The sequence below is a fragment of the Cydia splendana genome, chromosome 21, assembly GCF_910591565.1.
Source record: "Cydia splendana chromosome 21, ilCydSple1.2, whole genome shotgun sequence".
Lineage (NCBI taxonomy): Eukaryota > Metazoa > Arthropoda > Insecta > Lepidoptera > Tortricidae > Cydia > Cydia splendana.
Genome location: NC_085980.1, coordinates 15,106,062 through 15,227,957, shown reverse-complemented (window position 1 = coordinate 15,227,957; position 121,896 = coordinate 15,106,062). Strand labels below are relative to the sequence as shown.

Here is a 121,896-nt window from a genome sequence, read left to right as displayed (position 1 = left end):
AAATTCTGCCATACAAACTGCCAGCCCTGCCGGCGCGCCCCCGACCGGCGCTCTCCCGATCGGCGTGCCCCGCGCCTACGACCGGCCCAAGAACAATTTTCTTTAGTCTTGAATAAATACGTTAAAATAACCTAAAATATTTGATTTTTTGTATATTTTCCTCGCAATCGAAGTGAAAAGCAGAGTGTACAACAAGGGCATAAATGCCCATTTTTACCCTCGTCTACTATTTTGGTCTTCGCTTCGCTCAGACCAAAAAATTGCCTCGGGTGAAAATGGGTCACTTTATGCCCTTGTTGTACAATCTACTATTATGTAAACTAGAACTTTATGCTAAACCCATAAGATTTAATTCACTCAAAAATTTAAGAGTATAATAATTACGCAGCAACACCATTTGAAAATAAAACAAAAAAAAATGTAGGCATTAACAATTTTTAGAGATTTATTTCAAAAAAACAGAGAACGTTTTTCCGTACAAATCTAAAATAAAAACGGGTTTCTTTGTTACGTTATTAAGTTATTATTATGACATCCCTACTAATGGAATGAGTGAATGAATGTCATTCCATTGAATGATATTCTTCATTTGACTGCACTAAATGTTAGTGTATCTGTGGACATCGGTCGCGCGTGTGCCTGCGAGGTTGTGCGAGTCGTATGGAATCAATTAGATCTAAATTTCGGATGACTTGTAGACGAAAATAGTGTAGTGAAAATGATATTGCTAATTAGGTAGAACAAACGCAATAACCATATTTTTGAACCATATAGGTGTTTATTTTGTGTTAAGTGTCAGTATTCAGTGAGTATTATGAACTTTGAGGACTATGAAACGCTGCCGACCCAGAACCCCGTGACACACATGACGGCCGGGGCCGTGGCGGGCGTGATGGAGCACTGCATCATGTACCCGCTCGACTCCGTGAAGGTGAGCGCCGGAGCCCCGCGCCCAGGGCAGAGTTCCTGCCGATTTTCCTATTGCGTCTCGACGACCTAACCTAATCGTAATGACATTTCCGTCGGTTGTCGGCTGGCGATTACGCCACCGGACCGCAACCTGGGTTATGTAAAGCTCTTCTCGGACCATTTGCCAAATACTCGACCCGATCGTGTAATAGACGAAAATATTTGTTTAATATTCCATTTGACACATCGAGTCACAATATAAAATCAGCACATATTTTAAAATCACAAAAACAGTCCCATTCTGGTCGTTTTCGCCTTCTATTTTAGTCAAAATAGCTAAATAATAAAGTCAAAATGTCATAAAATTGATCAAAACAAGATATTGACAAATGTCAGTCCAGTTAAACGCATATAAATTGCACAATTCCCAAGCCGTTTTGTTTTCCAATTGGCGATGAGCGCATTGGCCCTGCGGGGCTGCGGGCGCGTGACCTTGAGAGGACCCGCTTTTCGCCTTCAACATCTATTACCTGTTTATTATGATTCGATTACGCTTAAACAGTCACTCCATTTCACAATTCACATTTGTTCAATATCAATGAGTTCTGATTTGTGTACAGTATGAACGGTCTGTTGCTGATAGGCCTTGTGTCATATCAGTTGTAAACAAGCTGCTAATTAGGTTAGGTCTGATTAGGTCTTGTTGGTTGCAAAGTTTTATCAAATACGAAAGTATACTAGACATAATAAGTGATGTTCTCAGGTAAAATTGCTACTGTATATATATGCAATACTTGTATGATTTGGATGACTTCTATTTGCATGTTAGTAGTGCCTTAGTGCCATTATAGACAATTATAAACATGTTACTTTTGTCTGAGAACTACAAATGATTGATTTTAACTTTTAAATAAACATGAGTGATTTTTTTAGACTGGTGTGATAAAAACAGTGAACAAAAGTGATTTAACAATTTTATTGATCATTGTCAATTATTTAACATAAAGTTTAAACTAAAAAGTAGTCTGCCTTGTTTGCTTTCTGCCAGCATACCTGGGTGAGGAATGCAGTCTCACAGTCATCCCCACCTTTCTGTGTTCCGCAGGCTCGTATGCTCTTCTCATTTTTGTTCTTCATATCTTCCGGTAGCATAGCCACCACTGCCTCAACATCTACCTCTCCCTCTGACAACATACCCGCTGTCTCCATGATGCATTTGGTGTAGCATTTCAGTTTAGGGTCGGGCATCAAATCTGCTCCTTGATTTACTTTCTCCACTAAGCTGAGGTCAACTCCTGTTTCCTCTCCGCAGTTCTCTCGTAACATTTTCATTAATTCCACCATTTCGTCATCCATGCAGCTCACTCCAAGCACCAATATTGCCACTATGGCACTGAAAACTCCACATCTGGACATTTTTCTAAAAAGGACCAAAAAACACTACAATATTGTGATAGTTTGTCAGAAAGTGGTATGATAGTGGAGGGCATTTTACAGAGACACCTTATATAAGGAGCATATTCTGGTCGGGCTAATCACCAGTTTACAGAGTTTGGTTGTCTATTCAATTACACAGTTTATCATCCTGGCTTGTTAAAATCTTGTTTCTTTGTTGTGAATCGAGTGTGTTTAGCGTCCTCTGTAATCTGCAATTTATTCTGTTTCTGTCGAGTCATGTGAGAAAATCATAGCCTACTTTAAACTGAATTGATGAGTTGTTGTTTTTTGTCATCCTCACAAATTGACAGTTTGATATCTACATGTTTTGAGGTGTCACTAGGTAAACACTTAATAGCATAGGGAGTTTACATAAGTGACAACATGTCAACATAAGTACATGTTTAATACTACCCTTTGGTGCGTTTTTCCTGAAGTCATGTGATTAGTTATTTGATGTTTATTTATAGGAAGTGCAACATATATTTATTGGTAGGTTGTAAAACATGTGATATACAATCTAATATTCTTTTTGAATGATAAGCAAATATTCTATACCTATAAAGTATACAACTCATATTATTTATGTAGACAATAAAATTCTCTCTAGTTGATTTCATTGTTCTAGTTGTTCTACTGTTAGTTAGATACTTAAACACATTATTTGTTATCACTTATGATTCTTATGAAGTGCTTAAAACAGTTTGCCAGTCCTATTATCATAGTGTATTGATAGTATATCAGGTGGGAGCCAATTAAATACTAATCTTTACTATGATAAGATATTAATTCATTATATTGCTTTTTCCCCTGACTTCCATACATATGGGTACAGTAAATACAGAATATATATAGGTCATTTTCACAGCAGGAAATTAGTAATTTAATTGTTTGCAAATACTTGTGGTGAAGTTTTTAGGGTGATGTGATACAGCCATCATTAATAGAGGATAAAACAAAAGTAACCCTCTGATAATTTTACAAAAATATCTTAATTTTTTACCACAGACTATAAACTGATAATTAATTTATCGCGAGTTACTTAAATAAAGACATGGCACACCGAATGCGTGTTCGTAGTTGTGCATGTGTGCGTTGTAATATACAGATGCTTATGAGAGACGGCACATCGCTTTGCGTGACGTGTGCATGCACGGCTCCAGCGCACGCGCACGTACATATACGCAGCCGGTGTGCTGGCCTACTCATAACTCTAGGAAGTCAGAGGCGCGGTTGTCATAATCATGACCGACTTATTTATCAAATAATCGCGGAAAAACATCGTAATCATACCACTGATAAGCTTCTAACGAATGTCCTTGATTAATTCCATTTCATTAGGTCAAAAGTTATGTATTTACCGGCCGATCCACCAAAATTCGTATGAAGTGATAAATGAGGGACAAAAACTATATAGATTGTACTTCAGAAATGTCACTAACACATGTCAATGTCAATTTCAGGTTCACCATCATTGGTGAATAGACTTTTGTTGATTTATTTATAGTTGTGATAAAAATAGTTGTAATGCCAGAACTAGATAGAGTTACCTATTCACCAAACACCTAAACTCAACATTTACACAATTATATCATTGACATCTTGTCTAGATCTTAGTGTCTCATAAGGTGTTGCACCAACCACAGTTAACAGACTGAGCAGAGATCTCCTCGTAGAGTTAGACCAAGATAAGCCTGCAACGATTTTGATAGCACACGCAGTGCAAGTGTTATTTTAAACGTCAAACGTCTATGAAATTATGACGTATAAAATAACACTTGCACTGCGTATGCTATCAAAATCGTTGCAGACTTTTCTTCTTCTAACTCTCTGAAACTTCCGCTAACTGGAATAACGGTGACAGACGGTTTGGTGCAACCGACCCTTAGAAACGTAACAATCCTCTAGTGACATGAAGTTTAACCTAGGTACAATAAGATTAGCAGCAGAACTACGTAAAAGGGTGAAGTGTTCAAAAGACCTTAACAAAGCAATAGCATGTGTAGATTATTTTGAAATTTCGCTCGCGCAGTAACTTTAGACTTCAGTTGCTGTCTTTATTTAGCGATATTTCTCGATCGTGACAAAGCAAAATAGCTGAACTCAATTTGTTCTGCAAATAGGCCACGAGGACACTCAAGACTAGCTGATTTGCGAAGGCATCCAATACTAAAATATCAGTGAAAGCTACCGAAGAAAATATTCCACAGCATATTAAGTGTAGTGTAAATGCCTGCCGATGGTTATCTATGTTTGCATTGTATGTTTTGCCGACTCTTTACAGCAGACTACTTAAAGTAGCACATCGTTTTATCAACGATATAATCATTATAATTAGAGCTTGCTCCAGTGTCGTGTATTGATATTGAAAACCGGGAAATTCTTATTTTCTCATATAAAACCGTTACAGTACGGTTTCCACAAATATGGGGACGATTAAAGTAGCATAGGCACATACATTACATATCTAAAAGTAGATTAGAACACCATATATGGTTTTTCAAACACCGGGATAATATAATATGTACGGTTACCGGGACACTGCTTCATATCGAGACATGGCCAGATTGTCCAAGGCGTACCGGGAAGTAAGGCAACCGTACATTACTGGGCAACTCATGGAGCTAACTCTAAACATAATGTCTGCGCGAATATGCTAAGCCATGCAGTGATCTCTAAACTTAACCCGAGGGCCGCAGCCAAGCCTCCGCTTCCACGGAAAGCAGGCCCACGGGCCGTCGTTATGGGATCGCTAATATCGCTATACTAAGCCGTGCCTACCTATACCTCTCGTGTCGAATGATGGTCCCTACGCTGGTAGAGCCAGACGCATTGAAGCGCTGTGTGTGTGTTTCAGACGCGGATGCAGTCGCTCCGGACGGCCCACAACAGCTCCATAACGGAGACCTTCCGACACATGGTCCGGCGGGAAGGCTTGCTCAGGTAAACCTTAAGGTTCTATTAACGCTTTCTACGAGATCCTCCTCCACAGGCATCCCCTGGCAGATATAGATACACAATTCCTGTGTTATAATTAGAGGGACAGGGTGAGCTATGTATTTACCTTACGTCTTACGTCATATTATAAGGCAAATAGCTCATCTTTCCGAGCTCTGGTTATAATTATAAAGTAACTAAAACTGGACAAGGATTTCCTAATCTTACATTTAGTCATTTTCAATCTGACATTTCGTTAATCTTATTGCAAACACAAAAAGTCCCCCAGATACGAGTAAAGAAAGTTAAGAGTGTTTTGAACGCGTTCGTTATTTGTGCGAGAAAATAGTTTCTTAGAATAGTCTTGTTGAGTAGATTACTGTCTAATAGCGATTATTTTTTTGGCAAAATTTGTACATAATCGCATCTAAGATCACCCTCCATGAAGTTAAGGTCTTCTGGACCTTCGCTTCTCAGTTATTTCCCTCCATTCACCACAAACGTTCCGCCATGTCGTCTGGAGGCGCGCCCGCGATAAGTTATCGCTATCAGCGTACGTGCGGCTCCTATCGACACGTCGTCAAGTGACTGTCAGCCTGTCAGCACGGTTATCGCGCGCTAAACGTATGACCTGTGCCATCCGGCGACCCGGCCGAAAATCATTTAAGAAGTTGCTGAGTAAATTATCAACGCCATGTTACCTCATGACCTTCATGACCTTTGTCTTTACTGTTCTCTGGATCAATGGAATTAATTTAAAAGAATGGCTACGGTCAAGCCATTAGATTAGACCAGGGGTCTCCAAACCCCGGCCCGCGGAGCCCCAAAGCGAGTGCCCACTGTCCGGCCCGCGGGAGTCAGACTCCAGGGGTTCAGCTAGGGTTGCCAGATCGAAAGGCGCTATTATCGGGAAACAATAGAAATTTTTCGGGATTTTGGGACATAAGTCGGGGAAAAAAAAAACATTCAAATTAAATTAATTGTATTAAAAACAACGATATTTTACATTATTGGCACTACGTCAGCTCGCTCACTCGACGACAGTTCGGAGCTTGAAATTATTGATTTAAAACGTGAAGCTGTTTTTCGGGACAGTTTACACTTTGTCGGGAATCGGGAACACATGCTAAAAATCGGGAAAATCCCGCCAAATCCCGACCATCTGGCAACGTTCAGCATTCATTGAGAGAGGAACTATTCCTAACAGCAGCAACCAGACACCGTCCCCCGGCGAAAAAACCGACGGTGGCCCGCGCGTAAGTTTCTGAGGCGCAATATGGCCCTCAGCTAAAAAAGTTTGGAGACCCCTGGATTAGACCATGTCACCCGGACTATAAATATAAATCGTGTGACTTACATATGTTTCATCAATTTGTTCAATAGTTTTGATGCTGCGCGGTGAAACACGTTCAAAAACTTAAAACGTCACCACCATTTGCTAAAAGCTCGAGCCATGTGGTCTTAATCGTTTACTTTATACACGTAAACAATATCGTAGGTGATTTTACATATTATTATGTGTTCATGGATTTTCTGACGTAAATTAGCTTTGGCATCACGAATCACGGTGATTTGCAAGATAGTCCTATAAAATACCTATTATTTTCATATAGTGAATAGAATCAGGCGTTACTTTGCGGAAATCCATACTAATTAAAACCAAAATATTACTTTGCTAATCCGCGAAAAGATAACGTGCTAGTCAATCAGTGCTAACCCGTTATACTTACTTGCGTATTTTTACATGCAATTAATATTCCCACCCTCCCACCGCAAAAATAAATACGCAAATAAATATAACAAACCACCACCAAAAGAATAAACCTCGACACGTGTTTCGCCTCTCTACGAGGCATCCTCAGGAGTTGTTGACGGTCTGACGCCCGGCAACGGAATGACCTGTCTAGAATGGTCGGCCATATTTATACCTTGACCACTCCCCCTACCGTGCAAGTGTGAGTGAGATGGAAAAATTCGTAATAACGGCGATGACGCAACATTCAATTGTTCGTTAAGAATCATGCCCCTATTGTTGTACCTAATTATTTCCAGTTGTTCCAGAACACCCAAACGCAATCCCTTTTCGCAAACATGTAAAATATCAAAAGAATGATTCTCAGATAAAGTGTGACCTGTATCTAATAAGTGCTTTGCAAAATTGGACTTCTCTGGATGGTTATGTCTATATGACGCAACATGCTCTTTATACCTAGTAGTGAAACTACGGCCCGTTTGCCCCACATACACTTTATTGCAATCGTCACAGGTAAGCTTATAAACTCCAGACTTTTTCCCATTCTCGATCTTATCTTTGCCATTGCAAAGCTTCGAGTGCAAAGTATTATTTGTCTTAAAGGCCACAGGAATGTCGTTAGACTTCAACATTTTGTAAATTGCATCAGACAACTTGCCAACATAAGTTATGCTCGCTTTATATTTCTTAATCGGTTCAGAGGATCGTGCCGCATACAACATAGTGTTGACCATACTATTCCGCTTTTTCCTGATGATACCATCCACAACAGACTTATCGTAACCATTCGAAACTGCTAAGTGATAAATATTATTTAATTCAATCTGATAGTGTTCATCAGAAAGAGGCACAGTCAACATTCTATGCACATAACAATGAAAAGCAGCCAACTTATGCTGCCACGGATGCGTGGAAGAAGCCGGGATAACTGTATCGGTATGTGTAGGCTTACGGTAAATTTTGAACTGATGCCTGTTGTTTACTTTAGTGATTGTTAAATCTAGAAAATTCAATGAGTTGTCTTGCTCTAGTTCCTTTTTAAACTTAATTTTTGGATGCTTACCATTAATTTCAGCAATAAATGCATCCAGCAGGCCCATACTACCCGTCCAACAAATAATCAAATCATCCACGTATCTAAAATAGTATAATATATTATTGTTGCCCGCAATATGCTGGTTCTCAAAATGGTCCATAAAAATATCAGCCATTAAAGGACTTAGTGGTGAACCCATAGCCAAACCATCACTTTGCAAATAATACTGTCCCCCAAATCTGAAATAATTTTGTTTCATACAAATCGCTGTTAGATCTATCAATTCATCTACTTCCCCTGGATGTAAACGTTGCCTTTCAAAAAGACCCTTAATAATCTCCAAAGTCTCTCCATATGGCACATTTGTAAACAAACTGTCTACATCCAATGAAAGAAGAACAGCATTATCTGGTATGTTAATGTCCTGGATCTTTTCTATTAACTGCAAGCTATTTTTCAAGCAATATTTCGGCTGGAACTGGGACTTGTCTCTTATAATGGAATTCAACCTTTTTGCCAAATTATAAGTTGGCGCACCCAAATATGAGACCACTGGACGAACTGGGATATTATCCTTATGAATTTTGGGAAGTCCATAAAGAATAGGAGCTCGTGGATTCATAGGCACAACCATACTCTTCTGATGTTCGGTTTCAAAAACAAATGAAGAATTCTTAACTGCTTGTCTAAGATCTTTCTGGAACCCTGGAGTTGGGTCTCTTTGCAATCTCGAAAATCCGTCACCTTGAATAAGGTCTAGTACTTTCTGATTATACTGTCCCTTCTCCATAATCACAATGCAGTTGCCTTTATCTGCCTTTGAAACCACCAAATCACTGTCTTGCACTTTCTGTTGTATAGATCTTAGCAGCAAAACATCAGAATCAACACACGCACCCTGTGCTGGACTAGTACTCTTGATAACATTAGCCACCATGGTCTTTGTATCTACATCACCACGGCCCCGCACTATTGCAACCTCAGAATCCACTGCCAAATTTTCTAATGTTCTATGAGTAATTTTTGTCTGGAAATTATACTTCAAACCTTTATCTAAAAGCCCAATTTCATTTTCTGAGAACTCCACATTAGTTAAATTCTTGACTCGAGGATGGAAAACATGGTGAGTTGTTACTTGCACATCCCTTCTCCTTAAAAATGAACCAGAACTCGACTCTGTTAACCTATGCAATTTGTTAAGCTGGGTAGTATACATCTGGTGTGCAAGTTCAGAAGCAAAGTATCTCGCCTTCTGGTCCAGAATATCGAATTCGAGATTATGCAACTTAAATGAAAGTTCTGAATATAACACCTTAAGATGCAATTTCAAATTATCCCTTACTGAAAACCAGTGGCGAGATTCTTCGTTCAACCATATTTTCTGAGCCCTATTAATAGCCAATTTAGCAGCCCTGGAAGTACTACTACAGCGGAAATGGATGTAATTAGGAACAACATTCAAACGCTTGCACTGTTGGTTAAACCAAACATTCTGGACAGCTGCACGATGTTGTTTGGTTAGTTTGACATAAAGTCGTGCCTGTTCGGCCACGCAAGCCGTTTTCAAATAGTGAATAGAATCAGGCGTTACTTTGCGGAAATCCATACTAATTAAAACCAAAATATTACTTTGCTAATCCGCGAAAAGATAACGTGCTAGTCAATCAGTGCTAACCCGTTATACTTACTTGCGTATTTTTACATGCAATTAATATTCCCACCCTCCCACCGCAAAAATAAATACGCAAATAAATATAACAAACCACCACCAAAAGAATAAACCTCGACACGTGTTTCGCCTCTCTACGAGGCATCCTCAGGAGTTGTTGACGGTCTGACGCCCGGCAACGGAATGACCTGTCTAGAATGGTCGGCCATATTTATACCTTGACCACTCCCCCTACCGTGCAAGTGTGAGTGAGATGGAAAAATTCGTAATAACGGCGATGACGCAACATTCAATTGTTCGTTAAGAATCATGCCCCTATTGTTGTACCTAATTATTTCCAGTTGTTCCAGAACACCCAAACGCAATCCCTTTTCGCAAACATGTAAAATATCAAAAGAATGATTCTCAGATAAAGTGTGACCTGTATCTAATAAGTGCTTTGCAAAATTGGACTTCTCTGGATGGTTATGTCTATATGACGCAACATGCTCTTTATACCTAGTAGTGAAACTACGGCCCGTTTGCCCCACATACACTTTATTGCAATCGTCACAGGTAAGCTTATAAACTCCAGACTTTTTCCCATTCTCGATCTTATCTTTGCCATTGCAAAGCTTCGAGTGCAAAGTATTATTTGTCTTAAAGGCCACAGGAATGTCGTTAGACTTCAACATTTTGTAAATTGCATCAGACAACTTGCCAACATAAGTTATGCTCGCTTTATATTTCTTAATCGGTTCAGAGGATCGTGCCGCATACAACATAGTGTTGACCATACTATTCCGCTTTTTCCTGATGATACCATCCACAACAGACTTATCGTAACCATTCGAAACTGCTAAGTGATAAATATTATTTAATTCAATCTGATAGTGTTCATCAGAAAGAGGCACAGTCAACATTCTATGCACATAACAATGAAAAGCAGCCAACTTATGCTGCCACGGATGCGTGGAAGAAGCCGGGATAACTGTATCGGTATGTGTAGGCTTACGGTAAATTTTGAACTGATGCCTGTTGTTTACTTTAGTGATTGTTAAATCTAGAAAATTCAATGAGTTGTCTTGCTCTAGTTCCTTTTTAAACTTAATTTTTGGATGCTTACCATTAATTTCAGCAATAAATGCATCCAGCAGGCCCATACTACCCGTCCAACAAATAATCAAATCATCCACGTATCTAAAATAGTATAATATATTATTGTTGCCCGCAATATGCTGGTTCTCAAAATGGTCCATAAAAATATCAGCCATTAAAGGACTTAGTGGTGAACCCATAGCCAAACCATCACTTTGCAAATAATACTGTCCCCCAAATCTGAAATAATTTTGTTTCATACAAATCGCTGTTAGATCTATCAATTCATCTACTTCCCCTGGATGTAAACGTTGCCTTTCAAAAAGACCCTTAATAATCTCCAAAGTCTCTCCATATGGCACATTTGTAAACAAACTGTCTACATCCAATGAAAGAAGAACAGCATTATCTGGTATGTTAATGTCCTGGATCTTTTCTATTAACTGCAAGCTATTTTTCAAGCAATATTTCGGCTGGAACTGGGACTTGTCTCTTATAATGGAATTCAACCTTTTTGCCAAATTATAAGTTGGCGCACCCAAATATGAGACCACTGGACGAACTGGGATATTATCCTTATGAATTTTGGGAAGTCCATAAAGAATAGGAGCTCGTGGATTCATAGGCACAACCATACTCTTCTGATGTTCGGTTTCAAAAACAAATGAAGAATTCTTAACTGCTTGTCTAAGATCTTTCTGGAACCCTGGAGTTGGGTCTCTTTGCAATCTCGAAAATCCGTCACCTTGAATAAGGTCTAGTACTTTCTGATTATACTGTCCCTTCTCCATAATCACAATGCAGTTGCCTTTATCTGCCTTTGAAACCACCAAATCACTGTCTTGCACTTTCTGTTGTATAGATCTTAGCAGCAAAACATCAGAATCAACACACGCACCCTGTGCTGGACTAGTACTCTTGATAACATTAGCCACCATGGTCTTTGTATCTACATCACCACGGCCCCGCACTATTGCAACCTCAGAATCCACTGCCAAATTTTCTAATGTTCTATGAGTAATTTTTGTCTGGATTTCCGCAAAGTAACGCCTGATTCTATTCACTATTTGAAAACGGCTTGCGTGGCCGAACAGGCACGACTTTATGTCAAACTAACCAAACAACATCGTGCAGCTGTCCAGAATGTTTGGTTTAACCAACAGTGCAAGCGTTTGAATGTTGTTCCTAATTACATCCATTTCCGCTGTAGTAGTACTTCCAGGGCTGCTAAATTGGCTATTAATAGGGCTCAGAAAATATGGTTGAACGAAGAATCTCGCCACTGGTTTTCAGTAAGGGATAATTTGAAATTGCATCTTAAGGTGTTATATTCAGAACTTTCATTTAAGTTGCATAATCTCGAATTCGATATTCTGGACCAGAAGGCGAGATACTTTGCTTCTGAACTTGCACACCAGATGTATACTACCCAGCTTAACAAATTGCATAGGTTAACAGAGTCGAGTTCTGGTTCATTTTTAAGGAGAAGGGATGTGCAAGTAACAACTCACCATGTTTTCCATCCTCGAGTCAAGAATTTAACTAATGTGGAGTTCTCAGAAAATGAAATTGGGCTTTTAGATAAAGGTTTGAAGTATAATTTCCAGACAAAAATTACTCATAGAACATTAGAAAATTTGGCAGTGGATTCTGAGGTTGCAATAGTGCGGGGCCGTGGTGATGTAGATACAAAGACCATGGTGGCTAATGTTATCAAGAGTACTAGTCCAGCACAGGGTGCGTGTGTTGATTCTGATGTTTTGCTGCTAAGATCTATACAACAGAAAGTGCAAGACAGTGATTTGGTGGTTTCAAAGGCAGATAAAGGCAACTGCATTGTGATTATGGAGAAGGGACAGTATAATCAGAAAGTACTAGACCTTATTCAAGGTGACGGATTTTCGAGATTGCAAAGAGACCCAACTCCAGGGTTCCAGAAAGATCTTAGACAAGCAGTTAAGAATTCTTCATTTGTTTTTGAAACCGAACATCAGAAGAGTATGGTTGTGCCTATGAATCCACGAGCTCCTATTCTTTATGGACTTCCCAAAATTCATAAGGATAATATCCCAGTTCGTCCAGTGGTCTCATATTTGGGTGCGCCAACTTATAATTTGGCAAAAAGGTTGAATTCCATTATAAGAGACAAGTCCCAGTTCCAGCCGAAATATTGCTTGAAAAATAGCTTGCAGTTAATAGAAAAGATCCAGGACATTAACATACCAGATAATGCTGTTCTTCTTTCATTGGATGTAGACAGTTTGTTTACAAATGTGCCATATGGAGAGACTTTGGAGATTATTAAGGGTCTTTTTGAAAGGCAACGTTTACATCCAGGGGAAGTAGATGAATTGATAGATCTAACAGCGATTTGTATGAAACAAAATTATTTCAGATTTGGGGGACAGTATTATTTGCAAAGTGATGGTTTGGCTATGGGTTCACCACTAAGTCCTTTAATGGCTGATATTTTTATGGACCATTTTGAGAACCAGCATATTGCGGGCAACAATAATATATTATACTATTTTAGATACGTGGATGATTTGATTATTTGTTGGACGGGTAGTATGGGCCTGCTGGATGCATTTATTGCTGAAATTAATGGTAAGCATCCAAAAATTAAGTTTAAAAAGGAACTAGAGCAAGACAACTCATTGAATTTTCTAGATTTAACAATCACTAAAGTAAACAACAGGCATCAGTTCAAAATTTACCGTAAGCCTACACATACCGATACAGTTATCCCGGCTTCTTCCACGCATCCGTGGCAGCATAAGTTGGCTGCTTTTCATTGTTATGTGCATAGAATGTTGACTGTGCCTCTTTCTGATGAACACTATCAGATTGAATTAAATAATATTTATCACTTAGCAGTTTCGAATGGTTACGATAAGTCTGTTGTGGATGGTATCATCAGGAAAAAGCGGAATAGTATGGTCAACACTATGTTGTATGCGGCACGATCCTCTGAACCGATTAAGAAATATAAAGCGAGCATAACTTATGTTGGCAAGTTGTCTGATGCAATTTACAAAATGTTGAAGTCTAACGACATTCCTGTGGCCTTTAAGACAAATAATACTTTGCACTCGAAGCTTTGCAATGGCAAAGATAAGATCGAGAATGGGAAAAAGTCTGGAGTTTATAAGCTTACCTGTGACGATTGCAATAAAGTGTATGTGGGGCAAACGGGCCGTAGTTTCACTACTAGGTATAAAGAGCATGTTGCGTCATATAGACATAACCATCCAGAGAAGTCCAATTTTGCAAAGCACTTATTAGATACAGGTCACACTTTATCTGAGAATCATTCTTTTGATATTTTACATGTTTGCGAAAAGGGATTGCGTTTGGGTGTTCTGGAACAACTGGAAATAATTAGGTACAACAATAGGGGCATGATTCTTAACGAACAATTGAATGTTGCGTCATCGCCGTTATTACGAATTTTTCCATCTCACTCACACTTGCACGGTAGGGGGAGTGGTCAAGGTATAAATATGGCCGACCATTCTAGACAGGTCATTCCGTTGCCGGGCGTCAGACCGTCAACAACTCCTGAGGATGCCTCGTAGAGAGGCGAAACACGTGTCGAGGTTTATTCTTTTGGTGGTGGTTTGTTATATTTATTTGCGTATTTATTTTTGCGGTGGGAGGGTGGGAATATTAATTGCATGTAAAAATACGCAAGTAAGTATAACGGGTTAGCACTGATTGACTAGCACGTTATCTTTTCGCGGATTAGCAAAGTAATATTTTGGTTTTAATTAGTATGGATTTCCGCAAAGTAACGCCTGATTCTATTCACTATTTGAAAACGGCTTGCGTGGCCGAACAGGCACGACTTTATGTCAAACTAACCAAACAACATCGTGCAGCTGTCCAGAATGTTTGGTTTAACCAACAGTGCAAGCGTTTGAATGTTGTTCCTAATTACATCCATTTCCGCTGTAGTAGTACTTCCAGGGCTGCTAAATTGGCTATTAATAGGGCTCAGAAAATATGGTTGAACGAAGAATCTCGCCACTGGTTTTCAGTAAGGGATAATTTGAAATTGCATCTTAAGGTGTTATATTCAGAACTTTCATTTAAGTTGCATAATCTCGAATTCGATATTCTGGACCAGAAGGCGAGATACTTTGCTTCTGAACTTGCACACCAGATGTATACTACCCAGCTTAACAAATTGCATAGGTTAACAGAGTCGAGTTCTGGTTCATTTTTAAGGAGAAGGGATGTGCAAGTAACAACTCACCATGTTTTCCATCCTCGAGTCAAGAATTTAACTAATGTGGAGTTCTCAGAAAATGAAATTGGGCTTTTAGATAAAGGTTTGAAGTATAATTTCCAGACAAAAATTACTCATAGAACATTAGAAAATTTGGCAGTGGATTCTGAGGTTGCAATAGTGCGGGGCCGTGGTGATGTAGATACAAAGACCATGGTGGCTAATGTTATCAAGAGTACTAGTCCAGCACAGGGTGCGTGTGTTGATTCTGATGTTTTGCTGCTAAGATCTATACAACAGAAAGTGCAAGACAGTGATTTGGTGGTTTCAAAGGCAGATAAAGGCAACTGCATTGTGATTATGGAGAAGGGACAGTATAATCAGAAAGTACTAGACCTTATTCAAGGTGACGGATTTTCGAGATTGCAAAGAGACCCAACTCCAGGGTTCCAGAAAGATCTTAGACAAGCAGTTAAGAATTCTTCATTTGTTTTTGAAACCGAACATCAGAAGAGTATGGTTGTGCCTATGAATCCACGAGCTCCTATTCTTTATGGACTTCCCAAAATTCATAAGGATAATATCCCAGTTCGTCCAGTGGTCTCATATTTGGGTGCGCCAACTTATAATTTGGCAAAAAGGTTGAATTCCATTATAAGAGACAAGTCCCAGTTCCAGCCGAAATATTGCTTGAAAAATAGCTTGCAGTTAATAGAAAAGATCCAGGACATTAACATACCAGATAATGCTGTTCTTCTTTCATTGGATGTAGACAGTTTGTTTACAAATGTGCCATATGGAGAGACTTTGGAGATTATTAAGGGTCTTTTTGAAAGGCAACGTTTACATCCAGGGGAAGTAGATGAATTGATAGATCTAACAGCGATTTGTATGAAACAAAATTATTTCAGATTTGGGGGACAGTATTATTTGCAAAGTGATGGTTTGGCTATGGGTTCACCACTAAGTCCTTTAATGGCTGATATTTTTATGGACCATTTTGAGAACCAGCATATTGCGGGCAACAATAATATATTATACTATTTTAGATACGTGGATGATTTGATTATTTGTTGGACGGGTAGTATGGGCCTGCTGGATGCATTTATTGCTGAAATTAATGGTAAGCATCCAAAAATTAAGTTTAAAAAGGAACTAGAGCAAGACAACTCATTGAATTTTCTAGATTTAACAATCACTAAAGTAAACAACAGGCATCAGTTCAAAATTTACCGTAAGCCTACACATACCGATACAGTTATCCCGGCTTCTTCCACGCATCCGTGGCAGCATAAGTTGGCTGCTTTTCATTGTTATGTGCATAGAATGTTGACTGTGCCTCTTTCTGATGAACACTATCAGATTGAATTAAATAATATTTATCACTTAGCAGTTTCGAATGGTTACGATAAGTCTGTTGTGGATGGTATCATCAGGAAAAAGCGGAATAGTATGGTCAACACTATGTTGTATGCGGCACGATCCTCTGAACCGATTAAGAAATATAAAGCGAGCATAACTTATGTTGGCAAGTTGTCTGATGCAATTTACAAAATGTTGAAGTCTAACGACATTCCTGTGGCCTTTAAGACAAATAATACTTTGCACTCGAAGCTTTGCAATGGCAAAGATAAGATCGAGAATGGGAAAAAGTCTGGAGTTTATAAGCTTACCTGTGACGATTGCAATAAAGTGTATGTGGGGCAAACGGGCCGTAGTTTCACTACTAGGTATAAAGAGCATGTTGCGTCATATAGACATAACCATCCAGAGAAGTCCAATTTTGCAAAGCACTTATTAGATACAGGTCACACTTTATCTGAGAATCATTCTTTTGATATTTTACATGTTTGCGAAAAGGGATTGCGTTTGGGTGTTCTGGAACAACTGGAAATAATTAGGTACAACAATAGGGGCATGATTCTTAACGAACAATTGAATGTTGCGTCATCGCCGTTATTACGAATTTTTCCATCTCACTCACACTTGCACGGTAGGGGGAGTGGTCAAGGTATAAATATGGCCGACCATTCTAGACAGGTCATTCCGTTGCCGGGCGTCAGACCGTCAACAACTCCTGAGGATGCCTCGTAGAGAGGCGAAACACGTGTCGAGGTTTATTCTTTTGGTGGTGGTTTGTTATATTTATTTGCGTATTTATTTTTGCGGTGGGAGGGTGGGAATATTAATTGCATGTAAAAATACGCAAGTAAGTATAACGGGTTAGCACTGATTGACTAGCACGTTATCTTTTCGCGGATTAGCAAAGTAATATTTTGGTTTTAATTATTATTTTCATGTTACGTCTACTAAGTAGTACCCTTGAAACGCTCTTACTTGCGCGGAGCTATGCATTCAACAATTGCTACCGGATCCCGGGGCTGGCCTAGGGCTTGATGTAGTCGATGTCCAAACTTTTTGACACATTGACCACAACCAGACCTCCTGTTCGGTATTAGCTACCTTTTCGCGGGCAGAATTGGCCTTTTCTTTCGTCTCGACCCCGAGCCCAACTCACGAGCCCTTCTTTTTTTTGACTTTGTGTTTTAATGACAACGGGAAAACGTATATTAACCTGACGGAAGAGGGTGCATACCTGCTTGAAAAGTTCTGGAGGAACTTGCATTTTACAGTGATAACATGATATAAGACAACATGATAAAAAATATTTGCCGAATATTCGGCAATTTAACCGAATAATTCGGCCGAATACGAACATTGAAAAACTTGCCGAATTCTGAATGGTTACCGAATATTCGGCCTATGTCTAATTTATTATATGACATCGATTTTAATTTACGTCACAGCTGTTTACCTACATGGGGCACAACGTGGTTATCGTGGCCTCTATAAAACTTGTAAATTAAATAAGTAATTATTCGTAAACTAGTGGAACCAACTGTTCGCGTGACGTCCCAAACTGTAGTTGTGATGACACAATGAGACTAAAGGTCGACAAGTAAATGGAGTAAAGTTTGATCGAAGAATCGGAAGGTCAATGTCGGCCGTCACTAGCGACTGTATGTACGGAACAACAACCTCACTGTTAACAATTTTTAAACCTTATCGCTAAGACATCAGAACCACTAATGGCCAGTTAAATGTTGCTGTTTTCATGTAATATTCATGCAAACTTATCGTGTGCAAGTGTCAACGTCAAGCGATTAGCCTTGACCACGAAAAAGGCGGGTGGATTCTCGCTAAAGGCGGGATTCCACCAGTGTGCCGCACAAGCATATTCAGTACAAAAAAACTTGTGCCGCACACTGGTGGAAGCCTTTAGTCTCTAGCATCAACGTTGTCTTAAGGGGCTACCCGAGGTTTTCATCGATTTTGGCAAGTTTTGAATCGTATCTCCTACTTTTGCAGTATAGATAGAATTATAAAGCAAACGGCTATCGGTTCTTCAATCTTTTATCTCCATTTTTGTCTACCGGATTTTTTAATGATTTTTTTAAACATTGTCTAAAAAATACTTTTTTGGTATCTCGATTGCCGTGAAAGTGAAGGATACGAAACCTTTTTAAAAAGTAAGAAAGTATTTGGGTTCATCTTTGACATCTCTGAGTGTTAGAAAATGATGGTTTTGAAGACAGACGGGCCAACAGAGATGCCTGTTAACCCGGTTTCGTACGAGGAAATGGGGCAGAAGTTTGATCGATGCCGAATCAGAAGGTCAATGGCGACCGCTGTGCGTCAACCACTCATGAAATATTCAGCGGCCGCGGACGCAGGAACGCAATCGAGCAGTAGCGTCAAATAATCAATATACGCAAAGGAAATACTTCATTGGACTAGCCTAACGTAGTCAGAGTCAGGGTCATCATCATAGGCCTGCCGATGTGAATCCATTTGCTTAGGGTCGGCTCAACAGGCAGGGCCCCATTTTATAAAGAAATTACAAATTTACAGGTGGAAAGTTGCGTTTGTCACACGCTTGACCGATGGCGTTTTGGACAGCGTTGCCGCCGCTTTAGAAAAGTAGAATTGCAACTTGTAGTTTTATAGAATGCGCTCTAGCCTCTCAAGTCCCGAGTTCCTTTAATAAGAACAAATGAAAATATATATAATTTTGAACTATAATGGAACAAAAGAAGGTTCCAAATTAACTCTGGGTCTTAGGAGGCTAGATGTCGGCGCAGCAGCGATTCTTAGCGAGTAGCGATATTATCGCTTGTAGTTAGGGTTGCCATATGGAAGAATTAAATGTCCTGATAAAAATCCGGACATCACCCTAAAAATCCGGACATTTCTTGTAGCAGAGATTTGGCGTAACTTGAACGACGCCCCGGCGGCGCGCTGCTCTCTGCGGTGTACTGTATCGTGGATCTACTTTTCCCTTTCCCTTCGCCCTATCCCGTAGCCCCCTCCCCGGGCGCGCATTTTATTTTTATAAGGTCATTCCTAAAAATCCGGACACATGCCAAGTCCGGCCGCAAGCCGGACAAAGGGTAAAAATCCGGACATGTCCGGACAAATCCGGACCTATGGCAACCCTACTTGTAGTCAGCTCATAGCGTATAGCGAGTGAGTTTCATTTCGCGGGCTCTTTCATCTTAGAAAAAGTATAGGTTCGCACGTGTAAACAGCTAACGATCATCGATTAATGTATTATGTATTATTTGCAAGCAATCTACATCTACTCGTATAAGTTTTTTGCGCGAGAAAATAGTTTATAACTAATAGCATACCTACACGCCAATCACGCCATAGGTCAGAAGAAAAGTGTTCATCTCTGACTTAATTAAGTTATTTGCGAAAATACGGACAACTCTTAGTTTGAGTTTGACGTAAGTAGCTCAATACAATCATAGGATTAATTTAATGATTTTCTATATTTTAACCCAATGGTTTCTGGTAGGAGCTTAGCTTAGGTTCCCTTACCCTCGCTATACAATACGATCGATAGAGTATGTATGCAAATAACATTTGCGTGGTGGACGTGGACGCCTACATTTAGTTGAGTGGTGCCAGCCTACCACTGCCGGGGCGTCCCCTTTTATGCTGATATCATTGACATAAATAAATAGTGCTGTAACCCAATAATATGTTAGATCTAACACGGAATAGACACTACTTATCTTATTTGTACAGCCATAAGAGTATGAGTAGTGTATTTTTTTGTCTTGTTGTTTAACGTGTGCAAAATGTTGCAGGTGACTGTAACTTTTTCGAATTATTGAAATACCCCCGTTTTGAAGGTTCCGTCACACAGGCGCGTTTTCCGGGCGGGGCGTGAGCGCGGTGTGAGCGTTTTATATGTAAAAGCGGCGCGCCCCGCTCACGCGCCGCCCGCAAAACGCGCCTGTGTGGCGGAGTCTTTTGGGTTCCGTACCTCAAAAGAAATAAAACGGAACCCTTATAGCAGCCATACTCTAAGTGTGTTCCGCGGAACCCTAGGGTTCCGCGACACCCCTGCAGGGGTTCCGCAAGAATTTAGAACACTATGCTTTAGTCGCCTCGAAAAATTTTACTATGCAACAAACACATTTTTAAAAACTATTGTTTTATTGTAGGGTTCCATCAAGTATTTCGCTTTCCAAAAGGGTTCCGTCAAAAAAAAAGATTGAGAACCGCTGCCTTATAGGATCACTCGTGCGTGTGTCTGTCTGTCCGACTATCCCCATTTCCACCCACCTACCAACGCCATTTCCACGTAGCAGCAGACGGTGGGCGAGTCTGCGCGGCATGTTCCAGCCAGGGTTACGAGTACCGACACCGACTTGCCTTTGGTGGACCTTATGTCCATGCATTAAGGTTTACGAATCGTCAAACAGTGTACACGGTGGTATCCGAAGATTCTCAAAGCTTTTATAGAGTGGGTGCCGTAACTTGAGTGGAGAGGAAATGCTTCCTATTTTGTTCCCTGGTTTTTCCTTTGACGTCATTATTTTACAAGGTTAATATTCGTTATCCTTTTATAAAGATTGCTTTCAGGTATACCTACGTCTTTTGTTAGGGTTATGTCCAATTACCTATCCAATCAGTTTTAGATCATATTTTTGTCGCTAACACCCCACCAGTACCACTCCTGTAAAGGGGTGTCTCAGTTGTTCGGAACTGTCAAAATTTTGTTCTAACTGACAGGCCGATACCGTCCGGCGGACTGTTAATCAGTGGGCCCCTTTAAACTTTTGAATGACTAGTACCATCGCCCTCACTGTTGACCACTCGTCGGTGGACCGCCTTTTGTAATAAGACCTGCCGATGTACAGTTAGAAGTGTTGCTGTTTGTAAATATCAAAATTTACATCGAAACATTACTATTATATTTTTACATCGAAATCTGGTGTGTAGTACGGCGCTCCCGTATTTTATCTATAGTACGTGAAATAGTATTAGATATAACTAGTGATAAACACGATTCTGATAAGAAATTTCGCTGCTTTGATGTTTCTTAATCATATCATCGAGTGATGTGATTAACGCAATGTATAGTTACTCAAAGAACAGGCCACAAAACCGTCTATATTACACTCAAGCTAAGAGATAGAATTCAGTTATATTATTGTGTGGATTTCCATATAAATTGAGGCATTTCCATTTGTTTGAGTTTGAGTAAATATGCAAATTGCGTAAGGAAAGAGACACTCATATTCCAAGGCATTTGCCACGTCTATATAGTTTTTAGACTCATGACAGATCACAGTGGCTGTCTTAAGGCCTGTGCACACCGGCTGCGTGTGCGTGACGTGCACGTGCGGCGTTGTAGTATACAGATCCTTATTAGAGAGGGTACACCGCTTGCGTGACGTGCGTAATGCGTATGCGGTTCCAACATTTTAGCGCACGCGCACGTGCTCGTCACGCACACGCAAGCCGGTGTGCACAGGCCTTAAAATGTTGGAGCTGAACACGCACACGTCACGCAAGCGGTGTGCCGTCTCTCATAAGGATCTGTATATTACAACGCGCACGTGCATGTCTAGACACACGCCTTTAATCTTAAGGCCCCAGTACACAATGGGCCATCGCCGGCCACTCCAAGGGACGCAGCCATGCGGTAGAATGAGATAGCAATATCACTTGCTCCCTCTAACGCATAAATGCGTCCCTAGGAGTGGCCGGCGATGGCCCATTGTGTACTGGGGCCTTTAGTGATGACAGCGCCAATAATGGTTTCAAAAGAGGATGCCGAAGACCTTGCGAAGTGAAGGAAAAATGTTGAAAAGTGGGCCCTAGTCTAAAGCAGTGCTGCTGAGGACGCAAACGAGGTTTAGAATAAACGCTATGATGAGAGATCACGGCAGCTATCAAACAGAACCAGTCTGTTGTTGACAAGTTGACATTAATGACATTGAGACAGAACAGGACATTTTCAATGCATTTTTTTCATAACAATATTTATTTGAGAATTCGAGCGATCATCTATCAATGATCGTAGGTACGATTGTAGTATCCGATAACACTTCATAGTTTTTCGTCCCATAATTTTAAAACAAGCTCTTTTTCGATGCAATAAAGTCGACTTTATATTAGCTAACAGGTAATCCGAATTGTCTGCTACTTATCAGTTGTACACTTTATTCTTGAGATAAAAAGTACAATAAAGTTTGCACTTGGCATGGTTTTTTCCTGTCTGTTACTATAAGAATACCTACTTTCTTATAATTATGGTATGAACTATGAATTGTGGGTTTCGCAAAAACCGCAAACACACAACACAACCGCAAATCATGAATTGACTGATGGTTATTACGAATTCTACGAAAGAGAATGTCTCTTGGACAGCGGGAATATGGTTTGACACATAACTAGCTTGTGTTACAAATATAACTAGTTGTAATCCGTTTTAAATGCTGGTATATCCACGATACCCTTACGGAAACGCTAATACGCACATCTTCAAAGCAGGAAAAGAGGCCTTTGCCCACCTACAGGAATGGACTGATTTGATTGTTGATTGATTGGTTGAACTATACTATATGATTACAGTCACGATGTACGGAGACGGCGACCTGACTTCATAGTCATCTATTGAATCGCTAACGAGACTACAATGTTAGGAGTACTTGTCGTTATAGTTATTGTTCAATTCTTCTGGGAGTTGCAATCTTCGGAGATCTTGAATAAAGAATTATAGGTACTATATATAGTCTTAATCACACCACAGCAGAAGTTGCTAAGCTTACGTAACGACATATACAAACATTCATCTTTTTTTGGAAGTATGTAGATGTAGTAAATACAACTTGCTAAAGCATGTGACTTCTTTTATTTTAACAGCCTGCGTTTTGCAGTGTTTTGAGGACTTGCTAGCAGACACACCTTCCTAACTGCGTATAATTAACATGATTCATTATGAGGCCTTGAAAATGAGCGGGGAATCACAAATAAACAACTATAAATAAATACTAGGTATCTTTGATGGTCGAATCCTTGGAATGTTTTGCCAATCGAAATTAAACTCGAAAATCGGAAGTCCTTGACGATAGTCAGACGTCCTTGATTTCTTGTTTATTATTATAATAAAAAGGCTATACGCCGAAGGAAAATTACCTCGTTTAATGTAATTGAAGTGTAGCGCATCCGGCTGGCTGATAATTTGCAATGTCCGCAGAATTTACTCGATGAATATGACTATTACGATTTCGTTGTGCAATAGCAAATAGCAATCTGAAATTAGTTACGGCATTGCTTTATTTTCCAGGCATAGTACGATATATCGACCACATACGCGCCAAAATGTATGGTTCAAATCATCAAAGCTGGATTAATTGGAATATATTTGGATTTTTTGCGGGAAAACCTTGTAGATTGGTGCGGCCTGGAAAAGGGTTAAAAAGATCATGGTCGTAATAGGTATCCCTACATAATATTAGCCCTTTTTGTCTGTCTGTCCTTACTATCCTATGACCTATTCACGATTGAACCGATTAATGGTATTGAGCTAGTTTGAGGCCCGGGGAAGGACATAGTACATAGTACATATAGGTATTTACTATTTATCAATTCCACGCAAACGTTGAGGGCAGACACTAGTACTCGTAAGTCGTATGTATTTCATAAAAATTCTGCGTCAGTTTTGGTAAATCGATCGATCTGCATAATTGTCTAATTACATATAAGTTATAAAATGCTTCTGGGTCGGTTTGCGATCCAAAACCTGCAAAATAAGCGTGATATCTAAGAATGATGAGTATTATTAAGTGCCGCGATTTCGTTGTGCAATAACAATCGCTGTAGACGGCAGTCTATTTAAGATAATTGCCGTAAGATAAAGGCGACATGAGCATACAACAAGCGCGTTTCGTGACCAAAATACATATTAAACATACATAACATAATGTCTTTAGATAGTAACATTGTGTTTTTCACATTCTTTGCATATATATGGTAATATTATTCGTTGCACATATATGCAAATAAAATATCCTCCTAAGTCCTGAGTTCCTTTAAAAAGAACAAATTAAAATCGAATTTTGAACTATAATGGAATAAAAGAAGGTTCCGAATTCAAAACTGCAAAAATGACTCTGGGTCTTAGGAGGCTAGGGTCGATCGGTTTCACGGTTAACACATTCAGTGCCAGCGCGGGCTACGCGCTACGAGCGTAGCCGATAACATGGGAAAAACCGTATGTAGCAAAAAGAGCTTACGAACAGAGAACCCGCCTAGCGAGTCGCATATTATATAAATAAGCTTGAATTTTTTTATTACATCTCACGTTTCGAAGGTGAAATCGCCTTCGTGGTCCCTTGGAAACACTGGCAAAAGTTGATATCAACTTCGACAACCTTATTGCAACGAGTTAGTAGGTAATGTCTTGCTGTTACAACTAGTGTTGTTTCTGTGACTGTATTATTAAAGAAAATGTTACTTTTTGAACCGTATTACAGCGAGATAAAGTCCACTTTAGATCAGTTAAGTCCATCTGCCAGCCAGCCAGCTATCAAAATCGGTCACATCCTGAGAATCGCGGTTGCGGTGCGTGCATGATATGATGTAATGTAGATAACAATGGTCAATGGAGTGAAACGACGGAAGCTGGCGAATTTGACTCGTAGACGACCCGACTCGTAGTTAGGAGAGGTCAACAAAGGTGCATTTTACAAGCTTTTATTTAGCTTCACCGGACCGTTGTCTGTCTGTCTGTAATCAAATCTTGCAAGTTAAATTTGATCCACTTCCCGGATTCCGATTGAGCTGAAATTTTGCATGCATGTATAAATCGGATGACAATGCAATATTATGGTACCATCGAGCTGATCTGATGATGGAGACAGGAGGTGGCCATAGGAACTCTGTGATGAAACAACGCAACCTAATTGTGTTAGGGGTTTTTAGAATTGTCTCGATGAGTATTAGTTGTCTGTCGTAAGAAAAGTACAGTCAGCGATAAAAGCTTGTACCAAAAATGAAATTTTTGCCAAAAACTTATTTAGCTTTGTACCTATATTTAAAATGATTGTTAGGCGATCTCATGAGTATTTTCGACCCAATAATACATTTGGAAAGAAGAATGTTCGAATGTGAGGAGGATCAAAATGTAATGCTGTCATGTATCGCGTTAAGAAGGCATGCACAGTACGGCTACCACCAGTTTTGACATTGACATAACGCTCACGTTTAAGTAACTTACTTTCTATGCATCTCGCTCGTACTCGCATATGCGAGCAATAGTGGAAGCGAGATGTACAGAAAGTAAATTACGTAGACGTGAGCGTTATGTCAATGTTAAAACTGATGGTAGAGGCTCTGTTCATGTTGTCAGCCTACAAACAGGTACGGACTCTACAACAATTCCCGTCTTTAAGCTTTGCTGATTTTATAATTATAATCATGAAGTCTATCTTTCCTCTAACGGTATCTCTAAATGTCTTCTAAAAAATTTCTGTAAACGCAGACTATAGCCGATATTAGAATATCACTAGTGATATCATTTTAATTTGATTGACAGGGTTGTAATGTAATGTATACTGCGTTATATCAGCTTACATCACAGTACGCACTGTAATGCAGGGCCGAGAAAATAACTCAATTTGCAGCGACGATTACAGCAGCGACTAGCGACCGGCCTTGCTCGGCTGTCACTGCTTTACCCATTTGTTAACGTAAGTACTGCACTAATGATGCGGCTATAATGTCATGTGAGAGCCTAGTAGGTATTTGTTAATTAATACAGAGTTCACACTTAAACTTTAGTTTATCAAATTGTAACAACTGAAAAATTCAGATCAAATAGCGTGCAATCGATTTAAATATTATTTTTCGCTATAGTTTGCTGATTTAGTCTAGAAACATTTTGGTTCCTAGCCTGGACCTCAAGGACAGAAGACTTGTTTTACGTGGCGTATGTTATAATAGCGCTATGATCCTTCCGAAACACATCCAATGGTAAAATAAAAGCTTAGGTGTATTACGAGATATTTGGCCACTTTAGCCGCCACTAATATCCATTTGATTCTGACTGACTGTGCAGTGAATTGTCAATGTTAGGCGACAATTGTCAACGTGGTAAACATGCATTGGTGTTCTCAATGTATTTTGATTAGGTATGGCACTAGGATCACTAGTTCTAACCTCGTCTGTTTTTATATGTACCTTCTCACTGATACGTGATGAGAATGAATTTACTATGTCATCTGTACTAATGAGTTTAATAATCCAGTTGTTCAGTGTGTTCAGTAGTAATTCAGTGAGCCAATAAAGACGTGGAGTGCAGACATCATGCATGTGAATACATTTACATGTTAATCGTACCGCGAATACCTTATCGGACAAATAATGACTTTCTGAAACTACATAATATTGTTACTGTTATGTTTCTTACTAATATTACAGTGAATAACGTATTGTAATATATAAGTAAAGCGTCTTGTTTTACAACGTTTCACATAAATGTATAGTTCTGTAACTTAATAATCTTATACATATTATATGAATGGATATGCTCGTTTTGTATTGAATTCAATATGCTTTTGTTATGATTTTCAGTGTCTTTATTATGGTAATTAAATTAACACAATAACGTGCAAATGCGGATCAGAAACTTGTTATTGTACGAAAGCTGTTTATGTTAACCAAATCATCTACTTGAAAGTCTAAGGGCCGGTACAGACGGACTGCAACCCGACTGCAACTTGTATGGGAACTGCACGCCGACGTTGCAGTTGTGAGCTACTTTACACAGTTCAAAATTGCTTCCAGTTCCAATTCCAATCAAAATTTTGTTTGGGCGAATCAACTTTCTCTTGTTACACGTTGCCATAATGGTACTAATGACCCAGTAAAATACCCACTATTGTACATAGAGATAGAGTCGATAATCCGTTGGAGCTTCACAATACTTTTACTTCATAATCTTTTTACTACACAGACGTATTCTAATTTTAATTATAGGATATTCGATCCGGATTAGATATGGATCGGATCTGTCAGTGTCAAAAGTGACGTTTTGAATTGAAAGTGGTTGAAGAAATATATGTCACCTTTGACACTGACAGATCCGAACCACATCTAATCCAGATCGAATTTATATCTTATAATTAAAATTAGAATACGCCTGCTCGTGTTTTGCACTCAACCTAACAATTTTATTGTTTTCGATCGGACAAAACTAAAAACGAAACATCATATACAGTGTGGAAAGATAAGTCGGGCCCTGGAGGGAAACTACCTTAAATCCTTAAGCTGGCTCATTTTACTTAATGGAGACATTCCTTTATTTTTAAAAAGAAACAAAACTGCATTTATTTGTAGAAGTTGTGGAGTTTATACAAAAACCGCTTGCCAATAAATAATAATAATAAATAATGAAGGGAAAGCGATTGCCTCGATGGTAAATAATTGAACATCCTCGTATGAGCTATTAAATACTTACGCCTGACTGAACACCTGGACATACTGAGGCAATTAAAACCGGACAATTCGTTTAGTTTTGTATAAAAATGTTCATACTAAGAGACCTGTTATATTTGCCCTTTAGTGTTTGACTCTACATTTTACTGTACGTAGGTACTTACATGAATAAAATTGCAATATAATCCGATGACTGTAAATATCGATTTGCAGCATTTGTTCACAACCATTTAATAAAACGCTTGTAAAAAACAACCTTGACGAGTATATAATGAAAGGTTTTTGCTATGATGAGTCAGCGAAATGATAATGATAATAATATGTGGACACAAACACAATCCGTGCTCATTGTACCGTCTGCAGCAAAACTAACTATGCGAACGACTTTTAACTTAACGCATTCATGCCAGGGGGCGTGGCCTAGGAACAAATTTGTATTATGACGGTGGACGCACATGTGCGTCGGGGACAGTGAATGTGTTAACAATCGAGATGTACAGGTTCAGACTTTATTAATGAATACCATGGTATTACCAAATAAGAATTAACTAAATGGTAAATACCCTGGCGTCCCTGATGGTAAACGATTACTGTAGTGTATGGACGCTTGCAACTCCCGAGGTATCAAACGCGTGTTTTAAAAACTCCACCCTTATGTAGGTAAAGGTTAATAATAATTTGTGTGAACCCAATTAATTATGCTCATTGTAAGTGCTATTGTTTTGTTAAATTTCTGAACGTTTTTCCTTTTTGCCCCATTCATAAAACTAGAGCCAGTTTAGTGTACACAAACCATTTTAGTTGTCTATTTTATTGTCGCTCAAATAATTTACCTACAGTTTACCAACATGATATATGTGTATATTAAATGTATGAGTAATGAGTATATGTACTAATTGATATCTTTTGTCGGGACTTTACCGCCTGTAATACTTGTTTTATTGACCTAGTTTAGAATTGCATCCCATTTGCAAAATGCCATCGGGTATTTCCCATCGTTACTACTTCATTCATAGAATTATGAACACCTAGCTAGACAAAGAGTCAATGGAAAGTTTCCCCAACCCCATATCCCCCATGTCCAACTATGGGGGGACCCATAGTTTCCATGCCCCAAAAGTATTTTGATTTTTTGACAATTTGGCATAGAAAAATTTGGATCAAACACATTTAATAAAAGCTCACTTATTGGACAATACAATAAAAAGTTTAAAGTGTTATAATACAATAAAAGTGAACGACCTAGGTAGAGTAGGTAACTCTAGGCAGGAGGTACATTTATATCAAGAAAGATGTATTCTGTCTGTGGAGATACAGGGCAAAAATTAGCTTTCTTTGCGATGTCTACGGGAAAGACGCGAACGAGTTAAACGTAGGTACAGGACACAGGTACCTACAATAAAATATGTATGACCCTTTTCCTTTAACCTAATCTAAACTCTTATGGGGGCCCATTTTATCTGATGCCTTACTTTGTATAGAATAATATATTCTACTGTATTGTATTGTTTGTTGCAGGCCAATCCGCGGCATGTCAGCAGTGGTGCTCGGCGCCGGGCCCGCGCACGCGTGCTTCTTCGCCACCTACGAGCACAGCAAACACACGCTCGCGCACCTAACCAGGCATAGGCACGACCACCTCACACACGGTACGTATGTCACAGCTCGCCACCTACGAGCACTGCAAGCCCACCTCACGAGGCACAGGCACGACCACCTCACACACAGTACGTTCTAGCCGTTAGCCACAAGAAACTTCTGCTGCTCGCCCATCGAACGACACCGAGCAGACCTACGCAGATCTCGTCTCACCTAGATCACCGCCTAACAGCGACCAACAACGACGAAACACCAGCAAGTCTAGCAACTACCCTTTTGAAGTCGTCCGTGTTCGCCACTCAAGGACTACTTAAAACTATGTGGCCGGTGTGCGTATCTAAGTGTTAAAAGAGGCCGGGGTCCGCTATAATAAATGCACAAATAGGTACATATAGTAATTACAAAGACTATTGCCATCTGACCTTCCTTCCCAAAAATCCCAAATGAGAAATAGGCATCTTTAAGAGTAGTCCGATTTCCTCACGATGTTTTCCTTCACGAAAAGGAAATCCACAATCTCCGGGTTATAAGCCGGAATGTCTCACTCTACTTTACCCTCCTACTACTACTACCTACCTACTACCTAGATTGTGAATGTTTATAATAAACGAAACAATCTTCTTACATTCTTTTATCGATCCTCGTTCCGAGAAAACTATTTGTATGATGTCTGTTGTTAGCAGTAAATGCACCGCTCTGTTATATATTTACCTAGCCCAGATAATAATGAGCTAATGTTAATGTTTGCAGGGTTGTCCGGTTGTCTGGCGTCGCTAGTACACGACGCAGTCTCCAATCCGGCAGAAGGTAACACTTGCATTCATATTTTGCTTGTTATCGGTTCACAAAAACTATACGGTTTTCTCGACGTGTTATGTTTATTAAAGTTTCAAGTGTCTTAAACTAATATGCAGTTCCTGCTTAAATGAAGACTGCACTACCAAAGAACGGCGCATTTTGTTTGAACACTCAAAAATATCGTCCGATTCGATACACTAACAGAAATATACGTCTGCTAGAGAACACTAGTTCTAGGAGATACTTTTCCATAAAAGTTCTGAAACTCAAGTGCTGAACTCTCTCAATTCGTCACCGCTGCATATTCTGGGCTTCCATTGTCTAAGGATCCTCGACACGAAAGAAGAAAAGTCTTCTTCTTCTTCTTCTCCCTGCCCTTATCCCACGTTATGATGGGGCCGGCACAACATGTTTTTCTCTTCCATTATCCTCTGTCTTTCGTCATCTCAGCACTCACTCCTTTCATCAGTCACTTAATTCTAGTTAAAAGTGATAAAGTGTATTTGGGGCCATTTATTGAAATCACGAAGTCGATTTCACGACTGATTTTCCTATTACTTAGGTAATACCTGTAAGGTTAGGTTAGGTTATATTACATAACAAAGTCAAAGCCCCGCCAGAATATATCACTGACAGTCGTAAACTCGTCAATACTGACGTTTACAATCGAACAATACACACACCTTACAAACGACATTTACAAAGCATTTTGAATCTTAACTTATTCTGCATAGAATGTAATCTGATATGGTTTTACAAACGACGGTGTTTTGTTTGTGAAGTAATTAGTGAATGAAGAGGTTTTACGCGCGCCATTCATATATGCCGGGGTTTATATCATCTAGGGGTCTATAAATACATATTACATGGTTATGAAAAATGTCGCTGATAAAATATTTCAGTATTTAAAAATACTAGCGTATACCTGCGACTTCGTCTGCGTAGAATAAGTACTTTCATAGAAAACTCCTTCCCCCTTTTCACCCCTTCGAGGGATGACGAAAACTATCCTATGTCCTGTTCCGAACCTAAAACTATATTCCATACCATATTTCGTCTAAATCGGTTCAGCGGTTTAAGTGTGAAAAGGTAACAGACAGACCGTCAGAAGTTACTTTCGCATTTATGTTACATATTAGTCCCGTGACTACTTGTTTTGATCGGAAAGAAAAATGGTGCGCCTGAACATTCGACTCGCCGCTTGTAGATATAAAATATGACACGTAACATAAAATAAAATATGACATATTGACAATGCATTGCAACATGTACACAATGGCAGCTCGTGTAGGTTATTGTTATTGTTACACAAATAAGGAAAAACTTTAGCATTGATAAGTGGAACTAATTTGTTAGACGTACTGTGCGCTCAGGAATTACACTGTCACACTTGAAACGGATTAATTATCACGTACTTAAGTACAGCACTGAACGACATTGTGATTAAACAGACATAAGGTTTGTTTTCAAGAACTACATTTGACTTTTTTAGATTTATTGAAAAATTAGGAGCGATCGAAAAATCTCTATGAAAACTAATTTCATAGAGATTTTTTAATGCCCTTACCTCTTATAATAATTAAAAATTCAAAAAAACTCAAACGTAGGGGTGGCTGTGGATGATATGCAACAAATTGTGTCAAAATATTTTCAATAATGTTAATATCCACACAGGAAAATGGGGACTACGTTTGTATGAAACGGCGATTTGGCGCGGGTCCTCCACTTTCGTCTTAAGAGCTGTATGTAGCTCAGACCGCGTGGGATTCTCACTGTCATTTTCCTAGGGTGTATTTCCAAAAATAAATTACCCAATGTCTATCCCGAGATTTTAAGCTTTATTCATGCTAAAATTCAACAAAATAGTTTATCTGTGATAAGGTAACAGTCAGACAGACAGTTCCGCATTTATATTATCAGTTTAGATTATTTATTTTATGGTAGCTTGCTCACCACCAGAAACACAATAATAGATCCCTATAAAATAAAATAGTTGTTATGTGATAAACAAAATATGGCAAAAAGAGCTAGAAAATAATAATTCATAACAATTGTCTCAACGATGTCTCTTTAAATGACTCTCGGAACGTGTACTATTTGCTACTTCAGAGATTATTTCACTTTGCAAATACATTGTTTACTTAGATTACTTGCAATGTTGCTTCCCACAATATGCCGTCGCTATGACTATTTAAGGTTTCTTTTAACGTGTTTGTGGTATTTTTTTACCTTTTTGCGATGTAGACATAATATCAGTTGTTACAAATTGATTATAGCGACGATGTACACTTGTACAGACGACACGCTGTTTGCTTGAGACTTATATGTATTAGGTACCATCATGTTGAGTATTGTTGAGTCATAGAACGCATATTACTTACATACATACTAGGTAGATCATAAGACAAACTTGTGACAGAATGCCGGGCTCAACACCTTGAACCACCGAGGTCTCTCCCAAAAGTCGTCAGTAATATTCATGCTGCGTTTCCACCAGAGATGTGCGAGGATGCGTAATAGGGATGTGTTTGTTGTACCAATAGAATCACTTCATTTACCTATACTCGCTCCCCGAGTAGTGATTCTATTTCATAACAATATATAATATAAACATAACAAACACATCCCTCGGCACGCATCCTCACACATCTCTGGTGGAAACGCAGCCTAAACCGAGGGCCACTAAACGCAAGTGACAAATAGCAAATGTATGAACTCGCAACAAACATTATTCAATAAGCTCCAATGTATGTATTCGTACTAAACATTAATCAATGTGTACACCGGCTCTGGAATGAAGGCCAGCCACACTTATCCGGCAGCCACACTTACCCGTATTGAATCTATTTCAGTTGCGTTGCGTCCACGTTTATTAACGACTACCACACAGCATGACCCGATAAGCTCAGATTTGATTATTTTTACGATTGGCTGTTTTCTTACCAACATCTCGTAAGTACCTATATGCTCATGCTCAACCTGTTTTGAGCAGACCAGTACCTACTCCAAAAGTGATAATCATCATTGATCCGAGATACATTGTTGACTTTAAACTGGTTACAATCTTGTATGATTAGCGTTTATTCTGAGTATTCTGACTCACGAAAAGAGCCTTATTCCCAAGGCCGAAGGTCCATTGTAATTCAACTTCGAATATAAATGTTTTTAAATTAGTTGTCGCGATTTGTTGTCTTACATAATAGTTTAGCTTTTATGCTAATTACTAATTAACGCAAGTAAACATCAATTTACATATTATTTAGATACGTATGTTTGTATAATTGGTAATATTGGTATGTACATAATATTATTTTCTCAAAAATGGACGGCAAAGTCGACTTTGCCGTTTAAAAAATAGGTTGCGAAGCGCGTAGTTTATGGTCAGTCAAAAATTAAAAAGTTAAAAACATTGCAGTCTCGATTTTGGGACTGCAATGTTGCATACAAATTCCATTATTTGTCGAGTTCCAAACTTTTTAAAAGTTGAAATGGCCATATCAAATGAAGGCACAGGCCCATTAAACAACCAAACAGATGATTAGTACCGCGACTATTTAGCTGTCTCAAATAGGTTGGCGTATTTTCGGCAGAAAAATACACTTCTATTTTTTTATTAAAAAAATAAAAAGGCGTCAAAGCTAATTTTTTCAATTGTTTCTACTTTTTTCTGTGAAAATATATACGTAAGAAAGTTGCTTTTGTAAAATATTTCTATGATATTTATATTTCTTGCACCATTTTTGAGAAAAGCACTATATATGACTCGGCTGGAAGGCTACTTGCTGGCTTCGGATTCAATTAAACGGACTCCCAAGGTCGTCCGTTTAAAACGAATCCTCAGCCTGCAAGTAGCTACTTCCGAGCCTCGACAATAATGTACTATTATGTTCTTGAAAATTTGAAATATGGATGATAAAGTACAGAAACCGCATAGTACAAAGAAACTTAAGAAAAATCATAACCGTATGTAATTTCTAGGTTATGTATGTAGGTATATTGAAGTGCAATAAATAAATAAATAATAAAAATCGTTTATTTCCGACGTAAGTCGTAAGTCGTAAATTAGAGTTAAAATTAAATAAAACGAAATTAACTTAGCCTATGACCCAAAATGAAAATGGGAACCTAGGAACCAATCTATACAAAATGACTCATTTTCATTGCTGTTTAGTGTATTTGCAATTCGTATGCCAGTAAATTACTCCAAGGTACTCTTAACGATGCACGTTACACCTCGATGTAAATCCAATAGTGAAATTATTGACAACAGTTGTATTTATTTTCCTCAAGATAAGACACGTGCTGTCTAATGGCTGTAGCCGGGGTTAATTACCCAGTTTCTTATCAATTAAACATACAGTTGAGGCGCCGATGGCTTAAGGAACCGGTCTGTGGATATATGAGAAACTGTTAGATACATAATGCTGGAGTGTAGCCCCAATAACCTGGGACACGAAGTTACTGGTTTACGGAACATGAGAATCTAATCTAACATTAATGCAAGATAGATTTGTAGGTGGTTTGTGTGTTTGGAGATCCAGTTGGAGAATTTAATTAGAGGATTTAATTTGCAGATACTACTTATTTCGAATAAACTTTTATATCGCACTACCGCAGATACTGTTTTAATTATCTATTGACACTTGACTCGGTCCACTTACTTCACCGTGTAATGACCTCACGACCCGTTTCAGTTAATTAGGGTTAGGATTCCATTCTGTTTTCCTTCCTTCATCAGCATGCACACCGAATGGTCAGACAGTGCAGTGATACTACAGGGCGTTACCATTACACTTATCGCCACGCCACATATACTACACGACTTAATGTCCATAACATCTAATATCAGTTACAGTTAAACCTGGATAAGGTAGAACTGGATAAACGAGAAACCTCTATTAGCGAGAGTAATTGTAAGGTCCCGTCATTTTTGCCCTAGATTACCTCTATTAGCGAAAGATACAAACCTCTTTAACAGAGAGTCGTTTATCCCGTTTGAACCTCTGTATCAGAGAGTGTCTCTCCCTTAGCCTCTATAAGGGAGTATCCTGAGTGTAAGTATTATCCGTTATTTTTAACACTTTCTACTTTTCGTGGAACTAACGCACACGTGGTGCATCTGACCATTTTTTAATGTTTATAAAAAAAAGATTTGTCTCTTAGGTCATTGTTTTTGATCCTTTTGAGAAAAACAAATGTGCGCCGTGAACCGATATTTTCGATCAAACTTGCTCAGTGCCTACGTATTGATTGTGTAGAATTGTTTAACACATTCTAGGATTATCTATATGAAAAATAAGTGTTAACGATAAATATTGCAACCTCTTTCGAGAACGGATAATCACGAAAGCAAAATTCACAGTAAATTTGGTTTCCATAAATATTAGCTGAATCGAATAAGTAGGTATGTAATTTTAGTAATAGAACATATCACTGCGACTTATTTTTCAAACTTGCCTAAGGGAGAAATCTCCGATCCCTTACCTCTAAGAGTGAGAAACTCGGATTAGAGAAAACCCTCTATGAGCGAGAAAAATATTCTGGCCCCTTGAGCTCTCGCTTATACAGGTTTGACTGTAATATGTTAATGCATGTATGTAGTGTGTACACTTTAGGAAACCTCTAATAGCTGTGTTAAAAGTCTAGGGGGCAGTCGCTACGTAACAATGACCACCTTTCTGAAAAAAATACTGCCAAAGCTATTAGGATCGCGTATGATAAATATTTGGGCCGTTTTTATAACATACGAGGCACGTCAGTAAAGATATAAGAGAATAAAGACAACTCATGGGAAAAGAGGATAAGTATTTACACCCAATTCTCTACGTCCTGTTTCCATATTGACGCATAAACAGCCGGTGTCTGTCTGTCTGAATGACAGGAAACACTGGCAGTGTAGGTACCTACGCTTACATCGCGGTAGTAAACTGTAGTGAGGGTCGGTGTAAACAAATATGTGATAGTAAACATTCGGCTCCTGGTTTACAAAACCTTTTCGATTGATCTTCATATGTTACATACAGCTGCAGTGATAGTTCTCTCCCTCGACTCCATGCAAATTAACTTCTATCCTGGGGGATTCAACTGCCACCAGCTGACTGTAGCGTGCCTATAGTAACATACAAGGCATAATTGAGAAGTATAATGATGTATGGTTTAGAAATGTTCGCAATAAGTTTTTTATTACCTGTCTACCTTCGTCCCCCTGCAGTTATTGCACGAAATTCTGCGAAATAATTTAACTGTTTCAACTGTCTGACATTGAAATTGAAATTGAAATTGTCATATTGTGAGTTACAATGATTTTAAAATTATGTTAAGGTAGAAACATCACAATCAACCGCGATGCGGAGTACAATGTTAATACTACAACTAATCTTACAGCTAAATACTTATACAAATATCATGCCATTACATGTGATACGAATAAAACTGTTATAAATTAATCTTAATATCCTTTTTTAATCGCTTATGCTAGCTCCTGCCTCTCCATTTTCCCCCTTTAATTACACTACACAATACAAAAATGTCGAACTTCCTAAGTCCCATATAATTTGATTTCATCACGCAGCTACTTTGGAAACAATCGAATCCTTGACTCACAAAGAAAACCAGAGTATAATAAATTTAATAACCTTATGTAAGTAGCAATTTGCCTTATATAAAAACCAATTCATATGGATGAAATAAATGGGGTTTTCTTAGGCATGTCACGGCGCCTTGACTTCCTCTACATTCTTGGCTGTACAATTGTGGAATACATATAATGTGTGAGGAAAACTGATCAAGTGTGCTGAGTTAGCGTGGGGGAAAACCCTGAATTTATTTATGGTTTTCTAAGGTTTGTATTGATCGCAAGTCAAGTTCTAAGTTCTAATTCTGTTTATATTAGCAAACTTATTTGGCAAAGGTTTTTCGATTTCGATGAATTTATATGTTTAGATGGCGTAAGTGTACAGTTGACGTCAAAGATATATAATACATTTTTCGCCTTATTACAACGGAGTAAGGTTCAAAAGTGATCTTTGACGTCGACTGTAAATGACTGACGATAAATTACCTACGAAAGTTTGCTGTAAATGTAACATAGGAACCTATAGGTAGAGTAGATGGACTGTAATATCTACGTTACATAAACAGGAAGACAGTGACACTATAACGAAATGAATTGATTGAAACAAAGGAAGTATTATGGGGAAAAGGGATGATTAACTGGATGTCAATTAGGAAATAAATGAAGGTAAAATGTAGTAAATAAACAATTGCAATATGCAACTGCGTTCTTTGTCTGTTACGCATTGTTATTGTTATTGCGGTTTGGCCGGGGTTCTATCTACTGTTGACCACAATTGCAACAATGACTAATATCCATACGCAGTCGCATTGCTGTAGATGGCGCCACCGCCACAACACGGCACATAGCGAGATCTTAGACTCATATATATAACTGTAACTATCTGGCTGGCTACGTGGTCTATCTAAGAAAATAAAAAATATAGTGCCGATTTTAAACACGTGCCTAACGAATAATAAAACCTTGCTTATCTAGACTTCGAGAAACAAAGTATGGAGGAGAGAGATTGATTACAATACGTATAAGTTTCACTTATTCATACAATGTGAATACCACTCAAGCGAGTCAAGAGCAAAAATAGCTTTCTGCGAATATGATACGGTGACGTATGCACTTGTTTACTGGCTAGACTGGAGACTTAGGCTTTTCGCACATGGAGACATACAGTAGTTCACTTTTGAGTAGAAAAGTGACGGAACTAATTAGTAATTACAACACATAACAATCACGAGACAATTCAATCACTCCATGCGACTGATATTTAACAGTGCTAAGTATATCATACTATTAATAGACAAGTATCTTTTATAAATCGCCTTGTAGATAAAGCGGTTCAAAATGTTCAAATATGTTTTAAATTAAAACTAAGCTGTGAATCCATTCCTATATATTTGCAATAACTAATTGTAATTACAATTGGCATGAAGTTATTCATTTAGATAATAAAACATTTTAAATCATGAAATATTGAGTTAAAATTATCTTAAGGTCAAGTTATTATTGTACGGTTTGTAAATAACAATGTAAATATGTAAATAAAACCGTTCGTTCATTGACGACTATTTTAAGAAAGTGTTAAATTAAATAACGCAGAAAATTGAAAACGATATTACAAAATAAAATAAAATTGTTTATAAAGTGTGTAGTTACCAATTGCAATACAATCTTTAAGATTTGCCTAATATTTTCATAGACAGTGCCGTGACATTTAGTGCCGGCTTTTGTGACTCAAACGTTGCATTATCTTTACCACTTAAATACTTAAGGTTAATAAATAATAATATCTGGGATACCTAGCTTTGCTCGAAAAACATATAAAAACTCAAAAATTGCGCGTTTTCCCAGAGATAAGACCTAGCTAGATCGATTTTTCGGCCCCGAAAACCCGCATATAACAAATTTCATCGAAATTGTTAGAGCCATTTCCGAGATCCCCGAAATATATATATAAATAAATATACAAGAATTGCTCGTTTAAAGGCATTAGATACCGTTACATCCGTAACAATAGAACTTTATACAGTAGGCAACTAATATGCGATTCCAATTAACAGAAGAACGTCGATGTAGAGAAGACCGTCTATCAGGTTAGACCGTCTCAAGCTCCAGGAGGTCGGACAGGTCGGTAGACGAAGCTCTTCCTTTCTGACTGTGTCTGAGAGAGAGAAGTACGTGTCATTAGCTTTATAACCCGTTATATGCTACAGAACTGAGAACAGCCCATATGCGATTCAATTAAAATAAGGATTTGTTTACACACAGTCTTTGTTCAGCTGACCGTTCGTCTGCCATACCGTATTTGCCTGTCGGTTGTCAGACGGTTCGCAAACATATTTGGAGCGTGTTTCTATTTGTATATGTGACACTTAGATTTAAATAGCTTATCAGTTACGCGGTCAACGGAGAATAGTATGATATCATAAAGTAGGTACATACATATATCAGGAAGGGTTAGACAAATTAAAAAAAAAGTCTAATCTGTTTCAACATTGTCTAAGTGTCAACAAGTACGGTTTAGCAAAGTAATACATACATATATTTTTAAGATTAGAAAAACCTTCACAGAAGTAAACATGACATCCTTCGTTATTTTACACGCCATAGGGAGGCGCCTGATTACATTTACTTGAAGAGTGCTTGTCCATCTTAAAGGCTCTGACGTCCGAATTGTATCGAGGATCAATGTTTACCGTCATTTGTTATTGACTCTACATGTTATTAATATTGCATTACATATTCCCATTAACAAAACTATAATAATTATGAACAGTTACCACCATTCGCCTGATAAACTTCGAACATGAGTTATCTCGGGTCTAGGGCTTCCAAATACCGGACTTTTTTCAATACCGGTATTAATACCGAAACTGTCTTCATAAATACCGGGATCCCGGGATCCCGGTATTGACTATGAATCGCTTAAATTTTTTGAGTTTTATTTAAAAAATGCTCACTGTAACACCAGATATGTATGTCCTTAAATTAGGATATGAAACAATAATCGCCATCTGCAATAATTATCATTTCACCCTCCAGGTTGGCAATCATTTTATCCGCTTTGTTGACTTCACCAGTCACATTTTTAGATCAACCTAATAAACCAGCCAACTATATTCAAATTTGACGCCAAAAATTCGTTTGCCATACTACAATTCCTTGGTCATTTCTTTCTACTTTTTGATATAATTTTAAGAACGAATTATATTAATATCATATCCTGAACATCAGAATTCATCACCAAATATTTATCTAACGCAAATGCACAGATCTTGTTTCAATTAAATGTGGTCATGATGCCAGTTAAATACGTCTGACGTGTAGTAATCTTCTTGATAGAGCAGAATTTAATCATTTTAATGGATATTACACGGTATAATCGGCACATTTTCCTTGTTTTTGAAAATACCGGGATCCCGGTATTGCAGTAAAAAATACCGGTATTGAAAAATGCGTTTAAATAGGCGGGATCCCGGTATTGCGGCATCCCGGGATCCCGGTATTGGAAGCCCTACTCGGGTCGTCACGCTCTACTCTGAACTCTACGCCGTCGTGATACGGATCACAAGGGCAAGGAAATTGACAATCTCTCATCGATTTAAGTACTATAAGTAGTAAATAATTTTACTACAGCTAGCCTTAAACAATTGTTATGCTAATTAATAGTCGATTTGATTGTGTTGTCCTTGAGAGCCAAACACGTTTGGGGAATTATATTGCGTCCCACTGCTTGGCAGAGGCCTCCGGGGTGCCTTCCTCCACTCGTCACGGCTTTGTGCATGCTCCCGCCAAAATGAGTCTGGGTCGTCTCGGCATCTCCGTTTTGGCCTGTCTCTCTCTCTCTCTCTCTCTCTCGGGTGATATGTGGTGATTCGGTCGCTATTTTAGCCCATGTTTCCGGATGCATCAGGCAGATGTGTCCCGCCCAATCCCACTTGAGCTTCACATCCACATCTGCGATACCAGTTTTGGAGTGCAGCTGTGTTCCCTATCCGATCGGTTCTACGGACTCCCAGTGTCCCAGTAAGCTGCGCTCCATTGCTCGTTGGCAAATCTTGAGTCAGGACTTTTGGAGTTCAGTTAATGACATAATGACCAAGTTTGGGAGCCGTGGCCGTAGGTTAGAATAGGCATAATTTCTATTGAAGCAAAAAGAATCCTGCGTATCAACATTCATAGCGACCACTTACAATTCTCTGCAGCTTATTTTCTTACAACTTTCTGCAGTGTTTAACTTAGATATACGTCCCACTGTTCAGCAAAACCTCTTTTCACTAGCCCTAGAAAATCTGTAGATCACTCCCATGGAATGATTTCCATACGCCGTTAAAATTGCATAAATCAGTCTTATTATAAATTGAAAACGCCTAAATATACGTATCATCGTGGTGGTGCTTATAATATAAATATAGCGTTGAACTGATTCGGGTGCATTACATTTGTTATAATTACTTTTCATATATTATAGTTTGATATATCGTTATTTTGAATAACGTAATAAATGGCATCTAATTAACGGTATACATAATATTATTATTTGTATAATGGTCATAAGGTATATTTACACTTCGTCTAATATACATTGCCATAATTATTACATACTCTAAAGCATATTATTTGCTATAACAAGTGACATAACATAATTATTTATGTGGCATAATAGTTACATGACATAAATGGGTTAGGTTAGGTTGGAACTGCGACTCCGCATAAACGAATAACTACCTAACAAAAGGAGGATTAGGTTAGAACTTTGCCCCTCCGTAGAATAAAATACTCTACGAAAAAAAGTGGTTTAGGTTAGGTTTGAACTGCGGGCCCCGCAGAACGAAAACCGTGAAAAAATTGGTTAGGTTAGGTTAGAACTGCGACCTCCCTAGAATAAAATAGCTAGCAAAAGCAGTAGGTCTGCGTACTAGTTATAAAAAGTATGTAAAACTTTACGTTATCAGTAAATGAATAATGACAAAACATAATACTGACATAATGACAGGTTCTCATTGGTCGCGACCAAATTTAAAACGAGGAGGGGTGTGCATACTAGTGAAAACAGATATAAACTTTATTAACCTTGGGATAACGAAAGAGTATTCAATTCAGAATGCCTTTGAATGTTGTGGTATTTCGCTTACGGATAGTAATCTGGTTGTTGTCTGTATATACACAACACCAAAGTCCGATATGTCACTATTTCTGCATAGGCTAGAATCTCTACTTCACAGATTAACGAAAAAACAAAATAAAAAAATAGTAATAGCAGGTGACTTTAATATTGATATACTTAAAAATGATAAATATGCAGAACAACTAGTTAGCATTTGCAACTCTTTTAATACAAAATTGCATATATCCGATCCGACACGTAAGCTCGCTTGTATCGATCAAATTATTAGTAATATTAAATCTGCGACTGGGTCAGTTCATAAACTAGGTCTTTCAGATCATGACACGGGACAAATCCTTAAATGTAAATTAAAGCTTCAGAGAGCCCCTAAATTTTGGTTCCAAAGAAAAAGAGATTTTAGTAAAGCTAATACAAATAAATTTATTGAGTGCATTGAATCTCTTTCGTTTTCTGATGTCCTACACGAAACGGATAGTGAAACGGCTTTTAATGAATTTCCTATACGTATTACGTTATACAAAAATATAATATAACAAATGTAATTATAAAATATGTCTATATACTATTTGAAAATTATATTACATTAGGCATTATATCAATGACAGTTTAGATGAAATCACAATATAACAAAGACAACGTATAATAAAAATTACATTATAACATACAATAATATATCAAGTGGCGTTATAACAAATGTGTGATAGTTTTTTTATAATTATATTAAGCATTACACACCCAACTGATTCACGTCTCATGGACTACATGGTACACATCACAACAATAAATTGTGATACGAATATCATATTCGTCAAAGCCACATGTTACTCTCAACATCATAAAGATACGACTTTTCAACATTAGTTTACGACTCATGTTATCTTCAATTGAGTCAACACAAATATATACTTAATTTAGCGCAGTAGAGTTCATTATCGCATACTTAGGTAGATATGCTTCGAGCTATGTTAAGTATACATAAGCTATTTGCGATTTTTAGCTTAAGTTCATGACTCGTACTATCATCAATTGAAGGCAGTACGTATATACAAATAGATACTTAAATGATGTGCAGTAAAGTCCATTGCCGCATTTGTATGTGTGTTTGATGGCCTGTTGTTCCTGACCCTACTGATAGCAGTCCACGGGGGTTAGTCTCGTGTCGTGACGACGGCGGTCGTTGACCATAAGTGACACACTTGCTATTTTTATACCCTTACGGTTCATCGCCATTTTGCCTTGATGCTAGAAGAAAATACAGTTTATAACAAAGGTTTGTTAATATTTGCCTTTGATTAAATTCAATTAAAGGAGAATGGATGTTAATTTAACATTTTTTTTTTGTGAGTTGGGTTTTAATGAAATCCTGATTAATTTAATAGCTACCAATTTGTATGCCGTAAGACGCCGTATATTTAGAGAAACTGACTGAACTGTAAAGGTTCCGTCACACAGGCGCGTTTTCCGGGCGGGGCGTGAGCGTTTTATACGTAAAAGCGGCGCGCCCCGCTCACGCCCCGCCCGGAAAACGCGCCTGTGTGACGAAGCCTTAACACCCTATAACCTATGTTGGCCAAATAAATAATGTTGTCTTGTATTAGGTATAAGTAAGTAATGTGGTTACCTATTCAGCTTAACCACAGTGCACAGTGTCTCGCGAATCTCGGCCAACGATACCAGCGCTTATTGCAGTCATACGAAGGTTCAATAATCTTTACACAATGACTCCGCTGGGTCAATAGGGCTGGGCTCGACCTTTGATACCTCTTGTTGATCAAACTTCTTTACATTTATTTTATACCTGTGAATATCGCTCTTAGATTAAGTTCTGAATCTTCTAATCGTCTATACGTCCTACAAGGTTACGATAATGCACCGCAAATGGTAGGCGTGGCGTTCAAAGGGTTAAGAGAACTAGTAGTATAAATGTTTGACTATGAACAATTGTTGGTTACAGTGGTAAAACAACGGCTGCAGATGCTGAACTCGCCCTACAGAAGCGTGTGGGAGTGCGCGCGGCGGATCTACAAGGCTGAGGGGATACGGGCCTTCTACCGGTCGTACAGCACGCAGGTCGTCATGAACGTGCCCTTCCAGGTAACACCAAGCCTTGTTTTAATACCAGAATACCACTCATCGTCATCAGCCCGTCTCGACCCCATTAGGTCTAGCTTGCTAGCTGATGATGCATTCTCTACTCGTTGCCGTGCCGTGATCATCCGATTTCTTACTGCGATCTTGGCTTTCTCATCCCTCGATCTCGCGGTAGGTCTGCCGTTGCTCTATGTCGCGGCCTGACTACATCCGGCGATGTAGGATCCTAACATCCGATATCGAATCGGACAATGTGAAAACGCTCTTAAACTGTATATTTATGATTGCAGTCGGTCCACTTCGTGACGTACGAGTGGTGCCAGTCGCTCGTGAACCCGACGCGCAAGTACGACCCTGGCGCGCACGCGCTGTCCGGCGCGTGCGCGGGCGCGCTGGCCGCCGCCGCCACCACGCCGCTCGACGTGTGCAAGACCGTGCTCAACACGCAGGTATGTCTCGCCGCTCGACGTGTGCAAGACCGTGCTCAACACGCAGGTATGTCTCGCCGCTCGACGTGTGCAAGACCGTGCTCAACACGCAGGTATGTCTCGCCGCTCGACGTGTGCAAGACCGTGCTCAACACGCAGGTATGTCTCGCCGCTCGACGTGTGCAAGACCGTGCTCAACACGCAGGTATGTCTCGCCGCTCGACGTGTGCAAGACCGTGCTCAACACGCAGGTATGTCTCGCCGCTCGACGTGTGCAAGACCGTGCTCAACACGCAGGTATGTCTCGCCGCTCGACGTGTGCAAGACCGTGCTCAACACGCAGGTATGTCTCGCCGCTCGACGTGTGCAAGACCGTGCTCAACACGCAGGTATGTCTCGCCGCTCGACGTGTGCAAGACCGTGCTCAACACGCAGGTATGTCTCGCCGCTCGACGTGTGCAAGACCGTGCTCAACACGCAGGTATGTCTCGCCGCTCGACGTGTGCAAGACCGTGCTCAACACGCAGGTATGTCTCGCCGCTCGACGTGTGCAAGACCGTGCTCAACACGCAGGTATGTCTCGCCGCTCGACGTGTGCAAGACCGTGCTCAACACGCAGGTATGTCTCGCCGCTCGACGTGTGCAAGACCGTGCTCAACACGCAGGTATGTCTCGCCGCTCGACGTGTGCAAGACCGTGCTCAACACACAGGTATGCCTCTCTGTCATGCGCCGATGCACTGCCGCAGTGTGGTATGATAAAGCCACGTGGCTACTGCTGATGTTCTATGTCTGGCCGTGAGACGCATCCAGGTCGTCCTTTGAAGCTTTGCTGGCGTTTGTAGGTCACGTTTGTATTTTTCGTCTTCGATTTTCACATTTATAGTATTTATCTCGTTTATGTCGTGTGATGTAACTCTTTTAAAAAAATCTTCGAAAAGGAGGATCAAAAAGATCGAATAGCTTTCGCTGACATGTGAACTTGACTTGATGAACATTTTCATTTTCATTCCTCGAAGTATAAGCGGATTTTTGTGAGTTTTCTCATGTCTTGCAACATGATTGTATGAGCGCGCGTTAACAAGAATGTCATGGTGTATGTTGTTGTTGTGCAGGAGGTGGCGGGCGGCGCGGACGGGCTGGTGCAGGCGGCGGCGCTGGTGCTGCGCGCGACGGGCCCGCTCGGCTTCTTCAAGGGCGCCTCCGCGCGCGTGCTGTACCAGATGCCGGCCGCCGCCATCTGCTGGCTCACCTACGAGACGCTCAAGCACCTGCTCACCCAGGTAAGCCCTCATCTTCAAGGGCGCCTCCGCGCGCGTGCTGTACCAGATGCCGGCCGCCGCCATCTGCTGGCTCACCTACGAGACGCTCAAGCACCTGCTCACCCAGGTAAGCCCTCATCTTCAAGGGCGCCTCCGCGCTCGTGCTGTACCAGATGCCGGCCGCCGCCATCTGCTGGCTCACCTACGAGACGCTCAAGCACCTGCTCACCCAGGTAAGCCCTCATCTTCAAGGGCGCCTCCGCGCGCGTGCTGTACCAGATGCCGGCCGCCGCCATCTGCTGGCTCACCTACGAGACGCTCAAGCACCTGCTCACCCAGGTAAGCCCTCATCTTCAAGGGCGCCTCCGCGCGCGTGCTGTACCAGATGCCGGCCGCCGCCATCTGCTGGCTCACCTACGAGACGCTCAAGCACCTGCTCACCCAGGTAAGCCCTCATCTTCAAGGGCGCCTCCGCGCGCGTGCTGTACCAGATGCCGGCCGCCGCCATCTGCTGGCTCACCTACGAGACGCTCAAGCACCTGCTCACCCAGGTAAGCCCTCATCTTCAAGGGCGCCTCCGCGCGCGTGCTGTACCAGATGCCGGCCGCCGCCATCTGCTGGCTCACCTACGAGACGCTCAAGCACCTGCTCACCCAGGTAAGCCCTCATCTTCAAGGGCGCCTCCGCGCGCGTGCTGTACCAGATGCCGGCCGCCGCCATCTGCTGGCTCACCTACGAGACGCTCAAGCACCTGCTCACCCAGGTAAGCCCTCATCTTCAAGGGCGCCTCCGCGCGCGTGCTGTACCAGATGCCGGCCGCCGCCATCTGCTGGCTCACCTACGAGACGCTCAAGCACCTGCTCACCCAGGTAAGCCCTCATCTTCAAGGGCGCCTCCGCGCGCGTGCTGTACCAGATGCCGGCCGCCGCCATCTGCTGGCTCACCTACGAGACGCTCAAGCACCTGCTCACCCAGGTAAGCCCTCATCTTCAAGGGCGCCTCCGCGCGCGTGCTGTACCAGATGCCGGCCGCCGCCATCTGCTGGCTCACCTACGAGACGCTCAAGCACCTGCTCACCCAGGTAAGCCCTCATCTTCAAGGGCGCCTCCGCGCGCGTGCTGTACCAGATGCCGGCCGCCGCCATCTGCTGGCTCACCTACGAGACGCTCAAGCACCTGCTCACCCAGGTAAGCCCTCATCTTCAAAGGCGCCTCCGCGCGCGTGCTGTACCAGATGCCGGCCGCCGCCATCTGCTGGCTCACCTACGAGACGCTCAAGCACCTGCTCACCCAGGTAAGCCCTCATCTTCAAGGGCGCCTCCGCGCGCGTGCTGTACCAGATGCCGGCCGCCGCCATCTGCTGGCTCACCTACGAGACGCTCAAGCACCTGCTCACCCAGGTAAGCCCTCATCTTCAAGGGCGCCTCCGCGCGCGTGCTGTACCAGATGCCGGCCGCCGCCATCTGCTGGCTCACCTACGAGACGCTCAAGCACCTGCTCACCCAGGTAAGCCCTCATCTTCAAGGGCGCCTCCGCGCGCGTGCTGTACCAGATGCCGGCCGCCGCCATCTGCTGGCTCACCTACGAGACGCTCAAGCACCTGCTCACCCAGGTAAGCCCTCATCTTCAAGGGCGCCTCCGCGCGCGTGCTGTACCAGATGCCGGCCGCCGCCATCTGCTGGCTCACCTACGAGACGCTCAAGCACCTGCTCACCCAGGTAAGCCCTCATCTTCAAGGGCGCCTCCGCGCGCGTGCTGTACCAGATGCCGGCCGCCGCCATCTGCTGGCTCACCTACGAGACGCTCAAGCACCTGCTCACCCAGGTAAGCCCTCATCTTCAAGGGCGCCTCCGCGCTCGTGCTGTACCAGATGCCGGCCGCCGCCATCTGCTGGCTCACCTACGAGACGCTCAAGCACCTGCTCACCCAGGTAAGCCCTCATCTTCAAGGGCGCCTCCGCGCGCGTGCTGTACCAGATGCCGGCCGCCGCCATCTGCTGGCTCACCTACGAGACGCTCAAGCACCTGCTCACCCAGGTAAGCCCTCATCTTCAAGGGCGCCGCAAGACCCTCCAGCCCGCCTCAGGCTGACTACAGCGAGTGATAATTATAGGACTTATCCGGGTTCCATCTCGCGATGTTTACCTCCGCCTAAATAGAACGAGTAAAATATCAAGTACTTTTTATTAATGAGTAATTCTCAAAAGAGTGGCATCTTCACCTATCATCGAGTTTTTGAATTGAATGTATGTTTATTTGCTCTTTTTCATATGAAACAAAAATGTATTTAGATAAACTAAAACAATATTTATGGAGGCCAAGTCATTAATTTTATTTAAATTTAATACTTTTAATTATAAAAAATAAAGAGTAGCAGTTTTCACTGTAACCTGTCTTGTCCAATAGCATCGCTCTTCCAGTTTTAGTTCTTTAGATTTTATAAGCACCAATTTATGTAAATAAAATATCATGCTATATAATAACATAAACAATACCTTTTAAAATGTACATTACACGGGCCTTATATATACATTTTTTACAACAATATTCACGCACGAAGTTTGTCCAAGGATATTTTCACTGTAACCTGACCTGTACATCCGCGGTATTGCATCTGACTCATACACAGAAAATTTTATTTAGATCATAATTATGGCAAAATATTAGGTAAGTATCAAGCTAACCACCGTAGGGTACCATCATGACCCAAGTGTCGTAGTTTCGTAGAGACAAGTGGTTAAAAGCAGGAATCTGGGGTTTTGTAACGGTATGTTAACTTTAACTTGTCTCGATTATTTTACGAATTTGGTATGGGGCCTAATGTAATAATATCATTTTAATATTATATGAAGGTTTATTCATCTATGCTAAAAGTGAGACATTCGTATTATTATCCGTTCAAGACAAAAAATAAAAAAGAATGTATTTTTCACTGTAACCTGCTTAACTTTAACCTGTGTTCAATGTATAAAGTTCGTTTTTTTAGCATTAGAAAGAATTGCAAGAAGGTAAGCGATCTTGACATGTCTTTTAATTGAAAAACGCTTTTTAAAAATCAAAAACTATTAGTTATCTAAGCAGAAGAATATAAATGATCGTATTAGATTCATAATTGTTACATATTTGCCGTAACTTATTTTTAAAATGTGTTTTTGAATTAAAAGACACATCAAGATTGTTTACCTTATTACTAATGCTAAAAAAAACGAACTATAGGTTATTGTAAGTCTTGTAAATAACTTCTTCATTTTCCGTTCCCTTTTGAAAATTTGGGGTACTTAATTGAAGTAGTAAAACATATTTTTCATTCTTAAATTTAAAAAAATACAAAATAAAATGTTGCATTAACCACTCCACCACCTGTCGATACCACTTTCTTGAGAATCACTCTAATAACACCGCCTCCGGAAATGGCGAAACCAACAACAAGTAAGTTGCCTCATGCAAATGGTTCTTCGCAAGTTTCATTATCATTTTCCATTTGTGTAGTTTTCTATGTGTACACGTTGTCATACCTCTACCATACTATTTTCTTGTGTTCTGTGGTTGCTGTTCCCACTTCTATAGATTTCCATGCCTACTAAATACAGAATATACAACTTTCTTATATTGCTTCACATTTTATTACTATTTTTTCTTGTAACTGTCTTGGTAAGTTATGTACCTACAATAACTACATATACCGAGTGATAAAAAATAATTTCTATAAAAATGAGTTACTAAGGAAATCTGTAGAAATAGGAATCATCTGAATTGATTTTTTTGTAGACATAGGGAAGTGATTATAGGTATACGAGCTATGTGCTGCTCCCTCTACAATTTTCGCGTGAATAATACTTTTATAACAATAAAGCATTTCTTATGTAAAAAAATACGCCAAATGAGACTATCGTTGTTCACAGAGAAAAACTTCGAAAAATTCCTGCGACCAAAGAAACGAAAAATCTTTATAATAAATGTTTCAAACTAAATTGTTTCAAGTAGGTAAGTGGAAACTTTCATTTTTTAATAATGATCATTCGTTGGGGTACTCAAGTAAGTGTAGGAATAACATTTTTGCATGCAACTAAAATAATTAATGGTACACTTTGTCAAATAAATAAAAATGGGTAAATTAAATAGCATGCAACTAGAAAATAAACTACTGTGATACCTTTGTAAAAAGATTGTATAAGCAAGTGAAATATGGATAAGCTACATAATTGAATATGTTTCATAGCGTTTAGGTTGGTGCACGTACATCCATGGCATGATCGCGTTTGATACTCTTTTAAATTTGAGTAGGAATTGTGTTTATAAAAAATGATGTAAGTAATTGGCATAAATATTGTTTGATTTTATTTACTCGTCGGTTATTATAAAAACCAAACAGTGATAATACCGGTTAATTCATGTCGTGTAACGAAGGAGTATCAGTTTGAATATTATTTTATACTAGCTGAGGTACCCGGCTTCGCTCAGGGAGCTGACATGAGAATTGTGTGATGGTTGTAATAAAAGGATAAACTTGAAAATATATTTAGGTTTTTTTTTTCTAAGTACAATACTTATACCTACTTCTATGTACATTTTTTATTTCCAACTCGAGAGCAACCTACGCATAGTTGACCGTGAGAAAAGCATAGGGAATATATAACTAATAACTGGAAGTGTTTGTCGAAAATCTCCTGAGAGTATGATGAAGGCTTCGAATAGTCTACAATGTTCTAGAATATTCCACAACATTTGAGTGTGTTCTGGAACACTCCACAATGATCTGGAATACTCCACAATGATCTGGGATCCTGGATTCTAGGCTATATTTACGAATATTTGATAACATTCCGGAATATTCTGGAATGTTTATCCGGAATATTCCCGAACATTCGAACAGCACAACTGTCTTGCTTTAAATATATACCCTTACCAATAGGTAGCTCCAACCCTATAAAAAAGGTTTCGAATGGTCCAGAATATTCCACATTTGAAAGTGTCCCGGAATGTTCCACAATGATCTAGAAAGTTCTCGAATACTCGAAAACATTCCAGAATGTTCTGTAGCTCCACCCATATAAAAAAGGCTTCGAATGGGCTACAATGTTCCAGAATATTCCATAACATTCGGGAGTGTTCTGGAATATTCCACAATGATCTGAGACGTTCTCAAACATTCGACAACATTCCAGAATGTTCTAATATGCTGTGGAATGCTCTTGAATACTCTCAAATGGTCTGGACTGTTCCAAAAATGTCTAGCCTCCGAGACGGCATCGAATGTTCCAGAATATTCCACAATATTCGAAAGTGTTCTGGAATGTTCACAATGATCTAGAATGTTCTCGAATATTCGCCAACATTCCAGAATGTTCTGATATGCTGTGGAATGCTCTCGAATACTCTCGAATGTTCTAGAAATATCTAGCCTCCGAGACCCGAGACATGTCACCAGGGGCCGATTGCATAACAAACTACAACTAATATTACAAGCGAAACTCCTTTTCTAATTTTACTTATTAAATAAGGAGTTCCGCTTGTAATATTAGTTGTAGTTTGTTATGCAATCGGCCCCAGGTACAAATTTTTGTAGGTATATATTTCACGATCTATTCTGAATTTTCCTTTATTAAGTTAAGGTTCAAAATTCAAAAACAAAAACAACTGCTTCTGGGTCTCAGAGGGCGAAACTTTCAGCCTTCATCTTCAAAAGCACACCCTTCAGGTAAAAACGGAAAACTTCTTCATAGGCGGGAGATAGAGGGCTACCACCCCAAATAGCTTCCTTGATCGTATCGGAACTCATTTCTGAGTTTTAGCGGCACGCACATTGTACACTTTCTTTTATTATATATATTGATTATATAAAAATCTCATCAGAAGTATCATGCTCTTCGCGCGTTAAGGAGTCAGAACAGTTGCATTTTATTTAAACTGTCATCACACGCATGGTCTAATAAAACATGGTCTTCCATTCCCAGAGTGACACGGGCCTACGTCACAATAACATTGCCACTTTATTTCAACATAACATGTTACATGGGTACATTATACCTATGGTTAATAAGTTAAAATATTTCTTTATAATTTTATAATTTTCATTTATATGTATTTTAGCTTAAATTTTACAATAACACGTTATTTTTAATTACTCGTTAGCAATATCTTCCGATTCACGAAAGAAATTTCAGACTTTCGGGTAATTCTGTTTATACTACTGGCAACACAGGATAGCGCTGTGCACATTTGACAATTCGGATCTAGATAACTTCATGCCCTGACCGTCATCCTTGTCGAACGCGTGTTAATTGTTATTTCCTTCTCGCTCAGTGTCAGCAGTCGCAGTGTTTTCCAAACTTTTCACGTCGTAAGCTTGGTAATTAATGTGTAACTGTGAATTAGTTTTTTAAACGTTTGTCTTGTATAGATAAATAAAGTTTAATTTAATACATTAGATTTGTTTTATTTTACTATGTTTCTACATGAATAACTTAAAATTAATGCCGTTAAAATAATTTTCACCGTTGGTTAAAATTCTCCCACATTTCAAAGTTTGAGAACCTGTAAACAGCATGATGACGTAGGCGCGTGTCAGTTAGGTCATACGCGAATCTCGGAATGGAGTACCAGGCGGAGTATATTATTATACCATGATCACACGCGTATTCATAATGCATGAGAAGGGATTAGGGTTTCGACCGACATCGGCACGCAGAATCACTCGCAATCGACGGAATGAGAGGCTCAATGATATTTCGATCGCCCTTAGTACTTTCACAAAGATTTGACTGGTGTATTTATAGTATGAATTTTGTGAGGTGATTTCTTGATCTCAAACCCTATCTGTTAAACAAAAGGTATTGTTTCTTTTATGCAGTGAGTACTTCTGCTACTGCAACAGGTCAATTCACAAAAAGTGGAACGAATGAGTAAATGAAAATATCTATGTGTGTATGACATTGACCAATAATAAAATGGCGGCTCTGACTGTAGTGTATACTGAATTACTGATACATGTGTCACTCATACAATGAAAGTTTTGTTAATTCCATTAGTGCCAGCTTTCGTGAAACGACCTGTAAATTGTAGTGTGTGTAGTACGCCTTACCCACACACGTGCATAGCTTATATAATGGCTTCTACTTGTTATTTAAGACAGAATAAACCTATATTCAGTACGAAAGAGTTCTTCTTTAACGACCGTCCTCACAAAGCGATCCTGCCAATGCGGCCTTGTGCTGAAAGAGGTCAAAGAGAAAATTCAAGATAACAAATTATTATTAAGAGCGCTCTTACAAGAAAAGTCGAAATAATGCAAAATTGATGATACTAGTCGACGAAATTCAGGACTTTGCGCTCATTATTAGAAACAATGAGTACTTGTTCCAGTAAAAGCGTCTTCTTATCTTTATAAATATCGTTGTAAATATTAGAAAAAGGACTTATTAAATTAGTAATGATTTTTTTTCTGATGGTCGTTTCCGAAAAACCCCGTGAAGCACTGAATGGCGAGCTCTTATTTGGAAATGTTGAGAATTTTACTCTGCTAAACCTGGCTATTTTGTATTACTAATACCCTGTACTTTAGGCATATCAAACTATATTTTTCCTACATACCTTTGAGAAAGAGAAAATCAAAGTAAAACGAACTCGATTTTCTCTCCGAAACAAGTGTCAATTCCTACGAAAATCTACTTAATATCGAAGTCATTTTCATACTCAAGCAATCTGCAACGTTTGCTTATACTGTTGGTATACATTAGTGTTTATGAAATTCTACTATAATTTTTTGGCAATTTTTTGAAAACTACTCTATATTACCGATGACGCGCGCTGCGCCAGCTCAGTGCCGCGGCAGAGCTTGTAGAGGCAGGACGTGTGTCGGTCGGCTCCGCACATTTTCAACGGCGACGACGAGGTTTTTTATCATTGTGTGCGGCGGGCGCCGTGTAAAACGCTATACTGTGTGCGTGTAAACCGCAACGAGAGACTTTGATCCTAGCACTGTTTTTATAGTATTATAATTTATAATGGTACAGTTTAATAAACTACCGGACAGGATTAAAAATATTTGACACGACCTGACATTCTATATGTATTTATTTGACTCAAGATAGTTCTCAGGGTCTGATGATGGAGCCGGAAGGTGGTCACCGGTACCAATCAACCATGCAACTAAACCACTTCGTGTTTAGGCTCCTTTTTGTTCATCTCAACAAGATCTTTGACACAAGATAGTACTCAGGGTCTGATGATGGAGCCGGAAGGTGGTCACCGGTACCAATCAACCATGCAACTAAACCACTTCGTGTTTGGGCTCGTTTGATTCGGCTCAACAAGATCTTTGACTTAAGATAGTACTCAGGGTCTGATGATGGAGCCGGAAGGTGGTCACCAGTACCAATCAACAATGCAACTAAACCACTTCGTGTTTAGGCTCGTTTTATTCGTCTCAACAAGATCTTTGACTTAAGATAGTACTCAGGGTCTGATGATGGAGCCGGAAGGTGGTCACCGGTACCAATTAACCATGCAACTAAACCACTTCGTGTTTGGGCTCGTTTGATTCGTCTCAACAAGATCTTTGGCACAAGATAATACTCAGGGTCTGATGATGGAGCCGGAAGGTGGTCACCGGTACCAATCAACCATGCAACTAAACCACTTCGTGTTTAGGCTCGTTTGATTCGTCTCAACAAGATCTTTGACACAAGATAGTACTCAGGGTCTGATGATGGAGCCGGCAGGTGGTCACCGGTACCAATCAACCATGCCACTAAACCACTTCGTGTTTAGGCTCGTTTTATTCGTTTCTATAAGATCTTTGACACAAGATAGTACTCAGGGTCTGATGTTGGAGCCGGAAGGTGGTCACCGGTACCAATCAACCATGCAACTAAACCACTTCGTGTTTAGGCTCGTTTGATTCGTCTCAACAAGACCTTGGACACAAGATAGTACTCAGGATCTGATGATGGAGCTGGAAGGTGGCCACGGGTACCAGTCTACCATGTAACTGAACCACTCCGTGTTTGGGCTCGTTTGATTTGTCGCAACAAGATCTTTGACACAAGGTAGTACTGAGGGTCTGATGATGGATCCGGAAGGTGGTGACCGGTACCAATTAACCATGCAACTAAACCACTTCGTGTTTGGCTTCGTTCGATTCGTCGCAACAAGATCTTTGACACAAGTTAGTACTCAGGGTCTGATGATGGAGCTGGACTGTGGCCACCGGTACCAATCAACCATGCAACTAAACCACTTCGTGTTTAGGCTCGTTTGATTCGTCTCAACAAGACCTTGGACACAAGATAGTACTCAGGATCTGATGATGGAGCTGGAAGGCGGCAACGGGTACCAGTCTACCATGTAACTGAACCACTCCGTGTTTGGGCTCGTTTGATTTGTCGCAACAAGATCTTTGACACAAGGTAGTACTGAGGGTCTGATGATGGATCCGGAAGGTGGTGACCGGTACCAATTAACCATGCAACTAAACCACTTCGTGTTTGGCTTCGTTCGATTCGTCGCAACAAGATCTTTGACACAAGTTAGTACTCAGGGTCTGATGATGGAGCTGGACTGTGGCCACTGGTACCAGTCTACCATGTAACTGAACCACTTCGTGTTTGGGCTCGTTTGATTTGTCGCAACAAGATCTTTGACACAAGGTAGTACTGAGGGTCTGATGATGGATCCGGAAGGTGGTCACCGGTACCAATCAACCATGCAACTAAACCACTTCGTGTTTGGCTTCGTTCGATTCGTCGCAACAAGATCTTTGACACAAGTTAGTACTCAGGGTCTGATGATGGAGCTGGACTGTGGCCACGGGTACCAGTCTACCATGTAACTGAACCACTTCGTGTTTGGGCTCGTTTGATTCGTCGTAATAAGATGTTTGACACAAGATACTACTCAGGGTCTGATGATGGAGCTGATGATGATAGACAGGTACCCGTCGCCACCTTCGCGCTCCATCATCAGACCCTGAGTACTACCTTGTGTCAAAGATCTTGTTGAGATGAATAAAACGTGCCTAAACACGAAGTGGTTTAGTTGCATGGTTGATTGGTACCGGTGACCACCTTCCGGCTCCAACATCAGACCCTGAGTACTATCTTGTGTCAAAGATCTTGTTGAAACGAATAAAACGAGCCTAAACACGAAGTGGTTTAGTTGCATGGTTGATTGGTACCGGTGACCACCTTCCAGCTCCATCATCAGACTCTGATTATCACCTAGTGTCAAAGATCTTGTTGTGACGAATCAAACGATCCTAAACACGATGTGGTTTAGTTGCATGTTTGATTGGTAATGGTACCTTCCAGCTCCATCATCAGACCCTGAGTACTGTCTTGTGTCAAAGATCTTGTTGAGACGAATCAAACGAGCCCAAACACGAAGTGGTTTAGTTGCATGGTTGATTGGTAATGGTACCTTCCAGCTCCATCATCAGACCCTGAGTACTGTCTTGTGTCAAAGATCTTGTTGAGACGAATCAAACGAGCTTAAACACGAAGTTGTTTAGTTACATGATAGACTGGTACCCGTGGCCACCTTCCAGCTCCATCATCAGACCCTGTGTATCTTCAGTATCAAAGATCTTGTTGAGACGAATCAAACGAGCCTAATCATGTTACTACATGGTTGATTGGTATCCGTGACCACCTTAATCATCATCAGATCCTCAGTACCAGTTCGTTTTTAAACCCTCGTTGATACAAACTTTACAACCTATAGGTACCAAATGCAATGACGAAACATGTAAATAAGCGAGTAGGTACCTATAATTTCTTTCGAGTAATATACCTTCATAAGTACGAGGGCTATTCATAAATTACGTCGTTTCAAATGGGAGGAGTGGGGGGGGGGGGGTCTGGACATCGGATGATGGTAACATGACGTAGGAGGAAACAGATTCATCCGAAGCTTGATTTTTGGATGATTTGAGGGGGGGGGGGGGGGGTCAAAAATCGTCAAAAATAGATGACGTTATTTATGAACAGCCCCTATGTACATTTGCACTGCATTTAGTATTTACGTACTTACCAAATAACAGTTTTAGAACTTTGAAAGTTAAGTACAGTTAGTGTTGTTATGGTTGATTTCAATATGCTTCGCGAAGGATCAAGAATGTTTAATCCATCATTGTAGTGCGAGTGTGGTAGAAGGGATCGGCATACTGAGCTCGCACGGCCTGCCGCAGCGCGTAAAATACCTAAACTCGCTCAACGCCGAAATGTAATAGCGCTCTTAATTAAAAAGACATTTGTGCAAAAGTGACTATTTGGACACTCATAGTGAATTGATTTGGCCTAGTGTTACAAAAATTTGAGATCTCGGACTTATTATCTATGTAATAAGAAAAAATCAAATTAATTAATCATTACTTAAGACGAAAAACAAAACTTGTGAAATATACCTACCTAACAAGAAAAACTGTATGAATGCAGTTTTTCTTGTTAGGTACTAAAATCGATGACATGGTTCCTAAGAAGAGGTCGTCGTATGTCTTATAGTTTCAGATTTTCCTATACTAACCGATCTAAATGGGCCACCCTGTATACTAAGATATGCATGTGTGTGGGTAATGCGTAGTTCACACACTACATAATGAGAACAAGCACATTTGAAACCAATTTTACCATCCGATTTAAATGGTTCAAATTCATGAAACAGCCCATTTAGTGATTCGTTTTGTTATGTTCAAAAAAGTTACCTGCCGTTTTTGGCACCCGGGGCTGATTGTTGTCCGAATAAGCTGTTACATAAATGTGAACCGTAACACCATCACGATAGTCGCTTTGGCACGTGGCGTGAAGACGGGAGCTCACCACTGCATAAAAAAAGGCTTTTGTTTAACAGATCGAGCCGAAAAAATCATCTCAGAAAATTCATACTTTACTAGGTACACGTAAATTCACCTCAGTTGCATGATATAATGTGTAAATTGTATTGATGTTTGTTTCCAGGAGCCCCGCGACGAACCGCACGCGACGAGCGCGCCCGCCACGCCGCTGGTGGGCGCCGCGCTGCGCCTCGCCGCCGCCGACGTGCCCGCGCCGCTCACGCGCACGTAGCCACCCCCACCCCACCCCACCCCCTACTGTAGCGACGCGACAACTCCCGACACGACACAACCAGACCGGATTCAACTAACTACACGATATTTGACGAAGGAAATTAAAATTATTTAAATTAAACGAGGCACAATTACCTGCAATAATATCTTGCGCAAAGTAGGTAGAACCATAAGGGTAGAATCATATATTGCGACATAATTTGTTCTGTAAGATATCTTACGTACGTACACGAACAAAATACGATGTAGAACTTGCAGCCGAGCCGCTGTTTTTGTTACAGTTCACAAATAGGTACAGTCGACGTCAAAGATATGTTTACATTTTTCGCCTTATTACAAAGGAGTAAAATGCAAAAGTGTAAACATATTTTTGACGTCGACTGTATACATCTAAACACATTAGAATCAAAAGAAATAATGATAAAACATTAAAAATGTCACAATGAAATATACATAAATCATTAAGTAATTACCTACCTTTGGCAACTGCGACCCGATCTGGTTAAAAATTCGAGAGAAGTCAAACAATTATCTATAATTTTTAAACAGTTATTCCTTTAAAATGCAATTCACACATTATTTCTGATACTTACCCAATTACTAAAAAATGTGAAGCAGTACCAAACTTCAATCCTAATTACAAGTATAGTATTTCTCCATGGTTGTCGCGGCGTTGTTGTTTTGTTTGGATTTGATATTTGTCTGTGATGTTGTTTTTTAATGAAGTGTTAGTATTTACGATCAAAATTATGTGAGCGCTTGTTTAATGTGAGCCTGTAAACCGACCAACACACCGAATATAATGAAAAAAATATGAGTTATATTGGGCTTATAAAATTTGGCTTCGTTGATCGGTATTTCTAATTATAATCGATCAACTAAATGTTCGTATTCCTACGCTTAAAGGTGAGTCTACCTTAAGTTAGTATAGCAGAGACGCGTACATAATAAAAACTGCTAATCGTCATACAAATTGCATTCATTATAATATATGAAATCCACTACGCTATAATATTTATTAGAGACGTTGAAAATGATTCAATTTAGGGAAAATCGTAATATATTTCGAAATGCAACTTGTATGAAGATTAGTTGTATGTTGTTGTCTCTAATATAAAATAAGCACGACGCCAGTATTAAGCATCGTCACTCGTCACGCCATTCATAAAATGTTGTCATTTACTCACATTGAGCAAGTCATAGCCCGAAGACAAAATGACGTATACGCCAATACGTTTGTTACGCCGTTTTGCCTTCTAACGCTGTGATATTTGAACCTATATTATAATAGCTGTATTATATGTTCATCCTTTTGCTATTTTCAAGTAATTTGGCAACGCTTGTGAAGCGTTATAAAACATTTCGCGCGGTTGAAATTAAAACTTTAGCTGCGCAATAAACGCCAGATCGAGTCAATTGAATTTGGACTATATTTTGTATGACGGTAGGGCTAGAGTTGCGTGATATGGGACCGCTGGCGGTTTAATAGCTATCGCTATTTCATTCATTGTGATGGCACAACTGGCGCATACTCCACCGAAAAGAGCCATGCTCTTAAATTTTGATGATGATTGGCACAAAGAGCGTTTAAAGATTTTACAAAAAATAAGTAGTAAGTACCTTTACTTTTTCCGAAACACTACCAAATTTTGGGTTAGTTTTACTCAGAATCACGAGGACTATTAATAGATATTGATGAAAAAAATTGTTCCCAGTTACTCGTACTATAGTTCCGACTTTGGACGCGTTTCACGTATATTTTGCATGGATAAAAAAATTTGAACATTGAGCAGAAAGTAACTCAAAAGTTGTTTATATTTCGGAAAAAAGTAAATGGCAAGTACTTATATTTTTTCTGAAAAAACTTTAAACAAGTAGAAACGAGTAAAGTAGTGTGCAACTCTAGTCGTGCCGCACCAGTGGGCGACCACTTTAAACGCCACGAGTCGTCCGAGACGACGGATCGAAACAGCCGCAAGTGCCCGTCTACTAATTACTAATATAATATATATATAAATAAATTGTATAAATCATGTAAGCGAAGTGTACATACATAGTTCCAAGTGTTACCATGTAAATTTAAATTTATTTGTTAGATTTTAGTTGCGGCGTTGAGCGTTTTGGGAAAAATGTCTTGTTGATGGTAAGCGGGTGAGAACCGACAGATTGCTTTAACATATCGACAGTTTTCTTAGTCGATTTTTCTGAAAGGTCTTTACTATGAAGGAAAGAAAATATTCATAATACATCTGTCGGGATTTCGCCGTTTAAATAGTTGGTTGTGACACGGAAAACTTTATTAATAACTGTGCAAAGTCTACACTCGAGAGAAAAACTGGTCTCTGTATGAAATTTCCATGAAAAGGGACTAGTTTTTAATGATCTTGAATGTAATATGAATTAGTGGCGTCAGGACAGTAATATCAAAATCTGGTTAAATTTGGTAAAGACGAACTAGTATTTATTATTGAAATTAACGCCAATAATTCTAGTAGGACTTTGTACGTTATTTCCGTTTTCTGTGGCTGTAAGGATATTTGGTGATGGTTTAGGCACAACGTATGTATTTGCCCTTTTCAAGACCCTCTCCACATTAAAATGGGGAATATGTTTGAATAGGGACGCCGTTTATTTCATAAGAAGTAATTTGATATTCCGTGCTACTTACAATTTCAAATTTTAAAATCTTATGCTTGTAAAATCGTCAAGTATCATGCCCTGATTCGTCAAATAAATTACATTTGGGTGATTTTAGACAAGGTATCTTAGCACGGTATCTTGACTTTCGCACAACACAATATATTCATAATAATTGTTTTATTAGTTTTACGTATGTGTGGGTGGGGCGTACACAGTGCGATGCTGTTTCGACTCAGTGAGATGTAGGCTAGGAACTAGGGGTCACGCCCGTGACGTGACCTCACTATTGACTACAATTAATTATACACTTTACATTCTTTCACTGATTGCTATAATCTGCGCTGCCCTTCGCTTTCTTTAAACACAAATAATAACTGTAATCTGTATACTAAATTGCGGCTCATATAGATGACGAGACATATTTGTCTTATATTTTGTATAAATCTTTGACCCTTGCTAATATTTCCCTATCAAGCTCAGTAATAATAAATGCGCAAAGCAAAGCGTTGTATAAAATATAAGGGAACCTTGATAAGCGCCATCTGTAGCTGTAGTGGACGCAACTTTTTATTGAGATTACCAGTTGTTATTATTAACTTATCTTTGCGTAAATTTTGTATAAAAGCCAAATATAACTATAACTAGTCGGTTATAGCAATAGGTGAAACAATAATTTGTTAAAATGAATAAATAGTGTTAAAATGAAATTATAATACTTAACATAGCTCGGGAGGGAACTCCTTATATTTTTGTTGGGACGCAGTGTACATATTGGTTAGACACCGACATACTTATCTGTAATATCCGTATATTTAAGAAATTATTGTACATAGATTATCTACTAAACTTGTTAGAACATTGGTTTCTGAACGAGTGTGCAATGCAATTGGAACCTTATTATAAGCGTATTATAAAATGTCATTAGGTTATTGGCGTTTATAAAACGACCTTGTAGTGGTAGATATTTTTTTTATAATGGCAAATTTATTGTAACTTTGTCGAACAAAGTTGGACTGTGGCACTCGACGTAATTTACGCGAATATTTTAACAAGTTAAATTAATTTTAGAAATGAAACTCAACTTCGTTGCACACTCACAGTTCCTGAAGACAAAAAAACCACAAAAAATCAACGACAACAATATTCCTCCACGTCCCCTGCACTAGTAATATGGCGGCCATTTTGTTGTATACAGGGTGTCTGAGGATCCTATCACGAAAATCGAAATTTCTTTATCTGCCTGTCTATCGCTCTTGCATATTCGAGCGATAGAGAGGCAGGTAACGAAGACTCGTGTTTCGCGGAAGGCTCTCCGAGTTTAGTGAGCGCGGTGCTAGCGGCGGGCAGGCTACTACTGTCAAGTGTCATTTGGCTGTGCTCGTTATTTGATGACATGTCAGCGTTACGTTATGTAATGAAAGGTGCATTTACAGTGGGTCATTTACCTAATCCTTTTCAAACTTCACCGATAATCGCATGAGATTTGTGATACATTGCGGCTTTTGATCGATCGATTCAATTCGTTGATCCTACGTAGCCGGCAATCATTTAAAATCGCATGCCATGTTGCAACGTCTGTAGAAGCCTTAATGTAGGGGTTTCCAGGCAACCGATTGATGCGGCGAATGACGCAGTGTCATTGCACTTTTATTCTCGGCATTTACTTTCTCATTTTATTTTACGATGGCTTATTTATTATATAACTGATGCTTTTTTAAGTTATTTATTTATAAAGATTTTTATTGTTGACTGTTATAATTTTCAAGCATTAGTCAGATCGAAAGTCGGAATAAGACTATAGTCATTAAAACGTTTTAATATCTTTCAGTTCTATAAAGAATATTATTAAAGCTGTAGTCCTGTTGAGGTTATTGAAAATTATTTCAAAAAATATATTGATTTTTTTTTTATTGAACCTAACGTAATTTAGTTTTTGGCTTTTAAGTAGGTATGTGAATAAGTGCTGAGAGTTCTCGTTAACTTTTATTATTAGACATGAATCCGTGAATATTATTTTTGTTAAAATGGCGCCCGACCCGCCGCGAGGAGTGAATTACTTGTATAATTGTTTCTGTACATTATAATTGTATTTGTTATATTTATGAGTTGTATTGTATAGCAGGTAAATTAAGCGTTGTACCGTAGATCCGTAGGCTATGGCCCTGTTATGTGAAAAGTGCAAATGTTTTGAAAAAAAAATGCAAATCGAAAATAGTAATAAACAGTTGGACAATACCGAGATGTTTCAATGTTTGCTTCACATGATATCCTTCCCCGTCAAAAAAACGCCCTATTAGACTAAGTCAGAAGTATAAGTCTTATTTTGTTCTGACTCACAGGCCAATTCGTATTATTCGTAGTATATATGTATTATATCATATATAATGTATTATATGTATTATATATTTTTTAAATATATATAGCTGTTTACATATTTGTAATATTTCATATCCCACACTTTGTATATATATAATTATAGTAGGATATAGGTTTACCTATCTTGTAGGATATTAAATATTTTATCTTTATGCCGTTTAGTACAGCTTTTATGTCTACCGTTCTCCAATTCTCCCTCAATTGCTCAAGGGTTAACTGGAAGAGATCCCTGAAAGGGATAAGTTCGCCTTTGTACTAATAATTTGTGTTCTTTCATGTTTTATGTTTCTTTTTGTACAATAAAGTATTTTACTACTACTGCTACAATTCGAAAGTCCACTGGTATTAGAATGCTTCGAGCAACACCGGCTTCCGACACATCGGAAGGGAGGGGCCCAAGCGATATCTCACCGTACAAATCTTTCTGCCATTTTTCGCGGGGGGAAAGGTGCACACAGTCACACTTCTCACACACTTACTATACAAAATCCCATCAAAATCCAATCTGTAATGACGACACAAATGCATAGAAAATGACACACGTCAAAGACAAATCTTGCAAACCTCGATCTCTTTTTGTGTACGGACGAGTCAGGACGAGTGACAAGTGTCACAACACGCACACTAACACATTTTCGTTGAAGTATGTTATTGTATTCTGAGAGATGAGAAGTCGGATTTGTCGCTCGACCGATCCGCAATGTGTACTGAGCGAGCAAAATCGATAAATCCAACAATTACATGAGACTAAAATATAATAATTGTGTTTGAATGTAATTAAACGTATGATATGTAAAAAAAATATTACATGTGAAATGTAACACTTTCTTTTTGTAAATTTGATGTCCCCGACCTCGGCGACCTCTTTTTATAACAAAAAACCGAGCAAACAGGCATTTTTGTGCAGCAGTGTTCACGCGCGCGTCTGGACTCGGTCTAGTGAAAAATCCAAGTGCAACTAGTTTTATTACCCGCGCTAGATTAGATTGACGCACTAATCTTGTACCTCGGCAGAGGGGAAATAGTGCGAATGCCGCCTCCCTTCCGTGTTGCTCGAAGTTAGAATGACATCTAACTGCTGTCATTCAGTTATCATGCATTTCGCTTGTACCTACTTGTCCACTCAAATATTATTGTGATATCAATGTATGTTCAAATTGGCCTGTCAGACCAAATCGTAGGACAGTAGCCTTGGAAAAGTACATGCCGACGTGACAGTGTGGAATAAGCTATCAATGAGTAATTTTAATTAAACTCTTCTACAATTTCTACAAGAGATCTACATCTCCACGTAACCTTTGCTCCCTAAAAATAAAAACGATATTTCAACATACAATTAATTAAACAGAGATAGTTAAAAAAAAGCACATTTACTCATCATCATTGATACTATTATGATCATTCACATCTGATTCCTGTTCCAAATAATGAATCTCCTCATGCGTCACTGGTGAGGCTAGTTTATTATTCAAACTAATAAATGATTCTTCTGTTAACTTTCCCAAACTCCCAAAGAACAAGGTGTCGGAGATCAGCTTCTGCGCTATGGTGCGCTGTGTCGTGTTGAGCTGGTAGAGTTGTAACCCGATAGCTTTGCCGTTGATTTCCCAAGCTTGTTCTTTCCGTTGCAGCATTTGGCTGGCTGCATTTACAAAACTTTCCTGTTTTTGAAGAAGACTGTATATTCGCTGCTTCTTTTGTGCCGGCTGTGTTTTTGAGTCTTCCTGTAAAGAAATTCTTGTAATAATATACATAAAAAAAGTCTCGACCATTATAAAATTATTAATAGCTTGTTGGTTAAACTTTCATCAGCAATACTTATTTATTAAGTTTTTACACAATAAATATTGGAAAATTACAAAATGTTTTCAAATTACCTTTCCCTTTGTAGATTCATGGTGTATCTCTGTTTTAAATTGTTCTGTCTCACTTTTCAACAGCCTTGTAACTGGCGTGGTGTATTCAAAACTGTTAGATGTATCAACTGGATCAAGGAAGCTATTAAAAATGTCAAAGTACCATAATGTAGGTTGGTGAACTCTGGTATCCCCGTTTTGTATGCTGTCAATGACCTGCAATAAAATGGGTTTACTATACAACAATGCTCACCTTGACCATGGAAGTGATGGATGTACAAACAAATTATATCTTATCTTTTTTAGACAATACCTATGTCACCGCAAAGGCTCATCAGCATAATTCTATCCTAAACTGCAAATGGTTGCAGTGTTTTATCACAGCTCTCAGGCATCAGTCTCCATCATAAGACCAGCTTAAATAGTAAGTACTGTAATTGGATTTAAACTGTTGTGAGACATACTAACATTGAATATTTTTACGGTTTAGACTCACTTGTTTTTAGTCACTCGTGCGACATGTTTCGGAGAGCCTACGTCTCCTTTCTCAAGCACTGACAGTGCGAGCAGCTAAAAACAAGTGAGTCTAAACCGTAAAATTATTCAAAGTACTATAATTATATCATTGCACTGTCATTGAAGTTATATTTATATGCTAGATTCTAGCTTAATTGGACAGCTCGATTCTTGCCTCTTGGTGGTATTTGATGGCTCGTATATTTGGATAATGGTTTGATTGTGAGCTTAGCAACAGATACCCATCTCACTTTCAATACTTGGTTTGTTTCAGTGATAAAAATTTTGTTGAAAAAACATACAAGTACCTTTTTTCTTTCTCTGTTAAAAGTGGTCCTCATATTTGCAAGTCTATTCTTCATATCCATAAGATCCGCATTTTCATCAATATTTTTATACTTTTCAAGTAACTTTTCATAAGCTTCGGTTCGTAAAACCTTGCACGTTCGGTGCTGGTCCTGGGGGTCCCATAACAACCTCGCTTTCCTGAATGCATCTATGAAATCTAACCACGTTTGTTTCACACTTTCACCCATTTTCACGAAAAATATTTATTAATCAAATGAAAATAATCAGTGCATGGTCTAATTAAACAATATTATTATACCATGAATCAGTGTTGTTTAGGTTTTGCTGTCAATGTCAAACTTGTACACAAACATCATAGACCTATATAATAGGGACAAGACATATTGTTCTATACGTACAATTGCTTATACAAATAGCACCCATTTTGACGGCACACACATAAATATATATCTATCTCGTTTTTACTCAGCACTGTCACCCTCAGCAAAAAAAGATGACAGTATTTCAGTACGTACATAAAGTGTTCCATGAAAATACGTAAATACCTAATGCGGCCGAAAATCCGCCATGTTTAGCGGCCCAAATGTCATTGTCTGTCAGTTCAGCCGGTACTTGTCCTGTCAAAAAGTCGTGGTGAAAATTAAAATTATTAATTATCTTTCAATATTTTGCTTGTGATTGAAAATAATTGAAGCCAAATGTGAATAATTACGTCGCGAATATGCCAGTGTGTAGTGTATTAGGGTGCGGCATAAGAAAACCACCAAATCAGCCATCTTTAACCTTACACAGGTACGCTATAATTTACATTAAAAATATTGGTTATTGTTAATGTTCCTGGGAAATTTAAGGATGTTTCACATTATAAATAGCAAGGTTCTTCTGTGCAGTTATAGATCATGAAGTGATTTGATTTATTTAACTATATTTTTGCGATTAAATAATGTAAACATTTTAGCTAGGGTTGTACTTTATTTATCGACTTTGATATCGATGTATTATGATTGCTTATTTATATTTTCTTATTTTATCAAGCTACCCCTTTTAAAACCTACTAAATTATCGTAATTAAGTAATTAAAATATTTTTTATAGGTTACCAAGAAATGAACATAAAAAGAAAAAGTGTCTGGAGACGGAGACCCTGACCGACTCTCGGGAGCAATCGGGTCCGCGGGGTCGTTACTCCAGAAGCTGTCCTGCGGCTTTTTTTTATATTATTATTATAGTTTGTTTTATATAATTCGACATTAAGAGACCATATACATCTCTAAGTACTTGTAATATGTTAGTTTGAACTGTGGCCTATTTTATAAAGCTACAAGTTACAATTTACAAGCGGAAGTCTCTTTCTAACCCTATGTGTTAGAACGAGACTTCCGCTTGTAAATTGTAACTTGTAGCTTTATAAAATAGGCCACTGGTAGTTGCAGTTGGTTGTATTTTATAAAATTGTTAATGTATTGTTATTATTTTTGCTTGTATGTAAATTCATTGTTGACGTGTAAAAGTGCCCTTGTGGCCTATTTGCTGAATAAATGTTGAAGAAGTTGAAGAGCGGAAGGCATTCCTTATTTTTGTAATTAAAAAAAATGTTCTGAAGGTGTTTTGTTTTTTTCACCCGTCGCTTAATGAGTTTGAATTTTGTAGCGCTCTCACTTATAGGTAAGGCGCACCAAGGTCGAGGTGCGGTGCGGTAGTGTGTTACGGACTTTAGGGTTAGCAACACAACAAAATTGATTGTAATAGAGAGGTAAAGTCTCAGAAAAACACGCGCGCTGTACTGCGCCATGTGTTTTGCGGTCACTGAGTTGTGAAACGTCAACTTTTGAAAATCAGAGTTAACGCAAACATCGCAATATGTATGGAGTTGTACAGTGTCATCTCGGTTACGTGTCAAATTCGAAGTACTAAATTGTCTTAGATTTTACACATCTTACTCAATCAAAGTATCTTTTCACATAACAATATACTCATAAAGAATATGTATTTACTTACTTACTTCCTATTAAAACATAAACTCTACAAATAAATCATACTTAGTATTTTAAATAAAATCATCTGCGTTAAAAAGTTATCGATGTATCGATAAACCTAGTAACAGCAAAAATCATCTGGGCAGCACTAAAACCGCCATGTTTAGCGGCCGGATGACGTCACAGTGGCACGCATTATTCGTTGACGTTTCACTTCCATAGGTTTCCTATTTCAGTGACAAACATACACAACTCCACAGAATAAATAGATGTGACACTAAAGTTAGACCTGAGTTAGACCAGCAAGAAAAGTCTGCAGCAATTTTGATAGCCCACGCAGTGGAAGTGTTATTATATTTATACGTCATGATTTCTTAGACCAAGAAAAGTCTGCAGCAATTTTGATAGCCCACGCAGTGGAAGTGTTATTATATTTATACGTCATAATTCTTAAACCAAGAAAAGTCTGCAGCAATTTTTAGCCCACGCAGTGGAAGTGTTATTATATTTATACGTCATAATTTCTTAGACCAAGAAAAGTCTGCAGCAATTTTGATAGCCCACGCAGTGGAAGTGTTATTTATACGTCATAATTTCATAGAATTTTGACGTTTAAAATAACACTTGCACTACTTGGGCTATCAAAATTGCTGCAGACTTTCTTGGTCTAACTCTAGTTTCCTATTTCCTACAAAACCGAAGCTTGACAGCGATTCGTGATGAATCATGTTGTCCCTTTCTAATGTATGGCACTATCCCTTTCGGCTATTTAGGGTTGTATTTGTAAAATTTCAAGTAATTATCTTATCTGTGGTTGAGCACGCAACGGAACCGAGTCGCAAAATGTATACTTGGTCAAGCAGATCTTGTCAGTAGAAAAAGGCGGCAAATTTGAAAAATGTAGGCGCGAAGGGATATCGTCTCATAGAAAATTTGAATTACGCCCTTTTTTTACTGACAAGATTTGCTTGACCGTCTATATAAGCTAAAGGCTAGGTTCACACGGCGTTAATTTTTCCCGTTGTAGTGTGCACCATATATAACACGCACACTCTCTCACATGTACCCTATATATACCCTAGCATAAGTATCATATATCAGAATAAACCTATACTCCTGAGATAGTGTTTGTCTTTACGTCCCACCTCACATGGCGATCCTGCCAGTGCGGCCTTGTGCTGCACTGGCGGCGCGCCGCGCCAGCCAGTGAAGGTTGTAACACGGCTGTTTTGAAAGGGGGTAAAATAATAAATGAAAAGCTCCGGCTTGTGAAAAATGGAGACAGCCATGTTAACAAAATAAAATTAAATCAAAATTAAATTAAATAGACTAAACGGAAACCTTGGTGTAGGAAAGCTAGCAGGAGAGACAATTAAACAAATTTATATCTAACAAACTTTATTAATCTAATCATTTACTGTTAAATGCTCAGTGGTAAAGCTGGGTCGCTTCACAGGTTCTAGTTATAAGGGTTTACACCCATTAATTAAAAACTAAAAACTAAATTTCGAAATACCTAAATTTTATGCACCAGAACTTTCAAAACTTTAAACTGAATAAAATTAAATCACAATTAACCATTTTAAATTTGTAGTTGGTGGCGAATGCCACTCAAAAGTTATGCAACAGACCGACCTCAAAAACTGCTGCTGGAACTGCAGCAGCGGGGAGCGAACTCGCCTTTCCCCGGGAAGCTGGCCGCTAACCTGGTTGGAGCCGGCTGCTGCAGATGGCGTGGTACAGATCCCACAGCCTCATATTACCACTTCTAAACATCTTCAAATGAATTCCAAAAGAAATCGAAAGCTCTTCCAAAAAAATTCACAAGCTCTTCAAAAAAGTTCACAAGCTCTTCAAAAAAAAGTTCACAAGCTCCCGGCTCCTGTAAACCGAGAAATGGATACATTAGCCGACGCCTTAATGGCCGCTAAAGAAAATATGAAACAATTGGAAATTTAGCTCACCGCACTGGAAGCTGTTAGGACTTCTGGCGGAGCACTCCCAACCCTCGAGCAGGAGTCAACTCTGTAAAGAACCAAAAACCTGGTTAAGGACGAACCCACAACGTTTCGCGCCATTGTGGAGTTGATCACACCTAAATTCCATTTGTACTTACTCAGTGGAGCACACCGAAGGACTCGAGCTGCTTCCAGCATTTCGACCAACATGGCGAATGTGTGGTCCCACCACAAATAGTACTCATGCGAGCGTGCGTCCCCGGAGGGGTCCACACATGAAATGTGCATGTCATCTCAAAATGACCTCCTCATATGTTGAGTACAAAAGGCCAAAACAAAAGTAGGGTGCCAATCCCTTGAAGACACAAATCCTACGAAAATTCTGACTGATTTATTTAACAATTCACTCCTGAGCCTAAGAAATATATTTTACCAATAAATCTAATAAAGTTTCATTTCAGAGCCCCCTTTTTGGAGTCTGTAATTCCTATGTTTTATTTAACATCTAAATTCTCTCTTACCTAAAAACACATATCTAAATCATACAAAGTTTTCCTGGAGTGACAACCTAAATATCTCAAGTTTTAATTATTTTTACTCGTATGTCAACCCCGACAACAGATAAGCATAAAGAGGTGCATCTGAATGCAACAGATTATGCAAATAAGTGCAACCAATCGAGTTAGTTTGGGATATTGTTAAAATCATCGAAATAAGAAAAGGAATTCAACCCAAAAATATTAATTTAAAATTTAAGAAAATGTCTACGTTACAAGGTCAAGAAGAAAATTCGTGATAATAAATTATTGTTAATTAAAAAGACATTTGTGCGAAAGTGACTATTTGAACACTCATAGTGATGGTTTTGTGCAGTGGCGAGAAACTCTCTTACTACGAACAAACGTATAGCAAAGATATTTGTCATAATTAGTTCAGCGGCGTGGCATTGGCGGCAGCACTGTTGAAATGCCAACTTGACATTATGCGTATACGAGCGGCAACCATTTTGAAATACAAAATTGACATAATTCGTGTGCAAATTTTGCAAAATAATAACAGTTTTCTAAAGTTGAGTTTGCTTCTCCTGAGTTTTGTGGTGATTTGAAACAGAAACCCGTACCTACTGTTGTAAAATAGTACAATGGCCGGCAAAAACCGATATTGTGAAATATGCGGTGTCTGAGAAATCACTCGAGGAGGATTCTTTGCCAAATTTCTCAAGGATGAACAGCGGTAAGTCTACAAGTTCCGAAATACAACTACCAGGGAACAAATCAAATTATTTTATTAAACATTTTGATTTATCAGCCGCGTAACAAGCTAAAGACCGACCGAGACGCCAGTTCGAATCCGGTCTCCGCCACTCCGTAATAGGAGGAACAAGCACGTATTGCTCGCCCTAAATGTTATTTATTTATTTATTTAATAAAATACAGAGGTATTCTTAAAAATAGTCATAGCCCAGCAAAACTCAACAATGAGTTTGACTGTGGGGTCATCAGTCTCTAGTTATCAAAGTTGTTGGTCAAATACTTCCCAGGCATTCAAAGATGACGTCTATTTCAATTTATAAATTCCGAAAAATGTTATTTGCTACTTATGCGGTGTATTATTTGAATTTGCTATGTTTGCTACCTGTAAGTCTCTTCTAATAGTTAGGGCACAGGCTACTTATCAGACCGACACAACGCACGTTGTTTATCATCATCGAATCTCTATAATCTCCATTTCTTTTTCAAATATGACCTTTTATTACTATAAAAGCTTACGTGTTATTCAATTTCATATTTTAGTTATCTGAAAGTAGTCCTGCATGAACCCAAATGTCGCAATCACATTAAAGTACATACTTACTACTACTATCTTCCTCTTATGTTTGCAATACTTACTTATTTTAATTTGCATCATTTGTGTCCCTCAATATTATGTTTACAGTACACAATGAAAAGGAAGCCAAAACCACTTTGCTTACAGGTGTATAACTTGGGTTAGATAAGCTAGACTGGAAAAGAAGATCTCGTTCATTTACCCATAGAAAAGTTGCAGAAGATTCATCACGTTTGTGGCGATCATTTTGAACGGAGAGACTTTGGCAAGACAGAAAATAAGCTACATGTCGAGCCATGCTCAATTGCTCAGTGTAGAGTTTCGTAGTTACGATTCTGTCAAAATAGGCCAAACGGGGGATATTCGTAAGTATCATGTACTTAGGTACATTATAAATTACAGGGAGTACCTATTTGCAGCGCTTTGTACGTCTTTTTAGTAAGAAAAAGGAGATTTTTAGCAATAACTCAAAAACGACTGGACCGATCATGTTTGCTATAGTTTTCGTTGAAATTATTTATTAAGCTTTTGTTTCACGATTTTTGTCATACTTTTTGGACCCATGGTTCAAAAGTTAGAGGGGTGGGCACATATTTTTTTTCTTTTGGAGCGATTATTTCCGAAAAATTTACTATATCAAAAAAGGGTCTCCTTATTCGTTTTGAAAGACCTATCCAACGGTACCCCACGCTATTGGAACAAAAAATGTTTTTTATAGTTTTTAATTTATCGGTGCCGCAATGCATGATATATGTACCAATGCCAAATTGCAGCTTTCTAACACTAACGATCACGGAGCAAAGCCTCGGACAGACAGACATGGCGAAACTATAAGGGTTTCTAGGTGACTACAAAACCCTAAAAAGAGCCTATCCAAAGTTAAATCTTTCCGCACCTCCACTGTCGGAATACCAATTATTATGAGAATTTCCTCAACATGCTGCAAGTAGACAAGGTAACTTTCTATTAGCCATAATTAGTAATTAGCCTTAGTTGTAGCCCACTAAGGGCCACTTGCACCATTCACTAACCCGGGGTTAACTGATTCAACCTAGAGTAACCATGGTTACCAGTACAATTTGACACTAGGTTAATGGTTTAACCGGTTAACCCCGGGTTAGTGGTATGGTGCAAGTGGCACTAACTGATTAGGTAAGTAATAAACATTTTATCGTAGGTAAGTTTAAAACAGTCCAGCACAGCAACAGATACATTTTAAATTATAAAGATGAAGTTATCCCTTCATCCAGCTAACCCCAAACAAACTTTGAACCAAGACCTAATATTATAATTTAAAAAACCGGCCAAGTGCAAGTCGGACTCGCGCACGAAGGGTTCCGTGCCCATATGCAAAAAACGGCAAAAAAATCACGTTTGTTATATGGGAGCCCCACTAAATATTTATCTTATTTTGTTTTTAGTATTCCTTGTTATAGCGGCAACAGAAATACATCATCTTTGAAAATTTCAACTGTCTAATAGCTATCACGGTTCATGAGTTACAGCCTGGTGATAGACAGACAGACAGACGGACGGACAGCGGAGTCTTAGTAATATTAGGGTCCCGCTTTTACCTTTTGGGTACGGAACCCTAAAACATGTATAAACGGCATACACTACCTACCTTCTAAGGAGGAGGAATTTTACTGAGTACCTAAGGTTGGATCATAATGACATCTAACTAATGTCATTAAAATATCGTACTTTTCCGTACATGTATTGGTGCGGGCAAGACGCACGATGACTAAATTTAACAATGAATGCATGATGATGATTAAAATAAATTATTATTCTGATTTCAGTGTATGTTCGAATTGGCCTGTTTTAGTGCACATCACGGTTATTCCAGTCCAGAGTAGGTACTTACAGCTATTTCATTATTTGTAATTACTTATTAGTATTACCTACCTATTTTTTGATGGAAACAATGTCCATCTAACAAGAAACTTCAATCAATAGGTACTAAGTATGCTATGCTATGAGAGATTGAATTGAAGGTACTTATTTCAATTTCAACAACAGTATTCTTATGACATTATTCATAAACGCTTTTAAGCCCTTGATAATCGATTATCTTTATCCGTCATTTTGTCATTTGTGTTTGTTAGAAAGGGACAAATTTAACGGTAGATGCTAAGTTTTATGAATAAGTGGTTTAATATATAAGTCAGTACGTCTTTCCCATAAGGGCACACGGGGCTCGTGCCCAGGGCCCCCATCCTCAGGGAGCCCCGAAAGACAGACAGTAATAGTAGGTATATTTGATTACCCATAAAAAATAGATCATCTCATCATCATCATCATCATCATCAGTCGTTCCCTCAATGCTGAGGATCGTGACATCATGTCCTAATGTTAAAAATATTAAAATATTTTTTCACCAGAATTTTAAATTTCAGCTGCAAACCTTTACATGCCAGACCATCGACATCGAACAGTGTAGGTAAATGGTAATTATGCTAGTTATCTTTAAAAGTATTTTCACACAGACTTCAGAGGGCCTACCGCGAACCACGTTCGACGTGTTGCCTCTCTGTCGCACTTGTAAATTCGTACGTATGTGCGACAGAGAAGTAACACGGCGAACGTGTTTCGCGAGAGGCCCTCAGTTTACCCACGTTTCTCTTCGAATTGGTTAGTCCGAATTGTGATCGTTTTCAGGGTTCCGTCCGTAGCCAAAATGGCAAAAATAAAACCGTTATAGTTTCGTCATGTCCGTCGGTCAGTCCGCCCGTCCGTCCGTCCGTAGATCACAGCCATTTTACTCAAGAACTATAAGATATAAGGATATTAAAATAAACATAGGCTTTTCTATATAAGTTATATAGGAGGCAAACGAGGACACGAATCACCTGTAAATAAGCGATTACCGTCGCACATGGAAAGTCCATGAAGATCTTTTTTTTTTCTAGATAAATTGCCGCTCCCAACCGCGTTATTGCGGTGCACGGCGTATGGTTACCTAATAGTACTTAATCTAAAAATGTTAACTTAAGGTAGAAGTACTAGTGCTCGACGCTGCACTAGTATTCGACATGGGCACTTTATGTCAAAGTGACAAGGATTAAATTTGAATACAGAAATCTTCGCTGTTCAAATTTAACCTATATTACTTTGACATAAAGTGCCCATGTCGAATACTAGTGCAGCGTCAAGCACTAGTAGGTACTTCTACCTTATTTCTTTTACAATAATTTAAATTTCAGCTGCAAACCAGATTCAGATCAGATCTACACATGCCAGAGTACCTCTGTCAACATCAAACAGTGAAAATGGTAATTACTTATGCTAGTTTTGCTTTTAGGTAAAAGTATTTTAGTTTTCACACAGATCTCAAGTAGTTTATGCACGTTTCTCTTCGAAACCGATAGTCCGATTTGTGAACGTTTTTAGGGTTCCGTAGCCAAAATAGCAAAAAAAGAAACATTTATACAGTAATTTTACTCCAAAACTATAAGATAAGTATAAGGGTATTTTAATAAAATTTGGAAGTTGTGTTTTTTATATGTACCTACTTATATGATATAGGAGGCAAACGAGCACACGAATCACCTGATGATAAGATTACCGTCGCCCATGGATACCCGCAACATTACAGTCGCAACACCGTAGGGGTTGTAATTTCCTAATTTCGATGCTGGCCTCTTTTCTTGAAGGTTTGAAGGTTGAAACGGTCCGGAAATACCGCACGCGGCAGTTCATTCGACAGTTTGTCTGTGCGAGGTAGGAAGTTTCTGGAGAAACTCATACTTGAGGACTGCCAGCCGTCCATTAATGGACGTTAATTAAGTGGTGTTGATGTACTTTACGCTTCGGTACGTAGTTTAAAATACACTCCATGGGTAGGTAAATAAATAAATAATAAATATTAGGGGACATCTTACACAGATCAACCTAGCCCAAAACTAAGCAAAGCTTGTACTATGGATGCTAGGCGACGATATACATTACATACTTATACAGATAAATACATACTTATATACATAGAAAACACCCATGACTCAGGAACAAATATTTGTGTTCATCATACAATGCCCTTACCGGGATCCGATCGGTTTCACACTCGGAGTAATTAACAATGGAGCCGCCATTAACAGGCGTTCCCCTCTGTCGAAAATAGGCGGCCAATGGTCAACCACATGTCAACCATATGTATGGACTGACGTTTATCTGACATGACGTACCTATACATTTGATGTGCCCCTCCCCCGCAAAAAAACGGCAGACTATTTTGTACCGAAAATTTTAGACATGGCGTCTCCGTTGGTTATATCCTCTAAGGTTTCACAGGCAGGGTCACTACTTACTAGGCCAGACCGGTCGTCGTCGTATGAAATTAAAATTGTGTTTTTCTTGAGAAATATCAACATAAGCACATCATTCGATAGGTCTTCAAAATTACTATTAAGCAAGTTAAGGTTTTAAGCCACATTTTTGTTAAGCTCGAGTAGGTACCTACTGATGATGGGATCCATGAGGAATCGAGGGAACTCCTCAAATCTTTAATTAAAGGCATACATATAGTGATTTTTGTGTTTTTATCAACAAATCAAGCATTTACATTGAAAAAAGTGACAATTGATGAAGTAGAACTGCTGATGATGGCCAAGAACGGAACTCTTCAACGACGCATAGCTCACGTTTTTAAGCCACATTTATGTCAAGCTCGAGTTCTGAACATGGGATCCATGAGGAATCGAGAGAACTCCTCAAATTTTAAAGGCATACGTACAGAGATTTATGTATTTTAATCAGAAAATCAAGCATTTACATTAAAAACTGTCACATTTGATGAAGTGGAACTGCTGATGATTATCAGAACAGAGCTCTTGAACGACGCATAGTACACATTTGGCGATTTCGATTTTGTGTGTTAGGTTAGGTAGGATAAAACTGTGACCCTTAGAGAAACGAAATCATCATTATCATCATCATCATCTTCCTCGCGTTGTCCCGGAATTTTGCTACGGCTCATGGGAGTCCGCTTGGCAACTAATCCCAAGAATTGGCGTAGGCACTAGTTTTTACGAAAGCGACTGCCATTTGATCTTCCAACTCAAAGGATAAACGAGGCCTTATTGGGATTAGTTTGGATTCCTCACGATTTTTTCCTTCACCTAAAAGCGACTGGTAAATATCAAATGATATTTCGTACATAAGTTCCGAAAAACTCATTGGTAGGTACGAGCCGAGTTTGAACCCGCGAACCTTCGGATTGCAAGTCGCACGCTCTTACCGCTAGGCCACTAGCGCTTCTTAGAGAAACGAAATGCTACTACGAGTATAAAAGTGGGTAAGGTTAATATTAGGTTAGGTAAGAACTGCGACCCTTACGGAAACGAAATGCTACTAGGAAAAGGTGACGAAGTGGATTACTATATATGGTGATCACTGTGATCAGTTAAATGCCAGCCAATAATTTACATATATGAAAAAAAAAAAATTATAGGACATTTTTACACAAATTGAATAAGCCCCACGGTAAGCTCAAGAAAGCTTGTGTTGTGGGTACTCAGACAACGATATAAATACTTAAATACATAGAAAACAACCATGACTCAGGAACAAATATCTGTATCATTATACAAATAAATGCCCTTACCAGGATTCGAACCCGGGACCATCGGCTTCATATGCAGGGTCACTACCCACTAGGCCAGACCAGTCGTCATTCATATATGGCATTTCAGACTGTTTTGAGAAGTCGGTTTTTTTCTTTTAAATATTTTTGGCATAGGTACATTTATCTCAACTTAGTAGGTTATTCAGTGGAAGTTTTATCAAAACCGGTTTATCAATAACGTTCTAATGTACGTGTACGTATTAGTATGATAATCTCGCTTATTGATAGGTACGAACTACGAGTGTGGTATCATTGGAAACGGGGCAAAACATCTTAAAGTTCATACCCCATGCAAGTTTCATCGAAACCGGTTAAATGTGTGCGTCCGCTTAAGGATTTATACGGAGATGGTCTTCGCATGCTCTTTAATAGTTTACTTGAGGATTCTTTACCTACTAGGTATTCGGTAGTATGCGAGATTTGCTCTCACGCGGACGCCGATATGCATGTCTTCAAGCAGGTCATTAGTATCAGATCGGTATAAAACAGATAAGAAGTTCAAAGTAAGGTATTTAAACGGTCTAAGTCTTACCTGCTTGGTTAACAGCTAACTACGACTGACAAATAAAAATAAGTGAAGGTACTAACTATTAATGTTTTATGTTGGTACCTATGTTTGTAATTTATTTTTAAAACTTATTTTAACGTGTGAAATGTTCCAGCACAAACTTCAGCTACTGCATCTACGAGTACAGGCCAAACTTGTCTGAAATCTGGAATAAGCATTCGACCGGATAAAGGTAAGCGTAGAATTGAGAAAAAAAAAATGTTATTGGCTCAATTAATGCTATTGCCTATTGAGCATGCGACTTGTCCACCGAACAAGAAATGGTTATGGTTCAACACCATAATACATTAGACCAGACAAGTAGAGTCCGTATAAGTGAAGCCTGCAGTGAAGTATGTAATTTAAGTACAAAGGTATTTAATTTATAGGACTTGACCGATTGTAAGGTTATTTACTATAGGGCCAGGTGTTCCAAATGATCTTAACGCGACTTTTATTGTTAAGAGAATAAGTGCGTATCAAGATGGTATCAAGGTAATTTTGAACACCTCGTCCGCTTAGCAACATCTGCTGCTGACTGTAGGAGTATCAAAAAAACTCTACCTATGTTGACGAGCTCTTATTTATTACTAACTTACATTCCATGCTTGATACGTTCACGACAGCACGGTCATGGTATGATACTGCATGGATGGGTAGAGCATTTACGTATTTTTAGTCACTCGCGCGACGGGTTTCCGAAAGCTTCATCATCATCATAACCATCATATCAGCCGAAAGACGTCCACTGATGGCCAAAGAACTCCCTCAACGATCTCCACAGCGGCCGGTCACGCGCCGACCCCATACAACTCCATCTTGTAGAGGGCCTTCCCACGCTGCGTCTTCCGGTCCGTGGTTTCTAGAGCTTATAGGTCTCCATTTTTAAGTAGGTAGGTACTAATACTACTAATAAAGAGGCGAGCAGCTAGTACCTCTATAATTATGCGGATTATTTGATTTCAGCGGCAATACCAGCGAAACGCCCCCGCTTTGCTGACAAACAACCTGGCGGATCTAGGGATACTCTAGTTCAGCGGTCGGCAACAAGCGGCCCGCGAGCCCCCCTGGCTATTTTGTATGTAATATTGTCAAACAACAATGTCTGATTAAAGTCACACATATTAACAAAAGTGCGGCCCGCGTCAACTTCCTTAACTACTATGTGGCCCTTGGCTGCTAAAAGGTTGCCGACCGCTGCTCTAGTTCTTGCTTCTGATAATCGAAAAACGCAGCGAGCAAATCAAAAGACTAGGTAAGTGAATATGGTATTGTTACTCGTATTAAAAAAATATGTTTATCTCTCAGCAGTTTGAAACATTAATTCCAAAGTTATTGGTTAATATTTACGCACAGTATATTATTATCTCATCTTCGTTTTAAAGGATGTATACGGCGGAATAGTACCAACTAATACTTTTTAATCTCTGCCTGCATATATACATACCATTGCTTAAAACAAGCCTAATTTCATCCACTTGGTAAAAGGTTCTCATACATCTTTTAATTTTTCCGCGGATGTTTGCATTGTACGAATGCATTTAAGAGACCAAAGATTTCTACGGAGTTTCATTTAAATTTATTTTACTTGTTACAGATTACAATACAACGAAGAAAGAATTGCTGAAGAAGCTCATGAAAGTGAAATCGAGTTTACTTTATTAAGAGTCTGCCTAATAGGTAGCTTAGGACTTTAACCAGATAAATTGTTTTTTTAAATCCATCTTTAAAACATGGTATCAAAGAGAATTTTAAATAGAGAGTTACTGTCATGGTAAATTATGTAGCTACAGTACCTACATTTACTGCCATCTTTCGACAGAAGATTAAACCTGTTAGAACGCCATTTGACTTTGATCATTATTCTTTCACTGATATCACAGAATAAGTAATAGTATTTGATATGTGTAAACTTGTTAAATATTAATATTAACACCATCTACTCGAGAGTAGGCCAAAGGTAAGGTGCAATCTTTTCGAGCGATGGCACCATAACCTTTGGCCTACAGTCGAGTAGATGGCGTTAATTTCAATCTTTAACAAATTTACACATACCTATCAGTGAAATAATAAAAGGGCTCATTTAGTCGATGCGAGAACACGCATGCGAGTTTCATTACGAGTACATTGCGGTTTTTGATCGGTCGGTTGAATTGGACTTAACCAACAGTCCGCAATGTAGCTAAAAATCGCATACGCTTCGCGCGTCGTCTTAATCAGCCTTATGGATCAAAGTCAAATGCCGTTCTAACAGTTTTAATTTTCTGTCGAAAGATATTGGCAGTAAATTTACAGTGGCTACATAATTTACTTTGAGAATCCGCCTTTATACACTCTATTTTCATTGATGGTATCAATGCACACCATATTTAGTACAGACTATGTAACTATGTTTGTGCGGGTCAAATCTTGCAAGTTAAATTTGACCCACTTCCCGACTTCCAATGAAGCTGGAAATTTGTATACATAAGTAAGGCGAGACAGGAGGTGGAGGTTCAAAGTTTTTCGAGTTTAGCCCCAAACATTAAAATCTTATCAAAGGATAATCTCCACCTTCTCGGCTCCCTCATTTTCGATGAAGCTATTCCGTCTGTTTTGGCCAAATCGATTTCTAAATTTTATGTTAATTCAGATCGTTTAGTCAAAATTAGTAGCGAATGGCTAATGGCCTTATTTATTTTAAAATGTTGTTTGTTGGTTCCCAAATTTACGTACTTGCTCCGTTGCTGCCCTATCTGGAAAGTCGCTAGTTTAGTCCAACCTATCGATAGTCTCCTTAAGGGTCTCCCCAGATATATCGACGCGCATTCGGCAAAAGCCGATAGGAAAAAGCTTTATGTCCACGCAATAAGAGCGAAAAAGTCGTCGTTCGGCTCGGCTCGCATCGGCCGGCGCCTGCCGACGCGTCGACGGCTTTTTCGCTCTTATTGCGTGGACATAAAGCTTTTTCCTATCGGCTTTTGCCGAATGCGCGTCGATATATCTGGGGAGACCCTAAGTCACAACTGGAATCGATTTTGAATGTCCGTTTTAATGAACCGGCTTGGACCCAAGATTCTTTGCCCATTAGGTTTGGCGGTTTAGGAACACGCAAAATATCGAGTATTGCTCTGCCGGCATTCTTGTCCTCAATCCATAGCACGTCTGATCTCGCAGGTAAAATCCTTAAAATAACAAACTGCGAGATCGCGTGTTTGGATGAGGCCAAGAAAGCCTGGCTAGCTAAACTGCCAGATGTGCCACCTAGACCCGAGAGGCAAAGGGCCTGGGACAACTTAGCCCCCACTGCCGTTCTAAAATCCCCAATTGACACTTCGTCGGGAAGGGACCACGCAAGGCTCCTAGCTGTGTCCAGACCAGAGTCTGGACAATGACCCTTTCGATTTCCAACTTCTGAACTCTACGCTGAAGCTATGGGCCTGACTGTTCGGCAGTTATTTTTGCACACTATCGTTTTGCTTACCCACAAATCGTCTACACTCATGACTTGTTACGTCTCGCTTCTCAAAAAGCGAATCTTTAACCTACCTGTTCCAAAAGTCTTCTCCGCCTTCGGTAAACGATTTGGGGACCACCTACAACTTACAACCTACAGTGCCATGCTAAAGCATTGCTATCTCAAATCAAAGACAGATCAGTTATTGAGGCCAAAAAGCTTACCTACACTCTTCTTCAATCACTTAACTACGTGGAAACAGCTAGAAGCTATACTAAGTAATATTTTATAATGTACGCAAATATTTAAGTGTCATATTTAGTAATTTTGTAACTTGCATGCTATACCTATTAAGTAACTAAATCCAGATACTGTACAAATCTAAAGGCCCCTGTACACAATGGGCCAGCGCCGGCCAGTCCAAGGGACGCAGCCATGCGGTAGAATGAGATAGTAATATCACTTGCTCCCTTTATCGCATAAATGCGGCCCCCAGAATGGCCCACGCTGGCCCATTGTGTACAGCCTTAAATGGTTCCCCGCGATACAGAGGGGCTACCGCGAAAACCGAAATTCGGAAATTGCGGGGATCTTTTTCTTTTACTCCAATGAAGGCGTAATTAGAGTGACAGAGAAAAATGCCCGCAAGTTGCGAACTTCGATTTTCGCGGTTATAGCCCAGGGTCTCACCTAGTGCGGGAGCCCCTGGTAAATATGTAAACCATAGTTTATTGGTAAATAAATTATTTTATTTTACTAATTTTATGGCTGCACGCCTATCCATCACCCAACAAAACGGCACTTTCATCGAGCCAAACACTCAGAATTGCTATCGGGCTCCGGGTCGGGGCCGATGTATGCGTGGACCACAGCTGTGCCTCTAGTGGGGCCCCTGTTGATCGCCTTGGCCACCACGGACTCGCCTACTCCTCGGGCGCCGGCCGCCTATCCCGTCATGCCACGCTCAACGACATCCTGAGGAGAGCGCTCGTCAGCGCCGACGTCCCTACGGCTCTGGAGCCCCAGATCGCAAGGGATGACGGCAAACGCCACGACGGAATGTCGTTGATCCCCTGGCGGATGGGCCGGGCGCTGGTGTGGGACGCCACCTGCGCAGATACGCTGGTGGTGTCCTACATTTTAGCCACCAGCAAACAGGCCGGGGCGGCGGCTGACGTCCGAGAACTCTTCAAGGCGAATAAATATAGTTGTCTCGGCGCATACTACGAATATGTAGCCTTTGGCGTCGAGACACTACGTCCATGGGGTAGGGGGGCTCAGGGACTCCACAAGGTGCTCAGTAAATTCCTAAGGGAGGCCACAGGTGATCCTCGCGCAGGCAGCTTTCTCGCGCAAAGATTGGCCATAGCAATCCAGCGCGGGAACGCTGCCTGCGTGATGGGCTTAACAAGGGCGCAAATTTTTTGGCTTCAGTTATCTTAATTGTAGTTAATTTTAGTTTTATATTCATTTTAGAACACTTATTATTTATAATAAATGAGTTTTTGTATATACCAAGTATCAACTTAAGAAATTAATAAAGTTAGTAATAAACTCACAGGTGTTTTATTTTCTAAGATAAAAAATTTGAATGAGTTTAGGACGGTTTTTATCGGTTTAGGAAGTCACTATTATCGATTTTTCGCAGCACTACTTTCTATCATGTCGGTTATTATCGTTTCGAGAACTCACTATTATCGATTTTTCACAGCACTGCTTTCTATAAACCATAGATAAATATATAGATAATATATTTCTTTATCTGTGCTATAAACAATTTTCTTTATGTTGGTATGAATAGATGCTCATCAGTCATACATCAGTCAAGTCCTGTCAAAACGAACCGTTTGACAAAAACGTACTATGGAGTTCCGCCTCTTAGAACGTAGTGATTATATGCTCTTTGGGTTTTGTGTAGTGATACAAAAAATTAGAGATTCACGGGTGACGGACTCATTATACCTACAATACCTACATAATAAGAAATTTAATCTAAAAATAATTAATCATTACTACAAAAAACAAAACTTGTGAAATATATTGACTGAAAGCATTGGTGGAAATATCGAAAGTGCAGAAAAAAATTAAAATAGACTCATTTGAAACCAGTTTTTAAAAGTGGTATACGTAACAGGGCTTGCAGCAGGGAGTTGTTGGTGTCCTTGGTCGAGGACGGCGTCTGGAGGCCCAGGGACAATTAGGAATGACGTAGATTGTGCCGCCGTGTAGGGAAACAAGATAGTGATTGTGCAAAAAGGACATTTTAACATTTTAAGTAGCTACTTATAGTTTTTTTTTCTTCTTCTGTTTTTTCTGTTAGCTGTTCGGTCTTAAATATTTTATTTCATTAAAAGGATATCACCTTTTCCCTTGGACTTTAAACTAGTAGAGCACTAAACTTAAAACTAGTAGAGCAGTATGTTAGCTCTTATAATTATTATAATAATTGGATAAAAGAGGTAAGTAAAGTAGGACTATGTCGCTTGATGATGAAACTAATATGGTTAAAAGGTTGGTAAGTACATAATTAGCTCATTAATTATTTTATTTCTCAATGTAATTCTTTTTTTATCATAAATTTATCATAAAAATATCATATCATTAAAATATTTTTCATATTGCGTGGACCGCTGTATTTTTTAATTATTTCAAATCAATCCAATTGTATTTCAGTGTTACGTAAGGTTTTGTATTAAATATATCACGAATAAATTGCACAAGTCACTTAGAGGTAAATTTATCATAACTTGCAAGTAAAGCACATTAGTCACTGTACGAGGTCCAAAAATAACACCACACTGTATAAAACCACCACTTTATTTACTATTTACAACTACTACACACTGTATATAACACTCACTGCTTGATTTGAATTTTGAACTGACGACATATTGTTCCTCGAAGCTTATATATGAAACCCGGAAAAATCTTAACACCGCGTTGTAGAACGGACGCGTTGGGAACAAAGTGCCATCTCTTAACTTATTTGGTAATTAATTTTCTATAACAATAAATCGCGAAATTGTGAATTTTAATGCAAAATATTACAAACATGTTATTCCAAATAATTTTACAAATATTTTAGAGTTAATTGCCAATAAAAATAACCTTAATAAATTTCCAAAACCGCTACTACTAACGCCATCTATGAATGAATTATGTGAAACTGTGAAGTACTAAAGAAATTCATAAGATTCAAATATACGGCTTCAACATTCCGCCCACCAAGAACAAAGGGCAGTTTGTTCTTAATTCCGCCCACCATGGCATGATATAACAAATAATAGCAAAGGCAAGTGATAACGTGAACACAAAATTATAACATGCCCTTTGCATTTACCTAAACCAATAAAATTGAGATTAAATAACAAAAGAAAACAGTTTCAATAACAATACTTAATAAGAAGGAAACAGTTTATTTACAGCCCTTTTTTTATGTGTTTACTCAGACTGATTACTCGTGTGATATTGTTCGCGCCTGAATGTCTTATGCTTGAATGCCGTTCAACCATCCAAATGCAGGAACAGTCTAAATTGTCCAAAACAACGACACCAACAACTGGCTCAGGACTCAGGAGTGACGAGACTTGGATGGACGATAAAACTGCCACTCGACAAATGAAATTAAAATCTTGCACATTTTCTGAGTCAATCGCTATCTTCTGAGATTATTGACGTTTCGAATCAAAGTCAGGTTCCAACATTAGAGGTCCTGTCAAAGAAAGTTTGTTGAATTCAGTCAGCTAGAATAGTTGATACAGTTATGGGGTTGTGTTTCTTATTATTCTTCTTTTGGGTTGATAATAATTCGGCCAAATAATAACTGACGTCAGCCTACCGAGCGGGTCAAACCAGGATATGTCCATATAATCCGTCCGTGTCCGTGTCATCCGTCTTTTCATTGCACAAAACTTCATTGTTAGTAATTGAACTGCAAGGGAATATTCGAATCTGACGTCCTTTTGATGCCAAGTCTGACGCAAATTCTTCACTGTTGTGTCCAGCTCAGTCTTCATATTGCCTTCTTCATCTCTATCATCTTGATTCCAAGTTGCTTTTTTGAAACCTGCTTTACCTATTGATCCGTTGAGTTCTTTGTATGGTCGTTTTTCTTCTCCCACAGTCTCACAATCTGACAGGAGGTCATCCACACGCAACACTCTGTCTGCTGCTGCCCATTGATAGGCTTCTTCGCGCTCAGGTGCAACTTGCTGCAGTGCTTTGACAGCCAGAGTAGGTGCCACAGTTGTTCCGAGTTCGTTTTGACCATCTCGACATAAACTTTGTCGGAACTCAGCATCTTCGACGTAGACCTTTACCTGCCGTTTTATTCCCGTGCATGAGACATCGAAGACTATCGCTACCTTGTTTTCTTCTGGAGTAATAGCATTTTGGGGAAGGCACACAACTTCTGGTTTGGGTTGCACTTCATTCGAAACCATTCTCACGTTGCTAAGCTCTTCGTACTCCTTGATGTTATTCATGTACCTCTCCTTCAACTGGGGTTCTTGCTCGATTTTTCTCTCGAGTAAATTGGATCGTTTAACTGCTGCGAGATAAAGTTTCCCTTCAGTGCACCTGCAGTACTGTATATTTTCTTCGCAGAAGGGCAACTTGAATGAATACCTACCACTACAATCCCGGTTAGTAGTGGTAGCAAAAGATTCTACTTGCTTCTCTTCTTCCTCTGTGTGATTTTGCTTGGGATCTGGCGCAATAGGATCAGCCTCAAGCTCTGAAGACTTCTTCAGAAGCTCGTTGTCAATGACATGAATGTAGTTAGCTCTGATCTTATTGTGTAATTCCGACTCACCTGAGTGAACCGGCCCGGAAATGATCCAACCTAAGGAAGTTTGCTGAGCGATGGGTCCTCCCTGTGGAGTTTTGAGAACACCGCCCATGAGTATTTGACTATAGACTTCTCCACCAAGTAGCAAGTCGATCTGTCCCGGTTCATTGAATGTTGCATCCGCTAAATCTAAACTAGACAGCTCGGACCAAGACTCAGCATTGACTCGTTTCTCTGGAAGATTCAATGTGAGTTTGCTTAACACAAAAGCATTTACGTTTATCTTAAAATCAGAGTCTACGCGAGATGTGATTGTTATCTTCACCGACGAGTTAGAGCTCAGGGAACTCTCCTCTTCATCTTCGCATAGTCTCGTGATTGTGCTTTTGTGAGGAATCCTGGAAAGTCCGAGCAGATGAACCGCAGATTCTTTGATAAATGACTCTTCTAACCCTTGGTCGATAAAGCACCTGAGTGTTATGAGTTGACCAGATTTCGACATGGCATTAACCAATGCTGTTGGTAATAAAATCAACCTATGAGCTGTCGAAAAGTGGTTTTTAATGTTGGTAGTGGTGGGCTCATCATCAGATGACGAGTGAGATGCAGTTGCAGGTGCAACCACATTTGATACAACTGAGTGATTTGTTTCTTCAGACTCCTGAGACTCAGTTGCTGGTGTGTTATTCTTGGAATGCAATAAAGAATGATGTTTCCTTTGGCAAATTCGGCATCTAGATGATTGACGGCATGCATAAACTGAATGATGAGGTCCTAGACAGTTAAAACAAAGACTATGTGATTGGACAAAACCACGACGAGCATCAGTATCAAGTTTGGAAAACTCTTTACAATTACTAATCTTATGGGCTTCAGAACAGAATGTACAGGTTGGGGTTGTCACAACTGACACATGATGGACCTTCACAGATGTATTGGTGCTGGGCCTAGAAAGCTTTGGGTCAATGAACTCCAATGCGCGAAACCGTGTCTCTAAAAATATTTGAAATTGTTCATAAGTTGGCAACTCATTGTTGTGTTCAATTGACTTCAGTTCCCATTGCTTTCGCGACTCAGCATCTAACTTTAAACACATTAGATGCACAATAATAACATCCCAACTCTTAACGTCTATGCCTAAGTTTTTCAGCGCTTGTAGACACTCGTTGGTCGTATCTAACAACTCCTTGAGGGCACTTGCAGATTCAGTAGCCAAGTTACGCTGACTCAACAATCGTTTCAGGATGCAGTTTGATAGGTATTTCTTATTGTTATACCGCTTCTCGAGTTGCTCCCAACTGGTACTGTAGTTATCTTTGGTGATTGGAATGTGTCTCAACAACTGTTCAGCTTCGCCAGTTAAATGCCCCTTTAAATAATGCAGCTTCTGGACATCATCTAGATCCTTGTTGCTGTGTATCAACGAAACAAACATGTCACGGAAACTCACCCATTCAGCATACTGACCGGAGAACGTTGGTATTGAAATCTTGGGCAGTTTGACGCGTTCCTCAGCCTTGTTGGTTGACTTACTGGGCTCGGTGACATTCATGCTTGACGTTGCAGATGTAGAAGCTGGCTTGAGACTGCTAAGGAAAGATTTAACAAGGCATTTATAAGTTATGTATGCTTCTTCAGTGTTATCATACACATTGTTTACGACGTATGTGCTTTGAATATAAGCTTCTGACTCGCTGTTCTGAATGATATGCGTATGCGTGCGTGAAAATTGAGTCCATAATTCCTCCAACAATTCCAATCTAGTGTTGAGATAATCAACAGAATTACGGCGTTCTTTGGGAGACTTTTTGAAGTTTTCGAAACCGCGAACAATTCTAGACTGCAAGTCATCCTGTATATTCATAAGTTTCTCCATCGTGATTTATTTCTAAGTGTTTGACAGCTAACTTAAATCGGGCATAGGTTCCCCGTGATAGAATATTCTAAGTCCTGGCTACTGATCTGAATTTCCTAAGTCCCAACTCAATCGGATTGAAAATTTTCTAAGTCCCAGATTATCCGATTAAATTTTTCTAAGTCCAATTACACGTGAAATTTTCTAAGTCCTCGCTCCGTAATGAATAATAAAGTACTTACAATTCACCACCGGCACTCACACTTGACCACAACTGACGTCACACTGCACTTGCCGCTGATGACGTCACCCGATGTCGCCGCTGCCGTGACGTCACGCGATGTCGCTGCTGCCGATAACGTTACCCGATGTCGTCGCTGCCGATGACGTCAGGCCGTGGTTGACGTCGGCACTGCACTCGGCAGCACCCGCACTGTGCCGGACGGCGCCCTCTGCCGTCGAATCCTAGAACCGAATAGCTATCCGGCTCGAAGGACCATGTACGAGGTCCAAAAATAACACCACACTGTTTAAAACCACCACTTTATTTACTATTTACAACTACTACACACTGTATATAACACTCACTGCTTGATTTGAATTTTGAACTGACGACATATTGTTCCTCGAAGCTTATATATGAAACCCGGAAAAATCTTAACACCGCGTTGTAGAACGGACGCGTTGGGAACAAAGTGCCATCTCTTAACTTATTTGGTAATTAATTTTCTATAACAATAAATCGCGAAATTGTGAATTTTAATGCAAAATATTACAAACATGTTATTCCAAATAATTTTACAAATATTTTAGAGTTAATTGCCAATAAAAATAACCTTAATAAATTTCCAAAACCGCTACTACTAACGCCATCTATGAATGAATTATGTGAAACTGTGAAGTACTAAAGAAATTCATAAGATTCAAATATACGGCTTCAACAGTCACGATGCCACCACGATTGATATGCACCGTCTGTAATTACAGCTCAAATTTCACATAAACATTTGTATCACTGTGCACTTAATAAGATCATTTAAATTGTAAGTAGAACAATAGTCCATGATAATTAAAACTACATATCCCACTTTTAACCATATACCATAGTCTAATAAAACATGGTCTTCCATTCCCAGAGTGACACGGGCCTACGTCACAACAACATGGCCGCTATATATAGCGCTATCGCATATTATCATATAGCGCTGTCGCATGATGACGTAGGCCCGTGTCAGTTAGGTGACCTAGAAAAGACGGGAATGGAGTACCAGGCGGAGTATATTATTATACCATGCCATATACTATACTAGATTTTATGACTTTGGTATAGGTAATTAAAGACTTTTAGTTAGTATTTAAGATGTTTTTATTTTTATTTGATTAAGCTCTTTATTATGTACCGGACTTGACAATTTTATAAACACGGATCTGACATATTAAACAAATGAGATATGACTATATATAGGTAAATATAATTATGGCTATGACTTTTTAAAATTTAATATGGTATGTACTGCAAGCAACGAAATTGTATTGAGTTAGTTGGAATTTAGTACGTTTAGGTAAAGATTTAATGTTGGATTTTAAGGGTTGAATTTTAAGGTTCGTAAAAATGTTTGTAACGGTGTGTCTATTGTTGTGTAAGTTATGGAAATGCGGAGTCAGATTAGTGATGTTTTTAATTAGGATTATTTTGATTTTAAGACAATTTTTTTTATGTAATTTAATGTGTATTGGAGTTGACATATAATATGGACTTGACGGATTTAGGATCAAAGTGAAATTAAATGATGACAATATTGATAAATGAGGATAAAAAGAAGGTAAAAATAATATGTGTATATAAAAAAAAACATAGAATTGTGATCGTTTATGAAAAGTTTTATTAGTTGGTAGAGGTATGCTCAGGATTGTTTTAAAGTTGGATTTAATGGCTGTTGGTTTTAAAAAGTGTAGGGACTGTAAAATGTAAAGAATTATAATGGAATAGTTGTGAGAGGTATAGTTTGATATGTGTAGATGGAATTGGTTGCATAAATGGATCGTGTTTTAAGCAGTGCTTGGGAAGGCTGATATATATAAGTTTTTCAAAGAACAATTAGCCTGATCAACTAAGAGTTGTTGAAATTCTTACATGTTGAAGCTTTCATGGGGTTGCGTTATATGGTTGGTTTTTGAATGTTTTTGTATGAGAGGAAAATATAAAAGGAAATAAATATGCCTATCGCATCTTCGGTGGCCCGAGAGGCGGCCTTGAGCGATACGGTATAGCAAGGGTACGCCAGGATACAAGGCAGGCACGGAATCCTTGGATGTCTGACCATGATTCGGTCGAGTATCAATCGTGGAGACTCCTTGGACACATGGAAGGTTATGATGCAAGGAAGTGTTAAAAGAACTGCCTGAATGTGAATATGAATATATGTATGTGTGCGCGCGTAATAAATAAATTTCCTTGTATCCTGAGCAAATAAATAAATGTGTATTAAGGTCGGCCGACCACAAAAGTAAATGCGTTGTGTACCCTTGCCGAAAGTGATGCACACAGGATGCACACTTTGAGTTAAAATAATATAATAAATAAACTGAAATTTAACAATAATGACGTCTTAAAAACTGAATAATTAAGAAACTACTTGCAAGTATGTAAGAATAACTATGGATTTGAGATAAATACGGAATGTAATACATAACTAGGTACCTAGGATTGACTTAATTATAATTATACACGTGTGTCTTAAATAGACAAGATTTTTTTTACAATAGTGATAATGTTTGAATAATGTGTTTTATTAATAATGTGTTTTTTATAATAAATCTTTGTATTTTTAATTTTTCTTATAACTGCGTAATGTATTTACTTTGTAATTTCGTTTCATCATCAAAGCGTGCTACAATTGTGTTTATTAACTTTGATTATTAATTTGTCAATTATTTTATAATTATGTTATTAAGTATTCTGCTTTGTTTTACGACTTAGGTTTTGTTTATTGCTAAAAAAAAAATTGTAAGTACAACCAATCTAGAAAAACTTAAACGTAAAAAGGTATTGATATTTCTTAGATTTTATATCTTATTATTTTTGCTTATTTTTTTGTCAAAAATTGTACTGTGTAACTACTAACTAAAACTGTGTAACTATTTACTCTTCTAGATATTATACTCTTACTAACTATACTCTTACTAGATATATAAAAAAAATATTATTTTGTAAACTTATAATATTTTTTATTTCTTTTGGAAGGGAGGTGTAGTGTGCACCATATATGACACGCACACTCTCTCACATGTACCCTATATATACCCTAGCATAAGTATCATATATCAGAATAAACCTATACTCCTGAGATAGTGTTTGTCTTTACGTCCCACCTCACACCGTATACCGTATACGGGATTTTATCCAATACCGTAGTGACAGCAAAATTTGTATAGAGACGTTCAAAATCGTTCAGACGGCTAGACGGCTTTCCCGCATAGACGCCGTGTGAACGACTTTGAACGTTTCCTTACAAATTTGGCTGTCACTACGGTATATTCGATAAAATCCCGTATACGGTATAGGGGCTATTCATAAATTACGTCATTTCAAATTAGGGGGGGGGGGGGTCTGGACATCGCATGATGGTAGCATGACGTAGGAGGAAACGGGGTCATTCGAAGCATGATTTTTGGATGATTTTAGGGGGGGGGGGGGGGTCAAAAATCGATGACGTAATTTATGGACAGCCCCATACGGGAAAAAATTACGCCGTGTGAACCTAGCCATATTGGTATTTCAGGAGGAGGCATCGGCGCCCGAGAAGATATTGGGTCCATCCTTTATTAAAAACAGGTTGGCACCGACAAAGAAGATTCGAAGCGTTTTTTCAAGACATCAGAAATGATGAACGTGTGTTCTTTAATTATTTTCGTATGTCAATAGCCAGCTTCTCCAATCTCCAATCGGCAATCCGTCCTCCATCATGACCTTTGCAAACGACGTTTCAAACACAACTGCCGGCAGTGCCGGCTGCCTGCCCCCGCGCGCGTCTCGTATACGAGAAACCAGTTTGTCCGTGTGAACGACTCAACGTAAACGTAAGCACCACTGAGTATCGCATTCGATAAAATCGTTTCGAGAATCTCGCATTCCCGGTGGCAAGACCCTACGGTATACGGTAAAAAATATGTCTCGAATACGAGATTTTCTCGTATAGACGCCGTGTGAACTATTTTAAGAGTTGCCATACAAATTTTGCTGTCACTACGATATTCGATAAAATCTCGTATACGGTATACGGGAAAAATGACGCCGTGTGAACGTAGCCTATAAAAGAATTGGACTACGGGGATCCATGTCGGCGTGCACTCAACGACTGGTGGTGTGGCGGCAGGTAAATTGCATCGAATAGACGCCGTGTGAGCGGCTGTCACGTATACGGGAATACCGTATACGAGAAAAAACCGAATGGATCTTGCGCTGTGTGAACAGACGTCCCGTATACGATAAAACCGTATGCGAGAAAATATCGAATCGAATAGTCGCCGTGTGAACGTAGCCTTACAATCTCTCTGGTGTTGCGGGTGTCCATGGACGGCGGTAATCGCTTACCATCAGGTCATCCGTCTGCTTGTTTGCCTCCTATATCGTAAAAACTTAAAGTTTGTCGATGGTTGCATCACTGGTGAAATAATTGGAGCGGTCTCGTGGTCGTCTCAAGGCCTGTCTCCATATTGCGCGGCAAACTATCGAACATTGGCTCGCGAGGCAGCCGCGCGCCATGGATACCGGGTTGGCTCGCGAGTCAATGTTCGATAGTTTGCCGCGCAATATGGAGACAGGCCTTCATGGCGGTTTAGAAAAGTATAGTCAGCATTTTTTTATATTATAAATATAATCGATATTAATATATCGATATATTTATTATTATATCGATATAAATATATTTGGAAAATATTATAAATATATTTGAAAAAAATGTGGAAGTCTATTATGTAGGTATCATGACATTTAGGTAAGTCATCATGACATTTAACGCGCAGGCGCAGCCGGCGCGTTAGATGGCGCTGATCGCCACGGTTGCGTTCGTGGCCCACAAAATGGTCTCGCCGGAAGATCAGCGCTGAGTTTCGGGTCAGTATTATGCTGAGGCGAGCCCATTTTCGTGGTAAACTTTAACGCTTACCAATTTTATTAATATCTGTAGTTTTAATTATACTTTTGTATGTAATCTTAGATTTAAGTTTACCACAAATAAAATGCTTGATTCTTGATTCTAGGTATCTCTTTTCGTCAAGGTATCTAAAGATTTCTCGCCTTCGGATGCAATGAAACAGAGACAGTACAAGTCAAATATCACATTTATTCATCATCATTATTATCATTATCCTCTAATTCCTCTTCCAAATAATCAATCTCCTCATGCATCTCTGGTGAGGCTTCTCTATTATTCAAATTAATAAATGATTCTAATGTTAACTTTCCCAAACTTCCAAAGAACAAGGTGTCAGAGATCAGCTTCTGCGCTATGGTGCGTTGTGTCATGTCAAGCTGGTAGAGTTGTAACCCAATAGCTTTGCCATTTATTTCCCATTCTTTTTCATTCTGGTGCAGCATCTGGCTGGCTGTGTCTACGAATTTTTCCTGCTTTTGAAGTAGATTGTAGATCCTCCGCTTTTTGTTTGCCCGCGGTGTGTCCGAGCTTTCCTCATCTTCCTGTAAAGAAGTTGTATCAAAATATGTAACACTGAGGTGTCTCTAAAGTCAGATTATTACTACTATCTTGTTGTTTTAACTTCCATCAATAATATTTACTTGCGCCCACATAAGTAATGTACAAAATGTTTTCAAATTACCATTTCCTTTGTAGATTCATTGTGTATCTCCGGTCTAAACCTTTCTCTCTCACTTCTTCTCAATTGCCTTGAAACTGACATAGTTTTTTTGAAATGTTTTAATGTATCAAATTTCATTCCTTCCGTGTTTGGATTTGGATCAAAAAAACTATTAAACAAGTCAAAGTACCATAATGTTGGTTTGTAAACACATTCATTCCCGTTTTGTATGCTGTCGAGGACCTGAAACAAATTATTTATTTATTTATTTACATCATATCGTAGGTAAGTCAGGGTGGTGCGTCTCACTCTCTAATTAAGCAAAATGTGAGACAAAATACACATTGGACAGGTGGATGCCACCCTTAGGTTTCAGTGATTAAATAGTTAATTAGTTATTTATACTGTACCTTTTTTCTTTCTCTGTGAAATGTAGTCCTCATATTTGCAAGTTTGTTTTTCATATCCCCCAGCGACGCATTTTCATCAATCCTCTGATACTCTTCAAGTAACTTATCATAAGCATCAGCACGTAGACCTTTGTTGTTTTTGTTCTCGTGCTTAGGGTCCCATAACAACCTCGCTTCCATGTACGACTCTACGAAATCTATCCACGTTTGTTTCACTTTATCACTCATTTTAACGAAAACCGAAAACACTTGTTTTCTTATTAACTGAAATTTAGATTATGCTGTCAAACTGAAGGTACAACACAACTCTCGATCAAACAACACAATCTAGTCTAGAAAGCAACTCAGCAACCCAACTCAATTTACAATTCACAAAATGGCTGCGGCTCCTCTGTGACGCGTACGATTTACCAACTGCAAGAATACTGCGGTGAAATGCGGAACTAATTCCTTATCATACATTTGTTGTACAAACCCGCGACACTAGCGCCACAGTCGCCCGTAATCAATAATATGGTATGGTAAATGGCATGTCGAGACAATCTGATTAATTGAACTGTCAAAATTTGTAATTATGGTTGGTAATAAATAACGGTGGTGGCAGAGTGGATCTGACGTCCGACTTTCAATCCGGAGGTCGCGGGTTCAAATCCTGGCTCGTACCAATGAGTTTTGACTGGAACTTATGTACCGAATATCATTTGATATTTACAACCAGCTACTCAGTGAAGGAAAACATCGCGAGGAAACCTGCATAAATCCGCGAAGAAACTCAAACGTGCATGTGAAGTCCCCAACCCGTATTGGGCCAGCGTGGGGACTATATCCCAAACCCTCTCGAGCATGAGAGGAGGCATGTGCCCAGCAGTGGGATATATATGGGCTGAATTATTAATAATATTATAATCAAATCAATTCTATATCTGTCGTGCCTTTCAGTGCGATATTTACTAGTCGCTTTTCGGATAAAAGGAAAACATCACGAGGAAACCGGGCTAATCCCAATAAGGCCTAGGTTCCCCTCTGGATTGGAAGGTCAGGTCAGACGGCAGTCGCATTCGTAAAAACTGGTGCCTACGACAATTCTTGGGTTTAGCAGCTAAGCGAACCCCAGGGTCCCATGAGCCGTAATGTCGTGCCTTTCAAAAGGTAGTACTTTATTAAATAAAGCGCCGATTTGAAATGTATAATTTTATTAAAAGAAAAAAAGGTAAAGATACATGAACATTATTATGATATATTGTACTTCTTAAGAAATTATGCTTTATTATGCATTAGTTCATCGTGTAAAAAACTGACATCTTATACAAGGTGTACCTACTCACTGGACAGATGTATTTTAATTATATGTTAAACTTAGGTATTTTTAAAAGTTTACGCTGTAGTTGCGTCAACGCATTTCAAAATTTGCTTGGATATATAAATTTAAAGTGTCTTATGGTACAACTTTTGCAAGCGCCTTATATTGTGTTATACAGGGTGAACCCTTAGGCCCACTTGCACCATCCCACTAACCCGGGGTTAAGCGGTTAAACCGTCAACCTAGTGTCAAATTGTAATGGTAACTATGGCAACTCCATCTTTAACCGGTTAACCCCGGGTTAGTGGAATGGTGCAAGTGGGCCTTAGTCAAATTTTGCAATGTTGTGTGTTCGAAACAACCCTGAAATCGCAAAAAAATCTGCTCTCCTATAGAAAGCATCGACATTTGATCAGCCAAAACGATCGTTTCAAAATAACGAGACAGTAAATTTTTATCGCGATTTCTTGGTGAATTTCGTAGGAAAGACCTATATATTGAAAAAAAAAAAAAAAAAAAAAACCAGAGTGGATCGGTTAACAGCCGAGCTCGCATACGTATAAGCGAGCCGGCTCGTAGTCGACGCCCGAAGGTGACCAGTGATCAGTTTAGCAGCCGATTAGAGTGGCCAGGGGGCAGTTTAGCAACTAGCGGACACGGGGAGCTTAGCAGCTGAGCAGCTTGTAGTGCGCGGCGAGGGCGAGCAGGGGGGCGGCGGTGGGCGGCGCGGGGAGGGAGCCGGCCGAGCCCGCCACGTCCACGTGCGAGTACGGCACCGCGCCGGCCGCCAGTCCCGACACCAGCAGCAGGAAGCCGGCCGGACCCTGGAAACAACAGCGTGTTAAAGGCTCACGAAACTGGCATCATAGGGCCGATACAGACGGACTGCAACCCGACTGCACGCCAACTGCAACGTCAGCGTGCAGTCCCCACACAAGGTGTAGTCCCTCTATACCGGCCCATAAATAAGAGAGATTGAGCACCTTATTACTCTTATTAGCATTAAAATACATCAAATATGAAAACTGAACATTTACACACGTACCGTCGCCCACATTGTTCACTGTCCATTGGTAAACCTTGTTACAAAAGGCATAAGGTCCACCGATGGACAGTTTCAAATTGATAGAGTGTAGTTATTAGTACCTGGTGGCCCCGGTTGGTCTGCGTGGAGGGCTGTTTGTTGGCCTGGTGCACGTGGTCGCCGGGGCACAGGCCGCGGTGGAAGGCCAGGTCCTCGAACCGGATGGTTGGCACCTCCACCATGTCGCCGATGGACAGTTAAGAGTGTTGGTGTTAGTACCTGGTGGCCCCGGTTGGTCTGCGTGGAGGGCTGGTTGTTGGCCTGGTGCACGTGGTCGCCGGGGCACAGGCCGCGGTGGAAGGCCAGGTCCTCGCGCCGGATGGTGGACACCTCCACCATGTCGCCGATGGACAGTTAAGAGTGTTGGTGTTAGTACCTGGTGGCCCCGGTTGGTCTGCGTGGAGGGCTGGTTGTTGGCCTGGTGCACGTGGTCGCCGGGGCACAGGCCGCGGTGGAAGGCCAGGTCCTCGCGCCGGATGGTGGACACCTCCACCATGTCGCCGATGGACAATTAAGAGTGTTGGTGTTAGTACCTGGTGGCCCCGGTTGGTCTGCGTGGAGGGCTGGTTGTTGGCCTGGTGCACGTGGTCGCCGGGGCACTGGCCGCGGTGGAAGGCCAGGTCCTCGCGCCGGATGGTGGACACCTCCACCATGTCGCCGATGGACAATTAAGAGTGTTGGTGTTAGTACCTGGTGGCCCCGGTTGGTCTGCGTGGAGGGCTGGTTGTTGGCCTGGTGCACGTGGTCGCCGGGGCACTGGCCGCGGTGGAAGGCCAGGTCCTCGCGCCGGATGGTGGACACCTCCACCATGTCGGCGATGCTCTCGCCGGACGCCCGGAACGCTTCCGCGTGACCTTTAGCTCTGAAGAACAGGGTTACTTTTAGATTGCATTTAAGTTACGTTAAGGTCAGCGGTGCAAGATTATACAAAGCCTAATAGTAATACGTGGGACATTAAGCCAATTAGTATTTGGTAGCCGTTATAAATATTTATGGCTTTCCATCAGAGGTCTTTATATGCTTCATGTGCAATAAGGATCATTCTATCATATTTATGTTGGAATCACAAATAAAAAGGTCTTTATTGCACAAGCATAAAGGACTCTTATGTAATGTAAAGCCACATCTTTATTTTACAGAACATGCAATTTTAAAGCTTTTTTCTAAATAATTTCTAAGTAGGTAAATAAGTAAGTAAACAGTTTATTGTAGCCGCGTTAGTTACCTGGCAGCATGGTTGTCCATAACGATGGTGTAGGCGGGCCCGACGGCGCGCACGGCGTGGCCGGTGAGCGTGGCCACCGTGTACACGTGCGGCCGCCGCGCTGACTCCGCTCGTTCACGCATCTATCATAATAGAATTGTTTTTTCAATCCATCTCGGAAATCCCTTCGGAAACTTCGGAAATAATAGGAACATTTGAAATCGTGTAAAAGATTTTTTTCCCGCTGTACAGTCTTACTGTGTCTAATTCCACCTGTCCAATTTCTTTGTCCAATGTGTATTTCTTAATAAGAGAGTGAGACGCAATGAGGTTGGACCATGATATTGGACAGATGGACCCTTATAGGTACATTAAAAAGGTTACATTATACAGGTGTATTCAAGACTCAAGTTGTATTTATTCATGTTGTAAAATAGGTGTTCCTGTGTGTGTTGTTACCTCATCCAGCACGTCGGCCATGACCATCCTCCCCTCGGCGTCGGTGTTCCCGACGCGCACGGCGAGGCCGCGCCGACACTTGATGAGCTCGTCGGCCACGTAGGCCTCCGAGCCGACCGAGTTGCGGACCATGCAGAGCGCCGCTGACACGCGGAGGCTGGGCTTCAGGAGTTCGCAAGCCTAGAGGGAAAACTAAAATTATTACATTATGTACTTTCTACCTTATTGATTTCACCATAAAGTTGATATTACCGCCACCCGGGACACACATAAACGTACAATTATGAGAAGGTTTGAAGGCATACCCCGTCAGATATTAATTGCTAAGATTGCATTTTGCTTAATGAGAGAGAGAGAGAGAGAGACGCAATGCACATTGAACCAAGATATTGGATAGATGGAATACCACCCAAGTCATGTCATGTAACTATAATCTCATGGAAATGAGATTTAGGGTGGCAGAAGTGAGTTACCTTGAGGAAGCCCGCGACGGCGGCCGCGCCGCACTTGTCGCGCGACATGCCCGCCATCACCCCTCCCGCCTTGATATCGCAACCGCCGGTGTCGTAGGTCACGCCCTGCATATAAAATGTATCTCATCAAATACCTGCCCTTATCTAAGCGCCTAAGCAAGTAAGCAGTAAACGCCTTAACAGTTTAAGAATCACGGTCCGGTCCTTACCTATAACATACTTATGTGCGCAATATGTAATAGTGAACCTTGATAGAACGCATGAAGGTTGATATTGAGCTGTGTCCCCGTGCGTCTGTTGAAGTCTTTGGTGGTCTAGGGGGGTCTCCCCACACCTATCGACGCGGAATTTCCACAATAGAATACAGAATACAGAATACAGACTTTATTGGTAAATATAAACATAGTTACATTTTACACGTCACTAACTTAAAACTATTGAGTACATTATGTTTTTATAATTAAATACAGTAGGTAATAAACAAGTAACATTTGTAGGTAGTTAGGTATTAGAACCTGTTTCTCAAACGATGCTGGGTCAATTACTCACCGGCGCACTCATAAAGTCGGCAATACGATAGTATGCCTGATCTATTAGAAGGGATTTAAGTTTCTTTTTGAATATTGCATCGCTAGTCGAGTCTTTGATGACATTAGGTACGGAGTTGTAGGCAGTCGGTCCCATGACGTCAAGCGATCGTCGAGACTTAGCGAGTCGATGCTTTGGGATTTGTAATCGTGGTCGCCTTCGCGACGATGTGTCACAATTTTTAGCGCTAAATTTGTAATTTTGTATATTTGACCTTACATACATGCACACAGTCAATATGTATACAGACGGTAACGTTAAGATTTTATGTTTTTTAAACAAAGACTGAGCAGGATAGTCAAATGGTTTTCCATCCATGATACGCAGGGCTCGTTTTTGTATCTTAAACACCCTGTCGCGATCTGCCGCTGTGCACCAGAGATCTACACCCTGCGTAAGAATCGAGTGGAAATATCCATAGTAAGCAGTTTTGGTGTTCTCTATAGACAAACTGGGCGCAATCCTGGACAGTGCGAAACACGCTGCGGCCAATTTGTCACAAGTCGCTTGTATGTGTGGCGCCCACTTTAGGCCGGCGTCAATATGGAAGCCTAGGTACTTAGCCGTTTCGACTTGTGGAATTGGGGTGTTATTTAATATAATATCCAGATTGGGCTTATTTGACTTTTTTAACTGGAAGTGGACAATATTTGTTTTTTCTAGGTTTAGAAGCATGCCATTGGCAGAAAACCATTCGACTAGTTGATTAATGACGTGACAGATCCTTGATTTTAATCCATCATAGTCATCTGCATGGACAATAACACATGTGTCATCGGCAAACATAACATATTCTTGGCCCCGGCAAGCTGACGTGATATCATTTACCAGGACCAAGAATAGGCTATTTCCACACACAGAGCCCTGAGGCACGGCGCAGTCACCTATAGACTCCATGTCAGACTTCGAGTTAAGTACGTACGTACATTGTTTACGCTCATCCAAAAATGATGCTATTATATTAAGGAAGGTACCGGTGACTCCGTAGTAAGAAAGCTTACTGAGGAGGAGCGAGTGATCTATCATCTCGAAGGCGCGCGACAAGTCACAGAAAATGGCTGCGACCTGCCTCGAGCCCTCGAGGTGTGTCAGCACCCGCCCCACGACATCGCGAGCGGCATCAGTTGTCGATCGGCCCGGCTGATAGGCATACTGCTGACTGTTCAGTAATCTATTGCGAGTAAAATGTTCCATAAGTCTATTACTCAGCAACCTTTCAAACACCTTCGAAATCACAGGCACCAATGAGATGGGTCTGTAAGACTTGGGTAAATGCAGTTCGCCCTTGCCCTTATAAATTGGCATAACCTTTATTAATTTTAGTATTTCGGGATATACACCAACACTAACGCATTCGTTGAATAGTGATAGGAGTAGGGATATAACACAAGGAGGCAAACAATCCAAGATATGTGTCGACATGTCGTTTATGTCTTTAGATGTCTTACGTTTTATTTGTTTACATACTTCGATCAATTCACTCAGGGTAAACGGAGTAAAGATAAGAGGTGAGGGAGTATTATCTAAGTAACTATGTAGATATTTTAAGGCAGTAGGAGTGCATGGTCTTGTATTGTTTACATTTGCCGATAGAAAAAACCGGACAAGTGCGAGTCGGACTCGCCCACCGAGGGTTCCGTACTTTTTAGTATTTGTTGTTATAGCGGCAACAGAAATACATCATCTGTGAAAATTTCAACTGCCTAGCTATCACGGTTCATGAGATACAGCCTGGTGACAGACGGACGGACGGACGGACAGCGGAGTCTTCGTAATAGGGTCCCGTTTTTACCCTTTGGGTACGGAACCCTAAAAAGCGATAACAGGTAGGAACGAAAGGTCCGATTGCTGTGTCTCGCTCCAACTTATAGTAGCCGCCGCCGCCGTAGCCTGTCGTGCAATGTCGTGGCTGAGCCGTTAGGTACACAATACGAGCAAAAAGGACGCCGTTTGGCTCGGCCGACGCCTTACGACGCCTTCGAAATATGGTAAGTAAAGCAATATTAAACTATCGATATAAAACATACCTTGCCGACCAACATGACGGTCTCCTCGTAGCTCTCCGGTTCGTAATCCAAGAATATTACACAACCTGAAATAATACCATTTCTATAAATCGTGTCGTCTTGGACGCGCACAGTTTTCAAACAAAAGTTTAACCGGCAACTTTATGAGAATAATCTAAATTTAGCAACAAAGATTACCTCACCGGTGACTTTATTAATGCTTCGCCAAATATGTTTGGTTGCTAAAATGTTGCCAGTTGTAATTTTTGAGCATGTAGGTGTTTTATATGTACCTCTGTGCCTCGGAACTTGGTTGGCAGCCCTATTGACCGCCTCAAACAGCGGGTAGTTTTTCGCCAGCTCGTGGGGATCGTCCTCGACGCGCACGCGCACGGCGGGGCCGAAGGCGCCGCGCACGTACTCGGCGACGCGCAGCGGCGTCATGCGCTCCGGGTCCGCCCCGCCGATGTCGCGGGACACGCCTCTGTATAAAACAATTTAAATGGGCCTTAATGTTAGAATATTTTTATTTATCGTCGTGTTTATAACTAGTTTTTATAATATTATTTTTTCGCTATGGTTGGTTTTACCTTTTTATAATAGGTAATTATACACTGATTAATTGGACATAGGTATTTTATTCCACATCAAACTCTTACGGCAGTTAGGCGTAATAATTGTAGTACTTTTATAATTTTCAACGCTTTGCGAACAAATAAAAACATGGTGTTAAAAGTTGCATTACGAGGAATTGAGGATTTCTGTTTTAAGCAATATTTTGATATAAACGATAAGTAGGTAGGTAGGTATGTGTGTTTGTTGTGTGTGTATTATGTAATTTTCATACCTGGCCGCCTCTAAAGCGCAGGCATCACGTATTACGTTGTTAATGTTGGTAACACCCTCGCCGTACACGCCGAGCGACTTGATCGAGTGCGCCTGCGACGGGAACGTCTCTCGGATTTGGATGGGCTGGAAGAAAACACCATTTATTTATAGTGACACAATTAATGTGTCGTGACTCGTGTGTTCCACTTAAGAGCGGCTTAACGCAAACTTGTAGTTTTTATATTGAATTTTTACACAGTTTTATCAAAGGCTGCCAGTAAAAAATTCACACTTTAACCAAAACCTTAATAGGTGGAATGTCCGATAGAAAAATCCCGAAAACATTGGCAACCATTTGGCAACCAAAGGAGGTAAGCTAATTACCACATAGAGCGCCTCCAGGGCTCCGAGCAAGGCCACAAGCGGAGCCCTCGGCCAGGCGGCGGCCGCCGGCACGGCCAGCACGGGCCGGCGAGCACCGGCCTCAGCCGCGCGTCGCACCCCAGCTAAAGCGGCCTCGTAGACAGACCTGGAAATAAGGCGCTTATTACATTACCAAGTATTTAAAAAGTACTTGATAGTCACACAAAGGCGAACAGTATAGTGTATAGCCAGTTGCAGTCAGCAATAAAGGCGTGTATTGTTTTGTAAGTAGCTTGTTTGAAAATGTGTGTTACCTGACATCATCGTACGGTGTGAGGGGTCCAGTGGGCGAGAGAACAAGTCGGTTGCCGGACACACGAGCGCAGTGCAGCACGCCCGGTTTCTAAAGAAAATAATATTAAAAAAACAAACTAAATAATAATCTCGTTATTTCATTTCATGCTTCTCGTTATATCACTACCATGCCATCAGCAAACGTCAGCTTTAAACAAATTTATTTTGCGGCACAGGGCTGCAGCTCTGCATGGCAAAACCGTCTTTGTGGCCCTTATTATTGAGCCTATAGTCCTCCTAACGCTGGCCAAAAGCTGATAATAACTTTTAATTTTGCTAATAATAAATTTAAATTTTCAACTCGATCGGTACAAAATTAGCTTAGACGGATTATTTGTCTATTACATTTAAGTATTTATTAACTTGATTGTAAAAGTAAACCCGCCGTGGCAAACGTATTTGACAAGCTGAGTTATGGGACTATTATATCGTCGCGTCGTCAATAAATGATGATTGAAGCATTGACGTATATATATCAGGACTGGCCTTACGGGCAATAAGAATGGGGCCAGTACCGCGGTGTGACACCGCTACAACGCGATTGGTAGATGAGTTCGCATCACGCGCGCGAATGATCGCAACTAGTTGCATTACACTCTAAAAAATGAAGACCAACTAAGAGCAGTTTTCTCTTAGTTGACGTTAAGTTAATTACAACAATAACGATCTTATATAAATCAAAGAAAGCTGATTACTTAAAACAATAAGTGTATCTGTGATTGAACTAATAAAGTAGGTATGTTATTAATCCTAACAATAGTATACTTTGCATCTATTATTAACTTGTTGGCATAATTATGTAACGTAGGTTAATTCAATCCTTAACAAATTAATTAAAACAGATAAATATGTTAATAGTTATGAACATTTTAATAGTTTATTTGATTATTTTGTCTTTGTTGATTTACATAAGATTTGGTAGTTCAATCAACTAAACATATAATATTTAGAACAACGAAGATAAAACATTCAATCCCATTATGATCAAATTATTGTATTAATTACGAAACTAATATTCCATTCTACTAAGAATTATTTGTGAAATCGATTTTCTTAATAATTAAATTAAATAATCGGTTAATCCGATCAATCAAGAGATAAGTGGGGGGAGCGCCTGTACACCCGCTCTCCGCCGCGCCCGCGCCCCTCTCGCGGCGTGTGCCACCGTGCGAGCGAGCAGTCGAGTCTCAGTAGCATACAGTTGCGTTAAGCTCATTCAATTACTTATTCCTCTGGAAAAACCTGGTGTGTACAAAGTTGAGTGGAGTTGTGGTAGTTCGCACATTTGGGCAGACCAAACGCACTATTGCCTGCAGAATTACAGAACACATCGCTGCGGTCAAGAACAATGACGCTCGCAAGTCAGCTTGCCCAGCGTCTGCTTGAGTCGGGTAGAATAATCACTGGATCGAGTTGCATAGTCCCAAGGTCATTTCGACACCACTATATACCAAGATTGGTAAGAGAAGCCATTGAAATTCACAAAAACAAAAATTTCAATCGTGAAGATCGGGTTTAAAAGTTTCAAATGTGTGGAATCCTGTGATTTGTTTGTCTAAAAATAACCAGTGAAATCCGAATCAAACTCGCGTAGTGACAATGTGAGTGTAGTGTACTTTCAAAATGTTTCAATGAATAAATAACATCTTATTATAATATTTTTATCATTTACCCCCTTTTCATAAAACTTTACGGGCCTGATTTAGTTTAATTATGTTTTATCCCTTTCTTTGTTGTTATATTTTATTAACTACTTATTCGTTTAAATTTGATTAATTTCCTTTGTGCTAGTTTTTATACACGCCGTGCTGAATAAATGCTGGTCCTCGTACTCGTATTATACTCAAGGCATTAGTCTTAAATACTATGTAGGTAATACAGATTACAGATTTATTTCAGATCTTTTTTAGGATCGGCCTAGACCGGTATGGTTTCACATTTCACAAGCACGTCTCGTCCCGTGTTTGTAAAGCTAAACCGGTCTAGGCCGATAGCCAAAAAGATCTTAATAAATTTATATCTTAGTATTTAAGACTAATGCCTTGAGTATAATAACGAGGACCGTCAGCATTATTACGCACGGCGCGTATAAAAACTAGAGATCTGAAAGAAATGTATTAGCATGTATTAGTAAATGAGACAAAGTAAGTCATAGTACAATTGAACAAGAATGGTATTGTACTAAACAAGCTTCATAGTTGAAATGATTAAACAATTAAGATTCAAATTGAACAATATCTTAGTTCAGGCTAATAAAATGCATAAGTCGGTGTAATCATGTTCTTAGTTGATATTATTTGGGTCAAATAGTTAATACAGTAATTCTTCATGTTAACATTGATTTACATCTTAGTTGAAATGATTAAACAATAGATTCAAATTGACCAATATCTTAGTTCAGGCTAATAAGGTGCATAAGTCGGTCGGTGTAATCATGTTCTTAGTTGAACTTATTTGGGTCAAATAGTTAATACAGTAATTCTTCATGTTAACATTGATTTACTTCTTAGTTAAACTAACTTGTTTGTTTTAGTTGGTACAGTTACGTATCATGATAATAATTATCAAGCCCTTAGTTAGTATAATTATTTTTCATGTAAATATTGAACAAGATCTTAATTGGTTCAGTTACATAACAATAGTAATAGCAATCAGAATTACCTTGTTTGATGTGTCTAAGTTCTTGTTAGGCTCGTATGGAATCAAGATGCTTGATTACGACTATCAAGATATTGATTGGGCCAACCAAATTTTTTTTAGAGTGTAGACTGCACGATTGGCTCGAATTCGTGAGTCACGCCGCTGAACTAGTACCATTTTTAGTGCCCGTAAGGCCAGTCCATAGATATAATACGTCAATGGATTGAAGTTTCTAGACTGTAATTCATAGATATGACCTTGTATTTTGAGCGTTACTGACAGTTTTAATTGCCATGACTTATCGTGCATTGTATTTAATGTGTATGTTTGTCAAAGGACTGTCTCATTTCAAACATAGACGGAGAGAATCATACTATATTTGTCTCTAGTAGCAGCACCCAAAAGAAAAGGACGACTATTGTTTTTTTGTTCATATTTACTGACAAATTTGGTTTGAGCAACTATACTTCAGCAATGACGCAAAGAAAATACGACTTTGACGTGTTAGCAAATGATATAACCATTTTTTGTGTCGTTTCGTTGGCTATGCTGTAGATGTGTGTTGCACTGTACAGTATAAGTACCTGATAAAACTTACCTTTTCTAATCCCTTGTCGGTCTGCACGGCCGCAGCTATAAAGTCCTCTAAAGCTTGAGGAGGAGGGGTCCCGGGCACGGTGACCACCACCAGGGCATCGTGGTTGCTGCTGTTGATCTCCCCGACGAGGGAAACTGGGACGCTGTGGACCTTCTGCTCTGTGCCCATTTTAGAACTGCAAAAAAAGTTTAAATAAATACTCTTAATCATTGATCTGTGGTCGGAAGCGAAGGTTCTCATCCAGGATCGGTCGTACCAGATATTTTTCTCAGTCAGAACGTATAGATAGACAGAATATTTACCAGAAGTTATTCAGGGACATTAAAACTGTGGTTAAAAACATACAGACAGATTTTACAAGCATAATAAAATGGTCGCACGACAATGGTATAATCCTTAATATAGAAAAGACCAAATGTATGATAATTAAGTCACCATACCTACAGGAACCATGTGAAAATGTTTGTATATTGGGGCATACATATGACTGTCTACATAATAATAAAAACCAGGAAGACTGTAACTGTAGTAGTATACAAGTCGTAGATAGATATATTATAAATATTTAGGCTTAACTATAGACACTACATTTAATTGGGGTATCCATATAGAAATAGTATGTAATAAACTCCGCTCAATTTTGGCAAAATTAATTAGCTTAAAAACATAGTAAGTAGAAAATTAATGCACAACCTGTATCACTCGCTAGCCGAGTCGGTAATTAGTTATGGGTTAATTGCACATGGACGTACGTTTAAGAGTTACCTTGATAAAATCTGTAATCTCCAGATAAGAATAGTAAAAAGTGTATTAGTACTTAAGAAAACTAAAAACAAATGCAATAATAATTACAAGCGATTGTATAACATATTAAAAATCTTACCAGTGCATGAGAAGGTTAAGCATTTAGTTTGTATGGATGATTATGGTCAAGACAAATTCAAAACGCGTAGACTACCGTTACGTAATCTCAGAGCAAGCACGCAACAAACATACGTAGAACATAAAGCGAATAACTACTATGGCCAAAGAACGCGCAAACATATGATTCCTAAAATACTTAACCGATTAAGTCCAACAGTAGATAAGTGTAGCAGTAAGCAAATATTTAAGAAAAGGCTGCAAGTAAAACTTTTAGATTTGTATGATAATAGTAGTGAGTAGTAATAGTATATTGTTTGTATGGCATAACTCTAGTTAAGTAATGTATTAGGTATAAGTATGTAAGTTAAGTAGGTAGAACACATAAGGATAGAGAGCGCTTTATCCGCCAACAAACTGTCCTCAGTTTGGCGGAATATAAATATGTAAATACCCTGTAAGTTTTTTTTTGCGATAAATAAATAAAAAAAAAGTAAAGAAAAAGTAAAGGAAAACACCGTAAGGAAACGGGACTGATATGTACCATCCTTCTGGATTTATACTTTCATAGAAATATAGAAATAGTGGGATTATTCCCACTAGTTACCACCAAGTTCTTACCACTGGTAAAAGGTGGGAATTTTTATTCCCAGTAGTTACCACCAAAATATTGTTAGAATTCAATACCTACTAATGAAAACAGTATAAATAGTATAGTATAAATGTAGCGTGCTGTAATAAATAATTATGTGTCAGTTAGTGATTCAGTAAACTGCTTTAAAAGTGATCAAAAATATTAAAACAGTTTTACCGGTATAAGTGTAAAAACTAAAAAAGAAGAGTCTCATTCTAGTTAAGTAGAAATTAACTTATTATCCGGACTAAATTTATATTATTAACTGTAAATTGAATTACATATTTATACAAACGAACAAACAAATCAGTCAAAAACCGACAGAACTGATTTGGTTTTATTATTTACCGCTACTTCATTTCGTTCTATTATAACAAGACGCAAACCTGGAATATGCAGGTATTCATAATTTGTACTCAGGCTAAATAACTAAAGGGCATGGTTGTTATTAAAACCGCTTAGGGCGCGCTTCGGATGGGCTGATTGCTCGGACTAACCAGCATAGGCTCGCATTCCAATTACGCTCGGGTAGTACATCGCTCGGTCATGTTACGCTGGTTAGCTCGATTGCTTAAACACCCACGCTAGCGGGATGGTAATAACACTCTACCAGAGGGGCATCAGGTACATTCGTACACTTCTTTTTTAGGGTTCCGTACCCAAAGGGTAAAACGGGACCCTATTACTAAGACTTCGCTGTCCGTCCGTCCGTCCGTCCGTCCGTCCGTCCGTCCGTCCGTCCGTCTGTCACCAGGCTGTATCTCACGAACCGTGATAGCTAGACAGTTGAAATTTTCACAGATGATGTATTTCTGTTGCCGCTATAACAACAAATACTAAAAACAGAATAAAATAAAGATTTAAATGGGGCTCCCATACAACAAACGTGATTTTTGACCAAAGTTAAGCAACGTCGGGAGTGGTCAGTACTTGGATGGGTGACCGTTTTTTTTTTGCTTTTTTTTCGTTTTTTTTTTTGCATTATGGTACGGAACCCTTCGTGCGCGAGTCCGACTCGCACTTGCCCGGTTTTTTTTGTATTTAACTTTTATTCTTTTGGAAAATATGTTTATTGGAAGACCGTGTAAGTAAGTAAAATCACATAAAACAACCTTAAATTGAGTACGACGAAGGGGCAAGAGGGCGTCAGGCTAAGAGCAAAAGTCTGAAACTGAGTAAAATAATAATTATGTACCAACTGCGTGCGAATGCAAACATCTATAAAACCTGGTAGAGTGGGGAATGTGAATGTGATCTTGCAATTAAATTTGGTATAGATGTTTTTAAGTTTTCTTAATATTTATCAAGGTAAAGTAAGAAACAATGTAGGACCATGAAAATTTATGAAATAAGAGTTATGGTAATAACTTATGCATATTTGATAGGTTACAACCTTGGTTTATCGCAATATAAGTATGAATAATATCGGTACCTATGCCTTGTAATTGCTAAACAATAGTTTAGTTCCTAAATATCCTTTGTTTTGTTCTTATTAAATAACACGGCGTGTGCAAAAAGGCCGAACCGAATGTGGCGCGCACCGCGCACCCTTTTGTTCTTAACCGCCGCCGTGTCGCCCGTGTCTGACCCTTGCGAAATATTATTTGTTCGGCATAACTGCCAGCCCTTATGGCCGATAAGAATGGTATTGAAGAAGAAGAAATACATTTATTTTAACGTCACAACATAGTACATGAAAAAAAAAGAAAAGTATGCAGACATAAAAGAGATTAGGACGCTAAAATAGGATCCCCACTCAGCATGATGCCGCGGCAGACCGTGGCGCTGGTTTTCTGTGGGGACCTGACTTAATCTAAAATTGAATGGCGACACGTATTACGCCAACGGCACACAAAATAAATTATTTACATTGATTTAAAAAAACATTAACATTATTATTCATATAGCAAGGAAAACATAGAAAATTAATACACAAGTAAAAACCAGAAAATAAAAGAACAATCACATGACATAGACTACCGTCTTTTTTTATTGGTTGATATAGTTTGATAATCATACTGGAACAAATTTAGGATAAGCTAAAAATAAACACGTGAAATATATTTGGTTATTTACTTTCATCCCTTTTTACCTGACCCAAAGAATGAATACGGCAATCTAATCAGTCCACTTTTAAGTATGTCGGAAACAACTGTGGGCACGGGCGCGTTGCATTTATATTAAACGAGGGCGAGGGACAGTTTTACTTCATACAGGATGTGAATATTATGCGAAACGTCCTCTTGCGCCTTCGTTGTACTCAATTTAAGGTTGTTTTATGTGATTTTAATTAGGTACTTACCTTACACGTTCTTCCAATAAACATATTTTCCAAAAGAATAAAAGTTAAATACAAAAAAAGAAGTGTACGAATAGTACCTGATGCCCCTCCGGTAGAGTGTTATTACCATCCCGCTAGCGTGGGTGTTTAAGCAATCGAGCTAACCAGCGTAACATGACCGAGCGATGTACTACCCGAGCGTAATTGGAATGCGAGCCTATGCTGGTTAGTCCGAGCAATCAGCCCATACGAAGCGCACCCTAAGCGGTTTTAATAACAACTAGGGTTTCTGCTCGAGAATTCTCGAGGCGGGAAATCTCGAGAAATTTGTCCTTGGTCGAGACGGAAAAAAAAAACTCAATGCCTCGAGAACTCGAGAAATAAATCTCATGTAATAAGTAAAAAAAACACGCGTATAACACGTGATGTGTCTATAGTGTATTTATTTAGGTAGTAAAATAAATGTAAACAATGTGTTTTTAACATTTTCAAGTACTTACCTAAAACATTTATTAGTTAACCAAACATATGAAAAACTGCCTTGATCCGTCCTCTAGAAAGACCAAGAAAAGACTCTCAGACGTCAAACCTCTATGGAATTATGACGTATAAATAACACTTACACTGCGCGGGCTATCAAAATCGCTGCAGACTTTTCTTGGTTTAACTCTATCATCCTGGCATCAACCGATTTTCATGTTTTGAACTACTAACCTCAAATTTCTCAAGAAATCGTCTCGTTTTAGGGTCTTTAATAGGGCCATGTAGTAGCAAATATTACAAAACTAAATTACTATTGATTAATCAAATTATCGCGATATATTCCTAAGCAAAATAGCACAATTTTAGCTGCTTCATTGTTACATTGAGTAATTATTAATATTACGTAGGTAGTAAAACTTCTGTAAGGTTTTCACATCGAGTTAAATTGACTTGAATGCTGACTTGAATATTTTTGCTTAAAAAAATACTATAATAATTGTGGTTTGATTACATTTTGTAAAATACCTAAAGAAATACACTACACCATATCACATCGCTGGCGCGTACGCTTGCTATATTGTCTTTATTGTTCGTTGTTGAATTATTGATTATTAAGTGCAATTTATGGTAACTAAAATTTTACCATTTGTTTGATTATTGATCTCACCTACGACTCCTATGAGTCTGATTTGTAAAAAAGCAAAAAAAAAAAAAATAACATGGTGTTTGTTGAAACTTTCATAATTTCTCGAGATACTCGAGAAATCTTGGTCGAGAATTCCCGTGCCTCGAGAAATAAAAAAGGCCGAGAAACCAGAAACCCTAATAACAACCATGCCCTTTAGTTATTTAGCCTGAGTACAAATTATGAATACCTGCATATTTCAGGTTTGCGTCTTGTTATAATAGAACGAAATGAAGTAGCGGTAAATAATAAAACCAAATCAGTTCTGTCGGTTTTTGACTGATTTGTTTGTTCGTTTGTATAAATATGTAATTCAATTTACAGTTAATAATATAAATTTAGTCCGGATAACAAGTTAATTTCTACTTAACTTGAATGAGGCTCTTCTTTTTTAGTTTTTACACTTATACCGGTAAAACTGTTTTAATATTTTTGATTACTTTTAAAGCAGTTTACTGAATCACTAACTGACACATAATTATTTATTACAGCACGCTACATTTATACTATACTATTTATACTGTTGTTATTAGTATTGAATTCTAACAATATTTTGGAGGTAACTACTGGGAAAAAAAATCCCAGTTTGCCAATTTATTCCCAGTAGTTACCACTGGTAAAAGGTGGGAAAAAAATACCCAGTAGTTACTACTGGTATGAACTTGGTGGTAACTAGTGGGAATAACCCAAATAGTGCCAGTTTTTACACTTATACCGGTAAAACTGTTTTAATATTTTTGATTACTTTTAAAGCAGTTTACTGAATCACTAACTGACACATAATTATTTATTACAGCACGCTACATTTATACTATACTATTTATACTGTTGTTATTAGTATTGAATTCTAACAATATTTTGGAGGTAACTACTGGGAAAAAAAAATCCCAGTTTGCCAATTTATTCCCAGTAGTTACCACTGGTAAAAGGTGGGAAAAAAATACCCAGTAGTTACTACTGGTATGAACTTGGTGGTAACTAGTGGGAATAACCCAAATAGTGCCTGTAGCTGGTTTGTTACTGCACACCGTTGTATGGGGACCTTGCACTTTGAGACTATGCGCTGAAACTTGGCACAGTTGATTCGTAGCTGGTCTTGAGCAGATACAGACCGGGAGCCGTCGAGAGCCACCTCTCATTTAGTGGGGGGGGGGGGGGGGGGAGGGGGAAAGTTCGACGCTGCCGCGCTTCACTTGGAGCAACATTTCTCTAAAACTATACCTATTAGGGCATGTAATATATCATTTTCGGATAAATTAAGGATGAGGAATCTAGTTTTGGAACAAAAACAATGCACTTTCTAACAAAAAAAAAATCATAAAGTAGAAAAGACTAAAAAACGTATTTTTGATTTTTTTCGTAATTACCAATTTTTTTTTAAAGTGTAGCAGGAATCTGAAAACAAAAAATACACTCGTAAAGCTACACTTATTATGTTTAAGAAAATATATAGTTTAATATACAAAACTGTTGATAAATGGGAGATAAAAAATAATATTAAGCGTGGGTCAGAGTGATCTCAATACAAAATATTATGAATGTGGGAAAGTTACTTATAATTTGTTCTACACTCGTTTATTTTTCTTGTTTTTCGTAAATAAGTCGTAAACGGTAGCCCACAGCAAAAAATTCTCTTTTACGTAAATAATCTGTTTCAGATTTCTTATAAAATAAGTACTACTGTTTTTCGCTACCATCAATATTAAAAAAAATATTGAAGGGAGAAAATAAATACTTAGGTCCCCTTTTTTAGTCATTCGTAAATAACTCGTAAACGATGGCCAATAGCAAAAAATTTTTTAGTACATGAATAATTTACATAAATTTTCCTACAAAAAAGGTCATTCAAACTTTTTCGCTAGGATCAATATTAAAAACGATATTAAAGAGAGAAAATAAATTCTAAGGTCCCCTTTTTAAATATTGATCCTAGCGAAAAAGTTTGAATAACCTTTTTTGTAGGAAATTTTATGCTAATTATTCATGTGTTAAAATATTTTTTGCCATAGGCCATCCTTTACGAGTTATTTACGAATGACTAAAAAAGGGGACCTTAGTATTTATTTTCTCCCTTCAATATTTTTTTAAATATTGATCTTAGCGAAAAAAAGTAGCACTTATTTTATAAGAAATCTAAAACAGATTATTTACGTAAAAGATATTTTTTTGCTGTGGGCTACCGTTTACGAGTTATTTACGAAAAACTAAAAAAATAAACGATTGTAGAACAAATTATAAGTAACTTTCCCACATTAATAATATTTTGTATTGAGATCACTCTGGCCCACGCTTAATATTATTTTTTATCTCCCATGTAACAACAGTTTTGTATAATAAACTATATATTTTCTTAAACGTAATAAGTGTAGCTTTACAACTATATGTTTGTTTTCAGATTCCTACTACACTTTAAAAAAAAATTGTAATTATGAAAAAATCCAAGATACGTTTTTTTGTCTTTTCTACTTTATGTTTTTTTTTTTTGTTAGAAAGTGCATTGTTTTGATTCCAAAAAAAAATTCCTCGTCCTTAATTTATCCGAAAATGATATATCACATGCCCTAACCCTAATAGGTACAGTTTTAGAGAAATGTTGCTCCAAGTGAAGCGCGGCGGCGTCGAACTTCCCCCCTCCCCCCCACTAAATGAGACGTGGCTCTCGAGGTCTCCCGGTCTGTATCTGCTCATGACCAGCTAAGAATCAACTGTGCCAAGTTTCAGCGCATAGTCACAAAGTGCAAGGTGTCGTGCACTAACAAACTAGCTACTGTGCGAAATCTTGGTGTTAAGTTGCCGAGCGGACCCCTATTTTAGTGAGTTGTAGCAAAAGGTAGGGATAAAGTTAAGAAGATGCTGTCATCGTGGTAACTAGATAGCTAGCAAAAAATGTCTTTAACACACATTTAAAAGCAAAAAAAAATGGGCCACATAAAATGTTTCATACAAAACTACACGTTTTCATTGTTCTTGAGTTTAGTTTTTACACTGGTGAAATACCTATTGCCGTTGTCGGAGCCAGTCTTAAACTGTTTTCTACTCACGGACACTAAGTATTTTATACTACAACAGTCTGAACATTTGTACGGGCGCATCGTGAACACACTTCCCCTTAAATGGTTTCCGTTTTGATTACAACGTGCCAGTTTACATTACTTCTCCCTAAATGATTTCAGTTTTAATTGCATTCAGCCGGATTACAATTACTTACTCTTAAATGATTTCAGTTCGAATTACAAAGTTCTTTAGAATCTCTTAAATGGTTTTAGCTGTGGTTTCAGATTTAAATTATTTTGTGTTAAGCTGTATGTATACCTATATGATATAGTCATATTAAGGTTTCACCCTAGACTGATATAAGCGGGAAACCAGGATATAAGTATACCTACCTACCTTCAGTTTGACGATTTAAAAGCTAGTGATAAGGTGTGTGACTGTCAATTTTCAATCCAGTGGTCAAGGGATCAAAGCCCAGCTCGTACGAAACAGTTTTCGGAACTTATTTAATACATTAATCCATTGACGTATTATATCTATGGACTGGCCTTACGGGCACTAGAAATGGTACTAGTTCAGCGGTGTGACTCACCAATTCGAGCCAATCGCGCAGCCTAACGCAGCTAGTTGCGACCAATCGCGCGCGTGATGCGAACTCATCAACCAATCGCGTGCGTGATGCGAACTCATCAACCAATCGCGTTGTAGCGGTGTCACACCGCTGTACTGGCCCCATTCTTATTGCCCGTAAGGCCAGTCCTGAGATTTTATACGTCAATGCATTAATCAGACGCTTTTCTGTGAAAGAAATAAGGCCTAGTTTCCCATCTGAGTTCTAAGGCCAGATAGTTGCTTTGGTATAAACTAGTGGCTACGCTAATTGCATTTGTATGCCATAATTAGGTAGATGATGATAAGCACCTTTCTGATGACTTCTATTAACAAAACTTCACTTAAAGTACTTAACTTAAAGGTAAAAATTTGGCCCAATCGCCATCAATGGTCAAGGCGCCCAGGGCCCAGTTTTATAAAGTTACAAGTTACAAGTGTACAGGCGTTTACTGGCAACACTTGCTCCGTTTTTTACAATTTGCGTTTTATAAAAGTACTGTGTTACAATTTTATAGGTTACAGGTACAAGTGCCTGTAGCTCAACCATAGACGAAAATATGAGAGTTTAATAGTTTTAAACTCATAATCGAACAAGCGTTTTATAAAAATATTGTAAATTACAAGTGTAGATTGGTACACTTGTAACAAAAACTGACATACGTCTTGAGTCCTGTAATTCTTAATTTTTAATTAAAATTATTCGTTTTCTGAGCGATTTTAAACTTTACTCTTTATTGTTAGGCACCAACGCGAACGATTTTGCCAGGGCATGCATACTTTTCCATGCACTGACCTTATCAGTTTTTGTTAATGTATCTGAAGTATATAGTAAATAGGAAATAAAGTGACAATATGTTTGATATTGATTTTATTGATGATATCGTTTTATTTTATCTACTAGGAAACGGAAAGGGATTGGTGCCGATATTTGTCGTTGATTTATTAGCATTCGTCTCTTTATTTAAGTATAGTGCATTCACAATTCACATTATGGTAAAGTGTACTATTCATAATTTTCGATACACAGCGTACTTATCTTTGAGCCGCTACCGAAACGATACATTTTATAATGTAATGTGAAACAGTATTTATTTACTTATTTGGTAAATATTTCATGAAATCTAACTTAATCTGAATCTGAAAACGGCCCGAAAAGTATATCCTTGGCATCGAACACCGCTCTCAACCACTCGATTTTTCCTTCATTTCTGGGCATTTTTCAAATAATTAATATTTTACAACAAACAATAATACAGCATTTAGTAGAGCGTGAGTAGAGCACAGAGTATCTATGACAGACGTTTTTTTTTAAATAGTGATGTCCTTCACACCTGTAGATTTCACATGTAATCGAGATTGACCGTGGTTCTTTACAACTGTAATTATCTATGTGTATTTATAAAACACCTGTAGCCGTTCACAGTGCATTACAGGTGCCTGTAGCCTGTACTCTTGTAACCTGTAACTTGTAACTTTATAAAACTGGGCCCAGAAGGCTGGGCCGTATTTCCCGCTGTTACGCGATACTTATACGCTGTGCGAAATAGTGACAAGAGGTGGACAAGAGTGAACTCTGGACGTCAGAAGCCTCTATTAGGCGCGCCGACAAATCTTTCTACAGCCAACGCTCACTTGGCCCCCATGGCCCCAAGGTTTCAACGCCAAACGCCGCAAATAAAGATATGAATTGAACGAAAGTAGGTACATGTGATAAACAAATGCAGTCACAGTCATAACACAACACAATGTGGGCTGTTTCCAACCAATAAATGTGATATATTGTGTATTATTCCTTTATCTGAAATTGATGAATGTTCCGTCTGTACCTAATGTTACGAAAGAACAGAACAAAACATTGCCTTTTATATATGAGCTGTTTGTTTGTACCTATGAGCTATGACTACCTACTTGCTGACAACTTAAAGTATGAACATAAAATTCTCAAAAATAGTTCGTTTTGCAATTAAAATTTATATAATGTTGTTTTCACACAAATATTAAGAAAGCCAAAATTAGTCTTTATCTTATCTTAGTGCAAGAGATGTTGTGATGAACTATGCAATAAATAATATAAATACATTTATTTTGGCCCTAGTTTTTCTGCTTTATAAGGGAATGAGTTGGCCATGAATGGGGCCAGAGTTGGCCGTTGGGCCATAGTTTGGCTACCCCTGCCTAAGTGTTTATTTCATAGCAATAATATTCTCTTAAATTTTTGATAACAGGTTTAGTCACAAGTCACAACATAAACTGAGTTTATGTAAATTTTAATTCCTTCTCCGAAATAAAAGTTAAGTACTTTTTTATCTTTATGTCTTAGCTGTGGACAGTTAATTTTTATAAGTTTGTATTCACCCTTATGTAGTGTACTTTAAATTAATTTAGGCTTGCAAATAACATGAATTCATGAATTAATCATACCTACTGAAATTAATGGAAATGCTGTCAGATTGACATTAGAATAATACAGTTATAGGTTTTAGTAAATATATTAATTATCATTATTTTACAATGGAAGTGGCAAACAAGTACCTGATGAGCGGTCTCCGCAGCAAATTTTAATCCAGGTAGGTACTTTTCTTTGAAAATTTATTATTATTTGTTAATAAAGGACAAGGTTCCATTGGATATGAGTAAATACAAAATAACAAAGTAATCAATTGCAATTACTTAGAGTAACCTCAAGGAACTGCAGTAAATAATACTATAAGGATAAAATATGTAAATACTCGTTGTTTTTTTCCTCGTCAATTGCACAGCTTTATAACACATTTAGTAGCTATGCCATTCAGTTATAATGACTTTATACCTAAAGCAGTAAACACGATATCTGATAAGGCTTCCAAGATAACAAATCAAATAAAAAAAATTTTTACAAGATAAAACTGGTTTTTATAGACTTACATGGTTCGAGCGATGCGGCGGTCGAACGGGGAATAACTGAGCAAAATTCAAGTAACGCCTACCAATGCATACGTATACTGAATATAATTATTTGCGATACACAAAAACAACAACTTCATGTGCGAAATAAATCATGCTTTAACGTTGAATTGAGTACAAAATTTTAGTAAATAAATGCAATACAGGTTAAGGAATAATTGAAAACTCTTTTTAGTATTATTTTATAAGTAAAATGGAATAAATTAATATAAAACTAGCGGCTAAACTTACCGTGTTTGCCGAGTTCAATAAACCCAGCTGCTCAAATGTCATATGTCACTGTCAACTTGTCAACGTCGTCGGCTCATAGACCTATATAATAGGGACAAGACATATTGTTCTATACGTACAATTGCTTATACAAATAGCACCCATTTTGACGGCACACACATAAATATATATCTATCTCGTTTTTACTCAGCACTGTCACCCTCAGCAAAAAAAGATGACAGTATTTCAGTACGTACATAAAGTGTTCCATGAAAATACGTAAATACCTAATGCGGCCGAAAATCCGCCATGTTTAGCGGCCCAAATGTCATTGTCTGTCAGTTCAGCCGGTACTTGTCCTGTCAAAAAGTCGTGGTGAAAATTAAAATTATTAATTATCTTTCAATATTTTGCTTGTGATTGAAAATAATTGAAGCCAAATGTGAATAATTACGTCGCGAATATGCCAGTGTGTAGTGTATTAGGGTGCGGCATAAGAAAACCACCAAATCAGCCATCTTTAACCTTACACAGGTACGCTATAATTTACATTAAAAATATTGGTTATTGTTAATGTTCCTGGGAAATTTAAGGATGTTTCACATTATAAATAGCAAGGTTCTTCTGTGCAGTTATAGATCATGAAGTGATTTGATTTATTTAACTATATTTTTGCGATTAAATAATGTAAACATTTTAGCTAGGGTTGTACTTTATTTATCGACTTTGATATCGATGTATTATGATTGCTTATTTATATTTTCTTATTTTATCAAGCTACCCCTTTTAAAACCTACTAAATTATCGTAATTAAGTAATTAAAATATTTTTTATAGGTTACCAAGAAATGAACATAAAAAGAAAAAGTGTCTGGAGACGGAGACCCTGACCGACTCTCGGGAGCAATCGGGTCCGCGGGGTCGTTACTCCAGAAGCTGTCCTGCGGCTTTTTTTTATATTATTATTATAGTTTGTTTTATATAATTCGACATTAAGAGACCATATACATCTCTAAGTACTTGTAATATGTTAGTTTGAACTGTGGCCTATTTTATAAAGCTACAAGTTACAATTTACAAGCGGAAGTCTCTTTCTAACCCTATGTGTTAGAACGAGACTTCCGCTTGTAAATTGTAACTTGTAGCTTTATAAAATAGGCCACTGGTAGTTGCAGTTGGTTGTATTTTATAAAATTGTTAATGTATTGTTATTATTTTTGCTTGTATGTAAATTCATTGTTGACGTGTAAAAGTGCCCTTGTGGCCTATTTGCTGAATAAATGTTGAAGAAGTTGAAGAGCGGAAGGCATTCCTTATTTTTGTAATTAAAAAAAATGTTCTGAAGGTGTTTTGTTTTTTTCACCCGTCGCTTAATGAGTTTGAATTTTGTAGCGCTCTCACTTATAGGTAAGGCGCACCAAGGTCGAGGTGCGGTGCGGTAGTGTGTTACGGACTTTAGGGTTAGCAACACAACAAAATTGATTGTAATAGAGAGGTAAAGTCTCAGAAAAACACGCGCGCTGTACTGCGCCATGTGTTTTGCGGTCACTGAGTTGTGAAACGTCAACTTTTGAAAATCAGAGTTAACGCAAACATCGCAATATGTATGGAGTTGTACAGTGTCATCTCGGTTACGTGTCAAATTCGAAGTACTAAATTGTCTTAGATTTTACACATCTTACTCAATCAAAGTATCTTTTCACATAACAATATACTCATAAAGAATATGTATTTACTTACTTACTTCCTATTAAAACATAAACTCTACAAATAAATCATACTTAGTATTTTAAATAAAATCATCTGCGTTAAAAAGTTATCGATGTATCGATAAACCTAGTAACAGCAAAAATCATCTGGGCAGCACTAAAACCGCCATGTTTAGCGGCCGGATGACGTCACAGTGGCACGCATTATTCGTTGACGTTTCACTTCCATAGGTTTCCTATTTCAGTGCGTCGGCTCGAAACCACAGATACGGTATGATAAGAAACTATTGTGGTATTTGAGTATTTCATAATATCATATAGTCTTATTTGACTAAGATTTATTACATTTTTGATTTGTATTAGTTTTCCAAATACTATAAAGTAAAATTAGTTTGTTGGTATGTATCGCCATCTATGTGCGTTGTCGTATAACATTAATATTTGTACAGCCCAAATAGTACGACAAAAAGTCGAAAGATGGCGCCATTAGTACTGTTTTAAAGTTTTGTTTTGTTACACAGTCAGCCATAAAGTCCGCTGAAGCAAGTCTGTTTTAAATGTTTATATATCGTCGGTGCGAATAAAAAAAATCGCAAAAAAAAAGCCGTTTCCGAGATCCTTGTTCGATAATGTTTTTTTTTTGACATGACGCACGAAGATTTACGCAAATATTTTTATATGTGTATATAGTGGGTATTAGTGGCTACTCATGCATATTTTTTTTGTAGGTGTACCTCCGCGAATAGTATAAAAAATAATGAGAAGAAAAATTAAATGATTTTTTTTATAATGAAGTATAAGGACATGATGCAGGTTAAACATATTCATTTTGTAGTATATTTTATTGTTGTCAAATATAATTTTGTTTGGTTAATCTAACTTGAACGGTTTTCAAAATATGACACTTTCAATGATACACTGATGATTTTACATTATCCTGAATAACTCGAAAACAAAAGAAGATCGAGGACTGATATTAAGCATAGAGAGTTCTTAGGACCTGCCAGTACACCACCTGAAAGAATGACCAAATCCGTCGTTGGGGGCACTTCTTGTTCGCTTAGCCTGCTAGACCCTTTAATAGTCGCCCCTCTATTAATACAATAACCCAATGGAATTATTGTAGATATTTATAGTTTCACAATAAAAATCGGCTTAATGTAACTATGTTTAATGACTAATATTCTTCGTTATTTACAACATTATCAGTACTTAACTTTATTTATCAAACGAACAAAGAAATGATAAGCGATCCACAAGATATATCAGACTTCAATAACAAATATCACAATCAGCTAGCTCTACACAACACGTCATACATTTTATGCGCCACCTCATTCCCAGAAAAACCGATGTAACACGAACTATGGCTCGGATGGACCTTTCCAGGGGTCACAGAGAGCTGGTATCTCGCTCTGCCAACGTATAACGTCTCTCCAGACGACGTTCGACCTCCCGGAATCGCCCCAGGGGGAACGTTACCAGTAGACGCAGGCACCCATCTTAAACTTTCAGGCTTCGAGCACAGCACTTCAATATTCTGCACCGGTATTTCCTTCCCATCATGGACGACTGTAGCAGCGCAATGCCGGATAGATAGCTTCCCTGGGATCAGATCTCCAGCGTGCCATGCCCTGATGACCCATAGAGGGCTCCCATCCCAACCTTCGTGGCCGCCGACAACTGCTCTCCCTGTCAGATGACTGGCCATCGTCGCTGTTGTTGCAATCCATTCGTGTTCACCAGAATCTTCCACTACTCTCACTTCATCCACTATCGCTGGGAGTGAGCTTGAAGCTTGGTTTTCACCGTGGTAGATATAGTTAGTGATATAAGTTGCGTTGTTAGCTGGGTCTTGAGCTGGAGGTACGGGAACGGGCACCATCATAGTCCCAGGAACATAATATGGCTGTGGTGGTGGTGGGTATTGTCCTGGAGGGTATCCGCCGTCGTGTGGTGGGGGTGGATACATGTGCGGTGGTGGCGGGTAGTGGTGATGCGGTCCCCATGGATGCGGAGGGCCGTGATGCGGAGGGCCGTGATGCGGAGGGCCGTGATGCGGAGGGCCGTGATGCGGAGAGCCGTGATGAGGAGGGCCGTAATACGGCGGCGGCGACGGTCCGGGCGGCGGGTAAACCATTTCACGAATTATGTTTAACAATGGAATAAGTATATTTTAATTATTGTTTTTATTAAGGAGTAATACTGTATTTATTTGTGAAGCACAGGTGCTAGGAATACGAATGCGATAGATAAGTTCCGAAGCCGTTTATATGTTTTAGAGTGAGTCAGCCGTAATCTAATCGGATAGCGTTCGATAAGTGATTGTGAATCCGTACAATGCCCTTAATCGTTGCATTGTTTTATGAAATTTTGGTAACGAAACTAATATGAAAATTATTTATTTGGGATTGTCAGAAACGACAGTATTAGCGTCAGTATGTTTTCATTGTTTTCATTGAAAGATAATTAGGTAATCGGACGGTAAGGACTTTTTTGGCCATTGGGTGTTGAAGTTTTTAGGTAAATTTTCGTTGTTTTACAGCTTGTAGTACATTCTTTTGGTGGTAAGTACTACGGTAAAGAACAACGAAAACAATCAATCACTATGTACGGACATTTTCATAAAATTAACCCACTTTCAATGCATTTCCTTTGGTATACGAGTATATTAGGTGGCCTAGCTAGTTATAGTTATATTATAGTTTCACCCATTATATTTCCCTGCGCACTAATTACCTATACGTAGATATATAAGTAAGTAAGGGATGATCTAGCCCTGCTTGGAGCATCTGTAGACGAAGTGCGTCAAAGCGTCAGTGTTCTGGCAACAGAAGCTAAAAAGGTCGGCCTGAGTATTTCACACGAAAAG

At 39.1% G+C, this 121,896-nt stretch overlaps 5 protein-coding genes across 7 annotated transcripts; 1 reads left to right on the top strand and 4 right to left on the bottom strand.

Moving 5' to 3' along the window:
- The first annotated feature begins 591 nt into the window (after positions 1–591).
- Positions 592–62,657, top strand: LOC134801374 (uncharacterized). Its single transcript, XM_063773914.1, has 18 exons — positions 592–931; positions 5,204–5,289; positions 29,369–29,499; positions 30,200–30,256; positions 43,898–44,037; positions 44,325–44,483; positions 45,577–45,744; positions 45,870–45,956; positions 46,082–46,168; positions 46,215–46,274; positions 46,400–46,486; positions 46,612–46,698; positions 46,824–46,910; positions 47,036–47,122; positions 47,248–47,334; positions 47,460–47,546; positions 47,672–47,758; positions 57,673–62,657. The coding sequence occupies exons 1-18, from the start codon at positions 815–817 to the stop codon at positions 57,778–57,780; spliced, it is 1,809 nt and encodes a 602-aa protein (XP_063629984.1). The 5' UTR covers positions 592–814; the 3' UTR covers positions 57,781–62,657.
- A 1,494-nt stretch (positions 62,658–64,151) lies between these two features.
- On the bottom strand, positions 64,152–65,744 carry LOC134801264 (uncharacterized). The gene is made up of 3 exons (XM_063773793.1): positions 65,479–65,744; positions 64,676–64,870; positions 64,152–64,522 (listed from the first exon to the last, which is right to left on the bottom strand). The coding sequence occupies exons 1-3, from the start codon at positions 65,704–65,706 to the stop codon at positions 64,169–64,171; spliced, it is 777 nt and encodes a 258-aa protein (XP_063629863.1). The 5' UTR covers positions 65,707–65,744; the 3' UTR covers positions 64,152–64,168.
- A 27,076-nt stretch (positions 65,745–92,820) lies between these two features.
- On the bottom strand, positions 92,821–94,056 carry LOC134801046 (uncharacterized). Its single transcript, XM_063773570.1, has 3 exons — positions 93,717–94,056; positions 93,328–93,549; positions 92,821–93,187 (listed from the first exon to the last, which is right to left on the bottom strand). The coding sequence occupies exons 1-3, from the start codon at positions 93,942–93,944 to the stop codon at positions 92,834–92,836; spliced, it is 804 nt and encodes a 267-aa protein (XP_063629640.1). The 5' UTR covers positions 93,945–94,056; the 3' UTR covers positions 92,821–92,833.
- An 836-nt stretch (positions 94,057–94,892) lies between these two features.
- LOC134801002 (putative aminopeptidase W07G4.4) lies at positions 94,893–117,379 on the bottom strand. Of its 3 annotated transcripts, none has more exons than XM_063773500.1 (12): positions 117,338–117,379; positions 105,614–105,788; positions 102,336–102,424; positions 102,043–102,187; positions 101,678–101,802; positions 101,124–101,314; positions 100,852–100,916; positions 98,237–98,341; positions 97,764–97,943; positions 97,326–97,447; positions 96,634–96,962; positions 94,893–95,840 (listed from the first exon to the last, which is right to left on the bottom strand). In XM_063773500.1, the coding sequence occupies exons 2-12, from the start codon at positions 105,779–105,781 to the stop codon at positions 95,620–95,622; spliced, it is 1,740 nt and encodes a 579-aa protein (XP_063629570.1). In that variant the 5' UTR covers positions 105,782–105,788; positions 117,338–117,379; the 3' UTR covers positions 94,893–95,619. The 3 variants fall into 3 exon arrangements, with proteins under 3 accessions (XP_063629570.1, XP_063629571.1, XP_063629569.1); XM_063773501.1 differs by lacking the exon at positions 117,338–117,379 and adding an exon at positions 117,068–117,263; XM_063773499.1 differs by lacking the exon at positions 117,338–117,379 and adding an exon at positions 113,555–113,664.
- Positions 117,380–120,223: 2,844 nt separating this feature from the next.
- On the bottom strand, positions 120,224–121,240 carry LOC134801263 (uncharacterized). The gene has a single exon (XM_063773792.1). It carries the CDS (start codon positions 121,162–121,164, stop codon positions 120,316–120,318), a length of 849 nt encoding a protein of 282 aa, XP_063629862.1. The 5' UTR covers positions 121,165–121,240; the 3' UTR covers positions 120,224–120,315.
- Positions 121,241–121,896: the final 656 nt, after the last annotated feature.

What these genes read in the sequence shown, in the direction of transcription:
- LOC134801002 (XM_063773499.1), bottom strand. Translation starts at nt 113,649, where the DNA reads ATGCGCCCGTACAAATGTTCAGACTGTTGTAGTATAAAATACTTAGTG. An exon ending in TGGCCGACGTGCTGGATGAG is followed by an intron (nt 97,448 to 97,763) that starts GTAACAACACAC and finishes CTATTATGATAG; the next exon opens with ATGCGTGAACGAGCGGAGTC. An exon ending in AGACCAACCGGGGCCACCAG is followed by an intron (nt 95,841 to 96,633) that starts GTACTAACACCA and finishes TGTTGTTTCCAG; the next exon opens with GGTCCGGCCGGCTTCCTGCT.
- LOC134801374 (XM_063773914.1), top strand. Translation starts at nt 815, where the DNA reads ATGAACTTTGAGGACTATGAAACGCTGCCGACCCAGAACCCCGTGACA. An exon ending in AGTCTCCAATCCGGCAGAAG is followed by an intron (nt 30,257 to 43,897) that starts GTAACACTTGCA and finishes TGTTGGTTACAG; the next exon opens with TGGTAAAACAACGGCTGCAG. An exon ending in TCAAGCACCTGCTCACCCAG is followed by an intron (nt 46,699 to 46,823) that starts GTAAGCCCTCAT and finishes CTCATCTTCAAG; the next exon opens with GGCGCCTCCGCGCGCGTGCT.
- LOC134801046 (XM_063773570.1), bottom strand. Translation starts at nt 93,944, where the DNA reads ATGAGTGATAAAGTGAAACAAACGTGGATAGATTTCGTAGAGTCGTAC. An exon ending in TTCACAGAGAAAGAAAAAAG is followed by an intron (nt 93,550 to 93,716) that starts GTACAGTATAAA and finishes AATTTGTTTCAG; the next exon opens with GTCCTCGACAGCATACAAAA. An exon ending in ATGAATCTACAAAGGAAATG is followed by an intron (nt 93,188 to 93,327) that starts GTAATTTGAAAA and finishes ACTTCTTTACAG; the next exon opens with GAAGATGAGGAAAGCTCGGA.
- LOC134801264 (XM_063773793.1), bottom strand. Translation starts at nt 65,706, where the DNA reads ATGGGTGAAAGTGTGAAACAAACGTGGTTAGATTTCATAGATGCATTC. An exon ending in TTAACAGAGAAAGAAAAAAG is followed by an intron (nt 64,871 to 65,478) that starts GTACTTGTATGT and finishes ATTTTATTGCAG; the next exon opens with GTCATTGACAGCATACAAAA. An exon ending in ATGAATCTACAAAGGGAAAG is followed by an intron (nt 64,523 to 64,675) that starts GTAATTTGAAAA and finishes ATTTCTTTACAG; the next exon opens with GAAGACTCAAAAACACAGCC.
- LOC134801263 (XM_063773792.1), bottom strand. Translation starts at nt 121,164, where the DNA reads ATGGTTTACCCGCCGCCCGGACCGTCGCCGCCGCCGTATTACGGCCCT.